We start from the raw sequence: 121,896 nt of genomic DNA, 5'->3' as shown, positions 1-121,896 counted from the left end.
AAGGCAGACAGAAGCTAGTTTGCGACTTGACCAGGGTCCCACAGCTGCGTCCTGCTATCTTTTTACTCAGCTGAATCTTCCTGAAGGAAGAGCATTTGACTTGGGGTTAAAAGAATCAATAGAATTTAACAGGATGGGGAAAGGACACACCAGGCACAAGTGTGGGCAAATGGAGAGAAGACCTTTCAGGGTTTGTGTGGTTGGAGGGTGGAGGGGAGTCCCGTGTGATCAGCCTGGAAACATGGAGGAGCACTAGCGTGGGGTCAGTCTTGGTGGTCACTCTGCACTGTTTTGTGATGGGAGGCGTGAGTCCACTGGAGATTTTAGAGGAGTGGAGGAACTTTTGTAGATCTTCATCCATGAGAGGGAGAGCGGAGGCAGGGAGACCTGGGTAGAGGCCACTAGGAGAGGAGAGTACAGGGCCTGGAGGCAGAAAGACCCAAGTTCGAATGCAGTCTCAAACACTTCCTAGTGGTAAGACAGGGAACAGATTATTTCTCACTACCTCAGTTTCCTCAAATATAAAATGGAGATCATAATAACATCGCTGACCTCATAGAATTGTTGTAAGAGTAAAGGAAGTAATGTCTGCAAAGCCCTGGATACATAAAGAGAAATTCATTTTCTTCTTCACTCCCTTTGCAACTTCAGAAATCAGTTTTTATGGAAATAAGCCCCCTAAATCCTGAGTTGAAAAACAAATTTTTTTTTGAGAAGAGACTAGAATGGTGGTTAATCCTTTATTCTCAGAGGGATTACAGTGCTGGCCCCCTCCATGTCAACAATGATGTTCTGAAGGGACCACCCCAAGAATCAGGTGCTGGGGCTGCCATGCCGGACTCCTCGCATTAGCAGCTTGCCTTGGCTCTGGGCCCGAAGGCACACCTGCGCCTCTCTCTGGGAATCGCTCCCTTATTAATTTTCCCTTTGGTCCTATCCATATCATCAATATAGCTGGCCAACAATAGCTCCTGCCTCTAATGGGTGCAACTGTCCTTGGTGTGAAGCATTTTGCATGGGAATATTTGGGTTAAATCTTCTGAAGAGTGTAATAAAAATCACTCCTGCCTGGGAAGTCCATTGAGAAGGTAGCTTGTGCTGATTGCTGCATTCTCTCCCTACGTCACCTAAAGTTTCTTAAAATTTATTTTATTGAAAGAAACAGAATACGAAAAAAGAAAAACAGAAAAGAAATACAAAACAAAATGAAACAAAACAAAAGAGAATACTGTATGTGCCTAGCAGAAGATCAGGGAGGATTCAAAATATATAACAGCAAATGACCAGTTCAAGAAAGTATATATATCAGAGGAAGAAATTATATTCATGTAAATTGTTCTTTTGTTCTTTGCTGTTCCCCTTATTTACTTTATTCTGTTTTTCCCCTTTCATTCCTCCCACCTCAAGCAGTTAAAAAGGATATATTTATGTATACATATGTAGACACACACACACACACACACACACACACACACACACACACACATATCTTTCCTATCCTTGCTGACCCTTTGCTTTAATTCTGCTCCTGACTTGCCTTGTTATTACTTGCCCTCTTCCTAGCCATGGATCCTTCTCTCGGCTTCTTCCCACACCTTTTGGTTCCTGGTCTACCCGTCCTTTTCCCCTTATTTCTTTATAGATTTTGGAGGGTGCCGCACCCTTCATGGTATATAGGCTGTGTTGCTTATTTAGCCCATTCCTGATGTGAGTAGGTTTTCAGAACTATAAGCCCTCCTCCCCCTTCTGATGCTTCTGTCTATTCTTCCTCTGCTAGTCATTTGTATGACGTAATTATTAATTCTATCTAAAACTCTGCTCCAATCTTTCTTTTGAGTTGCCTTATTGTTGATGTCAATCTTAAACATATGTATTCATTTTCCATGTTTAAAAAAACATAAACAATTTGTCCATATTGAGTTCCTCGAAATTGATCTCTGATATTGGCTCTTATATGCTAAAATTTTAAAATTAAGTTTGGGTTTGGTTGATAGAAAGTCCTGAAAATCTGCAAATTCACTGAATGTCTATTTTTTCTCATTCAAAATTATAGAAAATTTTGCTGGCAGAAGGCCAGACAGGCCATCTCACATTGGAAAAGGTTCAAATCTGGTTTTGGGGATGGGTTCCATACATTTGGCATACAACAGGTGCTTAATAAATTATTGCTGATTTAATTCAGTTACAGCTCTTTATTAAGTTTTTTCCCTGCACAGAAGGGATGCTTGGTATATAGTAGGTGCTTAATCAATGATTGCTGATTTAGTTCTGTGGCTCTTATTAAGTTTCTTCCCTGCACAGAAGGGATGCTTGGTATATAGTAGGCGCTTAATCAATGATTGCTGATTGATTTAGTTCTGTGGCTCTTATTAAGTTTCTTCCCTGCACAGAAGGGATGCTTGATATATAGTAAGTGCTTAAATGATTGCTGATGAATTCAGTTCTGTGGCTCTTAAGTTTGTTCCTGCGTAGAGCACTCAAATCCACACTGAAGGAGCAGCACAATGAAAATTGGCCACTGAGTGGAAGGGGGCACAAAGGATCCCAATGGATACCCTAGCACGATAGAGATGTAGGGAAGGCACTTCAATCAGGCCCTTTGGTTCCCCACTAGGGATAACTGCTTTTGTGGCACATTTGCCAAAGACTGGAGGGATTAGGGTTGGTAACAGGGGTTGGAGTTTGTATTTACGCCAACCACACACCCCACCTCCTAGAAATTTAAGCAGGCTTTCAAGAGATGTTGATTGGGACTTTGTGAAATTATATTTCTGATCCATAGTCTTAGACTACTTAAGTAGTGCCTTTCTCCTTGTTTCCAAATCTTTTGGAATTAAAAAAAAATAATATTCCACTGTTTGTATTTTAATGGAAACGAGACCATTGTGGAAAAGATTCATATTTGAGCTATAGATGGAAGACCCATGCTGTATCTCAAAACATGCTGTGCAATAAGAGTGAACAAAATGGCAAGGAAGGTGCTTTCCCTCACAACATTGGTGATTGTGACCAAATTGGAGAAGATTGAGTCCAGAGTGACTGGAAGAGGGACTTCATGTAGTGCTTCCCCACGTGTTCATCACGCCAGGTATCCATTAGGACACTCTGTGCTGGTGGCTGGCTCACTGCCCTCCACTCGGTGATCAGTCTTTTAATCGAGCATCTCCTTCAGTATGGGTTTGAGTGTTCTATGCAGGAAGAAATTTAAGAGCCACTGAACTGAATCAATCAGTGCTCATTTATTATACCCAGCACTGTGGCCCGAAGCCTGAAGAATGAAGTAATTCCTTCTTGCAAAAGACCAGGAAGGCCTTGTTTAAGGGTCAGTTCTGTGTAGAGTATAACTTGCTGGTTGGTCATCAGATAAAAACTCTTAACCTCAGTCACATTCAACAGTGGCTGAGATGACGTGAGACAGAAAGGAGAGAGGTTGTTCCTGGGTCTCTCAGGTGGTGACTTTGTGACTTCTTTTTAGGTTAGAACTTCCTGGAGCCACCTAATCCCTCTCTTCCTAAGCTAAGGATCTTTTGGATGGGGACATGGAGACCAGTGAACTCCTGCCTCCAGGGCACTGACCTAGGATGCAGCCCCATGGCCTTAGTGTGCCTTCTGGTAATTCTCATTTAAAAAAAAAATTTTTTTTGACATTTACTTTTATAAGATTTTTGATTTCCACTTTTTCTCCCTCCTTTCTCCCCAAGATGGCAATCAATCTGATAGAGGTCATACATGTATAATCATATTAAATATATTTCCACATTAGTCATGTTCACTATTTTAAAAGAGACATAAAAAGGAATAAATTGTGAGAAGAATTTTTAAAAGCGCATACAAAGAAACAATTCTGAGATGTCACTTTAAACTTTTATTTTGTGATACCACATTTAAAATGCAGGAGTTCTGTCGACATGATGCTAGGATTTGACATGGAGATCTAACTAACATCAATCTTTCCATAAAAATGTTTTATAGAGGCAAATATTGCTAACACATAGAGATGCATTGTAATCAGCAGGAGACTAGTTTTTCTGAAGTTTCTGGCAAGATTTTGCTTATTCACATAGGAATATTATATGGCAGTCTTACACACAGACGGGCATTCATTGACTTCCTTGGGTAGGAAAAGGCATTGAGCTGATTTTCCTGGTGCTAACTATTACTTCCTGGGGCGGAGAGAGGGGGATCAGGCACTGCTGCTATGAGCCACACTTGTGGAAAACCAGGCTTTCTCTCAGGCCTTAGGCAGAACAGCAGTTACTTACACAGCATCATTTTCCATCAAATGATAACCTTAGGAACAATTTAAGTTAAGCTGGATGTAGAGGTACTAACCTCATATGGAATAGCAGGAGGTTTTCATTTACTTCCTCAACCTTCAACCAAATCCTCAAATTATATTTTAAAAGTACAAGTGGAACCAAAGCCAGGTGATACTTAAATTTTAGACCTAGACCACTGTAGGGAACAGCACGCGGGTTATCAGGGAGCTAGCCAAAGTCAGCCCACCAGCCATGGCGCTGACATCTTGAAAATACTCATGGCTCTTTAGATGATCTCGCCCCCATCAACATCATCTCAGCTGTCTCATAGCTGGGGAATGTGGCCTGCTACCTTTTGTGTTCTTCCTTTTTAATATTGCTGGAAAGGCAGCCAGCGACCTCAGGACTATCCAGGCCTGACATTTAAGGCCTGGCCCATCTGAAGAAGGTGTTTGTCTGCAGAGAACTGGTCAGCAAGTATGACAACTCATGGAGGTCCCCATCATGTGGACTGGTAGAAAAAGAAATCACCTGATGAAATCTTGTAAAGATTTAATTCTAAGTTAAAGTGAAATGACCAAAATGTAAAACAGGCATTTTAGATTTTCACTTATGAAAACATCACAAAATCTGAAGAGATAATCATCTCAGAATTAAGCCAGTATCTCACAGGAACTTTTTTTTTTTTTTTTCCTGAGGCTGGGGTTAAGTGACTTGCCCAGCATCACCCAGCTAGGAAGTGTTAGGTGTCTGAGACCAGATTTGACCTCAGGTCCTCCTGACTTCAGGGCTGGTGCTCTATCCACTGCGCCACCTACCTGCCACTAGTGGAGTTTTTTTTTTTTTTTTTAATACAATAATCAGACTTCCAGTAATCAATCAAGAAGCATCAATTCTTTGCTTGCAAAGCTAATTTTCGTTGTTTCTAAGAGATTTCCTTTTCTGTCCTTTAAAGACAGATTGTTTTAAGAATAATGAATTCTACATTTAGATTTTTAAAGCTTACTTTAAAATAACCTTGCTGTGGAAAGTGCCTTTAATGTGGTCCTTTTTCAAGAAAGAATAAATTACCAATAAATACGATACAGACATTCTTTCCAACCAAACTATATTAATCTAGGCTAACTCTCACCTGAATAGAAACGAGCTATTCTCATGCAATACAAGACAGAAAGACAACCTGCCCCCAGGGGCAGACACATGCTGCAGAGGTCCTGACCACTGCAAGGGTCATTCACTGAAGGGCTAGGATACCTGGCAGACAGATGGGGGGCAGCAGGAGGGTTTCCTGTGATTCTCACAATGATTCCCATCCATGCAGTCCTCTGAAAGTCCAAAGTGCATCACAGCTCCTGGCACGAGGCTGTATCAGGAAAGAACGAGGCTGGGGCAACGGAGACCATGATCCTTGTTCATGCAGAGCTGGGCCCTAAGGACATGCACTAGTCACCGATATGGGTGAGCGCTCTTCCCTCAGATCCAAAACATGTGTCTTCCCCCATCGCCCACTATTCCACGAGGCACCTGTTTGCACTGATGGGAGAATCTCCCACAAATAAATAAGTGAATGAATGAACACAAAGGACACGTCTTTAACATGTTCCTCAGTCGATGCCTTAGACTTTATATGCCTTGAGAAGGGAATGGGAAGAAGTGCACAGAGAAAGTCAGTGAATCATGGCTGGTAAGCTGGGGATCTCCAACTCAAATGGACATGAACTGATGACAAACAGAATATGTTGTTTTTGCAGCTTTTCATCTTTCCTTATCTCAGCATCTCCTGGTGGTGAAGCGGTTTCTGCAGGCTCTGAAAGGTCTGTCCAGGTCACTCAGATGGTACAATCATCCTTTAAGCCGCCCCTGGGAAGTACCTGACCAAAAGGAGAATTGCATCATGAATATCAGATTGTAGTTATTTGTTTTATTTTCTTTTTTCTCTCTTATTCTTTTTTGCTGAGGTGATTGGGGTTAAGTGACTTGCCCAGGGTCACACAGCTAGGAAGTGCTAAGTATCCAAGGCCACTTTCCTGCCTCCAGGATTGGTGCTCTATCCACTGTACCACCCAGCTGCTCCATTTGTTTTGTTTCTTAAGGTGAGAGAAGAACTGTGTACAGGTAACTAGAAGCCCCCATCTAGTCCAATGGGTGCCCAAGGAGGGACTGATGATGGCCCCGCACATTTACCCGGCACCTCAGGTCTATAGGGCCCCTCACCTATGCATCTCAGGGACAGGCCCCTGCCCCTGACTTCTTAGTGAACACAGGATTCAAAGCCAGGGGTCCTGCCTCGTCTCCAGGCTCTCTGTCTCTGTGACCTTTGGCTGTCTCAACCTTTTCTCCAACAAATGGTCATTCCTGTTCCAATGAGGGGCAAGTCACCACCTGCCCTCAGCCTGGCTCTTGGCCATGACCTGGGGACCAGCCCTCCACCCCAGGACACATGAGGAAGGCCGGCCGTCCTCGCTGTCTACCTCTGCTAACCTACTTCTCTATTCTGGGCTACACATCTCATCTCAGAACACACACAGTTAACTGTGGGATGAGAGCAACCACTCCTGACAAGACGCTAAATGTAGCTACAAGAGTAAATGCCAGGCCACCCCATAAAAGCGCCTTTATCCCCACAGGAAATAATAAGGACCAAGGGGATTGAATTTCCCTTGGTCCGACCTGCCTGGCCTTCTCTTTAGCATGGCATGCTATGGCCACTCCGTCGACCCTGAAGGCTGTCTGGGGAACAGCATGAGGTCTCTGCCAAGGATTCCATTACCCTTCTCCTGGTCGAGTCTTCCTGGATCCTTCACTTCTGAGGCTCCCTTCCCGACCTAACAAGCTCAGGCCCAGGCTGTGCTTTTTACCTAACCTTGTTTGGCCCTTGGGCTAGTCTCCTGGTGGCAACCTGAAACACCAGGGTGGCTTTAATGCCTGCCTTAGGTCTACCAGGGCCTCTTGGTTGGTCTTGCTCATTGTTAATAATCACAATGGGCCACAGCACAGGATGACCTAAGGGATAAGAGTGGAGAGGAGCTCTCCTGTTTCTTCTGCCAGAAAGTCTATCACTGTAATAACAAACATAAGCAAGTGACTGAGACTAAGATGGCTCAGTGAGGCAGAAGGAAGACTGTTAGTTCTGAGTTCAAATTCTAGGTAGTATGTAGGCAGTATGATCTTGGGTAGCTGGCTACTCTCTGCTTCAGTTTTCTCCCTGTAATATGAAAGCAATAATGCCTGCCTTTTTTGGGCTGGTGAGGGTCCAACCCAGCATTGTTGTTGGAATCCTTTGTCAAGTAAAACATGCTCTAGAAATGTTTGGAGTTACTAACCTGTAAATCTCCTTAGACAACATGAAGATAAGAAACCCAGAAGCAAACGACAGAACTAGATTCATGTCTTCTTACACTTGGAGCACAAACCCAGAGGGAATGGGGCCAGAGGCACCAGAACCACTGGTTACCCTGATCATCAGTGATCAGGAAGCCTGGGCTGCATCTTGGGGTCACTTTCCTGAACTCCTGAATAGCTTCTACCAAGATAAGAAGTGTTCAGGATGATATCCCCTAATCAAGTCAATAAGTATTTATTACGGGCTTAGGAACACATTACCAACTTTCAACTGGTGGACCTCAATTTCCTTATCTGTAAATTGAAAGGTGTGGCTTGGTGGTCCCTGAAATTCCTTCTAGCTCTAGGATCTTTTGATTGCATATACCAGGGAGAGCAAGCAAGGAAAAAGAGAAATCAATGATATTCCTTATATTGTCCTTACTCCTTTAGAAAATTAGACCCATGGAGTGTTGAAAGATTTTCTTTTAACAAGAGTTGAAGAAAGCATGCTTTTCTCATTTGCACACTCATTTGATCAGACTGGCCCTTCACAGGTCTTAGCCAATGTTGCATTTTAAATGGTGTGGGGCCCTGACAGACCAGCATTTAGACCAAATAACTCTTAGTTGCAGAGACACCCTGCCAACAGAATCTCAGAGTTTTAAATTCCAAAATGGGGCCCTCATCCCATTTGCTCCAGAGATTTCCCTGATTTTTACTTGTGCCAAGACTTCAAAAGCCATTTCTGTTCCCTGTATGGTCAGAGGTGAGCAGCTCTATAGTGCTGAGCCTTCTCTGCATTCAGCAGGCTGGATGGTCTCAGACAGCAGGCCCCCGAGGTACTGCCCGGTCTGATGCCTGCCCGTGGCCTCCGCTGAGACCATGGCTGCCTCCTCACGGACAGCAGGAGGAACCTGTCTTAGACTGAAGGGCAGAACACGGGAGGCAACATCGGTCCTGCCATGCTGTGAGTCAGCCTGTCTGTAAGCACCAACAAGTGAACCTACCTATCTGCTGTGGAGTTCTTTCTTCAGGCAGGATTTGAAAGTAGGATACTTCTGAAGCGTTTTGTAGCCCTGGGGACAAGGCAATGGAGAAGGGAGCCGGAAGCAGACAGCCCAGGCAGGAGGTCCGAGAACACGAGTATGGAAAAGACAAAGCAGAGAGTGTCACTGGTGAAGGGGCAGAGGCTCTGGCTGAGGAGCCAAGTGTTCCTCCCACCCCAAAACTGCCTTTAAAAGCCATACTCCTCCCTCAACACTGAGTGAGAAATGACAAAACCACCGTCGATACTGTCACTCTCCCGGCTCCACTTCTAGTTGCTGCTTCCATCAACGAATGAGTCTAGTTGGCCAAGGAGAACCTTTTTTTAATTAAGCATTCCTTTACATCCTGTATTGTTGGCACCTCCAGAAAGGTGTCTATTTGTGGGGTGTCCACTTTTTGTCTCTTGCTCCAAAGCCATCTCTGAGACCCACATCCCAGGGAAGGATAGGGGGGAGAGAAAAAGAAATGGGAGAAAAAAAGGTGAGAGAGAAGGAAAGGGACAGAAAAAATGGGGGAAGAGACAGAGAAAAGAGAGGAGGAAAAATAGGGAGAGACAGTGAGACAAAGGGAGAGAAAAGATGGAGATAGAGAGGGAGAAAAAAGGTGAAGGAAACACAGAAAGGGAGGGGAAAAGGTGGGAGGAGTGGGAAGAGGAAGAAAAAAGGGGAGAGAAAGAGACAGAGGGAGAAAAAGGGAGAAGGGAGGAGGGAAAGTGAGAGAGAGAGGGAGGGGTTGGAAGAGGGGACATTCCTTCTTGTTCCGATGACCGTCCAATGACCTGGTGAAGAGAGGGGCCGACTGCACCTGTTATGCAATGCCATGGGATAGGAATTATCTGACAGGGCTATTGAAAAGGGGAATGATCTTCAGCAGCAGCAGGAAAACATTTAGGGGAGACCTTTGGACCAAAGCCACACCATTGTACTTGTTTCTAGGGCCCTGAGTTGGCTGCTTTTTATCAACTCCCTGACCTCTCCACTCCCTCTACATGAATGCCACAAGGCATCTCTACAGGTGGCGGTACAAACTGGCCTTTTCCAAGAAGGCCTTTGGTGTCCCTCAACTAGAGTCTTGGCTGTCTTCTCGGGTGGGCGGCTTCTCCCCAAAGAGGCTTTGTCTCCTTACCCGGAATCCTCTCTGCAGCCGGTCTTTCATAATGCCAATGAATTCTTTGTAACTCAGCTGGTCATCTTTGTCCACATCAAAAATCTTGAAGATGGTGCTCACCAGATGGGGTGAGAGCTTCAGGCCGGTTGCCACATAGACGGCACGTTTGAATTCATCTAGGCAAAGGGAAAGAGCAAGGCTAGGGGTCCTGCCTGTGATGGGGGAGTATCACCCCTCCACCTTCCACTCCTTAGACTGCCCGCTCTTCATTCAGGGCACAACTGCCTGTGCCCCTTCTGGCTCCTCAGGACCTCATGGTGTGTGTGTGTGTGTGTGTGTGTGTGTGTGTGTGTGTGTGTGTGTGTGTGTGCTGCCTGTGCCCCTGGTCCTACAGTCTGGGCAAGGCCAAAGTGCTAGAGGCTCCTCACTGCCCTGCTGCTGAAGGTCAGCCTCAGAAGGGACTTCATGTCCAGAGGGTGACAAAGTTGTGAAAATCCCATCTCCTCTAGGCCATTTCAGCCTTGGAGTCACCTGGCAGGCAGAGGCTGGGCACACTCCTGTCTCCTTTAGAGCTGAAGGCAATTGGGGAGGTCCAGTCACATGCCCAGTGTCACCAGTAAACAGTCACAAGAGTGACTGGAGTGAGGAAAACCTGAGTTCAAATTTGGCCTCAGACATTGATTAGCTGGGTGGCCCTGAGCAAGTCACTTAGTCTCTGGATGCCTCAGTTTTCTTGTCTGTAAAGTGGGGAGGATAATATAGCACCTTCCTCTTTGGGTTGCTAGGAGGATCAAATGAGATATTTGTAAAGTACTTAGCACAGAGCCTGGCACACAGTAGGTGCTCTATAAATGAAGAAAGATCCTTTGACTCTAAAAGCAGTGTTCTTTCCAAATGATGTGGGATTTATGGGTGTCAATAATAATAAAAATACCTAACATTTATGTAGACTATGTGCCAGGCTCTGTGCTAAACGTGTTACAAATAGGATTTCATTTGATCATGTGAATAAGGCACTATCCCCAAAGTACCTTATGGGGGTAGGGAGAGAACAAGAGACGGCACACACAAGACACGTGCACGAGGACATGGCTTGTTGTACTTAACTGTCCACTTCCTGTTGTTTTCCTCATTGGAATGTGAGCTCCTCAACAGAGGGGACTTTGCTTGGCACGTAGCAGGCACTTAATAAATGTTTATTGACTGGCACAACTATAATAAAACTATAATAAAAAAAATAACTATAATAAAAGGTACTTCCAGTACTATAGAGAGAGCTCACACAAATGGCTTCAGGAATTCAGAGGAGCAAGAGATGACTCCTAGTTGGGGAAAATTAAGGAAGACTTCTTGAAGGAGAGAGTGGAGTTGCAAACAGAAGAATGGATGGGTATGAGCAGTTTAATGGAAAGACTACTAGATTTGGAGTTAGAAGACCTGAAATAATGTGCGTCTATTTATTTATGCATGTATTTACCTAAATATGTGTGCATGTATGTGTATATATATATATTCATATATGTATGTATAAGTGTGAGCCTGCGGGCACTATACTGTTAACACTGATTCCCCGCTCTCCCCCTGATTACCTGAGGTCATCTCTGAGATCTTGACTAAATCTTGGGACTTAGTTTCATCATCTGGAGTTGAGCTGGATAATTTATTCTTTTTGTTCTAGATAATTGGATGGGAGAGGGGCCCTTCCAGGAGGAAGGCCCAAGGAGCAAGGAACACAGGGAAGCCAGAGATTCCAAGGCTGGGCATATTCCCAAGGAGGTCAGAGAAAGGAAGGGAGGCCTCCCTCTTCAGCCCCATATTTAGGGCAGGACTTTTCTGTGGTAACAAAGATCTGGAAACAAAGTGGGTGACCATACATTGGAGAATTGCTAACCAGAGTGCTGCCTGGAAGTAATGCCAGACAAAGGAACTGGGAAAAATGACAAATATGAGGAATTCTGGAAAACACAGCAAGACTCATGTGAACTGATACAGTGACTCAAGGCAGCAGAAACAGGTCCACTGAATACCCAAAGACTACAAAATGGAAATTTAAGACTGGCACAAAGACCACAAATATTATGTGATTAACAGAGAAAGGATGATGAGAAAGAACTTCCCTCTGTTGAGAGGTGGGGACCTACTACCGTGGAATGCTGCATGTGCTGGCAGCCATGTTCTGTTAATGTATCTGTGAGATGTTTCTGTTGGATTGTTTAAAAACAACAACAACAAAAAACAACTTAGTTACCTGAGAAGGCCCACTGTGCTGTCTCTCAAACCTCCAAGAAATATATTTGAAAATGAATGTAATGAGAAAACAAAGGGGATCAGCAATACTTTTTAAAAACAGTGATAAAGGAAGAGGAAGACGAATACAGGTAGGAAAAGGCTCTGGCCTCTGAAATTGTTTTCTTAAGGAGCGAGGAAGATGCTCCCATATACTGTGTGCTAGGTCCCAGAAATGTTCAGTTGAAGAGGTGGCTGGTTCTAAATTTCAGGGCAACACGTGATGCTACAGCACGACCAAGGATGGGCCCTCTAAGACTGACCTCTGGAGAGCTCTGCTGGATGGGGAACTTTCCTGAGTTCCCCTGCACCAGGACCCTCTCCAACCCTATTACCCTGAATTTCCTTGGTCTTTCTCTCTCCCCGAAGCATTTTCTGCTTGCTCTTATTTCACCAAAGTGTGAAAGCCAGGACATAATTTGATTTTTCAATATAAAATCTGTGCTATTTCTGCTTGGTTTCAACCTACCTTGCCCTATGGAGCGACTTGCAAAGTTGTACATGTTCAGCGCAATCGCAAAATCCTCCAAGTTGTTCAGAAACTGGAAAAAGGACCGGAATTCATCGAATGTGATGCCCTGTTAAAATGAACACTGGTTACTGACTGCACTGCCACAAGGGGGATGGTAGGTGTCACCTGGCAACCACATTCGTGGCTCCCATCAGTGCCACCACCCCCTGGCAGCAGGGACAGATCCACATGCTGCTTTGTGAACCTTCCTTCACCATGGACATTAAAAGTAGATATTTTCAAGACAGACACTGTGAAACATCTGCTGTGTCTTATTCAAAATGAAATGGGAAGCTCTTTCCACATATTTCCATTAGTTTGTAGTAGCTGGAAATGTTTTCAGAAAATTTGACTGAAACCAGCACAGCTGTTTTTTAAATGGTGAATGCAAAAAGATTCAATGAAAATTTAATGATTAATAACAATTTTTAAAATGTGTCATCAGTGTTAATATTTAACTTTGAAAAGAAATGTGTTGGCTGTTAAGAAAGCATCATGTATCATGATTTCTTTTCTTAAAATTCATTTGAAAATTCTCACCAGTAGAAACAGTTTTGTGTCACAGTTAATGCAAGATTAAAATCCTCCCCTGCACCTCCAAAACCTTTGGCATTTGTCTAATTCATCAACATCTAAAATGCCCAAGAGATGTCCCACAGGCATCTCAGACTCAACACACCTACCATGTTCCTTCAACTCAAACTTCCCCTCTTCTGAACACCTTATCCCTGTGGAAATCAGCCCTCTCAAACTGGGAGAAACTGAGAATAATAAGCCAAGTGACATGAATTCAAAAGTGTGATCCCTGACACTGCATCTCCCTTCACAGAACCTGTAACAGCCTAACACATGGGGCAAGTTTCCATGGGGAAAGAAAAAAGGTATGTGACCCTCCAGGCTCATCAGCTTGGAAACATTGCACCAAGGGCTGCTTGCAATGGCTGACCTCATTTTCTGCCGGCTGCCTCCCTGCTACCTTCCTATCCTTCTTTTGGTTTGTTTTGCATGGAATGCTGAAATATGGAAGGATTTGGAAGAAGGCATTGGGTAGAAGTGAGTTCAAATCGTGTTGTCACTGTCAGAAAGATGAATTGCTTTGGAGTACAGGAAAGCCCAAGTTGTAGCCAAAAGTGGGATGAGGACATGGGTCTCCCATCAGCACAGCCTCAGGCTATCTGGAGGCAGGTGCTAAGCCAGACTTAAACCAGATTTGGGGGCTGCTGCTGTCTCCAAACAAGTCCCAAATGGCAAAGGAGAAGTGAGAGCCAGGCAAGCTCTCCATGGGGAAAGTGTGTGGGTGCTCTGGTGACCCAGAAGGCTTAAGGACAGTCTTATGCATTGTACACTAGCGGCTGAGGTGTACCTCCAGGGGAGTGGTTTCCAAACCTCTCCCCTGCTGTGAGGGCCAGTCACAGAGGCCCCAAGACCCTTCACAGTGAGTCAATAATACTGGAATTCTCTTCTTCAGACATTGCTCTTCCCTTAAGGGATTGTGGGAAGGAGGGAGGTCAGCTCTTGCCCTCTGGTAAGGCGTCATTCCTATATCTGTCCCCAGACTCTTGAGGGTAACTCAGCTAAGGATGCAGCCTTAGCTGGAAGGACTGGTGCACTAAGAGGAGCTGACTGAAAGCTGCTCTGGAAGGTAACCTGCTCTGAGCAATAGGTGCTGGCCCAATTGGAACCCACATGTTCCATTTGCACCACACCCATCACTGCCAGAATCTCAGAGGGGAGGAGCTTCCTGCTGCATGGGTCAGAGCCACTGAAACAGCCTACGGGAGACCTGATGGGTCAGTGTTCAGTGGAAGCATATGCCACCAATCAGGCCTTAATTTATTGTCTTCTTGATTGTGTAGACTAAGAAAATGGCTGAGAAAAGGCCAATGATGTCAATTAAATTTAAACATGTACCCTGTACATATTCTTTTCTTTTTTAAAGAAATTGACTTTAATTATTTATTTACTTTTTTGTTGTTTTTGTTTTGTTTTTGTTAGGCAATTGGGATTAAGTGACTTGCCCTGGGTCACACAGCCAGTATGAGTCTGAGGAAGTCAGGTCCTCCTGACTTTAGGCCTGGTGCTCTGTCTACTGAACCATCAAACTGCCCCCCACCTTTTATATTCTCGTTTCTTTCAGAGAACTGGTTATTAAATACTTTGTGTTCAGCACACTCCTGCATATTGGAAAGGATGATCAAAAACATGAGGCAAAGCTCGGAAGAAAACAAAGGAAGAAATCCTCTCTTAAAACACCATCTCCAAACGCATCCCCAGCAGGCTTCTGAGACACTTTGACTGTGCCTGCAGTGAGGACCGTACAGCACAAAGTCACTGCTGTGACTAATAGGATTTTGAATGATCAGAAGCCAGGGATTTAAACCTCAATTACACTGAGCCCTTTGGTTAACAGAATATTTGTTTTTTAATACCAAATTTATCCAGAAGATTCTTTATGAGAAAGTGATATGGTCTCAGAAGGTAAACTTTCTCAAGTTAAGCTTTTTTGGAGTCCAGGTGCCATTAAATAACAAAGATAAGCTAATTTGAATCTCTAGAATAGCAGATGCAGGGGCTTGGACAAGTTAGCCCAATTTCAAAGTGCTTAAGTGAATCCTACGTCATATCTGGAGCAGTTCAACCCAAGACACCCTCTGCACTAAACACACTGCCTAGTTTTCTACTAGGAGAAAGCAGATGACCCTGAGGATGGATTGGACGAGGTCCCAGACTATCCCTGCGCTCCAATGAGTTGCCTATGCAGCCGCTGGGACTGGATGGAGGAAGGAAGGCCTAAGACCCTAAGACCCTAAGACTTCTCTAAACACAACCAGAAAGGGCAGATCCCACACATTTCCCCTTTGAAGGTGGCCCTAATCATTCCCTCCTATTGGGCTGCACTCAGCCTTCAAGGTCCTCCTGGGGTTTCTTTGCTCCGAAACTTCTGATTCTGTTTAGTTTGTTACTCAACAAAGAGACCAGTCAGAGTCTGGTTTCCCACGGCCAGGCCCTCCCTTCTGAAAAATGCTTTTCAACCAGGAAAAGATACCTCATCATCAATACATCACTGGAATGACCCTTTAATGACAGAGATGAACAAAGTGGGCCTGAAGAGATAAGAAGCCAATAGAGGCTGGTGTGGGAGAAGTACCATATATGTCAGAGCCCTGGCTCAGTGGAGATGTGTGACGAAAAAGGCTGGATGCAATGGGAGGATCCCTGGTGCTTTAAGAGGCTGTTTTCTCCATGTACCTATTTAGGATGAAGGATGAGAACATCCTTCCATTTTCATTAGGCTATTTCACATTACTCCCCCCCCCCAAAGCATTTTAAGACAAAGGTTAAATAAACAGTATTACCTGAGTAATACCTGAGTGTGTGTACAGACGATGGGCGTCTGCAGGCATGCTGCATATATGTGTGTGCATGTGTTTATATGGATGTGTGTGCATTTACCTGTATGTATGTATGTGCTCTGTGGGTATGGGAGTGCCTGGTTGCCAAGGCAGACTGTAGTGTGAGTTATTTCTAATAACAGAACAAACAATCATAAAAATACCTTTTCTTCCACTATATTGTAGCGAACATTATCTAAAAACACAGCTGTGTTTTCTATGTTTGTATATCTCAACAGAATGTGAGCAAAGTCTTCTTCACTGATAGTGTTCATGCCGTTGGAATAGGAAAGAAACTCAATTTCTAGAACCTCTGTTTGCAGGTTGTCCATAAATCTAGGAAACAAACAGAATGGGAAAAAATGAGTAAATAGATTAAATAACTCTAATTACAAATGGCAAATCATTGTTACCCTGTTATAAAGCAATGCATCTGGAATCCTATGAAGACACACTAGTAGAGAAGAAACTTGTTCATTGCCCTGCATTGGTGAGGCCACAGAAGCCCTGAAAAATGGACTAGTAATGAAAGATCCAACTTTTTAATGGGCCTTTGGAAGACCTTATTGTGGCCAAAGCTACAAGGTATAGGATATGACAATGAAACCTCTATGCACTCTTAAGGTTAATGTGGGGAATAGTAGGGGAAGGGAAGAGGGAGCTTCTCAATTTAAGAAATCTAAAGAAAGATGATTTTAGCTAATAGTGCACTGAGGTTACAGGCACTGCTTAAAATGGAAAGTCCTGGAGGGGTTACAAGCTGAGCCATTAGAGGAGCTGCAACCTTCATAAGATCATGGAGACATTGAAACATTTAAAGACAATATATGGTCAGAGCATGGGACTGCCGCTTTCCTTAGCCACTGGGGCCTGGTCCAAAGTCATCTTTCCTGCAGCACTCTGGTGTCTTTGCACCAGAGAACAACTTCCCTAAGAGGATCCAGATTTCACTAGCTTTCATTCTGTAGCTCCAGGAATGCCCTGGGATAGTGGTCAGTGGCCAATAGCTTTGGAGAGTAGAGCATAGGGTCCATTCTGTCCCTGTGATGGCCTTAAACATTGGAGGCTTGGAGAGACAAAGGCAAAATCTAAACCATGGCAGTCCTCAAGGAGCTTACCTCATATAAGAGACAATAATACATAGATATTTAGGTATATATGAATAAACATAAAAAGAATAAATACAAGTACACATGAGGGGCTCTGGGAGAGAGGGCACCAATAATTGGGGGGCATGGATCAGGAAGGGCTTCATATACAAAGTGATGTTTACACTGGGGATTCTAGAGGGTAGGAGAGAGGGCATTTCAGGCACAGGGGCACGAGTAACTGGACAGTTTGCCTGGCCTCCTGAGATGGGAGGCAGAGCAATGTACAATGAGTTACAAAGAGAGATTGAGGCTATGCTGTAAAGGGCTTTAAATGTCAAAGAGAGGAGTCATCATTGTGTCTTAAAAGCAATAGGGAAGCTCTGGAGTTTAGGGGGTCAGATCCATGCTTATGCAGCCATCTGGAGGATGGACTGGAATGGGGAAAGCCTTGAGAGAAGGCGGCCGGTTACAAACCTGGTGATTTTACCTCTGTGCCCCTTCTCAAATATTCCACTTTTTGCCTCTCCCTCAAACCAAGCTGTTATATTATCCAGTTGTGAAATGATGAGAGCAGCATGGGCACAGAGGTATCTTATGGGGCAGAAAGGTTAGGATTTGGCAGCAGAAAATCCATGTTGGCATGAGGAAAGTGAGGAGTCAAGGATCTTGCTGAGGTAGTAACCCAGGAAGGTTGGAACATTGATGGTGTCAACAGAAATAAGGAAATTGGTGGGGAAGAGGGTGTATTGGTGACAGTGGGAATGGATGTTGAGGAGTGGTCAGAAAGAAAGAAAGGAAAACAGGGGGACAGAACTGTCTTAATCTTCAGCCCTCTGCAACCTTTGACACTGTCACCTCTCTTCTTGCTAGGTTTTCAGATATCCCTCCCCCTCCAGGTTCTCCTCCTACCTCTCTGATTGCTCCTCCTCAGTCTCCTTGCTGGATCTTCATCTAGCTCATACTCACTAACCAAATCCTCAGGGCTCTGTCTTGGGCCTTCTCTTCTGCCTCAAAATTATTTTATTCCGCAATCTCATCAGCTCCCACAGATTAAATCATCTTTATGCCAGTCATATTCAGATCTATTTTTCCAGCCCTAGCCTCTCTGAAGACCTTTAGACTCACAACTCCAACTGCCTATTGAACATTTCAAACTGAACATCTAGTAGACATCTTAAACTCAACATTTCCAAAGATGAACTCATTATTTCCTCCCAAAGCATCCAAACTTCCTATGATGTTACCTCCTGTCCACTCTATGAGATCCAGTGGCTTCCTGTTGCCTCCAGAACAGAATGCTCTGTTTTGTTTTCAAAGCCCTCTATAACATGTACCTTTCCTCCATTTTCAGTCACCCTATGAGATCTGCCATTAGTGATACTGGCCTCCTAACCACTGACCACGAGTCATTCCATCTCCAAACTCTAGGTACTTTCTCTGGCTGACCCCTATGCCTGAAATTCTCTGCCACCTCATCTATGTTGCCCAGCTTCCCTCAAGCCCTAGCTTGTGGCTCCTCTAAGACTTTCCCAGTCACTCTTCATGCTAGTGCCTTCCTTTTGTTAATTATCTTCAATTTATCCTGTTTGTACATAGAGGTTTCAGATTGTTTCCCTTGCTAAACTAGTGAACTCCTTGAGATCAGACAGTCTTGTGCTTCCTTTGAATCCACAGTCCCTGGCACATAATAGGTGCTTAATAAAAGTTTGCTGACTGGCCATCTGTGAGCAATTAATGTTTCTCCAATTATTTTAGTCTTTATTTCCATGAACAGTATTTAGTAGTTGTATTTAAGTGCTTCCTTTGTGTATTGAGAAAGGTGGATTCTCAAGTGTTTTATATATTCTGAAGCTATTTTAAATGGCTTTTCTTTTTCTATCTTTTCCTGATGGGTTCTGTTGGCAACATACTGCAATGAACTGTGGACTCAAAGTTGGGGTTGGTTCTGCCACAAGCTTACTGCTTGACCTCTGGAAAGTCATTTTCCTTACTTGTAAAGTAAGAAAATGGTGCCACATAATCAATCACTAAGGACCCTTTAGGCATTAACATTTTTCTGATTCAATGAAAATGTATATGATTCAATATAAATATAAATATGACTGAAAATAAAAACTTATTAAGCATTTAAGGTTTACATTTGTCAATCCAAATAAAATTAAATCTTACCTGTAAAAATCTTCAAAGTTGAGCTCAGCTTTGCCTTTCTTTCCAAAAAAATGTACAAGTAGTGTAGTATCTGATACTAAGTTTGTGATGTCATCTGCTCGCTTCAAACAGTACAATAAAAATGTTAGTTCTAGTTTAAAAAATCAACAGAACAGAGATTCTTCTGTATTCCTAAGATAATTTTGATGAGCAGTAAAAATAGTTGCACTACCCAATGATAAATAGGAAAATCCAATGAAAAAAAAACACAAAGTTGCACTTTAATTAGGACTATCTGAACCCTGAAGAAAAATGAAATAAAGATTGGATTATCTAAATGGAAAAGAAAATAAAGCCAAAGGATTTTAAAATAACAGGAAAAGAAATGACTAGTTCAATGGAATTCTAAGCATCTTATGCCCAATAACTTTAAAGCATCTTAAGTGATGATCATTGAAAAAAGGGATATTATCTGGGATTTATAGTAATAAAAAAGAATACAAAAGAGAGGAAGAGATTGGAGAGAAAAGAGGGTGGCCCTGGGCAGTTCAATCTCGCCCAGAACTAGGAAATTCATTACAAATTGCAAAGCAGGTGCTAATCTGCAACCAATGAAACCACAAGTCTACTTAAAAAAATTAATCAAGGTCTTTGATATAATCTTTAATGACTAATTTTTAAAATGATCATTTCCCAAATATACATTTAAGTTGTATCTGTGTTCAATACATTAACTAGAGCAGTTGACAATTCTCTCCACAATTTGGTTGACTGTTTTCTCTTCAAGCAGAAACTTTGATTTTCCCAGTTCAGGAACTTTATAAAGAGCCAAACTTCCCATCAGTGAGATGTTACTGAGAACTCTTCAGGCAATAAAAGACTCTCCAGAGGGGTTCCCTCATATCAGGAGAGCAAGTTATGCTAGGGCATACCTGAACTCTGCCTTGGCATTCTGACACAATTTTTGCATGGTTTTGAGATGTTCAACCAAAAAACTCAATGATGGTAATGTCTTGTATCTTTTTAGAAAAGTAATTTCTACTTTATTTCAAAATAAGTTTGTATAGAGTCTACTCTATGGAAGAAACAAAGTTTTGGAAGACTGATCAGTCACTAGTTCAGCGGAGACTAAGAATTCAGTTAAATGAGATCTCAGAAATATAAATATCTGAGTATACATAGTCCTTTGTCATTATGAGTTTTACTACATGAGAAGAAAACAAATCTGGCAGATTCCCACCTATGGCTTGACTTAGTTATGAACTAGCAAGCTTATAGGTAGAAATTATTATGTTGCCTCCTATGCTCTCTTGGGATATATTAAAAAGCATGGAAATACTGACATGGAAAACAGCTGGACTTGCTTCTCTCAAATGTGTATCTTTTCCCTGCCTATTAGTAGTCAGTGTAGTAAAACAGAAAGAGCTTTAGTTCTGAATCAGAAGACCTGAGCTCAAATCCCATTTCTGTATAGCCTATGGCAAGATACTTTACCTCCCTGGACCTCAGTTTCCTGAACTGTATTGGGGGGGGACCTAGACTCAATCGCCTCTGATGTCCTTCCCAGGTCTGCATTGATGATTCTAAGATCCCAGATTGTGACGTCCTATGCCTCAAAGTCTAAGAGTTATTCTGGAAGACTACTAGTATCCAAAATGGGTTCCAGGGTCAGTGCGCAGTTTATGGTCACTTAACATTCATTACATAATTATATAATACATTAACTTTCAATACATAACTCTGATGGATCTAGCCTCAATGCCTTTTCCTACTCATTTCTGGCTCAAATACATTCTTCATTTGTCATACTTGTACAATACAATCCAGAAAGCATTTATTAGGCTTGTGCAAAGATATATGCAGTGACAGCAAGGTGGCATAGTAAGTAGAGTGCCAGGCTTGGAGTGAGGAAGCCTCATTTTCCTGAATTCAAATGTGGTCTCAGACATTTAACTGAGTAATTTACTTTACCTTTTTTACCTCAGTTTTCTCACTTATAAAATGAGCTTAAGAAGAAAATGGCAAAACACTCCTGTATTTTTGCCAAGAAAAGCCCAAATGGGAGCATGAAGAGTTGGACATGACTGAAATGACTGAATAACAACAAAAACCTTTAAGTACAATATGCTTTCCCTATTTTGCTCTTTTTACTATGATGATTTTTTATTGCTGTCTTATCTAAGTTCATGATTTCTTGTAGGTTACATATCACTTTTGGTTTCACAGATATACTTTTCCATTTATCAATGAGTTTATCCAATTCACAGTTATGGCCATGATGATTAATTTTATTTTTCCCTCCATTCAACGATCTCCTCTTTACAACAAGAAGTTGTATTTTTCCCATTCCTTTAATCTTGACAAAATGACAAGTCCAGTTCACTAGACTGTAACTTATACCCTCTATTCTTTTCTCTTTAAAATAAAAATCAGCCCAACATTATGTTGTCTTTTCTCAACAGAGATTCAGTTCTTTCATTCCAATATGATTCAGGTACCTGGCCACAGTTCCTTGAGACCAGGTAACTTATCAGGCAAATAGGTATTTTCTTATTATATACTTATCTTGGTTATACTAAGAATTTATCAGTTTCATCTTCTCTTATCTGCATTCATCATCTCATCCACCCTGAACGGTGGTTCTATTACTTCTTTTATTCTTTTTTTTTCCCTGCTAAAATAAACTACCCTCCCAAATTGTCTTTAGTTTTCATCATCAGCCTTGTTTCATTCTGAATTTTAGCATTTATCATTCTTCTTAAAGAGTCCCACAATGCTTTTGTATTCATTGTAGAATACTTACCCTGCCTACCTCTACTCCACTTGAGTTTTCTATATCTGTCTAATATTTTGTAAATGTCATTTTAAAAGCCTAAATTGATCCCAATAGACTTTGGACAGAAAATGTCATCTGTATCCAGAAAAAAAAACTAATATAAATCAACACATGCTATGTTCACTTCTTCTTTTTTTAAATCTCTTCCAGTTTTCCCCTTTTGCTCTGATTTTTCTATGCCAATACAATTTATAAAGCAATGTGTTAAAAATAAAAAAAAAACAACCCCCCCCAAATTGGTTTATGTGTTCCCAGTATATATACACATCAATCTCTTTTTTCTTTCCTTCTTTCTTTCTTTCTTTCTTTCTTTCTTTCTTTCTTTCTTTCTTTCTTTCTTTCTTTCTTTCTTTCTTTCTTTCTTTCTTTCTTTCTTTCTTTCTTTCTTTCTTTCTTTCTTTCTTTCTTTCTTTCTTTCTTTCTTTCTTTCTTTCTTTCTTTCTTTCTTTCTTTCTTTCTTTCTTTCTTCCTTCCTTCCTTCCTTCCTTCCTTCCTTCCTTCCTTCTTTTTTCTCTTTTTTTTTCTTTTTCCTCCACAGAACTGTTTAGAATTTCAGTCTTCAAAGCTTTGGACAATTTCTACTATAGAACTTTAGTCCAGGGGATTCTTTCTTTTGAACCCTTTAAGAAATGTACTCTGTACATGGAGGGCATATGGCAGACTATTCCTGAATTTCTTCTGTTTATCACAAAATCTAAGATGGAGTGGTCACTAATTCTCAAGGTTCTTGTCATTTCCATTGTTGCAACTAAGTCCTTTATGTGGATTAAAAATATATCTAAGAATAGAAATTTCCTGTATTGTTTTTTCTGCCTTTTGAGATGAGGAAAATATCATTAGTGAAAGGCTAGCTGCTTTTCTTTCTTTTTATTTTTTTCTGAGACAATTGGGGTTAAGTAACTTGCCCAGGGTCACACAGCTAGGAAGTGTTAAATGTCTGAGAGCATATTTGAACTCAGGTCCTCCTGACTTCAGGACTGGTGCCCAACCCATTGAACCATCTAGCTGCTCCTGAATTTCTTTTTGTAGAAAAAAGCTAGAGCAGATCTCGAATAATTTAATTTGTTTACCATCATTTTATCATCTTCTAGCCCTTATCATCCCACACGTGGACTATCACAATGGCTGGGAAGGGGCTGTCTTCTTCCCTCAAGTACCTCCTCTATTCAGCTACCAAAGTAATTTTCTTAAAATGCAGAGCTGCCCATGTAACCTTCCTATACATAAACTCCGTTTGGAGTTCTTGTACCTTACTCCCTGACATGTACTCTTCTGTGCAGTGACACTGACGTTCCTGCTGTTCTATGAACAACACACTCCATATCTCAGTTCTGGACATTTTCTCTGCCTGTCCCCCTGGCCTGGAATGTTCTCCTCCCTCTGTTCCAAACTTCTGGCCTCCTTTGCTTCCTCTATGTCCCAGACAAAATCCTACTTTCTACAAAAAAGCTTTCCCAATCTTTCTAAAGTCTAGTATCTTCTCTCTATTCATTATTTTCCATTTATCATGGAGAGAGCTCATTTTGTACATATTTGTCTGTTTCTCCCATCAGATTGTGAGCTCTCTGAGGATAGAAACTAGCACTGTGCCTGAACATAGTAGTCATTTAATAAATTCTTATTGACCGACTATTATATGCCAGGTTTTCATTTGTTTCCAGTTGCCATTCATTTCTCTTTCTGTCCAGTTGGCCTCTGGTATACTTTGATGATGATATTACTTTTATTTGGGGCTCTATTGACCTTAAACTAACTGCTTGTCCCAAGAATCTTTCCTCAGATTTCTGAAATTCCTTACATGGGCATATCTTCTTAATATATCATTCTACCTTCCTCCCTTCTCTGTCACCCCTCAAAATCACCACACAATTCCTTTTAGCTCCTATATTCTCCTTGGATAATGTAGATCCTTTCTCAGTCATGGATCTTTTCCCATTAAATATCATTGATATCACAGATGAATTTGCTATTTTGCATCGAGATCTTGTTTAGTGTGCATCACACCTAATATCTTCCAGTTTCAAGAGCAGAGATAGTCTCTAACATAGTACTTGGCACAAAATATGCGCTTCATTTATTTGTCCAATTCTCTTCTCTGAGAAAGCAGTCCCAGTCCACAGACACAATGTACCTAGATAACCTGGAAGTCACAGGTTTTGTTTCTTGATTCTTAGCCATATTTTCTTTAAAAGAAAACCCTAACTCCTTCATTTACTCATGTCTGCCTTTCCATCACACTGACACTAATTCCCAGTGACTCCCACCTACGGTAGAAAGGGTTGTCCATGTGACAAAGAAGTCTGATGAAATAAAAATAATCTATACCACTGACCACAGTGGGAAATATAATCCACATTGTCAAAGACTTCTCCTGTGACCGCTCTTGCATGGAAGTCAACAAGTATCTAGGACATAGTGGACACTATTAAATAAAGACTCAGATTGGAGCATCTTTTGTCATTTGGAGAAGTTTGAAAATGATTTGGGTGTACAACATGAAATGAACTTCATGGTGTACTGATGCTCATTGTGAGTACCACAAGGCCAGATCAAATTGTTCTTGAAATATTTCATAAAAACTTGGAGAGACTTACATGAACTGATGCAAAGTAAAGTTAGCAGAAGCACAGAACACTGTACACAGTTACACCAACACTGTGTGATGATGAAGTGAATGACTTTGTTCATCTCTGCAGTGCAGTAATCTAAGACAATTTAAATCCAAAGGACTTATAATGGAAAATGCTGTCTGTAAAGTTCCTGACTGCTCAATTATAATGAGCACTGCTCAAAGGGTCCGTCTGCTCAATTATAACCCTTCTCTGGGAGGAGATCTGTAAAATCTTTTCCTCTGTGCGTAGGTTTCTTGGGAGCTCTGAATCTCCTCCAGCTCTTGTCCTTCCCCAATCAGACTGGTCTCCTTATCCCAGAGTAGATTCTCTCAGACCCAATGGTGCCCTTCTTTTATCCTCCCAGAGAATAGGCATGTGAGAACTCAACGGGGTGTGGGGAAATACTTCCACCAATGAACTTGCTCCTCGTATAAACTCCCTTTAACGGCCCAAACCAAACATCTGAGCCAGAGAACTGTCAAGTCAACCTGAGTTCTCACCTTGCCACTGTCCAGACAATCTGAGTTCTCACCTGGTAATCCTAACAGCTATCCACATCCATACGGGAACAAATGGAATCTGAGCGCAATCAAAACATACTATTTTCACTTTGTATGTGTGTATGTTTCTTTTGGTCTGTTTCTTCTTTCATAATATGATTAATATGAAAATCTTTTTTTCATGATGGCATACATATAACCTATACCAAATTGCTTGCCATTTTAGGAAGGGGGAACAGAAGGAAAGAGAAAATTTTGGAACTCAAAATATTTTAAATAAATGTTAAAAATTGTCTTTACATGTAATTGGAAAAAATACTATTTTTTAAAATAGAAATATTTCTTGCTGTCTCTTGGTTCTCCATGAAACCAATATAGCTGATTACTTTCTTTATCTCTGTGAGAGCCTTTAATCCCAGACTTCCATCTAGCTGCATCATCTCTAGATCTTATGGATTCATTTGTAATGAGACTTTCAATAGGGATGTGGTTTATTTAGTTTTCCAACTTCTTGGTTCCTGGACTAAGATAGTATCTCATGAATGCTATTAGTCAAGGGAATGTTTGCAGAGGATTTAGTCATTAGCTCATCTTACTTTGCCCCTGTTCCCAGTAATGCTGTAGAGTGAAAAGAGCCTTAAGCAGGTTTGAAGGCCACTTTATCTTTTGTCTGTTTCATGTTCTGCTAAGGCCAAAAAAATGTATGGGCTACAAGATAACTTGTAATAATATTCAGATAACATATAATAGATCTGAATAGATAAATGTAAATCTCCCTAAAGCACAATTAAAAAAAAATCAGTGCCAAATGGGAGAACTTAATGGGAATATATTAGATGAGGGGGAATAACTATATTGCAGTTGTGGTGTAATCTATTATTCTGAAGAGATTTAAGAGAAATTAAGCAATGAAAGTAAAGAGCTTTTTCTCTTGACAGGAAAATTTTTACAATTCTGATATTATCCACTCAGCATGCCTGCTAGGGATGGACCAGGCTGTATGTTAGGGCTCTCTTAAAAATATCTGATGAGATTTCATAAGGAAAAATTCATACTCCGATTTAACAATATATACCCCAAAATATAACGAGCTATGGGATAGTTAACCTCCCATTAATTAAAAATTAATAAATATATTAATTTTTGTGGTTGCTTAGTCATTTCATTTGTGTTTGACTTTCTGTGACTGGCAAAGATACTGGAATGGATTGTCAGTTCCTTTTCCAGATCATTTTACAGATGAGAAAACTAAAGCAAATAGGGTGAATTGATTTGCCTAGGATTACATAACTGTTAAGTGTCTAAGGCCAAATTTGAACTCAGTTTTTCTTACTTCAAGCCTGGAACTCTATCTACTGCACCACATAATACCACAATGTCACTGAGAGTTATTTTTTAGGAGATTAGAACTTTGACCAGGCAGAGGGGTAGGGAAGGATAGTCATTAAAAGGGAACTCATTCAATAAAAATTACTAGATGAACATTGCAGACTTTTCCAAGAAACACTTCCAGATAAGAAACCCCCATGAACCCCAGCTTCCATTGACAGACAGCCTTGGCTATCTAACCATGTACATGGATCACTGACTCCTTAGGACCTCAATTTTAGCTTCTCAAGGTTTGTTTTCAAGCACTCTTATAACACTTTGTGGGATAAAAATGTCAAACAAACAAAAAGAGGATTTTGAAACTTTGATTATTTCTCTTGATGCACAAGCTAGACAGGTGGTACAAAAAAATTAGGCATATTCTTGGTGAATGTCTTTTGAGGGTCTAGTAGACAATGTGTCCTCTTGGAAGCTGGTTTTAAAATTCTGTAACCTATGGGATTCTTCACCATTGGGATTCTTTATGTTGGACCAGGTTTCAGGAACTCAATTTCTTCTTTTTTCTGCTCAAATGGTAAATGAACTTAAAAAAAAAGCCAGCTGGGCAAGAATGTGAAAGACACCAGACTTAAAAAAGGTTTTTGGAGTCAACAAAATAGGACAGCTCTTCCTTAAGATAGAAAAGAAGCTTGGTCTCATGCCTCTATTATCAAAACAAACAAATAAAAAAAGCCATTATGTAAACCTGTGGCACTTCTATGGGGGTAGTTGGTACTTTGGAACAGGAAAGGGAGCATGTGGATTCTGAAGGCAAACTTCATTCAATTACTTTTCTGAGGGCCCAAGAATTTTATTACATTAGCAAAAGACTACTGAACAAGGACAAGATCGTACTTTGGCTTAATAACAAGAATATTGGTTTCTTATACTCTCATTTATACTCTTTTAATGGTAGGCTCAATAAAAATCCACCTAGGTCTGAAAAACTGTTGTTTCCTTAAAATCAGAGATTACGAGAGCACTGAAACTCCGTGAACCCAGAAACAGTGATAGTTCAATAATGTTTTCCTCCAGTGTGATAGACTCCTCCATTTCAGGATATAATACACTGAAATGTAGATGGCTTTATTTTAAGACAACTTTTCAACAATGACCTCATTGAACCAGTTTTTCTCATGGCTCCTGAGCAGATCAGATCTTTCCTTACAGGCTTTCATCATCAAAATCTTATTAGATTTAGGTTGCATTTATCCAGCTAATCCAGATCTGCAGGACCATGAGCTCCAGTTTGACATCAGGAAAAAAATGAGCAAATGGAAATGGTGAAAACATTTTTTTTATTCCATGAAATAGAGCACAGTTCCGAGTCACTGAAAATTATACCCATGGTCTCTGTGCCTTCATGGCATTATATAACTTGAATCTCATAAAGAGTGAGACAAAACCAAAAGCCTGAGCCCTTTGATTTCACTGCTTGTTGTTAGAAGAAAATGAATTCAGGTGTTTTCATAACAAAAAAGACACCAAAGCCACAAAGAACCCCAGATTTTCACAGAAGGGGATTATCTCAGTTTGCTTTGATCTGATTTCCTTAAAATAATTGTAAAAAAATACAGGCAGGTCTCATCCTACAAAGGTGTCTGTATGTTTTTAAAAAAATTTTTTTTTGAATCAAATTTTAGCACATAAATGAAAATAACCAAGAAGTCTCTTAACAGAAACGGTGACTTTAAAGGTTTTTATCCATTCAGATAAACTAGCTTTATTGCTAAAATTTATCTAAAGAACATCCAATGAAGAAATCCCCCAAACTCTTACAATGAGAATTGGACCTTTGAAAATCTTTGATGCATTTAGAATTTCAGTATGGCTCTGTAGATTGGAAACCTGCAAAGTCTATGGAAAAATAATATTGGTGAGCAGTTGGCAAAGACCCTTTCTTTTACAAGTTATATATAGGACTTTGGGAAATTACGATATATAGCTCTATTTAAAGAGGACGTACTTTTTTAACCTGTGGTTTAGCTAAATCTAGAGGAAAAAAAGAACTTATTAAAACAGGTATCTGCTGGGGCTCTCCAAATCCTTAGTTCTGGGCTAAGAGCCTTAAACAGATTACTACTCAAATTTGTCAATAATACTGAAAAACAATTACCTAGATTCAGACCAGTTCCAACGGTCTTGTGATGAAGAAAGCCATCTGCACCCAGTGAGAGCTGAATGTGGACCACAACATATTTTCACTCTTTTTGGTGGTGTTTGAATTTTGTTTTCTTTCTCATTTTTTTCCTTTTGAATTTGATTTTTCTTGTGCAGCATGATCTTTGTGGAGATATGTATATAGGAATTGCACATGTTTAACATATATTGGATCACTTGCCAACTGGGGAGGGGGGAAAGGGAGGGAAAAAATTAAAACACAGGGTTTTGTAGGGATGAATGTCAAAAATTATCCATGTATATATTTTGAAAATCAAAAGCTACAATTAAAAAAGAAAAATAATTATCTGGAAACTCTTAATAGCTTGTGATTTGTAATGAATAAAAATGTGAATATGAGCAGGTTTTCAAGACTTTGCTTTGAACAAATGGAGATCCTGAAAATTGTGTTATGTGAATAATTCTTCGGTATACACTAGCTTGGTAGTAATCTCATGGGTACATGGTTTTACCCAGTAAACTAAATGGCCTTTCAGGGACTCTGAGCCTCTAAAACTCAATATGATTTGACTTTGGAATGCAAACTTTTTCTTTCCAGCTGCCAGAAGCTTCAACTCTCCATAAAATCCATGAACTTTGGTTCACTGGTTTGACTTCCTCAGTTGACCAGTTGGCCATTGAAATTTGATGCTAGGCTCATGGTAAATGGCTGGCCTACCAGGGTACATCTGTCCTACAGAATGGACAAGAAGGGACTGCCAAGATCACTTTACACTCTGATGTTAGACTTTTCTATATTAAAACCCATTTTTTTTGGCCTCCCAAGTGATTTCTGAAAAACTGGGAGAAGAGATCAATAGTGAATATTAGAAAGGATTGCTATTTGTGTAGGAGGGTGAGGCACTTGGCTGGGGAGCATAGGGATAGAGATTAGTTTTAGGATTTCTTTGATGAAGGGAGCTCCTAAGAAGGGAAAACTCAATGCCCAGAGGCACCTTGAGAATGGAGCAGTCATCCAGTCAGGGAGTCTAAGAGTGAGAAGGTATCTATCTATTCTGCAGGAGTCACACTTTAGTCATTAAGCTAAAACATATCTTCTCCAGACTTTTGCACCATTCTTCCAAGAGTGAAGTTTGTCCTCAGGAACCCTCCTACTTCCTTTCCTGCACTCTCCCCCACTGCAGAATCCTGGTCTTTCTAACAATCTCACCCCTCTCCCCACTAGCCTGGCCTGGTCGAAGCTCTAATATTCCCAGAGAACAATTGATTATGTTGTGCTGCTCTTTTAATATGAAGATTAATAGTCTACGTTAATTTTTCCGTGGCTTCTTGCATTTTTAAGAGAAGAATGTTAACCCACACTATAAGTCTTTGCTAGGGAAATTTAATCATTTTATTTAAGGGAGGAGGATACCTCAAGACATCCTTGAAATGTACCAAGTCTGTCTCCCACAGTGAATAAAATTATTGGGAATTGCCTTTTATTCTCCGATCAAAAAAAATGCTATTCATTTTCTTTTTTTTTTGAGGCTGGGATTAAGTGACTTGCCCAGGGTCACACAGCTAGGAACTGTTAAGTGTCTGAGACCAGATTTGAACTCAGGTTCTCCTGAATTCAAGGCTAGTGCTCTATCCACTGCACCACCTAGCTGCCCCCTATACATTTTCTTTAAAAAAAAAACTCAGTTTTTATTTCAAATTCCAAATTATCTTCCTCCTACTGTCCTTCCCCTCCTCCTTGAGAAGGGAAGAAATATACTCATTATACATATGAAGTCATGCAGAACATATTTCTACCTTATCTATGCCTAAAAAAAAAAAGCAAGAAAAACAAAGGAAGCAAAACCACCCTCTCCCACCCCAAACCAAACAAACCCTTCAATCTGTATTTTGAATCTTTCAGTTCTCTGGAGGTGGAAGTATTTTATGTCATGAGTCCTTTGGAGTTGAAATGGGTCACTGTAATGATCAGAATTACTAAGTCTTTCACAGTTGGCCATTTCTATAATATTGCTGTACTATGTTCTGCAATGTTTTTCTAGATTTTTCTGAAACTATACCCTTCCTCATTTCTTACAGTACTCATACACCACAACTTGTTCAGCCATTCCTCAGTTAATGGGCATCTCCTCAAATTCCAATTCCTTGACACAACCAAAAGAGCTGCTATTACTATTTTGTGCCCATAAGTCCTTTCCCTTTTTCTTTGATCTTTTCAAAATACAGACCTTGCAATAGTATTGTTGGGTCAAAGAGTATGCATGGTTTTATTGCCTCTTGGACCTTGTTCCAAATCATTCTCCAGAATGGTTGGACTCAATTTTTTTCTTGAATATCTTTTAATTCCCTTTACACTGGCTGCATTGCAGAATCCCCAGAGTCCCAGCTAGCAGGCATTCCAAAGTCCTCTTTTCCATTCCTCCCAAATGGTAAAATTAAATGGCTTGCCCTAGTTCTCATCCAAACAACAGATGGCTAAGCTAGGATTCCATCTCCCAATGTTGACCTCCTTTGTATCACAGCATCTTTCTGAGCATCACTTCCCTTATCTATAAAATGGGCATCATAATTGCTGCATTACTTGCCCATTGGGATTGTGATTTGAAGACACAATGAAAACTCAGTAACAGAAAGCAACTAGAAACGGTTGTGCTAATGTCTGCTGTTGTTCCATACCAAAAACATGGTATAACGTTGCTACAATTATAACTTCAACCACAAATGAAAGAGCCTTTTATCTGTCTTCAAGTTGAAGGGTACCTCCTCCCCACCCATTGTCCACCTGTAATAGCTGAGGCTAAGGTCATAGCTCCATGTTGATGGGGTGATGACAGATGGCATATTTGGCCAGCATCACTTTAATGGTATAAAACAGGGAGGATCAGGTCCTGAAGCTTTCACTGCCCACCCAGCATAGGGAAGGACAAACATGGAGGCAAGGAGGGAGGGAGAAATAAAAGGAGGGAGCTGTGCTTCTTGGAGGCAGTGATAACTAATCCAAGCTGTGTGATATGGATAAGAAACCCAATGAGAGGGCATCCTTAGAGACAAAAGGAGATGTCCATTGTGCCTCTGAGGGGGGGGTCACCCATTTGCCTTTATTATGCCAAAAGACAAGGACAGCTGCCCAGCATATGTTTCCTAAGAGAGCCACCAAGAAAGTGTTCCTTGGGGGCAGAGGTTTCTTTTGTGTTTGTAACCAGCTGGAGAGTATCACTGTCTAATGCCTAAGTATTTAGAACCAGAAAAATGCTCTTGGTTTGGGGAGCTAAGTCTTTCATAAATAAGGCTAAACCTCTCTCCTACAGAAATGACCTTATTCTTTAAAGGAAGAATTTGTATAGACTTCAGTTAAGGAAGTTGTTTATCTTTGATTCACAGTCATCTCTTTTCTGACAAACTAAATAAAAGAATGTCAGCAATTTGTATAATGGAGTCAAATGCAAATTTTAAAAAGACAGATCAAAGTTTAAAAAAAAAAAGGATCTGAAGGTCATTGGCAGAGGTGATATTTCCTATTGCTTACGCTAAAAAATGTCATGAAACAATGAAGTAATTGATTCTTTGTCCGTTCAGGAAGCACTGTATGCATAGGACATCACTTTATCATCTTAATTCCTAAGTGAAATAGAAATGGCTAACAAGTAGTTCTCAAATCTTTTAGTATCAGGACTCCCATACACCACTTAAAAATGACTGAAGACTCCAAAGCTTTTGTTTGTGTGTTCTATCTACTGAAATTTCCAAATTAAATGAAAAGTCTCAGTGTTACTATGAACAGTTTTGACTTCACAAATTCCTGTGAAAGTGTCTCAGGGACCCCGGATCACACTTTGGAACCACTGGTTTATATATACAATTATTTTTTACTGATTCTAAAATTAAATGAAGACTAAGTTAATAAAATGACAAACAGTGCCTGGTTGGTAGGTCCAGGTTTTTTGATACCTCGGTGAGGTCCGAAAAGAGCGCCTGGCTTGTGTTCCGTCTCAGTGTATCCCAGTAGCTTCTGGAGATGAGTTCTCCTGTTTTAACCACCTGTAGAAGTTTCAAGAGGCATAATTGAAATCTAAAGTGGATTTCCTGAGAATGAAAACTTCCACTCTTGAAAGTTCTAACCAACTTTCAAAGAGAAGAACACCATTCTAACTCAACCTTTAGTTGGGGGCTGCACAAAATGTTCTTCTATCACCATGCTGATTAACCTGAAGAACTCTCAGTAGGTGAATGGTTTCTTTTTGATTTCCTGGCTGGGCACAAAGTAGCTTTGTCAAAAAGAATCAGCCCCTCTTTCTTTTAATATGAGTATGACAAGAAATGTCATTGCTAGTCATTTGTGACATAGAGAATGCCTGGAGAGTAGGACTCTGAGATCACAGACAAATGCTACTCCATCAGGGTGATTTTCTTTCTTTTTTTTTTTTTTTTTAAATTTCATTTATTTATTTATTTATTTTCCTGAGGCTGGGGTTAAGTGATTTGCCTAGGGTTACACAGCTAGGAAGTGTTAAGTATCTGAGACCACATTTGAACTCAGGTCCTCCTGAATTCAAGGTTGGTGCTCTATCCACTGTGCCACCTAGCTGTCCTCCATCAGGGTGATTTTCAAAGGGATCCCTGGATCCCAGTTGATCTTTAGAAAACCCCATTTTATAAGTCACAGCCTCAACAGGAAGAAATACTGCATGTTCAAGGGGATGGAAGATTGCACTCTTGCCCCAATCCCCCTAGCTTTCTCCCTTGCTGCAGACAGAGGGTCGCTTGTGCTGAGAAGCCCTCCTGATAGATAGCTGGCCTCAGTCAGTCTGAAGGTGGCCTCGTCCCAGCCCAGCCTCTGACTCAGGCTGAGGAACCCTGGCTGGGTAGGTCACAGAGCCCCTCGGGACCCCCTCCAAGCAGCGCTCTCTGACCGTAGACACATACGCAAGGTGCTGGTTGGTGGGACACGTCACAGTATACACAAACAGGTACATGTATGTAATATACATAAGTATATATGTATACATACATATACACACAGAGACAATGACAACAATGACACGTCCTTTATGTTGGAATTTAACTGAGATGATTTCACCAGATCTCTGGGGCATCTGTTGTTGTTATTTGTTTGCTGACTCTGAAAAGTCCCCCCTTTCCTCCTCCCCCCCAAAACTGAAAGCCCTGCTCTGATGGTATATCTCAGTTCAGAGGCCACTTCTAGGCTGTGAAGACTGGGCCAGAGACCTGAAGTCAGGCATTGAAGTCCAAGTGGGAGAGGCTCCATTCGAGTGCAGGTTGAGGGACAATTGGAGTTGCCTGGGGAACCAGCCCAGCTTAGTTCAGGGAGGATCATCTCCAGGTAAGGACAGGCACAGAAATGCTGGCACAGGATGGAAGAAGCTCCTGTGATAACAGAAGGAATTGCAAAAGGAGGAGAGGTACTGTCTCTTCCCCCAAAGCTTGTAGGTTGTGTTAATAGGGATGTGGTATCCAGAATCAGGCTGGAATCAGGGTCCTGCTCTGCCCTGGTCAGGGCCATCAGGGCCCTGTGCTCAGTTTTGGGCATCCCATGTCCTTAATGCACCAGTTAGTCTGGTATGAGGATTTTAAATCATGTGATGTGAAGACTGTCTGAAAGAGGTAGGAAGCCTAAAGGCTTAAGGGCCAAAATTTTAAAAGAGCTGACAACCTGCTATTTATGAGAGACAATGTCTTTATTCTCTCCAGCTCCAAATCAGTAGTTTACAGGGATACAAGTTGGATTGGCTGTCTTGGTAGGGAGCAAGTTTCCCCATACCTGAAGTCTTCAAACACAAGCTGGGCACCTCTACCCCGATGGAGAATTTCGTAGAAGGGAGTTTCTCTTTAGGCATGGGGTAGACTTTAAATCTGCTTTGGGTTGAAGTCTGTGAATGTTTTCCCCCAGTATTTAAGACCCTGACATCCCTTACTATGATCATGGTACATTAACATGGATAAACATATGTGACAGTGGGAAGGGAAGGGAGAGCCATCGGAGGTCTGGAGGAGGATGAAAGAAGAGCCACTCTTGGTATTGGGGACAATGAACCAATTAGGGAGGAATGCTCCCGTGAAGGCCTCACTGAGATTTTGTAATCAGTGCGGCTTTGTGCCTTCCTTTGGCTCCCCTGAGTGCCCGGGAGTGGATGTGGAGGTGGAGGGTGGCAGTAATCCACGGGTGGGTCTGGCAAAGCATGATAGCTAAGATGGTCAGGGGATGAAGACCTCAAGAGGAGGACAGTGCAGGGATGACCTGATGTTTTCACCAAGGGGTTGAGATGGAGAGGAGAGTTCAACTTGTTAAAAAAAAAAAAAAAAAAAAAAAGCAAACCAAGACCATGAAGAGTCTACTAAGCCTCCATTTGAGGATACAATGCTGGTCTGCAGCAAGAAGTGGGACCTTCTGTCTCTCTCTGGGGAGTCCCTTCACCCTACCTCTAACCCAAGCAGCATATTTGAATATAACAAACAATTCAGAACAGTACAATCAAAAAGTCACTAAAAAGTTCCATGCAATAAATATTTAAAAACTCTCAGAATGTCTTTGCATTTGTTTTCTGGACTGAAATGAGATTTCCTTGTGTGCCCATACTTTATGAGACTCATCACTTTTTTCTCAGCAAACTCCCCAACCTCCCCAATGAAAGGTAATGAATTCATACAATTAATCAGCTAATTCAAAAAGGAATTGAGATCCCGCAATTAATTTCAGCATCATGCTTATGAGATCATGCAAGTCTTTTCTTTAAACTATATCTCATGTATTAGAATTAAGACTTTTGTCCTTGTTTAGCCTAAAATCAGATAAAGACAGCACTCTCTGTTCTTAAAATTGAGGTCCATAAAGATGCTTGCTTTTTTGATGGTGACAATGAGGAAGATGCTATTGCTGTTCCCAAGGGTCACATTCTGGATTCTGCTTCCCAAAATGCTTTGGGAATCCCTTTCAAAGTGTGCCAGGTTCCTTGGGGGAAATTAAAGGATCTCAGGTCTGACCCTGAGGGCCCTACAAATCCAAGGGTCTTGTAACATAAATTGGTTATGGCCCTGCCACTGTCCAAGGGAAATTGGCTGTAACCTGTTGGGGCAAACTCCTCAAGACTTGGGTTTTTCCCCAACAGTGGCATCTGAGACAGTGGAAACAGATTATGCATTCCAGTACTTGCTTGAACATGTTCTTGGATGCAGATGCTTCTATTGCCTGGCCTGGATGGCTGGTGCCCAGTTAAACCCAGAAAAGACCAAGGGACAGACAAGCTCTGCACCTGACAGCTCTCCAATACTGCCGGGTCAGTAACAAGAGATTTACTAAAAATGACCACCCTTGTGATAAGCTATGGGCCCTGGACTGCAGGCCATCACAAACCTATTAGTCAGCCAGGCACTGTGGGGTCTGGCAAAGGGGGTCACAATACAACTCCTGAGCATTTGGTACTTTGATACAGCAATAAACTCCTTAGAAAGAAGACAAGAAGATGGAGCCAAATTCTGGAAAGGGGGAACAAGGAGAAGGCATTTATATGAATTCTGAATTTAAGAATCCCTTGTAAAATTCATGCTGTCAAGTAATCATATTCCTAGTCTTCCATCCCCCATCCCCCATCCCCCCACCTCTTAGGGGATGACTTTTCACTTTGTTTAATCTAAACTCAGATAGAGCCAACTTTCTCCATCCTTGATATTAGGCTCTATAACCACCCAGTCCTTAAAGGAATGGCCTAATAGTAAGGAGAGGCTCCTTCTCTATTAGGAAACAACTTTGTCACCCTGCCCCTCTCCCCTACCCCAGCAGCCCTCTGCCCCCAGCCCGGTGAGATCCAGAAACATAAAGAACATTGAGAGGGTTGGTACATACATTATTAGGAGAGGCATGGAGTCCATAAAGTTGAACACGCTGACATACAGCACAAAGGGCCAAATGAAGGGTCACATTTCAGAACAGCAACAGGAAAAGGAAAGATGACAAAAGAGTCTATTAGGAATTAGGGTAAATCATTCAGCTCCATTCTAACAGCAGACACAGTTACAGTTAACACTGTAAGGCAGCGGGGTTTCTTTTCGCAGATAGTTGCTATGAAATCATTTTACTGGGGAGATGGTCTCCATTATGGGCAAACTCCTTCCAAAGCTGAAGTGGCCTTGAATTGCACGTGATGTCACCAGACTGCAGCTTTGGGGACCACAGGGACGCTCTCAGGGATGTGGGAATGCCTCACTGTATCTGGGAACTTACTACAAGTTGGTAGCAGCCTGGGAGGACTTTTGGGAGCTCAGCCACTCTATGAAGAAGTTGTAACATTAACAATATCCAAGGGGGATCTTCAGGCTGTGGCAATGAATGTAGGACATGACCTCTGAATATAAAGCTTTCATTGATTTCTATTTCTCAGCTTAGCCAAAAAACCTGAAGAGTTTGTAGAAAATTTTAAACTCTGTGAAATGGGAATTTATATTCACCAGGACAGGGCCAGTGGGGTAGCAATTTACTTTCATATACACTCTAAAGAAAGGTTTGCTAACATCTTGAACAATATATACAAGATCAAGAGCAGGAATACTTCTCCCACTGGGGCAGAAAGTTCCCTGCTGTGGGGCAGGGACAATTAGATTTTGAGACAGAAGATCTAGGTCCACATTCCAGATCCGACACTTCTCATCTTGGGCAAGTCACCACCTCTGTGGGTGGCATTTGTAAAATGAGGGGGCAGCATTATAAGATAGTCAAATGTCCCTCTAGCTCTATCCCTAGGATGCGCTGAAGAGAAATAGCTCTAGACAGACTTTGGAAATTACAGCTTCCATTCAGTACTAGAAACATTTGTTAAGTGGTAAGGGACACAAGGGCTGAAACAAAAGAGCCCTTGCCTTCAAGGACAGGGGAACGAGGGACTGAGAAGGCAGTCTAGGATAATTTGATGAGGGAAGGAACACAAATACCAGGGGTTAAGGAAAAACCTTGCTTAGGAGGAGAGGGCACCTGAGCTGAGCAGTGAAGGAAGCTAGGGAGTCTCAGATATGGAGCTGAGGAGGGAGAGCATGCCAGGAAGGAGGGGCACATGAGATGGGAGGTAGAATATCCAGTGCAGGAAGCAGTAGGAAGGACCATTTTCTTGAATTGTAGAGGACCTGAAAGGGAACAACCTGAATTGTCAAGGAAACAGAGGAAGCAAATGAAAGATTAGTTATTGGGGCGGGAAGCCTCTTGATCAATGCAGATTCAGAAAGTGATCTACCTCTAACCTTGGAGATGTCTTAAGAGAGTTACTGGAGGCTTACGGAAATTAGGTGGCCCACTTGTGGACATACAAATAAATGTCACAGGCAGGACTTGAACTCAGATCTTGCTGACTCTCTAAGCCTACTTTTGATCCATGATACCAGAATACATTTAAAGGTACATTAAAGCAAATAAATACCTTAGTTACCTATACTAGATAATATCTTGTCAGCCCAATTCCCGTGTCTAATTGAAAGTAAAATTACTTAACCTCTCCCCCCCAATTTTCATTAATTATGAGGAGCCTCTCCTGGCTATTTTAAATTGATCTCTATTACAGTGAATAACAGTATGACAATCTTTGGTGGTTGTGTCTGGGTGCCTTGGGCTCATTTGAGCTACCTACAAATGCACCAGACCTAAGAAGAGGAAGAGGGTTACAAGTGCATATGAGCCTTCTCTGAGAGTAGAATAGATCTACATTAGTGGAGGAAATGAAATCCCACTTTCTTCAAAAGTCAGAGTACTCAAAACTATTTTCAAAGCATCCTCCCTGATGTGTGTATACATATACACACATGTATATATATGTATTAACATATATATGTATATCCACAGATATCCATGGTGTTTTTTTTTTAATGTCAAACTACTAAGAGTAACTAACAATCTGCAATTGTTCTTTATTATATTGCAACAGGACTATCAGGTGTCTGTTATTTGGTCCACTGACTGAAGAGAGCGGTGTTGGCCTATAGACTGCATTCCCGTTCCAGTCCAATTTTTGCACACAATACTCCCATGTTTGTGGTCCTTTTCCTCTTTAGCTTTTCTTGGGAGAATCCCACAAAGTCCCATCAATGCTCTCTTCTCTTCCCACCCATCAAAATGCCCAGTATTTATCCTGTATTGGGGAAAGAAAACTCTGCCAGGAGAGAAATAGTCGCATTTTTTCCCAACTATTTCTCTACCTTCTAGCTCCTGCTTGGGCTTCAGCAGACTCTCAATAAGGAGTTCTTGAATTGCATTGGGGACAGTTCCTTGTACTCTGGAACAATGGTCTTTAAAGTAGGGCTGTGGCCTGTCCCTAAGGGTCATCACTGTGAGTGATGAACCAGTCAAAGAGTGGGACGATGGACCATGTCCCATGCCAACCTCCCCATGACAGTCATCCATGAAAGTAATTTCCAACATGACCTCCTACCTCCCCTATAGTAACCTTATGACAGTCTTAACTTTCCCACTTCTCTGCAGTTCTTCTGCAAGTTCCCAACCCTTCTCCTCTTTAGAGATGGGCAGCGGCCCCTCAGGGAGGTTATGATTTCCTTTTGAGTGGAGCAGCTCCACAGATGCCACAACGAAGACTCTTTCTCTCTCCATCCTTGTGTGCCAAGAAATATTGGTCAAAAGAAATGACTCAAAAGGCTGGAGACTACTGTTCTAGAGCATTGTCATTAGGAGGCCTACCATTTAACCCAGTGGCACAGTATGGGGCAGAACCAAGAAATGGCCCTGGAGGCAAGAAATGGGCTGGGCTGCCTACGTCTCTCAGACCTTTTGGGCAATGGCGGTTGCTCTTTTGGAGATCCTAGACCTAGAGCTAAGAACCAGACCTTCTGGTGATGACCTTCACTGAGCTTGGCAGACATGGAACTTGAAACCAAGCTCCTCAGTCTAGCTCAGACTGGGGGAGACCAAGGGTGAGAAAGACTTTGGCAGAGGAGACTAAAATGTAAAATAAAAAGCTCTCTAAAAATTTTTTTCCCTGCAGAAGATCATGTGCTTCCATTGATGCCCCTTCTGATCTTGCTGCTACCAAAAAATCCTTAATGGATTCTTATGACTTCTTATGACTGTCACTCTGCCCAATAACAAGGCTGGCACCTGCTGCCAGTGGATGTAGCTGCTGCAGTCCTTGGCAAGGAGCAGGAAAGAGCACTTTAGGGATCAGGAATGCCATGATTCTCTGATACCAGGAATTGGAGAATGACAAAAGCCTAGTACAGGAGGATAGAAGTGTCCTTACCAACAGTGCACGCTTTTCCTCATCGCCTTTTGCTTCTCTTCTTTCATTTTTTTTCCTGAATATTTCTTGAAGCTGAAAGTGATAACAATCAGATGTTACACTTCCCGAGGCCTTATTTTTTGTTTGTTAACCATCTTCCCTTACCTGCTCTGACTGCACATTCATTCTCCCTTCAATAACCCTGGAAATGGGCAGGGCAAGGTATTTTTCCCCCCATTTTACAGAGGAACAACTGAAACTCGGGATGAATAATAATGACATCCTGCCTCACTAGAGTCCTTTGAACTGGACACAGAATTACCCAGAATAATTCCTGAGTCACATAGTACAAAGACTGTTACCCCCACTTTATAAATGACAATAGTTCAGTGGATCAGTAGAATAGAAGGTATTTTAGATTTGGGTTCAGAAGACACAGATATCATTCCTGTGGGCCTCAATTTTCTTATCTTTACACCAAAGGGGAAGACCCTCTTGAGCTCTCATTCAATGAAGGTTTGGTCTTATGACTTGCTTAGGGTGACATGGCTCATGAGTGTGGACAGCAAGATTTGTGTCTTCGGATCAAAGCTCTGTATAATATAATATATTGTCCAAAGTCCCCTCAGAGGTCCCACAAGAAGCCAGGCCTCATGAATTCATCAAGTCGAGGTCATGCCAAACTAACCTTATTTCATTTATTGACAAGGTCCCTGGATTTGTATGCCATGAGAATGCTTGTAGATGGAGGTCAGCTATATAGCAGTGAAACAATTACTGAAGCCCTTTTACTTCTCAGTGCCCTAGGTAACCCCTTAATATCATTAATAATGATAATGATAATAATAATAACAGCAGTTAGCTTTGATATAGGGCTCACTACGTACCAGGCACTGTGGCAAGCACTTTACAAATATTATCTCATGAATTCTCACAACAACCCCGGGAAGTAGGGATTATTATTTTACAGATAAGTAAACTAAGACAGGCAGAAGTGAAGTCATTTGTCCATGGTCACCCAGCTAATAAAAATCTAGGGTCTCATTTGAACTCAGATCCTCCTGATTCCAGGTCCAGCACTCTGTGTACTATACTGCTCCCAGCTGCCCATCAATTGCCAAGAATTTATCAATTCTTCTCCACAGGTCACTACACAGAGGTCACTGAAATATTAATGACTGTATTTCTCTATTTTAAAAAAAAAAACACCTTATAACTTACTACTTTATAAGTTGTGCTTGACCTCACTAGCACTGATATAATATGAAATGTACAAAAATTGTTTTAAGCTTTGAAGTAAGGCCACCTCAGAGAGCCTGGGCTATTGGTGATGAGCCCAGGTCTTCTTGGATCTCTTCTGGGGCTGAAAATGGGAATAAGGGAAGATCAGACACAGTCTACCTGCCTTCGTTGGATACGTTTTGTAGAATAGCCTCTGGGTCAACAGCAGCGGCCATTAGAGCATGCTATGTCTTTGAGGGCTCCAAACCATCCAGTTCCTTAGAAGCCTTGTTTGGACAGTCGTGGACAAGGAGGGCACTGCCATCCCCATGCCAGGGCTTGCCTGAGGGCTTACACATTACACCTTTCCTCTAGGAGATTCTACAACTCAGAAAGATGTTTTTTGGTGTCTTTGGAGGGAGGATCATATTTACAGGCTCAGTTTCTATAGGTCTTCCTTTACTTAACTGTGTCTACTAGGAGTTCTCCTAAGATACATTGCCACGTTGCAAAACCAACAGCTTGAGCCAGAAGCTGTAGGTCAGGAAAATGAACTGGTAGGGTATTGGGCATTTTAGTATATAAATTAGTTTTTTTTTTGACATATCAATACACTAATTAAGACAGGTGTGAGATTTAGACCAGGATTTTAGGTCTTTAGGGATAAGACCAATCTAGAGGATATCACTGAAGAATAACAGATAGGACCTAGGATAGGAAAAGTTGAAAATATCTCCTAACATTGCGATGCTGAGCCATCTGGAGGACAGTAAAGCCCTCTTGAATGAATAGCAGGTACAGCGCTCAGGTTTGAGGAATAAGGGAGTGGTTACAAAAAGCTTGGCTTGGGACAGCCTACTTTGGGGACAAAGATTTGCCTATTAGCAGATTAAGAGAGAAGGGAGTCAGTTCAAGACAGGAACTTCTATCAATTTGGGAAGACATGTACATATAGGTACATACAAGTTATAACTCAAGTTAAAAGGGTAATTAAAGTCAATAGGCTTCATTTATCAGCAGGGAGTGAGGGTGGTAGTGTTGGTGGTTGGGAAGATAAGTGCCAAAGAAGGGGACTAAAAAAGGCCCCAGAGAGAATCTCAAAAACTAAGGTCAGGCAAATAGACAGGATGAAGGACTGTCAAGGAAAAAAACCAAGGATTACTGGGATTACCCCCTTTCCCTGGGACTCAGTTTCCTCTTCTGTAAAATGAGGGGGGTTAAGGTCCTTTCCAGATCTAAATCTCCGGACTCAGAGAGGTATGTGCATATATGCTTGGACACTTCTGTGATTAAGAGGTCAGGAGTGACCCAGCAGGCAGGAAGATGCTCCAAGGACATGATAGAGTGTAGCTTTAAAGAATAGCCTGGTTTGGGAAGGAAGGGAACATGACAGACAAATAGAGCATGCACTAATCAGAGGGGAGGTTGGCCATATTACAAACATGCATCATGCATGAAGCAAAACTACGAAAAATAACCAGCTTTCACTGAGGGGCTATGGCAGCAAACCAAAGGACAATCTTTTCATGCACAGAGTGTGACCCTATTTCAGTTTTCTCAGCCATAGTCTGTATGTAGAAATAGCAATATTATCTCTAAGGTTTAAAGAATTATTATATGTATATTTCCATGTGCAGGAGTGACCATGCACGTGTGCAGGAATTCAATACACACAAATGTAGAGTACTCAAGCACATTGCAAATACTAGCAAATATGAAAAATAAGGGTAATCATTTCATATATATGCAATTGACACCTTTCAAATTCCAGGACATATTTCAATACATTTCCTTCCTATTCTATTGTACTGGATAGCATTCAAACATGAAAATGAAATAATGGACTATTTTAATAACGATCAAAGGCAATACTAATTTACATACCACCAAAAACTCCTTTTTATCCACCATCTCATTGCCATCAGTATCAAACATATTGAAAGCTATTTTAAAACCTGCATGAGGCTCTGCCAAAAGAGTAGAAAAGGGATCCATGAGATCAGTACAATGTATTGTAAGCTATAAAATGCATGTCATTTATGAGCAATAACTCATTTTTCATACATACAGACTTTCAACCACCAATTAATTCTCACAGTCACCATACCGTATGCATTTTATGCATGTTTCTCTAAGGGATGGGGTTCCCAGCATCCCGTGTCACAGAAGGCCTAGGATGAATCACAAGGTGTTAATGAATTGTTAAAGTGAGACTTGGAGATACTGAAAGCCTGTGGAGAGACTCCTGTGGAGACAAAGAATGGGATTTCTCTCTCTTCTTGGTACTCCACCCACATCAGCCTTGAATGGAAGTTATTAGATCAGGAGGAAATATTGTATCAAGCAGAAAACTGAGATATAGAGTCATAAGTACAGAGATAGTCCCTTGAGAGAATAAGAAGCTTCAAGGAATATGGGACTATGAAAAGGAGCAGACCCTGAGCAAAACATAGCAATTAAAGGGAGATGCATGGAGTTGCAAGGGAGTTGACTCTATGAAGAGAGAAGGGCCTTTCAGGTCCAGCAATATCAGAAGTTGTGGGTGCACATGTGTAAACTATTTATTTGCATCACTGACATTTAGATTTGTGTTTGTCTATGTTTGTTGGAAAATATTTCCAAGTTTTAAAGAGGAACTGTTTTCTAATTCTTGTTCTTGCCATGTTATTTGAGTAAATGCCTTTGCTGAGAAATAATCATAATCTATGGGCTGATTGTTAATGAGAAGCAAACTGGTAGGGGCTCATGAGCTACAATAGTAGGAGTAGCCACAAACAGGGGCCCTAGAATGTGAAGGGGTAGCAACCCTTTGGGTTTGTAACCTACAATTATAAGCCTGAGTTGGGAGAGTAACTTAGCATACTGGCAAATATTTTCCTAAGAGAAAAGTGACTGAGAACTATAAGAAAACAAGTGAAGTCAGAAGCCTTGCAGATCATCTCCCCAGTTGCCATTTTATAGGACTAGCACATGCGCATAGACACACATGTGACAATGATACCTCTATTTATGAGTAGGCTACAATACAGTGACAGTTCTTTGTAAGAAATTTTATAACTGTAGGGCAAAATAGTACAAAATAGTTAGGATACCTGCTAATGGTGATATTTAAACTTAGTAAATACTGAAATAATATTAAATTTGGAGAATACCATGAATATATGTAATAGATATTTTAAATGCATATATAGACATTTCACAGTGGGTATGGCATTTCACAGATGAATCTGCCTGTCTGACTACTTAGTAGATATAATGTCATATACAGAAAATAGTGAATGCCAGATTGGAGCTAATTCTATCTGAAATGAATACTATATAATCATATTATGAAAGAATTTTAAATGCCAAGATATCTCTATTTTATCTTAAAGGCAGCAAGGAGCAGATGAAGCTTTTTGAACTGGGGAATATAAAACTTCAGTAATATAAAAAGTTTATCCTGTAGAAGAAAAAGATAATGGGGAAAAAGTGTAAGGAGAAGGGAATTTATCTTTTCCTTCTTTAGTTTCTATAGTCATAGAAAACAACAGAGAACACAAGGTATCAAGATTTTAATAACTAGGGGGAATATGAACATCTTTCTCTAAGTGAATCAAAAGGAATAACATGATTGCTAGGCTAAGCATAGGCCATGCCCCTTCAAACTTTAAATTGTTAAGCTCTAGAAAGAGCAGTAGTTGGGGCAGGTGTAGGCCAGGAGCTACTTATGAGAAGCTAGAAGGTTTTTCTGTCTATATAGGCAACACTTGCTCTAACTCCACATGTCTTTTAGGATAGGGACATTCCAATGCCATTCTCTCTTAATTTTCCTTCCTTCCTTCCTTCCTTCCTTCCTTCCTTCCTTCCTTCCTTCCTTCCTTCCTTCCTTCCTTCCTTCCTTCCTTCCTTCCTTCCTTCCTTCCTTCCTTCCTTCCTTCCTTCCTTCCTTCCTTCCTTCCTTCCTTCCTTCCTTCCTTCCTTCCTTCCTTCTTTCCTTCCTTCCTTCCTTCCTTCTTTCCTTCCTTCCTTCCTTCCTTCCTTCCTTCCTTCCTTCCTTCCTTCCTTCCTTCCTTCCTTCCTTCCTTCCTTCCTTCCTTCCTTCCTTGTAAGGGCTCTTATGCTATAGTTTTAGGAGCTGCTACCCACACTAGAATCTGGGAGAGTAGGAGTTCCATCTGGGGATTGAGCCAATGAGAGCAAATTGAGGAGTAGTTTAGAAGGTGATACTACATGTGATAGCTGTGATCTTCAAAGTATTAGAAGTAATTAGATCCAGAAGGCATTTCATTTCAGTGAAATGAATTTGGAATTCAGGGCCTGAATTTCAAATGTGCCTTTGCTCCCTGAATGATCTTGGGTAGTTCCTTAACTGCTCAGGACCCCAGTTTCCTCATCTGTAAAATGGAGAGTTATATCCACTTCCCTCTGAGGGACCTTGCCACTTTAATTCAATCACGTGATCCTAGATTGCTAAGAGGCAGTTTTTGGCTTGAAGTAAGAAGGTGAAATTTTCTTCTTGTTTGGAGGACTGATAGAGATGCTACAAAGTGAGTTAGGTGCCTTTGGCAGGTGGCCTGGTCCTCTCTCTAGAGGTATTCAAGCAGAATCTGGATGAGCACTTGGTAGAGATAATGGAGACAGGGTTCTTGACAGGGCAAAGGTTGGACTAAATGATCTCAGAGATTTCTCTCAGATCTGAGAGTCTATGGAGGAACCAGGAAATTCTAAAAAAGCCCTTTGAGTTTAGGATAAAAATGCCTCCCTTTCCATCAGAGAAGTTTTGACTATTTTGCTGCTACTTTTGCTTCTACCTTTATAGCGTGTTTTGAGATCATCCAGAACTTTACATTATCTCATGAAGATCTCATAACACTCCATGATAGAGATATAGTGAAAAAAGTGAGTCTCTGAGGAATAAATGACTGCACAGCTAGTAAGAATCAGGGGAAGAACAAAAACCCAGGTCTTCCTGCCATCCTCAAAGTCTTTCACTCTACCCATCAGTCCACATTGCCTTAGCTTTACAATACAGATAGTTGATTCAGTGAATTCAATTTTTTAAAGATCCATAACTGTGCTTATTAAATGTCAAGGAGAGAAAAACGAACAGGCTGAATGAGCTTTTATATATTTCCAACTGGAATTCTGGACATAATGTAGATAACCTAATGCTACATTTTAAAAATGCAATTAATTGTCTCTGTTTAGAAACCTACATTTGAGTTCTTAGTCCAAATTTGATGACTCAAAGGAGAGATGGTGAGGTTGTTTTCCAGAGTTCATTAACAATCATTCTTTTTTGTAAACAAAAATCTTTGGTTAAAAAAATGCCTCAAAGCCCTGAAAATTTAGATTGTAAAATTTTTAATGTCCAGGAGGAAATAGTAATACAATTTCAATGCAATCTTAAGGTGTTGGCAGCAAAAAACCCAAACATTTCCTTATTTATTGTCTAAATTCTATGAATCTAGATGCCTATCTTCATTAAAAAAGACTTAACAGATAAAGCCAGTATAAGGGAAAAGAAGACCATAGTGATAACATAGTCACCAGAAGAGTCTTTAACAATTTTGTTAAAGGAATGTCCTTTGAAAAAAAACAACAGCCTTCAAAACTATTTGTCAGTTAACTTGTAAAAAGCTAACGCAATATTAACCAAATCAGGTATGGAAAGAATGACTAAAGTCAGATATGGCAGATAATTCTTAAGGTTATGATTTCATTTAAGGATCCCAGCATCAAGGAAGATGGAAACACTGCAGTCTTGTGCACAGTAGTTGCCCCATCATATACCTAAAGGTTTAGAGCTTCCAGCAGTTAGGAATCTAAAAGAAAAATAGCCAGGATAAAAGAGTCCTTAAAGTTTCCCATATATCTCCTTTATCCCATACCTTGCCAACCAAGAAACTGAAAGGGGATGAATAATATATCATAGGCTCTCAAAAAAAAAACACAAAAAAAAACCAAACAAAAAAAAAAAAAAAAACTTGAAGCATCCTTCAAAGAACTCTTCCCAAGCTCTTTTTTTATATTTGACCTTTTCTTCTAAGACAACTATGTTTTAAAAAGAGATCTCTCATCTATAGATTTGTTATTACCTGAATTTAATAATGGGAAAGATTTCAGGCTCCTATTCTCCACTGCCCTCCACTGTCTAAATCTGCATTGGCAACACTTACAAATCAGAAAACCTTGCTTAAGACCAGGCCTATTATAAAAACAAGTTTTCTAAACTTCTTTAGGCAACTATTCAGAAGAATATTCAAGAAAGAAGAGAAGATTGTCCCCTTGTAGGCATGGGTGTTGCTGCCTCCCAGATCAGTGCTAAATCTGGTAAAGTAGATTTGCAAATATAAATGGAAAGAAAGTTAACATCATCAGTATTATTTGACAATGGAAAGAATGAAAGTAAAACAGAACAACAGGTGGTAGCTGGAGGAGCACGGTGTTAATACATATTAAAGACTCATGTTTCTAGAGCACCAGAAGGTTCATGAAGCATGTAGGGTCATTGCTACACAGTCCACACAGATCCCATAATGCCCTACCTCTGCTGTCTCAAGGGCCAGTCTTAGGATGGTCGATTTCTATATCTTATATATTTTTTCTCATGTGGCTGTCACTGCTACGGGACTGGTTCAAAAATGAGCTTGGGTTTAGTGCTAAAAGGGACCTCAGCTAGTAAAACCCTTTCATTTTACAGAGAAAAGGAAGAAATGAAGGCTAAGTCACTTGTCCTAGTCCCCCCAGTAGTGAGTGACAGAGCTGGGATTTGAACCCAGTTCCTTTGGTGCCAGCCTTCCTTCTACTGCACCACTTCACAGCTTATTGTGTGTAGGGTATGATGATGACCACCCTTTCCCCTTCTATTTGGTCTTCCTTACCTTTGTGGATCCTGTTCTCATAGGTCCGGTTACTCCAACTTTAGACATTCTATGTCCTGTTTCCTTTGTATTACCTAAAGTAAATCCTCAGGCCTCCCTTCAGGTGTTCATCTTGATATGGCCCTGGTTCTATGCTAAGTTATTTGGAAAGGCTCAGTTGCATATGGCTCAAAGGATCTAACAACTTATGACAACTTGCATAGATCATCTATTAAGTTGTAGCAGGTCTGTGATCTGTATGGATAGAGGGAAAACCCATTCCTTAAAATCACCAATCCTTTAAGCACTAAAACATTTGAAAGGTATGATTGATGTCAAGGCTCTGAATCCCCCTCTTCTCTCATTCTCTTAATGGTACCACTGTGCTTCCTCTGCTATGGCCACTGGCCATCCTAAACAATGATACATCAATTCACTGTTTTTTTCCCCAGACTCTTATCATTTCACTAGGGCTTCTCATTTTCTTGTACCATCAATGTTTAAAGCAAACCTATACATAATAACCTGGCACCTGCATGTCAGGCCACTCACAATGAGTGGCATTTAGCCTCTAGCAACTGTCAGATCCCACCCAAGAGTTAGCATAGATTCAGCAGGAAGAATCGATCTCACCATGCCTGAGATCCTCCTAGTGCCTTCCCTCTGCCTGTCATTTCCAGGCTATCCTGTGGCTTAGCTTGTTTCTCTGTATTTACTTGTTGTCTCCTTCATTAGATTGTGAGGACAGAGGCTACCTTTTGCCTTTCTTTGTATCCTCTGTACCCTTAACACTAAGCACGATGCCAAGTATTTGACACTTAATAATAAATGCTTCTTAACTGGCTGAGTTATGACTGACCCCATGGACCCAAGTTCTAGAATACATATTTCTGAGCTCCTACAAAGTGTTTGTCATTGTTGTGGATTCAAAGACAAAAAGGATACAAGAAGGCTCCCACCCTCCAGAAAATCTTGTGATGTTGCATGTGAACTTGTAGGCTCCTCTGGTGGGACCTGGGAGCTCTCCTAGAATGACACTTAGTAGTCTTGACCATATGCTTTGAGATTTGAATTCTACTCCATGCCACAAGGCTGTTTGGAATCTTAAATTTGCACTGTTTTGCCCACCTGACTCCCAGAACTCAATGTTTACCCTAACAAAAAAACTATACTTACTTGTTAAAATACATAAAAGAAACAGGTACTCTGTGTAAGAAATCACACCTAAGAAGAAAAAAAAAATAATCAGCTCCAAATAATAGAAAATAGGCACAATGTTATTCTATCTTTTATGTATTACTATAAACACATTTTAGATGAAAATGTTATACCTATAGAAAGAACTACTAGGCAAAGTTCTATAGTAGATGTTAAATTTTGGGTTAGGTTAGACTATGATACTTTATGAAATCATAACCAAAAAGCTAAATGGATTCTAATCTCTTATTTTCATAGACTCTTAGGTAAAACTGGGTCAAATTCTTCTTACTGTTTATTAAAACAAATGGAAAGATATATTGTGGGAACTGCTCATATTATTATTAACATTATTAATCATCATTAATTTATTAGCTTTTATTAAATCATTTTTATGAATCACACTCTATATAATATTAACATAAAATTCGCACAGATGATGGAGAACCTAACTTTTTGACATTGCTCAACAGTGCTCAACTTAGTAAGAATAAGGCAGGAATAGACTATTGACAAGCTAGATATGTTGCTTAGAAATGTGATTTCTGTTTGGATTCAAAAAGAGGATAGGCTCCAACCTACAACCATCCTTTTTGGGATTTCTTTCATATGTCCAAGCCATGTTTTCATATTCTGTAGGAAGGAAAAATGGCTCTTAAATATGGTCTTCCAAAAAAGTATGTGGGGGATGGTGGTGGTGGAGATTCAAATAGAAATGTTTCCACGTTCGGGTAAAGTCTGCTGTTTAGAGCCACTGACCTGTATCTGGGTAGTTGATTCTGAACTGTTCCACATAAGAGTAAAACTTGTGGCTGGATGGACTGGGTAAAAACTGAGAAGTGAGCCTTTCTCTCTTTTATCAAGGGCTCAATTGCTTGACAAAGGGGTTTCAAGACTTATGACATCATTCACCAGTCATTATTCTTCAGAGCTACCCCTTTTTGTGAATAACTAAAGTAAGGCTGAAAAACTTTGAGACTTGGAAAGGGAGTTCACCAGGAGCCCCTGATGGTCTTTTTGTCTTTTATTTGGATGAAAATATAGTGACCTCTTGTCAAATAGTTCTACTTGGCTGCCTTGGGTGACTTGCAAGAAGGATTCTGGGATAGCCACTATGGATTGAGAATGTCTTAAGAGGCCATAAGGATCATTCACAGAAGAAGAAAAGCAAAAATGGACTGAAATGTAAGTGAAAAAAGAAGAAAATGTCTGTGTAGGTGGCCCAGGCTCCAAGGTAGTCACAATTTTACTCCAAGAAACAAAAGAAGGATTCTGGAAAGATGGAAGAGTAGGTTAGTTAATTTCAGGTTCTTCCTGATTTCCTCCACAAATAGAACAAATTTACATCTCAGGACAAACAGGTGAAAAATCAAGAAGATTTGGGGAAGAATTAGGATCCTTCTGATACTATGAGAGAAGATCCAAAGAAAGATCCATGGTCAGGATATTAAGCCCTGTGACATGCAAATACCTCCTGGCCAGCTCCATAAAAACATCAAGTGGGGACTCCTAGATGAGCTTGGTATAGCTGGAGCCTCAGCAGGAACTACAGAGCCTTTCATGTCCGGATTGTGGAATCCAGGTCTGAGTCCAGGCAGATTGAAGGAACCTCAGCTAATTAAGAACACCAGGCGCACTTGTGCTACTGGAAGTGGACTTGGGAGGGAAGGAAGCAGTACATGGTGAGTACAGAAGCAGTAGAACAACTACAACTAGAGGCTTCCAGCACTTGCTTGACAGGGGGAGCTCTTGGTTTGGGGTTCCTGGTCAAAGGAGAGAGAAGTAAAAAATCTTCTACTCCAAAAACTACCAAAAAATGGCTCCCTGCCCACAGAACATTTATAGAAGAACTCAAAAAAGAATGTAAAAATCAAATGAGAGATATTGAGGAAAATCTAAAAAGGAAAATAAAAACCATCCAAGAAAAACAAAAAAACTATGAAAAAAAGTAACTAGAAAAGGAAATACAGAGTCTCAAGAATGAAAATAACTCTGAAAATTAGAACTGGGCTAGAGGAAGCCAATGAAGATATGAGAGACCAAGAAATAACAAAACAGATTATAAAGAATGAAAAAATTGAACAAAATGTGAAACATCTTATAAGAAAAATGACAGATCTGGAGAACAGATCAAGAAAAGAAAATCTAAGAAGAATTGGATTGCCTGAAAATTGTCACCAGAAAAAGAACCTTGATACAATAATGCCAGAAATAATCCAAGAAAATTGTCGTGGAGTGATAGAGCTGGAGAGGAAAATAGAAATAAAGAAAATCTATCAATCATCACCTCAATGAGATCCTTTGTGGAAAACCCACAGGAACATTACTACCAAATTTCAAAATCCTCAGATTAAAGAGAAAATTTTGCAAGAAACAAGAAAAAAACAATTCAAATATGTTGGAGCTACAAATAGAATTATACAGGACTTATCAGTAGTCATAATAAAAGATCAGAGGTCCTGGAATTCTATCTATTGACAATCAAAAGAACTAGGCCTGTGGTAAAAAAAAAAAAAATAACATATCCAGCAAAGTTATCTATAATACTGAATGAAAAAAATGGAAATTTAATGAATTTGAAGATTTTCAGGATTTTCTATCAAACAAACCAGAACTTAATAAAAAAATTAACATATAGAGCCAATATCAAAGATCAATTTCAAGGAACTTAACATGGACAAATTGTTAATGTTTTTTTACATGGGAAATGTACAGCATATATTTAAGGACATCAACCACAGGGCTGCTCAAAAGAAAGATTGGGGCAGAATTAAAGTAAAAATAGTAATTATGTCATAAAAATGAGATGCAGAGGAAGAATAGACACAAAGGCATTAGAGGGGCAAGGAGGACTCATAGTTCTGAAATTATGAACCTAAGTTGGTTCTGAAAACCCACTTACATCCAGAATGGGCTAAATAGACAATACTACATATATACTATGAAGGGTATAGCATCTCCAAAATCTACAAAGAAATAAGTGAGGAGAGATGGATGGACAGGGAAGCAAAAGACAAGGGAGGGATCCATGGCTGAGAAGAAGTTAAGTAATAACAAGGCAAGTTAGGAGCAGAATTAAAGCAAAAGGTCAGCAGGGATAGGAAAGATATGTGTGTGTATGTGTGGGGGTATATATATGTATGTATGTATATATTTACATATGTGTATATAAATATATCCTTTCTTAATTATAGCCTGCTTAGAGGTGGGGTGGGGATGAAAGGGGGAAAAGAATTAAGTAAAAAGGTGCACAGCAGAGAACAAAAGAACAATTTACAAGGAAATAAAGATGAACATTCATGCATATTGTTTCTTCTACTAATATAAATATACTTTCTTGAACTGGTAATTTGTTGTTACATATTTTGAAACCTCCCTGATGTTCTGCATGAAAATGTTCTTTTGTTTTGTATTTCTTTTCTGTTTTTCTCTTTTTCTTATTCTGTTTCTTCAAATAAAATAAATTTGAAAAACATATTAAAAAAGAAAAAAAGTTTGCAAGTAGATATTCAGGCCTAGATAGAAAAGAAAAACACCAGCTATTCAAGAATACCCTGAAGTACCAGGTACCTTCCAAGCTTTCAAGGCAGTAGAAAATGCAGATTACTGAAAGCAGATACAAATCCTTTAAAGTTTTGTGAGTTATTGCTATGTTTATTTCATGGACAAGAAAAGTGGAGGATATAAATAAAGGAGCATATGTATAAAATGCAAAAAAGTTTGTGTAGGAGAAATTTTGACTAAGTGTGCTTTGAGAACCTAAATATTCCACTTCCATCACAAGAATACATGTGGGTCCCAAAGCCTGAATACACCTGAATAGGGATAATATGAAATGGGTTCTGCTTAACAAAACATTTCTTCTAAAAAGTCGTTTTCCATGGAAAGATCTGTCAGAGCTTGGGCAGAGGCAACCAGCAGAGTGGGACCAAAAATGTATGTAGTAAGGTCAGGAAGAGGAATCTAACAGCCCAGTAGGCTGACACAAGGCTTGGAATTTGAGGCCAGGGCAGACAGAGGCCTGACCCTCTCTGCAGGACAGTTTCTGGGGTCAGGGCCTGGAGTCTGACCTAACTACATTCCTTTTTTACAAGGAAAGGTGACAATAGAGAGCTGAAAGACCTGCTAAAAAACCAAAGCTGTCAATAAAATGGATTAAAGTGGAAAACAAGTTGCAAATTGTTGTGTTCTATTGGAGGGATAATAAAGAAGATGGAGAACCTGGAAAGATTGTCTTCAGGCTGGCTGCCAGACGATTTTATCAAGGCACATTTCCATGTATTGTGAAACAGCATGGAACAAAGATTACAGGTTTTGTGCATGTGCATTATTATTAGGTGATTTTTTTTTTTTTAGGGAAACCACAGTCTTGATGCTTCTGGCTCCTTGAAGAATAAAGCTGAATTGCTTTTAGAGAAACAATCCCAAAGTACGTCAACATAAAAATATAATAAAATTCCAAAGTAATAAGAATTATCAATTAATTTACCTTTTTCCTTAAGATTTCGAAAAAGTTTTGATGATCCTTTCCAAGCTGGTGGTGTTTCTTTAAGCATTTCATTTAATTCCTATAAAAATATTTTAATTATTGAATATGAGGCCAAAAAACATTCACCTTAGCAAATAAGACAACTGGATATTTTCTTTTTTTCCCCATTTTTTCTTTTTCATGTTAAATCCAATATATGTATAGATATTTATACAGCTATCTTGGTGTATGAGAAAAATCGGATCAAGAAGGTAAAATAAAACTGGGAAAGAAAACAAAATGCAAGCAAATAACAACAGAGTGAGAATGCTATGTTGTGGTCCACCAACTAGATATTTTCTTTAAAAAATCTTTCCATATTTTCTTTTTTATTATTCTCTCCTATCCACTAACAAGGGGCTGTTCAGTACTAACTACATGTCATCTTCCCATTTATAACTGCATAAGGGGCCTAAGAATAAATTTGAGGCTATTCTTCAAGGGTATAGAGCTGTTTATTCTGTAAAGGAAAAAGTTGTTAAGCCTCTCAAAAAAATCATTGAGGAGAGTCACAGAAACTGGAACTATTTCTACTCATATGAAAGAATGTTTCAAATCACTATTGATCAGAGAAATGCAAATTAAGACGACTCTGAGATACCATTATACACCTGTCAGATTGTCTAGAATGACAGGAAAAGATAATGCTGAATGTTGAAGAGAATATGGGGAAACTTGGACACTGATGCGTTGTTGGTGGAGTTGTGAATGGATCCAACCATTCTGGAGAGCAATTTAGAACTATACTCAAAAAGTTATCAAACTGTGCATACCTTTGATCCAGCAGTATCTCTACTGGGCTTATATCCCAAAGAGATCTTAAAGGAGAGAAAGGGACCCACATGTGCAGAAATGTTTGTGGCAGCCCTTTTTGTAGTGGCTAGCAACTGGAAATTGAATGGATGCCCATCAATTGGAGAATGGTTAGGTAAATTGTGGTATATAAATTCTATGGAATATTATTGTTCTGTAATAAATGACCAGTAGGATGAATACAGAGAGCCTTGGAAAGACTTACATGAACCAATGCTGAGTGAAATGAGCAGAAGCTGGAGATCATTATATACTTCAACAAGGATACTGTATGAGGATATATTCTGATGGAAGTGGATATTTTCGACAAAGAGAAGATCTAATTCAGTTCCAATTGATCAATGATGGACAGAATCAGCTACACCCAGAGAAGGAACATTGAGAAATGAATGTGGACTACTTGCATTTTTGTTTTTCTTCCCAGGTTATTTTTTGCCTTCTGAATCCAATTTTTCTTGTGCAACAAGAGAATTGTATGGACCTGCATATTGTATCTAAGATATACTTTAACATGTTTAACATGTATGAGACGGCCTGCCATCTAGGGGAGAGGGTGGAGGGAGGGAAGGAAAAAGTTGGAACAGAAGTAAATGCAAGAGACAATGTTGAAAAATTACTCATGCATATGTTCTGTCAATAAAAAGCCGTAATAAAAAAAAATTTGCGGGGTCAGTTTATAGGGCTGTCTACAGGCATCAGTGTACTTGCTTTTCCCCAGACCCTTCAACAATTGCCATCTTCCTCTTTTGTCATCTGGTATGTGATAAAATCTCAAAGTTCTTTAATTTGCATATTATGTGATTGTGATTTAGAGAATTTTTTGTGTGATTGTTGGCAGCAGGGATTTTTACTGCCTGTTTACATCCATTGACTATCAATAGAAGAGTGGCTCTTATTCTTATGAATTAGAATCAGTTTCATACATATAAATATATATATATATATGTATACTACCTATGTGTTTATATCTGTATTTTGAATTTGAGATCTTTATCAAAGAAACTTATAGCAAAGATTTTATTCCTTTCTAATTTTAGAATTTTTTCTAACATTAGATTTGTTTGTGAAAAAATTTAAAATTTTATACATCTTTGGCTTTGATCTGACTTAGTGGAGGGAATTCCCACATCCATGAATCTGAGTACTACACTACAGTACTGAATGAACAAATGTATCCATGACTTGGCTATCCTTTAAGGGAAAGTTTTGTCCCTGGATAGTTTGTGTTAAATGCCACGCCAGGATTCAAACAGCCACACACGACTGAGACTGTTTCTCAACCTGTCACTAAAGCCAAGAGAATGTTCAGCTCTACCTTCTAGTAGAAGCAGATGCCAGTATAACAAGCATCCATCTCATCAGAATGTAGTGGATAAAAAAGGCACACTTTTTTTCTTCATCCTCCTCCTCTTCCTTTTCCTTCTCCAGGATCATCACCTAACCTTGACATGTGCAGACTAAAGAGAGGAGGTTCTAGAACTCAGGAGACAGGGGAATGGAGTAATGGGCTTGGGAGGAAAGGTTGGGGTTGTGTGGAAACATTTGTCTGCGTCCCCAATCCATTTCAGGCCCCTATATTTTCAGAGTATTTACATATCTCTGATTAACAGAACTGTTTTTGCTCACTCTGCAACACATTACCCACCACCAGATAGGCCAAGTCTGTGAGTGACAGCTCAAATGCTTCTCACCTGTTTCGAAAGTGATCTCCACTGTTTAACACCTAAAATGAGCAAACAAAAATTAGGACATGAATGCTTATGTAAACTGTGCAGTAATAATAGCTTATGTTTCCATAGCCAGCCTGAAATTTGATAAAGTGCTTTCTTTTGCTTATATCACTTTTGCAAAGGGATGCGTAAGGGATAACACTTTTTTTAAATTACAAGTTTAGGACTTAGGTATGACTTGTTTTTAAAAAACCTATATTATTTCTATTGTAAAAACTTCCTCATGCATACCAACAAAAGAGGGAACACATTTTACACAATTGTATTCTTCCTTAGTTTAATCTTAGCTTTAACTCTGACACACATGCACACCATGGGCACACACACACACACTAACCCTACTAGTTAAAATCTCCTTGCCAGAATGTGCCAAAACTTCACTGAGTTAAGATTCTATCCAGGCTGAAACATTCATTGCCTATGGCCCAAGCACTGGGGAAGAATCTTCTGCTTTTAATGAGGTTTACTGTACAATAACAATAGCATTAATAGCTGGCATTTATGCAGAGCCTTCTCTGTGCCAGACACCGTGCTAAGTACTTTACAGAGATCTCATTTGATTCTCACAACAGTCTGGTGGGGTAGGTGCTATTATTATCCTCATTTTACAGGTGAGGCAATCAAAGGTCAAATAACTTGCCTAGAGTTATACAGCTATTAAATGTCTGAGGTGGGATTTGAACTCAGATATTCCTGATCTCAGGCCTAGTGTTCTAACCATTCAACTGTCCCCTACTTATCATCTCCAGTTGCTTTGATCTTTGTCTTATCTCTAGAATCTGATGACCAGAGGAGAAAATGAGGCTGATGACTTTGCACAGCACTGCCTCATTTAATATTCTATATGGGTGCTACCAATGGAGAATGTATCACACACCGTCAGATGAAGTCACTACATCATTAGTTCTACTTTACTGTTTTATTTCCCTCCAAGAGGGGGAATAATTTGTTTTTTTATGTTTGTAACATAAAACAGAACCCATTGATCAAACAAAACAAAAAACTCAACAACAAAATTCAGCTGGAGAACAAAAATAAAGAGGAATTTAGAAGGCTAACTGAGAAGATCCAGATTTTCATGACAGTAGCTCTAAAGACCTGTCTGAATAAGCTATCAACTTTAGAAAATTATTTGAATTGAAGAGATTGGTTCTATGATAATTTCTTAGAGAAATTTTAATTATGCAAAACAAATGCTGCAAAAAGGAGATGGAACTAAATCAGAAACTTCCTGATTAAGTCAACATCTGCTTTCTGCCAAATGGTGAGAGTGATAGGGACAAGATATCAAGATATTTGAGTAATGGGTTAGATAAAGCTATATTTTGTGGCTCCTCATAATACTGTAAAAAATAACTGAAATGGAAAAAATAAAGCTTGTTAGCTTTTGTATAAGAAGTCAGATGATCCCAAGAAAAATAACAGATGAAATTATCTGCTTGTTTCATATGAAACACATAGATCTTCTGTTTTAATAGTTTTCCTTCTTCCCTCCTTTCTATCCTCCAGTCTTTACTTCCTTCCCTTCCTCTATTCTACCCTCATCATACTATTTAGCTTTGATTTTTTCTCTACAGTTTTGATTACCTATTAATCCCTTGTCTCTTTCTTTAGCAAAAATCAAGTGGATGTCTTTTCTTAGAACTGAGAAATCCAAGACTTGATCCTTTTACCAGTAACAAAATTGCCTGAAGGCCTGGTATTCTGTACATGGATGACTTGCTGTTTGGGGGTCCCTCTGAGCATCCTCTGAAGATCCCATCGATCTCCACACAAAGCCTACCATTATCAAACCTGCCAACATCGTGTCTGATTTAAATCAGCTTTCACACTTAGTCCCTTTGATGAGTGGATCTGGGTAACATACAACACAGGTATCATGGCGCACTAGACTGAGGAAGAGGTAATGCCTTTTGTGCTCACAAAGATCCTTCATAAGTTGCACAATATGGACTTCACCTTCTCTGATGTGAGGCAAGGAACAGCCCAGGGAATCTTGGTGCCATGCAACCCGACGGAAATGTTGGTCTGTCTTCTTGATGCTAAGGATCTCTATGAAGCCAGCAGGGTAAATAGAATCAGTTCAGTTTTCGTCATCCAGAGTAAACCAGAACATACAGGCCGTGCATATTCTTTACTTCATCTCTTGTCATTGATTGTTGTCTTTTACTCTCAAAGAGGACCAAAATGGCATCACTATGATGAAGTCCAGGTGCAGTATGAGTGATTGTGGCTGATCAGAGCAAAATAAGGCTCCACTACAGGTCAGGCACAAATTGTGCACATGAACATTTGGAGAACTTGGCATGGTTCTCTTGAACTACTGCAATTCTGTTTTGCTCATAGAGCACAGTCCCTTTTTGGACGGGGCCACCCCATGCTGGGCAGTTATTTATTAGTGCTTCTCATGTCACACAATGAACTTCAAAGTTGTTCAAAGAGACTCTGAGAGTGTTTTTGTATCACTTCTTCTGCCCTCCCTATGAGTGCTTACCTTGTGTGAGTTCTCCATAAGATAGTCTTTTAGGTAAGTGTATCTTTGACATTAGAACAACATAGCCAGTCCATCAGCATTGAGGTCTTTGCTGCAGAGTTAGAATGCTTAGCGATTCAGCTCAAGAAAGAACTTCAGCGTCTGGGATCTTGTCTTGTCAGATGATCTTCAGAATCTTCCAAAAACAAACCCAATGGAAGCAATTCAGTTTCCTGGCATGGTGCTGGTAGTCTGTCTAGGTTTCACAGGCATAGAACAACAGGGTGAGCACAACAGCTCTGTAGACCTTCAGTCTGGCAGGCAACTACCTCTTCTCTCCCCCTCTTTCCTTTGGAGCCTCCCAAACACTGAACTAGGTCTGGCAATGTATGTGTCAACCTCAATATCCATGTGTACGTACCAAGCATACTGACAAGTTAGATTTATCCATAGTATTCAAAGTTTCCATGTTTGCTGTAACTAATGGATGGTTTTGTTGGTGTGAATTATGCCAAAATTAGCACAAGCAGCAAAGAATTAATTTAAACTTTGTTGCATCTCAGCCTCAGTGGTTTCACATATTTACAATCATCTGTAAGCACCAAGTTGTGCACCAACTCTCCTACTTTAGTCTTGGTTTGTAGCTTTTTCAATTAAATAATTTATCATCAGTATGGTAGCCGACTTTGATGCTGTTTTCATCCTTGTTGAAGGCATTTGGCAACAAAGCTGAAAACATCAAGCTAAAAAGCATAGGAGCAAGCACACAGCCCTGCTTCACTCCATGGGTGATTGGGAAAGCTTGAGAACATCACAGATTACCCAGAATGGGGCAAGCAAACGTACCATCAGGAACACCAGAGGACTCTGGCAAGAATATTTTTTTTTTTAATTTTTTTTTTAATTTTTTTTTAATTTTTTTTTTAATTTTTTTTTATTATATATATATATTTTATAATATTATCCCTTGTATTCATTTTTCCAAATTACCCCCCTCCCTCTATTCCCTCCCCCCGATGACAGGCAATACCATACATTTTACATATGTTACAATATAGTCTAGGTACAATACATGTGTGTGAATATCATTTTCTTGTTGCACAATAAACATTAGAATCCGAAGGTACATGCAACCTGGGCAGACAGATATTAGTGCTAACAATTTTCATTCCCCTCCCAGTGTTTCTTCTCTGGGTGCAGCTACCCCTGTCCATCATTGATCAACTGGAAGTGAGTTGGATCTTCTTTATGTTGAAGATTTCCACTTCCATCAGAATACATCCTCATACAGTATTGTTGTTGAAGTGTACAGTGATCTTCTGGCTCTGCTCATTTCGCTCAGCATCAGTTGATTTAAGTCTCTCCAGGCCTCTCTATATTCCTCCTGCTGGTCATTTCTTACCGAGCAATAATATTCCATAACCTTCATATACCACAATTTACCCAACCATTCTCCAACTGATGGACATCCATTCATCTTCCAGTTTCTAGCTACAACAAAAAGAGCTGCCACAAACATTTTGGCACATATATGTCTCTTTCCGCTCTTTAGTATTTCTTTGGGATATAATCCCAGTAGTAGCGCTGCTGGGTCAAAGGGTATGCACAGTTTGATAACTTTTTGGGCATAATTCCAGATTGCTCTCCAGAATGGCTGGATTCTTTCACAACTCCACCAGCAATGTATCAGTGTCCCAATTTCCCCACATCCCCTCCAACATTTGTCATTATTTGTTCCTGTCATCTTAGCCAATCTGACAGGTGTGTAGTGGTATCTCAGAGTGGTCTTAATTTGCATTTCTCTGATCAGTAGTGATTTGGAACACTCTTTCATGTGAGTGGATATAGTTTCAATTTCTTCCTCTGAGAATTGTCTGTTCATATCCTTTGACCATTTATCAATTGGAGAATGGTTCGGTTTCTTATAAATTATGGTCAGTTCTCTATATATTTTGGAAATGAGACCTTTGTCAGAACCTTTGTTTTTAAAAATATTTTCCCAATTTGTTACTTCCCTTCTAATCTTGTTTGCATTAGTATTATTTGTACAGAAACTTTTTAGTTTGATGTAATCAAAATCTTCTATTTTGTGATCAATAATGATCTCTAGTTCTCCTCTGGTCATAAATTCCTTCCTCCTCCACAAGTCTGAGAGGTAGATTATCCTCTGTTCCTCTAATCTATTTATGATCTCATTCTTTATGCCTAAATCATGGACCCATTTTGATCTTATCTTGGTATATGGTGTTAAGTGTGGATCCATATCTAATTTCTGTCATACTAATTTCCAGTTTTCCCAACAGTTTTTTCCGAATAATGAATTTTTATCCCTAATGTTGGAATCTTTGGGTTTGTCAAAGATTAGGTTGCTATATATGTATCCTTTTTTGTCCTTTGTATCTAATCTGTTCCACTGATCTACCGTTCTATTTCGTAGCCAGTACCAAATGGTTTTGGTGACTGCTGCTATATAATATAGCTTTAGATCAGGTACACTTAGACCACCTTCCTCTGAGTTTTTTTTCATTAGTTCCCTTGCAATTCTTGACCTTTTATTCTTCCATATGAATTTTGTTGTTATTTTTTCTAGGTCATTAAAATAGTTTCTTGGGAGTCTGATTGGTATAGCACTAAATAAATAGATTAGTTTGGGGAGTATTGTCATCTTTATTATATTCGCTCGGCCTATCCAAGAGCACTGAATGTCTTTCCAATTATTTAAATCTGATTTTATTTTTGTGGCAAGTGTTTTGTAATTTTTCTCATATAATTCCTGACTTTTCTTTGGTAGATGGATTCCCAAATATTTTATACTCTCAACATTTGTTTGGAATGGAATTTCTCTTTGTATCTCTTGCTGTTGCATTTTGTTAGTGATATATAAAAATGCCGAGGATTTATGTGGATTTATTTTGTATCCTGCCACTTTGCTGAAATTTTGAATTATTTCTAGTAGCTTTTTAGCAGAGTCTTTGGGGTTCTCTAAGTATACCATCATGTCATCTGCAAAAAGTGATAGTTTAATTTCCTCATTTCCTACTCTAATTCCTTGAATCTCTTTCTCGGCTCTTATTGCCGAGGCTAGCGTTTCTAGTACTATATTGAATAGTAATGGTGATAGTGGGCAACCTTGTTTCACTCCTGATCTTACTGGGAAAGGTTGCAGTTTATTTCTATTGCATATTATGCTTACTGACGGTCTTAAATATATACTCCTGATTATTCTAAGGAATAATCCATTTATTCCTATACTCTCAAGAGTTTTTAGTAGGAATGGATGTTGGATTTTGTCAAATGCTTTTTCTGCATCTATTGAGATGATCATATGGTTCTTATTAATTTGATTATTAATATGGTCAATTATATTAATAGTTTTCCTAATATTAAACCAGCCCTGCATTCCTGGAATAAATCCTACTTGATCATAGTGTATTATCTTGGAGATGATTTTCTGAAGTCTTTTTGCTAATATCTTATTTAAGATTTTAGCATCAATATTCATTAAGGAGATTGGTCTATAATTTTCTTTCTCAGTTTTCGATCTACCTGGTTTAGGTATCAGTACCATGTCTGTGTCATAAAAGGAGTTTGGTAGGACTCCTTCATCCCCTATTTTTTCAAATAATTTATATAACATTGGGGCTAATTGTTCTTTAAATGTTTGGTAGAATTCACATGTGAATCCATCTGGCCCTGGGGATTTTTTCCTGGGGAGTTGATTAATAGCTTGTTCTATTTCTTTTTCTGAAATGGGACTATTTAAGCAATTTATCTCCTCCTCTGTTAATCTAGGGAGCCTATATTTTTGGAGAAAGTCATCCATTTCACTTAAGTTATCAAATTTATTGGCATAAAGTTGGGCAAAGTAACTCCTTATTATTTCTCTAATTTCCTCTTCATTGGTGGAAAGATCCCCCTTTTCATTTGTAAGACTATCAATTTGATTTTCCTCTTTCTTTTTTTTGATCAAATTTACCAAAGGTTTATCTATTTTATTGGCTTTTTCATAAAACCAACTCTTGGTTTTATTTATTAATTCAATAGTTTTTTTACTTTCAATTTTATTGATTTCTCCTTTTAATTTTTGTATTTCGAGTTTAATTTTTGGTTGGGGGTCTGGCAAGAATATTGCCAACAATGACTAAGAAAAAAACACCTCCTCTTCCTTTGTTGTCCCCATCTCCTGCACTCTGTGATTTTCTTTCAGGTTTACTAGACTTTTGTTGTCCATAAATGTGTATAGATTACATGTACTGATGATGAGTGGAATCATCTTTGCAAAAGGTTTTGGGGTTTTTTTGTGTGTGTTTTGACTGCAAGGTGAGATCCTTGTCCAGTGTGGTAAGCAGAGCAGGGTTGGGCAAAGCAGACAATTTTGGGGTCACCTTTTCTAGCCCCTTCTTCACATCAGGAGGTAAGAAGATTTCCAAATCCCATTGCTGCTTCAGTTCAGTGAAAAGAATACCTAAAGGTCTTACCTATGTGGGTATAGGGTTGTGCCTATAACTCCCAGTTTGTCTACAGCTGCTACTTTTTACTTGCCTCTTTGAGGTAGGTAAAAATGGTAAAATGGTGTGGGTCATGTCTTTTGATTTACACATACACTGCAGTGAAGTAGAGTTGGGTGAAGTTGCCAGCCTCACTCATTTTTCCACTTTGACATTGGAGTGTCAAAACAGGTCAATATGATTGGGGATGGCTGGGGATGCAGTGGATGATCTTGGCAACTTCAATCTCTAAACAAGCTTTAAGCACTTTATAGCACCTGTTTCATCTGCCAATGGAATACATTGTTCTCAACAGCTCTTTCTACCGAGTGAAGTCTTCATATGCTTGGGGTAGATACTTCCCTAACTCACTAAAGGGTTTGAGATTCCTCAATTACCCTCAAACTGGTTTAGCCCATCACCTGAAAAAGTTTACTGGTGTGTGGCTGCTAAGCATGCTGCTGCTTTCTGGAGCCACAGGTGAGAGCTGGCTGATACAGGTGGATAGACACAAAAGTGGAAAGCAATTCTCACACCGAGGTACTAGTCTTCTCTGAACATACCCTACAACCCTCGTCTTTGTCAGGAAATATTTGTATTGCCTTCTAAGGAAAAGAAGCAGTGTTAGCGGTGCTCCCACAAGTCATGATGTATAGGGATGGAGTGACTTAGGTTTTGTGGCTGATTTTAGAGCAAAGATTCATTTTGTTGTACTGAGGTTCCAGTTCTCCAGTTAGGCTCCATGTTCCACATGCTTGTTCCAACTATGTGCTGTGGCCAAACAACAGAGAGTTGAACATGACTGAAAAATAACTGAATGTCCTTAGTGAAGCTATCAGGAGGGTGCTCCTGTACCTGAAACCCTTTCCACAACACATAATATGTTGTCATTACACGAGCTCATATCTAGTCCCAAATACTTTTTTTAAAATCTTGTTTCATAGAAGAAAGGATTAATTTCAATTACACTATGATAGTCAAAAAATAATAAGTACTCTATATTGTTGTGTAATCATTTTTAGTCACGTCCAACTCATTGTGATTACATTTGGAGTTTTCTTGGCAAAATTACTATAGTGGCTTGCCATTTCCTTCTCTAGCTTATTTTATAGATAAAGGAAACTGAGGAAACAGAGTGAAGTGACTTGCCCAGGTTAGACAGCTTAATAAGCTTATGAGGCCAGAATTGAACAAAGGAAGGTGAGTCTTCTTGACTCCAGTTTCTGTACTCTATCCATAGTGCCACCTAACTGCCCAAGTATTCTATATAAACATGATACATCTGTATACTTCATGTTTATATATATATATATATTCCACAATTTAAAAGATACATATTCTTTGCTGCTTAACTATTCCAGGCATAAAAGAAACACACATGATCAACATTTATGTTTAAAGACAAAAAGAAGGAATATTTCCATAATGTTGTAAATGTCTGTATGTCAGAAAGATCAATTATTTATAGATTTTCCTGTTAAAATGAAAGACAGCTTCTTTTTTGCATTACTATATAGGTGCAAACTTCTTTCTTGTTCTAAAAGGTTTGGTGAGCCTCTGCAAATACACTCAGCTGATGAAAAAAGGTTCATTTTATCTATCTGGCAAGAAAGTGTTATAAATGCATTTAAGAACACATTCTCCCCTAAATAAACAAGAGGCAATTTTAATAGTGCTTTATAATTTTGCTCTTTCTGTAATAATGCAATACTGATTTTGTAAGGAAAGTTGAAAATGAAATGATTAAAATGACAACATTAGTGCTCAGTAGCTATTTATCAAATACAGAAGTGAGTACCCTCTTGAGTTCTGTAGGGTTAACCAGATCTGCAGTATAAATTATTCATAGAAGATATTCATTCTGCCAAACAGGTCACCATGCCCAATATTGAAAACTTTTCCTCAGAAGAATAAAATGCCATTATGAATGCTTTTCAAAGGAAGATTTCATTTCCTCACTTCTTTGGAAACTCTTCAGATGTGTTTTTCTTACAATAATGTCAGAATATAGCAACATGTGTTTTCCTTCTTTTCTTCCCATCCAGTTTCATGTGAGCCTTAAAATGATAATGTGATAACAAGCTTTTGATATGTGAAGGGAAATTCATTCTGTATTTAATAAAAGTAGGAAAAGGAAAGTTTTCTAGGAGTAGTAGAAAGGTATAAATGGGCATTTTCCAGTAACTTTCACCATGTAAGTGGCCTCTAAATTTAAAGAAAATATATAAATAACCATTTAAAACTTATACATTTGTTCTCCCCCCCCCCCAAGGCTGGGGTTAAGTGACTTGCCCAGGGTCACACAGCTAGGAAGTGTCTGAGACCAGATTTGAACTTGGTTCCTCCTGAATTCAAGGCTAGTGCTCTATCCACTGCGCCACCTAGCTGCCCCTAAAACTTGTGTATTTGAAAGAAAATCATATGTGAAAATAATCCATGAAACTCAAAATAAAAGCAATATATACTAAACTTGAAAGTACCACTGTCCTCTCCCTTTTCCTCTTTGTCTTCTCAAGCTTTTACATATTTCTTCTATTCCCACTCTGGGGGCAGCTCTTTCCTCTCTTGGACAGATCAGAAACTGGGAATTGTGTAATTGTCAGGAGGTTTTTGTTTATATCAACCCTATTTTTTCCTCAGCAACTTCTTAAGAGATGGAGCAGTAGATAACTGCTCAAGGAGACCGGAGTTCAAATTTGGCCTCAGATATTAGCTCTGGGATGTCGGGCAAGTTACTTACCCTCTCTGTCTGGCTCAGTGTCTTCAGTTATAAAATGGAGATTACAAGTAATCCCATGGTGGTGGTGAGGAGCCAGTGAGAGAATAACTGTAAAATGGTTTACAAATCTTATAATTCTACAGAAATGCCAGCTTTTATTATTGTTTCCAGCTCTGCTGTCTGGGGAAGCAGAACAATTCCAGTCTTCCTTCTGCAGCCTCTCAAACACTGGAAGCTGGAAACACTTTCAAAAACTTTTCAAACACTTTCCCTCTGCAGGAGATCTCATGCTCCTTCCCTTCCTCTGCAGGTCTCCTTAACCATCCTGATAGTCCTTCTCTCCATGCCTAGCTCTGACTCAGAGATGACTCAGATGTAGCTTGTGCTCTGAGGGGCTGTTGCCTCTTTCAGCCTTAGGAGCCATGTTTTTCACAACTCAGTCTAGGACACAGGTACCTAGGACTCGTGAAAGACTTGGGAAGGAAAAAATTATCCCTATCCAGAGAAAGAACTGATGGACTCTGAATGCAGACTGAAGCATACTATTTTCACTTTATTTTTTTTCCTTCTGGTCTGTTTTTTCTTTTATATAATGATTAATATGGAAATATGTTTTATATGACTACACATATATAACCTTTACCAAATTACCATTTTAGGAAGAGAGAAGGGGAGAGAGAGAGAGAAGAGAAAAATTTGGAACTCAAAATGTTGTAAAAAATGATTGCTAAAAATTGACTTTACATATAATTGGAAAAAATAAAATACTATTTAAAAAAGACTGGCAGGGCTTTCATAATCATCATATTAGGACACTGACTCCCATAAAGCCTGATGTTCAACAAGCCCTTCAGATCTTCACATCAACCTTATAGTAATTGCAGGAAAGCATAAACTCTGGTAGGTTGTACTAAGCCGAAAGGGCCACTGTGACTGGCTGAAGACCATCCTAACCAAATACACAGAAGTTTTATCCTTTTGACCATAGGGTCATGAATTTCTTGGTTATAGTAACTTTTGAAACCTTGTTAAGAAGGCATAGATTTGTGAGCGGGGAGGGTAATTCCCTTGGGAATATAAGCAGGAACTAGACGGTGAAGGGTTTTAAATGTCAAGTCAAAGAGTTTGTATTTTATACCAGAGATAATGGGAACCCCTGAAGCTTTTTGGACAGGAAGTACTAGAGTCAAATTTGAGCCACAGAAATATCAATTTGACAGCCATGGAGGGGATGGACTGGAGAAGAAAAGGATCACTATTTAGGGAGACCAATTAGGGAAGAGACCTGGATGTACTTGTACAGAAAGGGAGGGACACAGATGATGAAACTGACAAGGAGACTGAAAAAATTGGTCAGACAGATAGGAAGAGAACCGGGATGGGATGGGGGCAATGCCACAAAAATCCAGAGAAGAGAATATCCAGAAAGAAAAGGGGATGGCCTATGCTGCCAAATAGAAAAAAGTTGTCAAGAAGGATGAGGACCACAACAAAGCCATTGTATTTTTGCACTAAAGAGATCACTGGGGACAGCTGGATGGTGCAGTGGATAGAGCACCAGCCCTAAAGTCAGGAGGACCGGAGTTCAAATCTGACCTCAGACACTTAACATTTCCTAACTGTGTGACTCTGGCAAGTCACTTAGCCCCAATTGCCTCAGGGGAAAAAAAGAGATCACTAGTAACTTTGGGAGAGCAACTTCAGTGGCAAGGTAGGGATGGAACCAAGCTGCAGGAGGTAGAAGGCTGGGGTGGGGGTGAGAAAATGGAGATGAATGTAGACAGCATTTTCTAGGAGTTTAGCTGTGAAAGGGAGGTGGTGACTATATAAGATGACAGCTGGAGGGTCCAGAAGAGGTTTTTAAGGGGGAAGAGGAGACTATAAATGTTTATAGGAATCAGGGAAAGAGCTACTAGTTCAGAGATTAGCAATTCTCTCCAGTTGTTTGCCAAACTTTCTCTTCTCTCAGTTGTAGCATGTGTACCATTTTTACTATTTTCAAAGCAAGCACTGCAAATACTTTATCTCACACAAGATGTGGCAGAAATTTGAGAGATACTTGAACTTGCTTCTCTGAGTTATTCCAGATGTTTCTACAGAGATAGCAGAATGACTGAATTTGAAAGATGCCAGGAGTTGCTCAGTCTTAATAGTATATACCCCTCAACCACTAGTCTCTGCTCCCAGGCCTTCCATGAATGGGAAGCCACAACCTCCTGGGCAATCCATTGTACCTTCAATGAACTCTGTCATTTAGGATGGCCTCCTCCCTGTCAGCCTGGTTTGATCCCTTTCCAAATCCTACTTGTTGTTTCCAGGTCAGGTCTGGGGTATAACAGAATAATCTAATCCCTCTCCCAACTGGCAGCTGGTCAAACACCTTAGCACAACTATTACAATCTCAATAAAGCTTGTTCCAGCCTATATGCCCCCATTTCCTTCTATTAATTTTACACTCATGGGCCTCTGACCATCTTGGCTGCTTTCTTCTGATACTGCCAGTTTACTAATAGTGTCATAAGTGTGACAATGGAAATAGAACAGAATGGTCATCCATGATAGATAGAACAAGACAGGACTGGCACCTCCCAAAACCAGAACATTATGCCTTGATTGACAGAACTGAAGATGTGGTCTGAATTTTTGGCTACTAGAGTAAAATATTCACTGCTGATGAACTTTCACTTCACTGAAATCTCCATTATAATTCAAAGACTACCATTTGGACATGCATTCCCCTACTGCAGTCATGAGATTACTGCATTGAAATTTACACCTAATAAATAAATCTGACCAAGATGGGATTCAGTGTGCTAGTTTATCAAAACCTTCTGATTTCTGACAATGCTGCTCAATGTATTAGCTAGCTGTCTCATGAGGTACTGTACTATTTCTATATTCAAGAGCAGACCATCCATGCTTTCCTCCAAGTTCCTGATGGAAATGAGACTCAGAGTTGCGTGTACACAGATAAAGAAGTGCTCCAAAAGGGACTTTCAGGGAAACGTGGAATTGTTAATAATTACTCTTTGGGTTTAACTACTCAACTACTTCCAAATCAATCTACATATAGTCATTATCTAGCCTACAATTATTAGGAGTACAAAAAGAGCATAACTATCAAATTATATGATAAATTTGGGTAGTTGGACCTATCAGGTAACTGTCAAAAAGGGAAAAGAGGCTAATCTTATAGAACCTAGACTGTGGAAAGCCTGGTTGTTTTTTGGGCCCTATCTCCTCTAGACCAGTGGAATCATTCATGAACTAATACATTCTAGACTTTTGCCAGGTATTGAAATCAACTTCTATGACTAACAACTTGCAGATTCTGAATTCACTCCTCCTTTCTACTTTTAAAAACATTGGGGCATTTGTCCTTTTCCAGTCCTAAAGTATCTCTCCTCCTTTTATAACTGTTTCTTCAGCTTGGAATTCATACCTTCCAGGTGGCTCTTTCAACATCCTACAGTTCTGTATCTGGTAACTTGAACTCATCAAAGGCAATGGGGCACTACCTTCCTAACTTATTTTGAGCATCAATTACCCAAGATCCTTTTCTGCTCTATTTTCTAGTTCAGAGATCATTTTGCTTGTCAGAGATGACACAAATAAAACATCATTCGAGCAATTTGCCCTTTATCTGTGATCTGTTGTCATCCTTCTGTCCACTCTGAATAGTAGTCTGAACCCTTCTTTCAATCTCCTCTTTCTCCAATATAGGCAGCCTTTAAAAAGATCTCTTTTGATTATATTTGGCTCTTATTCCATCCTTAGCACTTGGCTCTTTTTTCACAAGGTCCTGCTGTGCTTCTGCTTCTTCCTCTATCACATGCCCTTACCTCCATCTTCTGTACCTGTCTTTTACAAATCTAAGTTGATTGATGAATTTCCTGTGCATTGATATTGATTTCTTCAGACAACTCCTCCTTTGTCTCTTCATCAGAAGTACTTTTTCTCTGAGTCTTCAGAAATGAATTTTGAGGAAAACTTTCCATTGAGGTTTTTGGTTCATGGGATCTTATGCTCTTACTGAGCTCCTTGGAATCTGTTCTTGAATCTAGATCATACTCTTGAATCAGAGCACATTTAGCTTTCCCTTCTTTTCTTTTTTTTTCTTCAATTTAAAAAATATTTTTATTTAAAGTTGAGTTCTAAATTCCACTCTTCTTTTTCCTCCTCCCCTACCTTCCCCCCAATCAGATATAGGCTAGACATGATGTAAAACATTTACATATTAGTCATTTTGTACAAGGAGACTTGGATAAAGAAAAAAAGGAAAGAAATTGAAAAATTACAAATCTTAGTCTGTATTTAAATGATATCAGTTCCTTCTCTGGAAGCAGATAGTGTGTTTTATCATTAATCCTTTGGGAAGATTCTGAATCATATTGCTGAGAGTAGCTAAGCCATTCAGAATTCATTATAAAACAATACTACTGTTACCATGTTCAATATTTTCCTAGTTCTGTTCACTTTATTATCAGTTCATGTAAATCTTTCCAGGTTTTTCTGAAAGCATTCTTCTTATTTTTAATAGCACAAAAATATTCCATTACAATCATATACCACCACTTGTTTAGCTATTTCCCAACTGATAACACTCCTTTGATTTCTTATTTTTAGCCACCATTAAAAGACTGCTGCAAATATTTTTGTACAAATAGATCATTTCCCCTTTTTTTCGGATATCTTTGGGATGTATATGTTTCAGTGTTATTGCTGGATCAAAAGGTATATCTACTTTTATAGCCCTTTGTACATAGATCCAAAATCATTGGGCCAGTTCACAATATCAACAGGGTATTAGTGTCCCAATTTTCTCACATCCCCTCCGACATCTAAATTTTCCTTTTCTGTCCTATTAGCCAATCTAATAGGTATGAGGTAGTACCTCAGTGTTGATTTAATTTGCATTTCTCTAATCAGTAATTATTTGGAACATTTTTTCATGTGACTACAGATAGCTTTGATTTCTTTGTCTAAGAACTGCCTGTTCATATTCTTTGGCCATTTATCAATTGTTTCCCTTTTCTTTTCTATCAAACATCTAAGACAGGGTAGTCATTTCTCCTAAAGTCTCCTATTAATTTCACCCCAGCAGATAGCTCTGTCCTTGTTGCTAAGTAGTGAAATCAGGATAGGTTTTTCTCTAGTGGTTTTTTCTACCTTTTGAAAGATGATTGTATATTAATAGTGATTACTTACTCTGTTTTGAACAGAATTCTAGTATATGTTTGAATTTAAGACAGTCCTATTATGCCTCCAAGCTGGGCTTTTGAACTTTTTTCCAGACTCATCTATTTACTCTTCCTGTCCAGATCATCTGTAGGACTCACAAAGATGTGACTGATTTCCTTGTTTGTCTCTGTGCTTTTCCTGATCTTTACTCATTTTGGGTTTCTCCCTTCTGGCTCCTCAGATGAATGTATTTACTACATTTGCGATACCCTCCTGACTCACTGTCCCTCTTCTTTTACCTCCTTAGTTTCTTTTGAGAGGAGGCCCCCCCCCCATCCTGGGCTACTATAGTTCATCGTGGCTCATCAACAGGTTTCATCGCACCACAACTCAGCAACAGATGCCTGGGATGTTGACTTTTGTCTACTCTTTGTATGTCTGTGTACAGATATTTGAGACTTCTGGAGTCAGGAAGACTCATCTTTCTGAATTCAAATCCAGCTTCAGATACTTCCTAGCTGTGTGACCTTGGGCAGGTCACTTAATTCTCTTTCAAGTTCCTCGTCTGTCAAATGAGCTGGAGAAGGAAATGGCAAAGCACTCCAGTATCTCTGCCAAGAAAACCCCCAATGGGGGCACAGAGAGCTAGATATCACAGAAATGAATGAACCACCACAAAATTTGAGACTATACATTGCATTGCTGACTCCCTTCTAGGCTTTTGCTTCCTGTTAACAGTGTTTCTGGGCTTCTCTCACCATTCTTTTTCCAACATTGTAGCTACTACTCTCTGTAATATCTGGATAAATGTAGGCAGTTTTCTCCTTCCTCTTCCTTTGCAGGTGCTGCTTACCTCTCAGGTTTCAGCTAGGTGGCAGCACAGTGCATAGAACTTTGGGCTTGAGGTAAGAAACACCTGAATACACATCTTGGCTCAGACATTTACTAGCTGTGGAACCCTGGGGAAGTCTGCCACACTCTGCCTCAATTTTCTCACCTGTAAAATGTGAGGATCAAATGATATAATAGTCACAAAGGACTTTGAGCAGTGCCTGGCATCTAGTAGGCACTTAATAAATGCTGATTTCTTTCCTACTTCCCCAGGATTTGGGCAGGGCTGATAGCAGGCCCCATGGGCTCTCTGGACAGAGTTCTCAGTCCTCTCTCCCAGCCTGGTGGAGGGGAGGGGCAATAGGCAGAAAGAGAAGCCAGTCTTGGTTCTTTGCTGTCTTTTTCTTTCCCACGAGGATTACGGTGTAGGGTTTTCTTTTCTTTCTTTTTTTCTTAATTGTTGAGCTTCTGTATCACTAGCTGTTCTGACTGTTTCTCAGGTGGTGGGAGACGACATTGGATTTGACCAGAACTTTTCCCTCTGCCTTTTTTCGACAGCAAAATCATATTAAGAATAATGCACATTGAGAATATTTTTAATGAAAATATGACAAGGAAACAAGTAGGTAAAGAATTCTATTTTGTAGATTACAAATTTACAATGCAACAACTGAACAAAAAGTTCAGAAAATACAAAATTCCACTGAAGTTTATTGTTGATTAAAATCCCCTTGGGTCAACAGTCCAAACATGGCTTTCAGGGCTGCTCTCCTTGAGGAGACTCCTGTGTACATGGTTAGACCCTACAAAATTATTCCCCAAGAAGGTAACTCAGGATGGCTAGGGCAAGGCATGGAACAGGGAGAAAGCCCATGCTCCCCAAAGTCACTCATTGTGATCAAGAAAGATGCCTTTCTGATGCTGGGATAACAGAAAGAGGTTTCCCCATCTTTGGTGAGAAGTTCCTGAGGTTCCCGTTTGTAGACCCTATTGTTCTACTGGGCAGAACACTGACCTTAAAGAAACAAGACTTGCCTTCAAATCCTGGCTCAAGAGTTTTACTTCCTGTGCGACTAGGGACTTCTCTGAAGCTCTCTAGGTCTCATTTTCTTCATGGGTAAAATCAGGGAATTGACTAGATAGTCTTGGAAATCCTTTCCTACTCCAGCTCTATGACTGCATGGTCCTAAGGCCCAGAATATTGCGATAAAATCCAAGGTTTTTATTTAAGAGAGATTAGCCTAGCAATATACTTAGAAGTGGCTGCAGGGATGAACAATAGAAGGCCCAAGTTCTGAGGGCAATGTTCCCTTCTTGAATGACTAAGCCCAGTGAAGCAGTCTTATATCTGAGCATACTCTTGGGATGAGCTCTATAGGTGGACAGTGAGGAAGATCCAGACTTGAAGGGAATCCCCTGGGTGACAGCTGCATGGTCCTTTTCAGGATTCTAGATGCCTCTATCTGATGCAAAGGTTCTCCTGGCTCTGTTCTCTGGTTGCTCATCTTAGAACACCACTGTCCCCAAGAATTAGAATTGTGGGTGACAAACAGGGTCACGGGAAGTCATATGATAGGATCAACTGAGTGCCATATCATTTCTAATAAAAACCTTTACCCAAAAGTTGGGAAGATGGAAACACAAGCTCAGTGTTTACTTTGGAAGACTCCAAGGGGTCCCTTGGAATGTAACAAGCCCAAGAGGGATCAGCCTTCAGTGTGCTGGGGCAGCTCCTCTTTATAGGCATGAAGAGGATGACCTGCTATCATGACCACTGGCAGGAAAACCAAAGCCAGCAGATCTGAGACTTACTGAAGGAGGGAAGAAGCTGTTTCGTCTGCTTGAGAAATATGGAAAATACCCATAACTGACATTTGCAGACCACTTTAAGGCTGGTAAGTTGCTTTCTTTATAAGATCTCAGAGAGACAAGTAATGAAATAGTTATTCGTCTCGTTTTTACAAGGGAGGAATAGGGTGGTAGAATGGGAAGACCCCATTGTACTTGAAATCATGAAAGGTCTAGTCCTAGTTCTACAAGTTGGGGTGAGGGAATTCCCCCCTCTGAGTCTCAGATGCCTTAGCTGGTAGTGAGGGAACCAAATCTCAAATCCTGATCATTGGATCTTAGGACTTTGGCCACTATAGCATAAAATTCTCTGGCCTGGCAATGTAAACTGCAAAGAATAAAAACTAAGCAAGTAGATAAACTGATTTTTAAAACTACACTTACATTTGGGCTCATCAGTTGTAACAGCCAGAATGAAATCCTGTGGAGTCATGAATAATTGACCTTCACATTCTAAAGAAGCAAATAAACGAAACCGCCTCTCCCGAGAAGTGGCAAACACATCTAGGTCTTCCAAATCTGCTTTACCAGCAGCTACCTGCAAAAGGAAGAGAAACTTAGGTTGTTTTTAGAAAACTTTTTCCCTGAAAAGATCACTGCCTTTACTTGAATTATGCAGGAAAAGGGGGAAAAGTGTGGGAACAAAGAAATCACAACTGTTTGTGGAGACAAATGCTGTCAAAAAGATGGGTAAGAGGTCTGAGAGTATGAAGTGACAAGTGCATCAGCAGTCACATAGCCTGTTACTGGTAGAGACAAAATGGAAACAAAGTTTTAATTCTGCCATTTGTGGAAGGCCCCTAGTTAACATGGGTAATCAGAGATTTCATTTTTGAGTCAGTTTTTGACAGAAGTAGTTCTCTTTTTTGCAGTAAGATCAAAGCCAAGAGCATGCTTTCCTAAAATTTATGAGCACCCACGTCAAAATTTTTCTACCATCATTTTATTGTTATTTTCTTCAGTTAAACACAGGAAACTTTAAAATTATTTTCATAAACAGAAAACTAGAGTAAGAGCTTCTACAGATTCTATCCCAATGCTAGAAAATTAATTTGTTATTTCTCCAAAACTTATTCTATTGAGACAACTTAGGTATATTAGGAAAAAAAGCAAGGGAAGAATGAAAAATCCCGAGTTAAAATCCTTCATTTGTTCATCTCTACAATCAGGAGGACATGGTGAAATTCAAAGGACGTAAAATTCATGAAAGGTCTCTGCAAATCATAAACTTCTACACAAATGTGAGCTACTTTATTATTACAGCCAGGAAAAAAATCCTTCTGAATAAGTGGTCTTACAATAACTTGAAGTCATTCTTGATCGAAAGGGAAATTGCAAAAAGAGTCATTTCTTTTTTTCATAAATATATTTTGTCTGCAAACTGTACACAAATGACCCCAGGGAGATATACGAATATCTTTTTTCCCAGCTTTAGTGGCCAAGTCTCTGGAGATAGGCTTTTTTAAGGAACTCTAACCATGAGGGCAATCTCTCTCATTTGGCTGAATTCAAGACCTTCCCAATTTTACTAGCGCTTGTGATAACCTGGCATAGTTTTCCACACCAAGGGTCATCTCAGTGACCTGGCAAGGGATCATAGGAGGGCTCCAATGGAGTTAATTATACAAAATTTCTTATGTAACAAGGATAGTACGTCACAGAACAGTATACAAGTGATTTGAAAGTATTCAGTGTATTTGAAAAGCAATGATAAAAAGTAGAATGTTTTCACTAAAGAGAACTCATTTCAAATTCTGACACCCTGGTTACATGTAGCAGCACCCAAACAGACTGTTGCCTGGAGGCCACAGAAAGTGACTGTGTGATTCAGGACTGGGAAGGAGTAAGAGAAGACTCCATCCTCCCTCCTACAGCAGTGAGGGTTGGAGGGTCAGAGAAAGGTTTCCTTTTCTGGGACCTTTGAAACTGAGTTAGAAGATTTGTAGTGAATGGAGATGATGGGAAGCTAAAGGGATGGCACCCAGAGATGGGGAGCTATGAGCCCTTTGCCAGAAATGCCTGGTAGGCACTGGGCCTGTCCCTGCTCACTAAAGGAATTTACCTCCAGTCCTGCATTCCCAGCTGAACTGTGAACACAAAGGGGTGCTCCCTTCTGGGTCTTTTGCCCAGCGTGGGGGAGGGGAGAACAGAGATGAACAGACAGAGACAGAATAAGAGATAGAGACACATAGCGACAAGCCCACAGATGGCCCGAAGAATCTTGTCTTTCTGGCTGCCATGTAGAAGTGGCCTGTGCTCACACTTGTGTGGCCCTGATGTAACCTCTTCAAATCCTTTGCTATCCCAATTGTTCTCTAATAAAATTTTGGTGGCTATCAATTCTGTGTGGTTCACGAGAGAGAGAGTAGAGTTGGGAGGAAGAGTTTCTTTTGTAACTAAGGGAACAGAGATATTTATTCCCTTTGGTGAGAGTTGAAGTGGGAGGGTGATGGCAAAAGGAAAGTTTTTGCCATTCCTTTAAAGATATGGAGGCCCTATTCCTGATCCAATGGGGCTGAGATGAGCCTTGGGGAAGGAGGCCTCTGGAACCTCTTGGAAAAAAGCATAGACACAAAAGCCATCATTTAGGCCAGTTACAAGATGAGGGCCAAGAAGTTTGGCATTTAGGGTGCTGGCCTTCTGTAATTCTAGCCTGAGCTCTCTTCAGTTGCAGCTGCTGAGGGCCCTAAGGCTTCTTGGCTGTGTCACAGCTAACTCCATGGCTGGTCCCCTAGCTCTGAGCTGCTGCTGGCCAGACCTGGTGTTAGAGAATCCAAGCGCCAAACATAGGCCCCAGCTGACCTCGGCGTCTGGCTGAGATAACACCTAAGACCAGCACATTAGCCCCATCAAAGCTTATGCAACAGAGTCCCTGACATATAGGAAGTGCTAAATCAATAAAGGGCGAGTTGACAGGTGTTATCACTGAGGCGCTCTCAGCACTTCACTTGATATGATTACATTTTCTTCCATCTTATACATGTGGGCAAATGCTGCAGCCACTGGATATATGCAGGACAGGTGAAAGTTTTCCTTTAGTTTCAAACAGGTAAGTATGAGGAGGGGGTAATGCCAAAGGTTCTGGCTTACTTTTGGGTTAATTTCCACAAAGTCTATGCCCTATTCATTTGTCAATCAATCAATCAATGAGCATTTATTAAACACCTACTATGTGACAGGTAGTATTTTAAAGTCAACAGAGTCATTTGGTGAAATAGAAGCCAGTTCAGGAGATTAGCTGAGAATATAGGAAGCAAAAAGAACAATTCAGGGTGATACATGTAGCTGATGTTTAGAACAAAAGCAAAGTGAACTGAAGGTTTCCTGCAGGAAGTGAATTCAACTGGGTTTGGGGTTTGCTACAGAAAAATTGGGAAGAAAGCATTAGGAAGTAGTGGTGCTCCAGGGAAATGGAGTGAATGGCCTTGAATGGCTGAATAGTGTGAACACTACTAGGATGTGCTTGAAGATTGGTAATGATACATATCCACAGGACAAAGAAAGGCTTAGAAACTGTACAATTTTTGTAATGATGCCAAATTTCTTGCTGGAACAAAGGCCCATCTTTTTATCTTCCCACTAATGTTGACCTGATGATGGTGTTTGGCAGTAGTCATGGAACTCTAGGGTGTCCAAAAAAGAGAAGTCAAACCCTGAACAGTGAAGGCGAGACCCAAGGAGGACATGAGCAGGCAATACTCTGCCACAAAGGAGATCTCCTCTGACAGGTACCAGTTAGAGACATTGTAGGCTCTGAAGTAGGAGGATGATAGGATGTCAACAGTGCTTAGGGAAATGGATTTATTATCAATACTCAGGACAGAACAAGAGGAAGAGACTGCTGCTGCCGGGGAAGGAAGTCAGGCACTCACTTATTCTTTCTATTCATCCCTTCACTTATTCCTTGACTGTGGTGTGTTCATGCAGTTCTAGCCCCTTTGGGGGGAAGGCTGCTTTCTATCTTGGGTGCCCATCTCATTCACCCAACTCTCTCCTGTTCCTCCAAGAAGCTGTATGTAGCCATACCCCAGTAAACCATTTTGGCAGCAGGCTAAACCAGATTGAGGCTATCTGAGGGGTGAGTTAATGGGGTGTCTAGCATAAGCATGTGAAGACTTTTCTCAAAGGAATGGGTGGATGAGAACAACTTGTCCAAATGGTCATGAAGGCAGCTGAAGTAGGCCCGATGGAGTTGATGACTGAGCATCTCTACTTCACTTCAGTCCAATTTATGAGCCAGTCAAGACATCACCCAGGGGCAGCTAGGTGATGCAGTGGATAGAGAACCAGCCTTGAAGTCAGGAGGACCTGAGTTCAAATCTGGCCTCAGACACTTAACACTTCCTAGCTGTGTGACCCTGGGCAATTAATCCCAAATGCCTCAGCAAAACAAAACAAGACATCAAGCATACCGGTTTACCATTTTCACTTAGCAAGGTCAGGCCTGGGTGAAGCAGATACTTTTTGGGGTACACTTATTAGCTCCTTTTCATAGCAGGGGGTGAACAGAATGATCCTTAAAAAGACTTCTCAGAAAACTGGGGCTATTGTATACCACTGCTATTTCAGTCTAGGGAGTGGATGATCCCTATGGCTTGGTCTACCTGTGTACAGGGTTGTAACTTCAGCTCCTAATGTATCATACCTGCTGTTTCATCACTTGCCCACTGCCACATGACCTTGAGGTAGGTAAAAGTAGTAAAATGGCATGGCTGATGCCTTTTGATTCACCATAATTAGACTGAAGCAGGGGGTACACCAAGATATCATCCTCACTCTCTCAGAATACAATGATAAGACAAAGGTCAAGATGATAGTTATGGTCCCAGGGTATAGAAAATGATCTTAGCTTCTTCCATGATTGACCAACCTCTACTCATTCCACAGCACTTACTTTAGCCACCTCCATGGCTGTTGGAACAGGTTATTCTCATCTGTTTATTCCACTGGGGGAGGTCTTCACATGCTTGGGATAGACGCCCCACTAACTCATTAAAGGGAATGAGATCCCTTGGTTACCCTCAACATAGAACATTGAGAAAATTATTGTACAATTATGAGTCGGAAAAGATTCTTCCATCATGCCTAAGCAGTCACTGTCTCTTATTGATTATTCTTTCACAGTGTCTCAAACAGATGTTACTTTTGTTCACTTGTGTCTGACTCTTTGTGACCCCATTTGGGTTTACTTGGCAAAGATACAGGAGTGGTTTGCCATTTCCTTTTCCTGCTCATTTTACAGATGAGGAAACTGAGTCAAACAGTTTTAAGTGATTTGTCCAGGGTCACATAGCTAGAAAATGTCTGAGGCTGGATTTGAACTTCCTGACTCCAGGCCCAATACTCTACCTACTATGTTGCCCTTGCATAGGTCTTTCCTTTCCATCAATACCAACCTTTAGCCTAAGCCCTTTTCTTCAATCCAACTTGAAACCAAGTGTCTTATGCTCTAGGGTAGTTGTTAAACCTGACCTTGTTAAACCTTTCATTGTACAAGAAATTGAGCCTGTGAATTCAGCCAAGGATACTGGATCTACCAAAACATTAAAAGTAAGGAAGGAGGAAGCCTGGGGCCAGGAAAAGGCCACAGTGTCATAAGAAATGGTAGACCTCACTTTTGAACTTTGCAGAGTTTCTCTAATTTTAAATCTTTTGAAGTTTCAACATCACCATTATGAATGTTCAGGAGGAAAAAAAAAACCCAAACCAGCTAACAAATAAAGGAGGGGTGGAGGTGGAGGATATCCAAACTTTAGCTCACTAATCCTCTTGGATGTCTTTCTTGCCTACAAATTACAATGATCTTGTATCATGTTAACACTCTGTGCTTTTTACAAAGTAAGCATCCCCATTTCCCTCGGGCAAAGTGTCACGAATCTCCGATTAGTGGAATTAGCCTTATATTACAAATGTCAAACTAATACTAGTACACCTGTATTCACTGGCTGACCTACTTTGCATAATACGATATTTCAAATAAAGTTGGTTGGACTCAAAGCCCTATCATTTTCTTACCCAAATCCAATATATGTTTCAAAAGTTAATTTTATGTACATCTCTCTCCCTTGCCCCAAACTTTTAAAAAGATATTTTTTGAAATAAAATGTATTGCTTGGTCAAATTGTACATATTTTGATTTGCTACAATTATAGAGAGAAGATTAACACGATGATTAAAAAAAACTATAAAATGCTTAAATAAATGCAACATGTATTTATAATCTAATACTTTAAAAGCAATTTTGCGGGGGTAGTTACTCTCTCAGCTGACATAAAACACAACACTACTAGTAGATAGTATTTGGAAATTACAATAGCTGGAAATTCCACTAACCTACAGGCCAAAGATCAATAAGCCTCTCCAAACTTAGCCAAGCTGCTTCTAAGACACTAGACATCAGATGGAACTCCAAGTCTTTTTAGGTTGACCATACCTGCTAAAAGTTTGTTGTCTGTCAATAGAGACTTTGAGGACCCACTGCCACTAATATTCTGCAGTAAGGAAGCATCAGATGAAGATTTTAACAATGAGCATCAAGTACAGTGGCCACAAAATGCAACCTGAATTACATTTGTGTTCAGATGGAAAGGTGTTAAGAGTTTATCATGGCACAGATACATAAGACTGGAACTATTTAAAGGACTGCCAGTGCAGACTACTGGGCTACAAATCTTCCCTCACTTAAATTCAATTCACTTGCTTGCCATAGCATCACTTCCCTGATATCATGACTGTCTTTGAGAACAATGAGCAAACAACTACAAGGAATTGCAGGAGGTAGACTGAGCAGGAGAGAAAGAGCAGAGCTTCCTTCCTTACCCCATTCCCAGCTGCAGGCTGAATTAGAGAAAATTTAGTCACCAGACTCTCAACCTACTCAATCTGATTGGGTCCTTTGTACTTAGGTTAACAGGAAAAGTGAAAACAAGGAATCTTGAATCTGCCTGCAACTAACTATGCCAAGTTGGGTTTTAAACATTTTACTAGACTTGGGGAAAATAAAAAAACTACACTGGCCAAGTAATATAAAGGAAGACAGTGGCAATAGCAAATGGTGAGAAGGAAAACTCATTGGTTTGAAATCAGAAGGATCCTAGGCAAGAGTTCTTAACTCTTTTTAGGTCATGGACCTCTTAAGTATCCAGTAAAGCCCATAGATCCTTCTCAGAATCATATTTTTAATGCATAAAATTAAACGTATAATATTTCAAAGAAAACCAATTTATGTTGAAATACAGTTATCAAGATTCTTTTTTAAAGGTCACCAATCCGGATCTAGTCCAACCCTCTTATAAGGATGAGGAAAATGAGTCCTCCAAAGGTGAAATGATTTTCCACAGGTAGAAAGTGTTACCATCTGGATTGCAGATCCTTACAAAGTTTTTTTCCTCTCTACATGATGTGAACAATCAAAGTTGGAGCTCATCTTTCTTTGAGAAATAACTTTTCAAAATGAGAGTCAGTTCAGGGCCACCTAGGTGGCACAGTGGATAGAGCACCAGCCCTTAAGTCAGGAGTACCTGAGTTCAAATCTGATCTCAGACACTTAACACTGCCTAGCTATATGACCCTGGACAAGTCACTTAATCCAATTGCCTCAGTGCCCCCCCCCAAAAAAAAAGTCAGTTCAGACAGTGCTCCCTTTAAGATGAAATGCCATCTTAAAGACTGTTTTAAAGTGAATTATTCAGAAGTGAAAGAAATTTCAAGGATGCATCAATGCTACATTTTTTGGGCTATTTAGTTAGAGCTAAGGGCAATGGCAGAATCTATTATGTGTGGCAGTAATTGAAACATGAAGTGAATATATATATTTTTAAAACCAAGTGACAATCTAATAAATCCAGTAGCAATAAACATAAAGTCATGAAAAGTGGGGCTAATGATTGTTTCTGGGATTATCCTCTATGCTCTTGAGCTGATTCTCATGAGTTTAACGCTCATCTCCATATACATGGATTCTAAATTCACAGAAAATCAACTGAGCTTGAGACACTTCCAATCTTAAATTCACCATATCTAAAATAGAATTCATCACCTTTCCCTCTAAACTCTCTGTCTTCCCAACTTCTCTATTTCTGTAGAAAAACTGATCATGAGAGTAAAAAATACTCTTGTAAAGGCTTTGCTCATTTGTGAAAACCTTGCCTCTTATTACTGTATATTAACAGGATGATTGCCCTGACAAATAACTGCATTTTCCTGTTTTACCACAAATCATCTCAGAATCACAGAAGCTGAGATCTAAAAAGAACCCTAGGTCAACCTGCAACTGACAAATGGTCATCATCCAGTTTCTGCTTTAAGACAAAAACCCCATGTGGGTCTGGCTGCCACATTCCAGGTATACTCATACTCCTTTAAAGCTCTGGAGCATTCAGACAAACTGCTAAGAATGCCGGTTCCATTTTGCACATACTGAATTTTTTGACCTTGTCTAAGATTGCTATATATGTCTATGAACTTTCATTTTATTAATCCCTTGCAATGCAGTCTGTTGAACTCTCTTTCATGTCACAGCTCTGTTATTCAGTGTCTTAGCTATCTCTGCCATCCAGGGCTACTCAAAAATTTAAGGACAGTGTTCCATGTACATTTTTTTTCAGAGGATTAATTGTTAATAATTTACCAGCATACCACTGATGACATCTTTGCCCTTATCCAAGTAAATGATAAAAATGTTAAACAACACAGGGTAAATCGAGCACAGATATATGAGGCATTCTTCTGGAGACCCCCTGCCAAGTGGACATTGACCCATCCTTGGCTTCTCTTCGAGTCTAACCATCCCACCGGTACTGAATTTATGTAACCTACGGTCACATCAGCAAGTTTTTTCTGGACCCACTTTAGGATGGGCAAGATGCCAAAGGGCAGTGAGCCAAGTACTCTTTTGCTAGATCCTTTTTAAGTTGTCCACTTTGCTTCTGTCATTTTCAGTATGAAGGCCCCTCTCTTTGGCAGAAAAAAAAATGTAAATTAAAAATTAAGTAACTCTTATCTTGTCTGTGTGATCAGTTAACATCTCATCTAAAAAATGTTCAGATTTGTAAAGTGCTTTGAATTTCACAATAATCCTGGGAGGCAGATAATTTTGTTTCTGTTTGACAGATAAGGAGACTAAGACAGGTAGAGTTGAAGTGACTTGCCCAGGGACACCTGAGTAGTAAGTGTCCAAAGTGAATTTGAATCCTGGTTTTCCTGACTTCAAGCCTGGTGCTCTATCATTGCCCAAACCCAGCTACATACTCCAGAGAAATCCTCCTCCTTTTTAGATTTCCCCCGTCTGGGCCCCTGTTATTCTTTGCTTCTCTTACCAACTTCAGCTCAGTCTGAGTTTTACAATGCATCTGAAGTTATTTTTACAGGACTGTGCTACCCTTCTATTCATCGATATTTACTGTGGCCTTGTTTCCACCTTCTATAGATTTTTAAAAATCTTGGTTGGTGAGTGCCTTGATTGGCACTTACATCTGCCCCTTCAGACAAATTCCATTTTTCACCCCCAGTGGAATTGTTTCTTTGTGTCTTTGGAATTTTATTGTTAAGCATCTCCCATCTCTCCTTGGTAAACCTCTCTTATAAAATTTTATTCCATGGAATTAACCCTCTTTTTCCTCTGAATTCCCTGGAACCTGCTCTCCCCATCATCATATCTAGTATTTCTAGGATATATTAAGGTTTATAAAGCACTTTACATATGCTGTCTCATTTGATTTTCATCACAACTCTGGGAGGTAGACATTATCCTTACTCTCAGTTTACAGATGATTGAAAGAGGATAAGTCTTTTGCCCAAGGTCACACTATTAATAAATGTTGATGGCAAGATTTAAGCTCTGATCTTCCTGACTACAGGTCCAAGACCCTTACCCACTCCCTCATCTAGCTGCCTATATCTCAGACCATTGTCCTGCATCTCCTCTCTTCTATTACAAATTTGGAAGAGAGACAGGTTATTTCCTCTTTGGGGTTCCCATAATTTTATCTCAGCAATCTTTGCCTCATTTTTAGAGAAAATCAGATGCAGAATTCTCCCTTGATGACTACTCCTCTGCCTTGTAAAATATGAAATTGTTATTAAAGCAAGGCCAAAAGCTATTAGTTTCTTTCTTTCTTCCTTCCTTCCTTTCTTTTTTTTTAAACATATCTGGATATGTTACTATACCATGCTAGGCTTATAGTCTGGTCCCCAAATAATCTATTTTCTCTTTCTGTTCAGGTGGTCTGCAGAATACTATAATGAACTTTAAAAAAAATCTGTATTGATCTTTACTCAAATGCTTTCTATCATATGTCTCCATTTGGCTCATGGATTTCCAAACATGAACAGACCTTTTTTGTGCCTCAGTTTACTTTTATTTCTCATGGAACAGTGACCAAGATGAGAGGTCACTCTCAACAACATTAGCTTTTTCAGGGACCAAGCCTGAGGAAACTAAAATGTTATAAAATGACTGTGGATCATGTTAAAAATATCAGGTCCTCTTAGTGTTGACACTAGATGCATTTCCATAAACAGCAAAGCTGTAGTAATTTAAATATTCTCTGAGAGAGTGTCTTCCACTATACATTTCTCTCAGTGTCCTCAGACTAAATGCATTTTTACAGAGAGTAAAGCTATGGTAATGGGAATGTTTTTAGAGATAGTGTCTCCTGCCACCACTGTCTTTGTTGCTATGCAACTCTTGAGAGTTATATAGTTCTGCTTTTTTCCCCTTCATCCCCCTCTCTGGAGGTGAAAGATCCACAGGTACTACACACTACATACATTTTCTGAATGCATCAATTAATTACTTGCATTGATTTATTTTTTTTTCCTCTCTCAAATACCCCTTTTCAATTTAGAGACAAAAGAGAAAGAGATGAGGAAAAGGAGGAGAAAGAAAGGGGGTGAAGGATGGAAATATATTCCTCCTCCAGCCTTCCCCCTGTCATCCTCATTCTTTTACCTTGGCAGTTTCTAGCAAAGAAGGCATACCCATCTAGAGTGATAGCAGTCAAGTAAAGACACAAAGGAAGTCAAGGGAACTGAACTGGAATCCTAAATGTTGGCCCCTCTTGCTCAGGCCATGTGACTGTGGAGAGATGAAGAGATTCTAACACTCAACATAGTAAGATGTTCACACTAAGAGGAGCATCTGAGAACTGGGACCAGCTGAGATGAAAAAAAAAAAGATCTATATCTTCCATCTGATGTTTACTTCATGACATATTCTCACAGAATAGAATCCTGGGAACTGGTGACTTAAAATTATTTTTCTCCCTTGCCCCAGGACAGAGAGTTTAATTCATATACGTTAAGTCTATGTATAGTACAACTCAGTTCTAAAATAATTCCCATTTTTAAAGATGAGGAATGTGAGCGCTGCCGGCTTAATTATCTTGCCCATAGTCACATTGCTAGTGAAACAGAATTATAACCTAGATTTTCCTTAATAACCCTAACATCTTATATTGCCTCATAGTTTATTGCTATAGTAATAAAACAGAATGGAGTGAAGCAAAATACAAAAATGTTTTAAATATTTATGGCAACAAATACTTTAAACACATTTTAACTGACTGCCCAAGCAGGATAATCTAAATAATGACAGAGATGTGATCAGATAAGAGTTAAAAAAAATACTGGAGATCAGTTTATCAAAGACCAATTTGCATTCAGCTATTAAGCATCCGTAGGCTTTTTTTTTTTTTTTTTTTTTTTTTTGGTTCCTTTGGCAGCTCCCCCTTTCCCTAGGCCTAACTGATGTACTTAATGAGTGAGGGCAGAAAGCCAGACAAAAAGCCGGAAGAAGTGAGTCTATTTCACCATATGGCTGACCTTGTCTTCTCCAGGCTGCCCATCCCCAATTTAGGAAGCTCAGAGTTGTGCAGGAAGAGCATGGCACTTGTGCAATATCAGAAGAGCAGCAGCTGCTCCCTCTCTAAATATTAGAGATGTAGGAGTCATAATTTGATTCAATTCAAAAGCATTTAGTGTTTTCCACTATTGCCAGGCCACAAACAATATCTCAAGTAGTCAACAGGCATTAAGTGTCAAGATCATGGGCTAAGTGCTAGAGGCTATAGTCCAATAGGGGAGCCAGCATGCTGTGCACTAGGGAAGAACCAGGTAAGACAGGGCCAAGGGGAAATCATTAACAGAGGAAATAGATGTATATGTAATAGATGTAAAACAGCTAGAAAAGGTCATTAGCAGCAAACTCAATCTGAGTCACCAGCGAGTTGTGGCAGCTCAAACCCAAAACGCTAGTGGGATTCTAGAAATCATCAAAAGAGGTTTGTGTCGGTGACATCCAAGATGACTGGCTCAGTACTATCACAGCAGCAGCCATCTCCACCATCTTCATTTTTAGGGAGAATAATGACTGAGTAGGCCACATGCACAAGAGGACATGACTGGTGATAAACTTTGAGACCGTACTGCTAAGGTCCAGTGGAAATGAAAACACCCTGGCAATGAGAAGATTTTGGGATGGGGCAGAGACACAATGGCTGCTTCTAAACATTGGGAAATCTGTCCTGGACAACAGAGATTAGATTCCTGTGAAGCTCTAAAGGGCAGAAGGAGGAAAAGATAAAACTTGCAAAGGGATAGATGGGAGAAGTTGTGGGAAGGTTGCAATATGCATTAACAGAGGAAACATTTGTACCAATAAGATCACATATACCCTTTTAAGTAGTTCAGTAAGAAAAGCCTTCCTACCATGCACATTCAAGAAGTGTCATGAGATCTCAGGACTGTCTCAAGAGGTACTAGGGCTGGATGATGACTTGTTGATCGTGTTGTAGCAAAGATTTTTATTTATGAATAGATTGGAAAAGCTGGCCTCTGAGATGCTATGATTCTTTGGAAGAACTTTGGATTGGATCTAAGAGTCAAGTCAAAATGATATTTTCTGGGTCTCATTTTATGCAATCTGTTTATGACCCAGATCACTCTCTGACACAATTTCCTTCATCATAAATTGACTTCCCATATTTTAATAATTTTGTAAACCTTCATTTGGCAAGAAGGATGAAAACAGCACCTACGATACCAGGGCCTCCAGTTTTGTAATCCCTAGAAAAGCTTCCTTGGTTTCCTCTGGTGGAATAAGAAGTGGGAAGTGAAGACTCATGGTCAGGTTTGATGAATTTTGGGAAGATCTTTATCATATTTTAGGTACCTGTTCCAAGAAAGAAGCATGCTACCTGATTGCTCCTGGTAAGTCATCATTGTGATATCTCTCATCATCCTTTGCTTGGGCAATCTTTCTTTTGCTAGCACTTACCTTGTGAACTTCATTATCATTTTATGGAGTTGCTTCTTCCTCAGTTCTACCTTATTTGGGAAGCATCTCAAACTTATTACATATTTTCAAATATTCAGCAGCCTTTGTTATTTTTAGGACAGTCTTTTAAGTAAAGACTCCCAAGCAAAATAAGCTAACCGGAATTTCATTTCATTTTATAGTCCTCTCTCCATCATTTTTTGAAAGAACAAATGAATAATGAAATTCTCAAAAGCCAAGTAGAAAGTAGAAGAGATACACGGATTGATATCCATAAATACCTGGATGATCAACAAATAGATAATCAATATCAGAAAAAACCCAAGATTTTGGTTACTGAGTTTCATGAGTATATCTCCTTCCTCCATAAACATATCAGTGTCTCTATGCATTACATTATCTTAATGATTTGCTATGGCCAAAAAAATTTATTAACTGGTCTGGTCTTTTGATAATAGGCACACTCATATCACTAAGCTTTTACTGGAGGTTTTTTCAGATGGAATAGGAATTAAGGGAACTTGACTTCAGTTAGGGAAGTGAGAACCCAAGGTCATTCTTGAACCCACTTCTATGAGGAATGCGGATACTGCTCTTGTATGGGTTGGCATATTTAACATTTATTTTTCCTACAGAATATAGTGCATTAAAGTGGTAAGAATATTTTGCATAATTTACATAATAGTACTAAAATACCATAATACAATGGAGATTTTTTTTAAAGCGTAAATAAAAAGGGAGAGAAAATGTCTAGAAATACTATGTAGTATATGAATCATCTCTAATCTTTTTTTTTTTCATTTTATAGGGCAAATGCTTTATATGTAGTTTTTCTGAGTGAGTTTGTATATATTTTGGTTTATTACAAATTAGTTTATATTTCAGGAAATAAAATTACTTAATTCTTTATTGGAGCACAACAATTACAGGAAACCACTGAGAACTAATGTTCTCAAATTTAAACCAGTTCAACACGTTTAAACACAAAGAATAAAATCAGTATTGTATTGTATGTTTGATGTGCCTCCTATGTAAGCTAAATATTACATCATGGGTTACAAAAAGTGCTTAGGTCAGATTTCTAGTAAGATCGAATAAGATATCTTTAGAAAAGATGATAAAATAATTTCCTTCCCTCTACCTCAGAAATTCTTTTAACACCATTAAAAACAAAAACCCTACAAAAGCTTTAGTCACAAAATTTTTCTACTGCTTCTGCCATTTAAGTGTTTGCTTTATATCATTACTAATTCATAAGAAACTATTAGGAAAGCTAGGTGGTTAGTGGATTGAGTGCTGGGTCTGGGGTCAAGAAGATCTGAGTGAAAATGTGCCTTCAGACATTGACTAGCTGTGTGATCATGGACAAGTCACTCCACCCTGTTTGCCTTAGTTTCTTCAATTATAAAATAAGCTGGAGATACTTTAGTATCTTTGCCAAGAAAATCCCATGAAGAACAGGATCTGACTGAAAAATGACTGAATAAAAATGAAACTGACTTAATATGTACAAACTAGTATGGATTTATGTAGGGATTAATAAAGAGAGATTAAGTCAGTGATTAAGGCTAGGTGAGAAAGAGGCAAAAAAAAAAAAAAAAAAAAAAAAAAAGTGGTCTCTTTTATTCACCTCCAAAAAGAAAATCAATCTAGAAGGAGAAGACGGTCAAGGTTTTTTAACAGAACAGAAACTGCTATTTATACTTATTTTGAGCCAACAAAACCCAAACAATGAACAACTAAAGCTTAGACAGCTTCTTATTATTGGTCAATCTGTGAGAGTACAAGTGATTTGGGTTTAAGGCATAGTCAAATAGCTCTATTTGAATCCAAACGGGCTATCATATCAAATCCTGATTTAATAAAGCTCTATTTCTAAAATTTTATATTCCTCTGGAGAATATAAATGTATGATTCCCCAACCAGAGGAAAAAAGGGAAGAAAAGAGGGAGGGTGGGAGGAAGGAATGAAGGATTGCTTAACTGGAACTGGCCAGTTGGGTCTCCGGTATGACAGCTAATACCACTCACAGATTGTTTTTTGTTCTCAGTTCTCAAAGAGGACCAAAGAAATCAGGACAGATAACTTGCAAAAGAACTGGATTTAAGTGAAGCAGAAAGTCAAAGTCACCATTCTCACTCTTTCCTGAGCCATCTGTGTCCAGTGGTAAGATATAGGAAGACTGGAGATGATCCAGAAATTTTGCTTTAGGTAACTCCTAGCTGTGTGATCTTGGGAAAGCCATTTCACCTCTGTCATCCTGTTTCATTATCTATAAACTGGAGTTAATTAAACTACTTTCCAGGTTGTTGTTAGGCTCAAATAAAATCATATGCAAAGCATAAAGTGCTTTGCAAACCTTAAAGCCCTATAGAAATGCTAACTACTACTACCTATCATTGGAAGACATTTTTGTGATGTAAAAACAATATTAATTTAATATTAATTAACATTAATTTAAAAGCAAAAACTCTAAGGATGGGGTGCATGGAATAAAGTCTTGTTTATCACAAGTGGACTCTGAGAGGCTAGTGTAATATGGAGATGTGCAATAAGCAGCTGATCTATTTGAGAAGGAGAAAGTAACAAATAGAGAAGATAAAGAAACAAGAGTTTCTGGGAGAGAGACACGGGATTCTGGAGGTTGAGAAATATGAACCAGTAAAAGAACATGGAGAGTCCACTCCTTGAATTCCTAGGGTAGATATTCTAACTGTTCTATAAGCATTTATAATCAAAATCAAACATTTCGTGGCTAAAATAATGCTAAATTTAGACAAGTTATTCAAAACTGTTCTCTGAAATAAAATCAGAAATGATGGCCAGGAATCCTATCACTTATCTATATTTCTGACCCCACATTTTCTAAATGACTCCAAATATTTCATTTTTGAATGGAAGATCAAATCCATTTTACTGTATCATTTGTCACATATGAATTGACTATAGTGATGGGAGCTAAACCTGTGACTTCACAGGGGCCCCTAAAGGAGGAAACTCCCTGTCCCAATGCAGGGGTCAACTTCACTACAATTCTCTGTAGAAAGCAAGTTCCATTGACAATTTAGAATTGAAGTGATTTGCCATGGACTGCATATCTAGCAGGCCCTAGGCAAGGCAGGAACTGAACCCAGGTTTCCCTGACTCCAAGACTGGTTTTCTATCCACTCTAACATGCTGCCTCTGAAACAAATTTTACTTAAGATCAGCATGGATTAAAAACAGGTATAGGTATAGGAACCTACACCTATACCTACATTGACCACATAAATAGTCTATTTAGATCCCAACTTGATGTTTTCTGATATAGGTCAACTTGTTAACCAACAGTCCTTCATTGTATGGGTTGCTGCCATCATGAAAACCACCTGAAAAACACAAGACTTTCTTGTTTTAGATCCATTTATGAGAGTCCAAGTCCTTTGACAAATGGAAACAGAGCAAAGAGATTTCTACCAAAAGCCACAAAGAAGTTTTCATCTTGATTTAGCAGTCCAAGGTTCAGAGTCACTTGAAGGAAAGAACATCTTCCAATCTCATCCAAGCAATTTTATCTTACTATTTTATGACAGAAAATCTTCCCCTCTAATTGCACCGGGAATCCTTACTAATACCAAGGAAACTAGATTTGAAAAGTACAGAGAGAATCTCCAAGTTTTACTTATCATTTGCATGAAAACCTCAAAAATAGTGCAATACCTAGGTAAATAGAGTGTGTATGTAGATGATGTTATGTACAATTACAACTTTTGGTGTCAGAAAGAATTAATTTCTGAAAAATGTTATTGTTATTTAATGGTTATTTTAAGGAAATAAAAACATGCATTAAGTATTTACAAAGCATTGGGCAGAAAGGGGTGGGGAGAGACAGAGAGATAGGGATAGAGACATACAGAGACAAGACAGAGAGAGGAGAGAGAGAGGAGAGGAGAGAGGAGAGAGAGAGAGAGAGAGAGAGAGAGAGAGAGAGAGAGAGAGAGAGAGAGAGAGAGAGAGAGAGAAAGAGAGAGAGAGAGAAAGAGAGAGAAAAAGAGAGAGAGAGAGAGAGAGAAAAGAGAGAGAGAGAGAGAGAGAGAGAGAGAAAAAGAGAGAGAGAGAGAGAGAGAGAGAGAGAGAAAAAAAGAGAGAGAGAGAGAGAGAGAGAGAGAGAGAGAGAGAGAGAGAGAGAGAGAGAGAGAGAGAGAGAGAAAGAGAATCAGAGAATTCCTCCCAACTTCACTCCTCAGCCTTGGAAATCTTCTACCTCCATCCCCATAGTACTGTCTGCCTAGAGATGCCTCTGCTTGGCAGAGATGCCTAATTTTCTCATTGCATCTCTGGACTATCATTCCATTAGGTGCCCAGGTGATGCTTACTTCTCTCCTATCTATAGTCCTGATTTCAGCCTTTTCCAATTTCCTTTCACCCCTTTAGAACCCACCCCACTTTATGTGTTCTCTTTTCCCATGAGATATAAGCTCTTCAGTCATAGCATTTTGAAAAAATTTGCATCCCCAGCTTTGTGCAGTGCCTAGCATATAGTAAACACCTAATAAAAGCTTACTCTGAGCTCTTTATTCTATTTATGTATCGATCTAGTCTCTTCTCTCAAGATTACATTCTAATGGGGAAAGAAAATGAATATAGGATGGTTCAGCCACAAGTTCAACAGAATGTCCTAGGATTCCTTAGGGTAAAGACAGCAAAGAAGACATTTCTGATGCTGAGCCATTTGATGATGCCCAAAACTTTGGAGGTGAGAACTCTCTCTTGTAGGTCTTCAGTGGCTGCAGAGGAGATAGGGGTTTTAGCACCTTTAGAAGCAAGTTGAGTCTCCACTAGGGTTGATGATTCCCTAGATAAAGATAAAGGGAAACAGAAATAGGGTTGGTGAGCAAGGGGGTTAGGGTAAAACACTGGTTTCTTGGGTACAGAGTTTTTGGCCATCTCTACTGGCGCCCAAAGGGAGGTGGTTTGATACAGCAAGGTTAGCTTGTGTGCCAGGGGAGTAACAGGTGGTTAGCTGCTGATGGTGACACAAGATGGCAGACTCTTTCCTCACAAAGGTTGCATTCCTGAATGTCTTTGGGCATAGGGTAGAAGCAGGACTGATAGTCTGGGGATGTGGCTAATCTATCTATTCTTTTTATTTCCTTTACTTATTTAAAAGATATACAAGTCAATCTTACCTTTGAAAAATCACTAGATACTTACCAAGCTAAAATCCTTTATCTTTTTACTCTTGTTCAGGCAAATTCCTAGGGAAAAAACTGTCTGTACTAGTCACCTTCACTTTCACTCCCTCATTCCTCAATGTTTTTCAACCTCTAAGCTCAATTAAATTTGACTTCTCCACGATTAAAATTCTCTCCAAAATAACTGATGAGTTGTTGTTAAATCCAATGACCTTTTCTCAGTACTTTTCTTTTTTGACTTGACTGTTTCATTTCATAGTGCTGCCCCCCTCTCAAATACACTATCCTCTCATGGCTTCCATATCATTGTTTCCTCCTAGTTCTCTTGCTTGATTGTCCATGTGACTTTGTTAGTTTCTTTTGCTGGTTCTTCCTACAGATCAAGCTCCCCAAGGTGAAATTTCCCCGAGGCTCGGCCCTGGGCCTTCTTTTCTTTTTTCTTTAATACTCTTCCTATGGGGCATCTAGGTGGTGAAGTGGATAGAGGACCAGCCCTGAATTCAGGAGGACCCGAGTTCAAATCTGGTCTCAGACACTTCCTAGCTGTGTGACCCTGGGCAAGTCACTTAACCCCAGCCCTCAGGGGGGAAAAAAAGAATACTCTATTACCTAGTCATCTCTTCTGTACATGTATGTATGTACATACATATAACACACACACATATACATATTCACATCTATAATCCTTCTCCTGAGCTTCAATCTTGCATCACCATCACCAACTACCTTTTAGGCATTTCAAATTAGATGTACCAGAGATGTCTCAATTTGTTCCAAACCAAAATTATTCTATTCACTCCCCACTTGCCAAACTATTTCCTTCCTCCAAATTTTCCTCTGTCTGGCAAAAGGATCATTCTTCTTTATTCCAATCTTCCAGGTTTATAACTTCAGTACTGTCCTAGATTCATGCTCTCTCATGCTGTATATCTAGTTCCCAAACCATTTCTACCTCCACTACAACTGAAGCTTTCTCTCTACTCAGATTTCACCCCAATCAATGCCCTCTGCACCTCTCATTACAATATTAGTCCTCTAATTTACCTTTTTGCCTCAAGTTTTTTCCAGAGGCTGGTCTATCTTCCACACAGCTGTTAAATGTGATTTTCCTTAAATGTAGAGGTGACCTGATCTGATTGTGAATAGCCACTATTCAATAGGCTATAGGGGCTCTTTAATGTCTTTTAGATAAAATATAAATTCCTATGTTTAGTGTTTAAATTCCTTTGCAATCTGGTCCCTGCCAATGTTTCTAGCTTCACTGTACAATGTCCCTCTTTCTGTATGTTGTGTTCCAGTCAGTCTTTTCTGTTTCTAGTAAGTAGCAGTCCACCTCTCATCTCTACCCTTTGTACTCTGTCCATCATACCTGTAATGAACTCCTTCTTCACCTACAATTAGTAAAATCCCTTTCTTCCTTTAGAACACAACTCAGTAGAACCAAGAGATCATTATATATGGTAATAGAAAAATTATATGATGATCAATTCTGATGAATATGGCTCTCATCAACAATGAGATGATTTAGACCAGTTCCAATGGTCTTGTGAGGCAGAAAGCCATCTGCCCCCAGAGAGAGGACAATGGGAACTGAATGTGGACTACAACATATTTTCATTCTTCTTGTTGTTGTTTGCTTGCTTTTTGTTTTCTTTCTCAATTTTTTTCCTTTTTGATCTGACTTTTCTGGAATAGCATGATATTTGTGGAAATATCTATAGAGGAATTGCACATTTTCAACATATATTGGATCACTATGTTGACTGAGGGAGAGGGGAAAGAAGAGAAAAAAAATTGGATTTCATAGGGGTAAATGTTGAAAATTATCCATGTATATATTTTGAAAATAAAAAGTTTTAATTGAAAAAATAAAAATAACAAAATATAGCTCAAAGGTTGCCATCTACATGAAACCTTTCTTTAGTTCCCCATTTGCTAAAATTGTCTTTATTTAGTATACATATATTCTCTTTATATTTTTTCTGGATATACAATCTATATATGAACATATATATGTATATATATATATATATGTACAGATACATAATTACAAATAAATTACAAAAAATAGCTCTGTTCTCTCCTCTATTATAGTTTGTTTCATTTTTTTTATTTTATCCCCAGGATCTAGCAAAGTACTTAGCACCTTGGAGGCACTGAATTAAATGAGTTAATATATAAAAAAGCACTTTGTAAACCTTAAAATCCAATAACTATTATGTAAATGCCTACTGATTAATTGGATATTTGACATTAAACATTGGATTAAACACACTAAACAATTCTTTGGATTCTAAAATTAAAAAATGTTTGAGGGATGATAAAGCATCATTCATTACCATCCCCTAACTTTCTAAAGCTAGATTTTTATTAAGCACCTCAATAAAACTTTATCAACATCTCTTTTCAGTAAAGTTCAGAGTCATTATTTACTGACAAAAATTTTGGCAAAACTTGCTTAGCTAAAATAAATACTGTGTCATGTGATTTTGTACTGCAATAAAGACTGGAATTTTGAAGTTGAGTGACATTTCCCTAAGTACAGTACTAAAAATAGCTAAGTTGGATGCATACAATCTAAATCACAACTTCTGATATGTGGTGTTTCATGCATATCAGCAAGAATTCCAAGGGCAAGGGTTAGAGGGAAATTAAATTAAATCTAAAACAAATTGGACATTAAATAAAATTTAAAAAAAAATTCAAAGCATGTTGTGTTCCAATCAATATTTTCTGTTTCTAACAGTCTACCATATTAAGAAGATAATTCTTTAAGGTACTAAGAAGATTGAGATAGATTCTGTATCATTTTTGCCATGGAATGCTCTATGATGTTTGTCAATAGGAAGACTGGATCTAACGTGCAGGATCCACATTGCCATAATAGCAGACCAATCTTGCATCACGATCACCAACTACCTTTTGGGCATTTCAAATTATATGTACCAGAGATGTCTCAACTTGTTCCAAACTGAAATTATTCTATTCTCCATTCCCCACTCGCTAAACTATTTCCTTCCACAAATTTTCCTACGTCTGGAAAAAGAATCATTCTTCTTTATTCCAATCTTCCAGGTTTATAACTTCAGTACTCTACTAGATTCATGCTCACTCATGCATCTCTCATGCATGTAATAAAAGGGTATATGAAGAGTTCAGGGAGAACTAGTATCTCTGATATGAGAGCTGCCAAACCCTTTACAGGGCTCCATTTTTGGCATCCACTTGATTCACCCAACTCTCACCTGTGACTCCAGGAAACTATGGCATGCACAGCAGCCACACCCCAATAAACAATTTCAGCAAATGGGCTAAACCAGATTGAGGATGACTAAGGGGTCTCAAATCCTTCAGTGAATTGAGGGGGAAGCATCTATCCCAAGCATGTGAAGACTTCCCCTGGCAGAATGAGTAGATGAGAACAACTTGCTCTAATGGCCATGAAATAAGCTCTGCTGAGCACTCAGAGCTTGGTAAGACATCAAGCCATCCACTGCATCCAGAGCCATGGTCAGTCATCTTGACTTTTGACCTGCCACTAGACTTCAACTCAGGAAGAGAGAGAGAGAGGTTGATGATCAGGCAGATCTTCTTCACTTAAATCCAATTCACAAACAAATTCAAAAAGAATGAACAATAGTAGCAGATTAGGCAGTGAAAAACTTAAAAGTGTCAGCAATCTAAACAAAAATGCAATCACAACCACAGAATCAAAAGAATTTTGGTGTTGAATAAACAGTTTAATGCCACATATGTGTCAGGCATTGTTCAGATCTTGGGGGTATAAAGACAAAAATGAAATAATATTTAGCATACAGTTTAGCCAGCAGATATAAAGATCTATATGAATTAGAAGAGGGAAAGAGGAAGGATAATCAAGTGGGAGAATTAAAAAAGATTAATGGAGAATGTAATTTAAATGAATTTTGAAGGAAACATAAGATTTTAGGAGACAGCTGAAAAAGGACAATCAAAGCAAAGATAGAGACGAGATGTAGTATATCGTGAGGAGCACCAAAAGACCAGTCTAGGTAAACCTAGAGGATTACAAAGGAAATAATATGCAACAAGGTTGGAAAAGTAGGTTGGGGCAAGGTTATGAAAGGCTTTAAAAGCAAATCTGAGGATTTTATATTTGACCTTAAAAGCAACTGAACTGGGATGAAGACTGTGTGAATAGACCAAGAAGATGACAAAGGGAGAAGCAGAAAGATTGAGTGTTGGTAAACTGATTAAATATGTGGGGTAAGAGAGAGTGAGACATTAATACTCCAGATGTTGTGAATCTAGGTGATTAGCCATATGATGGTGCCAATAGAAATAGTGAAGTTTGCAAGAGGTGTGAATCTTGGGTAAAAATTAATGAGTTCTAGAAATCATTATACACAGCAACAGCAAGATTATAAGATGATCAATTCTGATGGATATGGCTCTTTTCAACAAGGTGATTCAGGCAAATTCCAATGGTCTTGTGATGAAGTCATGTGCACCCAAAGAGAGGACAGTGGGAACTAAAGGTTGAACCACAACATAGTATTTTTACTCTTTTTGTTTTTGTTTGCATTTTGTTTTCTTTTTTTCCTTTTTTGATCTGATTTTTCTTGTGCAGCATGATATTTGTAGAAATATGTATAGAGGAATTGCACATGTTTAACATATATTGGATCACTTGCCGACTGGAGGAAGAGATGGAAGGAAGGAAAGGGAAAAATTAAAACACAGGGTTTTGTATGGGTGAATGTCAAAAATTGTACATGTATATATTTTGAAAATCAAATTCTTTGATCAAAAAAATATAAACTGCAAGACTTGAAAAAAAATTAATGAGCTCTGCTATAGACATGTTGAGTTCCAAATTCCTAAAGGATGTGGGTCTGTTGGAAAGATGTATAAATAGCGCTCAGGAAAAAGACTAGACTGGATAAATAGATGGGTCATGTGTCTACATAGATAATAATTAAAGTCATGGCAGTTGATAGGGTCACCAAGCAAAAGTATAGAAGGGAAAAAGAAGAGATTCTAGGACAGATCTTTGGAGAATAATCACAGAGGGCATAATGGGAGAATGATTCAGCAAAGAATTCTAAAGAATGACCAGACAAATAGGAGAATGTTGTGTCATAAAATCCATAGAAGATCAAATGGATCTGTGATTTCATGGATTGGGAAGTTTTTCCAATAACAAAGCTCATAACCCATCTCTGTCTGCCCAATTCCTGTGACTCCTGTGCACATTCTCTCCTTTCCAATTATTACGATATCATATGGGTACCAGTGGGGCATCCTGGCAGGCTCTTATGTAGTCTGTCTCCTCTTGTTGCTATACAAGTCCTTGATGACCTCCTTGATTCCTGCTGGGTGTTATACATATTATACCTTATTATGTGCCCTTCTGTCAGTCTCATTTTTAGTTCTTTGGAGGATGTGACATCTTGTCTATTGAAAAGAAGAGCCTTTGCTTTCATGGGATACTTGCATTCAGTAAAAGAGATTTCAATTTATTAAAAGAAACTCTGGGCCTTTCTCACATTTGATCTGTATCATCTGTTCATTTAAAAATCTGGCAAAAGGCATTATCTGCTGAGTGAAACAAGTAGAACTAGGGGATCATTATACACTTCAAATGATACTGTATGAGGATGTGTTCTGATGGAAGTAGATATCTTCAACATAGGGAAGAGCTAATCCAATTCCAATTGATCAATGATGGACAGAATCAGCTACACTGAGAAAAGGAACACTAGGAAATGAGTGTAAACTGTGAGCATTTTTTTGTTTTGTTTTGTTTTTCTTCCCAGATTATTTTTACCAAATACAAAATTTGGTTCCCCACATATATATTGTACCAAGCATATACTATAAGATATTTAATATGTATGGGAATGCCTGCCATCTAGGGGAGGGGGTGGAGGGAAGGAGGGGAAAAACTCGGAACAGAAGGGAGTACAAGGGATAATGTTGTAAAAAAAAAATTACCTATGCATATGTACTGTCAAAGAAAATGTTATAATTATAAAAATTAACAAAAAAAAAAAAAAAAGGCATTCTCCATCCACTTGGTCTTTCCTGTGTGGATGAACAAGCTGAACTTTCAGTTCTCTCTCAGAAGGCAACAAACATTTATCAAATACTTACTAGGTTCCAGGTCCTTAGGGACAAAGAAAGGCAAAAGATAGTACCTGCCCTCAAGGAGTTTTCACAGACTATTGGAGGAGACAACCTGTAAACATTTAAGCACAGGACTGCAAAGTTTGGAGACTCCACACAACCACATTATGTCATGGGCAAACTTCAGATCAGTATTCCTCCCTTCTCCTTCTCCTTCTTCTCCCCCCCTCCCTTTATTAACAGAGCAACACTGAATTGGGCTCTTTCTGGTATTTCCTTCAAAGAATCCTGATTCCTGGATGGGAGACACCTTGATGCAGAAGAGCCTAAAAGACAACATTCTCTTTACTGAAACAAACACTTAATTTCCATCTCCAAACAGTAACCACAACATCAAGCCTAGTTGCTTCACCTTTGGTTTTTTTTTTTTTTGTATATTATTTTTTAATTAATTTTTATAATTATAACATTTTGACAGTACATATGCACAGGTAATTTTTTACAACATTATCCCTTGTACTCCCTTCTGTTCCTAATTTTTCCCCTCCTTCCTTCCACCCCCTCCCCTAGATGGCAGGCATTGCTTCACCTTAGTTGATTTTCAAATAGAAAAGTTGGGGTCTGTTATTAAATACCCCATTTGTAAATACCTGTTTATTCCTTACTAATACCCGAATGAAGATGACTGCAATTCCAGTACAAATATATTTTTAAAAAAATTCTATGTAGCTGAGAAAGCAGGTGATTTTATTTTAATGGTATTCTCTCAACCAATTTTTGTTAATAAGATCCAAGATTTTTTTCACCCTATTGGTAACTTCCCTTCTTCAAATACTTTGTATATTAATCAGTCCCACAATGCCCTCAACCGTGTCACCACCAGCATACTCTCCTCTACAGGTACTAGGTCCAGGCCCCATCATTTCTAGTTTCATGGTCATTTTCACCACGATGTTATTGGCTGAAGCACTCTCTTGAATGGACAAAACCATTTAAAATTAGTTTTGGTAAATCGTTTCCATTTTATTGTTGGTGGGCCTGTTTGTTATTTTCCACCTTGGAAGCCATTGGGATGACAGCTTAGTTATCTTGTTAAGCATTTTTTTTTTCCTATCCTCTACTTCTATTTTGAGAGGAGACGTCACTTTCTTTGTAAGATTTCACAGGTGAGTTTATAGCCTAACCTTGTGCCCTCCCTTGTCTAGCAACCGAAGTGCATTCTGGGCTCTGCTGCCTCCTGGGGGGGATCTCGGACAGCCCGGACTCGATATCCCTGAGCCGTCCAAGTGCTATTTTCAATAATTTGGTTAAAAACTAGCGGGTAAGCCACGCACATCTCTGTCCTGGGGTCATTCTTCTTACTTTTTACAAGTCTAACCCTCGGCGGAGGAAACCGTGGCCTGAGCCTCGCAGGTAGAGGGCAGGCTCAGAGACGCCTGTCACGTGCAGTGGGCGCGGAAATCCATCACACGCTCTCCCCCAGACTCACTTCTCGCCCCTCCCTCTCTCCCCCACGGAGGTCACTGATCTCAAGGGGAGCAGAGAAAGCCCTTTTACTGATCCCCGGCTGGAGGCCCTGAAGGCCGAACCAGAGCAGGGGCACCGGTGTTGGGTGGGCTTCTTGCCAGGCTGCCTGGGCTTGGTGTGTGTGTGACAGCCAGTGTCCACCCGGAGCAGGAGGGACTCGGACGTGTCCGGAGACCCCCGGCCGCGTGCCTCAGTTTCCCCCAGAAGGAAGGGTTCCCGGGAGGGGGTAGCCACGTACCGTGTTGTCCCTGGCGGCGGCGGCCACCGCGAGGGGAAGGCGCGCGGCGGGGGGCGGGGGGACGGCTTCGGGGGGAGGCTCGTCCGGCGCGGGCTGTGACTGCGGCCCGTACAACCGGTGGCACACGGCGCCCACCAGCCCGCCCCCGGCCGCGGCCGCCGCGCCCAGCTCCCCCCAGCGCCGCCGCCGCCGCCGCCGCCGCTGCCAGGCCTCCTCGTCCTCCTCCCGTTCCTCCGGCCGCTCACACTCGGCCTCCGCTCCCGGTCGCCCCCACAGAGACCTTCCCGGCCCCGGTCCGGGCAGAGAGGGTCCCAGGCGCCGCGGCGCCGTCCACAGCAGCCGCCGGAGGGCCGCCATCGCCCGGTCCAGCTGCGCCGCTGTCACCGCGGCTGCTGTCAGGGACCGGGGACAGAAGCCGGGATCTCGCGACAACAAGAGCCGGGAAAGGGGGGAGATTTGGAGGAGCGGGGAGCAGGGAGGGGGAACGGCAGGAGTGGGAGCCAGAGCGAGGGCGAAGTGCGGGGCGAGGGAGCAGGAGGAGAGCGGGGATTGGAAGGATAGCGGGAGAGGGCGGGACTAGGGGCGGGGTGAGGGAGGGGCAAAGGTGAGGCGGGGCGAGGTGGGAAGGACGAAAGCAGGGCGGGACTAATGGGAGGGGGAGAGAGGCGGGAGAGCACTAGCAGAGAGTGTGAGGAGCAGAACTAGGGAAAAGGGGGAAAGCGGCGTTTAAAGGGGAAAGGGCGGGGAAAGAGGCGGGGCCAGGAGCTCTAGGGGCCGGGGAGCAGAGCGTAGCGGGAGGAGAGGGTGGGGCGGGGCCATCAGAGCGGGAGAACGTAGCTTCGAGGGCTGAAAACTGCGCCAGCTGAGAGTTGAGAGGAGGGTCTGAGGCATGGGAGTAACTGTTTGGGGCGTGGCTCTATACTAGAGGCGTGGTCACGGGTGATCCGAGAAGATGCGGACGGAGAGAAGGACCCCAGCTGCTAGGTAGCAGACCTGACTGCTCCTCCCTCCCTCCTCTCCTTAGAGGCTCCTGCCCGTGGGCGGGGCCCGGGGACTCCTCTCGTGCGGCTCGGGGATGTGGAGGTCCCTAGTGAGTCCCAGCCTGTCACGTCTTCCCTCCCGAGGGAAGCCCGGGTCCCTCACGGAGAGTAGCCCTTCTTGTCTGCTCGGCTTCCTGCTCCCTCTACAAACAGCGAGCACAATGGACACATTCTGTAATTCCTTCAACTAATTGTGAAATGACGAAGGCGGGCCCATTGATGAATATGACTGGTGAAAGTTTAATCATTGAGAAGGAAGCCTGCATTTGGTACAGACATAACTCTCACCAAAACTTTGTGTAAATGGGAGAACAGAAATGCAAATTACTGGTGGTTAACGGTCTTTTTTTTTTTTTTTTTTTGAGAGTTTGAGATTTCACCTCATGGTCTTTAGTGTCTTATTGTCCTTATGATCCTTTGTCTCTCGGTCTCTCTGCCTCACCCACGTCACCTTCAGCGTGGACCACCTCCACATCCATCACTTAATCTCTCAATGTCGCATCTACATCCCCACGGAAGTTTCTGGGGCTCTGATGTTAGCGTCCAAGTGTATAAAATAATTTGTTATAAATAATAGTTCCTGCAAATCGTTCCCATTTTTCTGCTGTTTGTCATCCTCCTACAATATTGAATGGTTTCCCACGTTTTCTTTAAACTAGTTTTTTCCTTTACTGCTTCTACTAATTTAAGTACTTGTATTACCCTCAGCCTCTCTCAACCTTCAGATTTTACAAATAAATTTATATTCCAGGCTACTTTCTTTCAGTAGCCACTTTTTTCCTTTTGGCAAACCAGAATAACACATTTCATATGTTGTCTAGTATACAGTAAACATGGAATAGAGGCTTGATTACGAGAATGGTGATTAAGCTTTTCTATAGCTTGTTTACATCTCCATCATGCATCTTTCCCCTTTTCTAAACCTCCTGTGGTTCCTCGTTCTGACATATTCTGAAATGTTACTAAAATGAGTTTCTTGCCACAATATAAATCCTGGAAAAAGGAGAGGCTCACAGTCTACTCTTGAACTGGCCCCAGCATGTTCTGTTATTTGAAGATTGGGCTTTTCTAGGCTGCTTCAAGTTTATGCTCAGGTCCCTGAAGAGCCTCCAGCTACTCTAACATCCTGGTGAAATAAAGCTGACCTCTGAGGTCCCTTTAGGGTCTAACTATGATTCTGGGATCCTTCAAACCTAAGTGGACTTCTTTTCAGTTTGTTGATAAGATCATTACAGAAGACCATTAAGTAAATGCACACCTAGAGTTCAAAACTTTTTCTGCTCTGGGTGACCTGGGCCAAATCATTTTTCTTCTCTGGGTCTCAAAAATATGAGATGTTGGCTTCTACGATGACTTGAGCTTTTCTTCTGATCAGGCAGGTAGCATGATGCAGGGATTTGGAGCAACACAAATGTGTTACCTCAGCGCACCAGTTTCTTGTCCTCTGGCTCTTCAACACGGTCTGGGGCTGGAGAGAACAATTCTTTCAGATTGTCAGATAGCTCCCGGGACAGTTCCCTACAGAGGCTGACTCTTTCCCTTAGGACTTCTCCAGCTGGGGAATTCAATGGAGATTTACAAGGAATCATTTCATTAATGGTGAGGCAAGGAGATAAAAACATGATGACCTGAAACACTGATGGCATAATACTTGGTGGTTGTAGAAAGAATGCTGGAATTGGAGTTAGAAAGACCTGGATCCTGATTTCAGTCCTCTCTGAATCTCAGTTTCCTCACATGTAACACAGAGATGGGAACACAAGGTGGTTACATATACAATACAATGTTACAATGCATCAGAGGGCTGGGATCAGTTTCAAGTGATGTCATGTAGATGAAGCACTTTGAAAAACCTTATCAAGTGCTATGGACATGTCCCAGAGATGAGGAGTCGACTTCTCCCTCTATAAAGGCACTATCACCTTGACAGATGGATTCATGAGTCTTTCCCTGGTGAACCACTAGATGGCGCCGAGCCTTATACTCTCCTTGGGTACCCAGACACAAAATGTGTTGCCAGCCTGAATTGGAAACTTTTTCATGTCTGCAGGAACTTGTGCAGCAACCTCAGATCCCAGGATCCACGATTTCATGCCAAGGTGCCATCTTGAAAGAGAGTTGTATGTAAGTTAATGACAAATGCTTACACTTAAGTACATTCTCACCTCTGATAATTTAGGGACCTCAAGTGTTCCTGTCCCCATTTTACAGATGAGACAGTCGAGGTTCAGGATACCAGAAGTGACTGACTCAAGGTCTCATATTAGGCAGTGACAGGACTGAGATGTAAACCAAATGAGAAGCAGCTAGGGGGTATAATAGGGAAATGGTTCTAGAGTCAGGAAGATCTGGCTTCAAATATTCTGAACCTCTCCCTCTAGGATCATCAATTCCAACCCTTCATTTTACAGGCAAGCCAACTGAGGCCCACGGTCACATGGGTAGTAAGCATCAGAAGTAGGATTTAGGGTTCTTTGACCTACATCTTGCTGCCTCCTCAATTTGGCCGCTGTCAGCCAAAGGCCAAATAAGGTCATAAAGAGAAAACACAACTGAAACAATGACATTATTTTTATATCACATATATATATATATATTTGCATATTATATGAATTATATAATGTATTAATTACAATATGTGGAGATACAGAGATATAAAGAATGGCAAAAACTGTCTTTTTCCTCAAGGAGCTCAAATTCTATGGCATTCTTATTAACATTTTTATTTTTCTGATTTACTTTTTTTTTGCATATGACTTAAGCAGAAGCATTTGAAGTGTGTGTAGTTGCCTGCAACCAAATATATATAGATGAGTAGTATAGTCTTCCCCTCTCCACCCTATCCTATCTACACTGGACAGCCTATATGATGAATGATAGTGTCCTCTAGTGGTTGACTGGATGAGAGAGGGCATGAGCCCATTGCTGCTCTGGGCAACAGAATATTCATATATCCATTGATTGGTACCAAGGGACTTTGCTTTGGGAAAGGTCCTGGGCTTACTCCTGCAAGGGCATAGCATCTTCAGTAGTCTCTGTTGTCCACAAGAACAGATATTTTTATAACTTCAAAAACAAGTCCTCCAGAATTTTAAAATATCTTAATCTGAGTGAATTTGGCCCAAAATAGAAAAATGAGAAATATGTCATGGTGAAAACTAAGAAACAGAGGGTTCGAGAAATGAAGGACTATGGGAACCTAAAGAATTTCTAAGAGTCCTGAATTTGTCATTAGATTTGGGTTTAACTTTTAATAGATTGTGGGCATATAATCTTCTCTTTCTCAGCTTCCCTCCTTTGCAAGCAAAGGGTATTGATCTAACCAGTAGTTTCCAAAGAATAGGCTTTGGTTCATCAGTATGCCTCAGGGTGTCTAGATGAGCTAAAAAATGAAAAAAAAATTACAATGGCAGGTGGTCTGAAAATTCTATAAAATTTACAATTTTGTGGACTCTCCTGGTAGTACTGCCAACTGAACTATTAGCATACAAAAGTAATCCTATGTTGTGAGCAAAAAACAAAACAAAAAACTAGTGAACTGGATGGATTCCAACACTCCATTTAGCTCTGAAGTTCACTGACACTGCATGAAATGACACTGTGGAAAGAGCACTGAATTAAGAAATTAGAAGATCTGAATTCAAATCCCAGCTCTTTCCTTTACTAGTTGTAAAACTTTGAACAAGCTTCTTTCATTCTTAATCTATAAAATAAGACAACTGGCCTTGATGGCCTCTAGACCTTGTACTAGACCTTGTGAGAATATAAAATCTTATGTAACTTTTTAAAAAAATGCATTTTATGCATTTTACTGATGTCTTTTGTCTTTATATTGTTATTTTTCAGTTCTTCTCCAAATGGTGCTATCCCTTGGTACCAAGATAAGTGCAACTAAGCAAAACTACTTATTGTGGAAAAGTTTGTCTCCTAATTCACTTGTATCACCTTCCCATTTCTCTTCAAGAATGGTGGATTAACAAACAACAAAAGCCATCAAAACACATAAAATGATCTAGTAAGGCTGAGATGTGTTATTGGCCAATCACTAAGGGTCAGAATGATTTGGATTTAAGGCATGTATGGTCAAATAGCTCCATTTGAATTCCAATGAGCTTTATCTAAGTCTGCTTTCCAGAGTTCAATTTCAAGAGATGAAACTGTGTAGGGCAAAAGAGTTAATTGTTCCAGTTTTTAAAATCACTGGATAAGTAAGTAGGAAAAAGAAGAAAAATAAAATAAAATGCTTGCCTCCAAATATCTTGGGATATCTTTAGTGATAAAAATTTATATTACTTTGGGCAGAGCACCCACATGTAAAGAAAGGTATATTTTCCCCAAATGGACAGAAAGTCTTGGATCTTCTTGGAGGGGTCAGATTCTTGTGTTCTTTGCCTCTTTTGCTCCAAGTCGCTTAATAAGGTTTGGCTCATTTAAGGTTTTCCTATAAGATATTATCTGGGTCTCTTTTGGAAACATATCTAGTGTATAAAGTAGGTCAAATTTAGGTTGGCTAATCACTCCACCCAAAAGCTATACTTTACAGACTTATAAGTGTGTAGAAACAAAGAACTTATTTTCACTTTCACTCAGCACTGAAAAAATCAGTGTCCATATTTTTCCCCTAAGGCAATTGGGGTTAAGTGACTTACCCAAGTTCACACAGTTAAGAAGTGTTAAGTATCTGAGGCCAGATGTGAACTCAGGTCCTTCGAAATTCAGGGCTAGTACTCTAGCCACTGTGCTGACCCCAGTGTCCCCATTTTGTGGAAAAGTCATGGCTTGTCCTACTACTGGTGGTCATCTCCTTTGTGAAGCATTATTCTGCTCTTAACATCAAGGTCCCCAAGAATTAAAAAAAAAGAAAAAGAAAGGAAAAGAAACTAAATGTAAGCTTTACACATGAGGCATTCTGCAATGGATGGCATGGCCTATGAATTCCTAGTGAGTGAGAGAAAACCATGCAAGATGAAAACAATGTAAATGGAAAGAAAAAAGAGGAAATGAAAAGTGATCAGAACTTTGGAGAAGGCATGAGGACAAATATTACCCTTTCTGCTTTCCTGGAGAGATTGGGGCCCCTGCATGTGGAATCCTGTGTACAGTATCAGACCCATTTTATGTGCTGATGAGTTTTATTAGGCTGTATTTTCCTTCTCTCTTTTTTTAAACTTGTTACAAGAAGTGGTCTTCTGGGGTGGGGAGGGATTTATTCAGAAATTAAAGTAATAGAAAATAATGTTTAGAGATAAAAATCAATAAGAAAATATTTCTCATCTGGCCAATTCCCTGTGCCCTCCCCCTCACTGCCTCAGGATTCTTGGACACATACCAATATTCAGACTCAGCACAGAAGATGCCTAGTCTGGCATTCAGGGAGTGCAGGATGGGGAAGGAAAGGAAAGAGCAAATATGGATTCTTCAAGGGGCTAATCTCACTGGTAGCAGCCCTTTCCTTCCCCACTGAATCTTCACAGGCAAAAACCTGAATCCCCAGGAATGATGTGGTACAGGGAAGGCAGCCCATTTAGGCAGATCTCTCTTTCCACCCTTACAGATTTCAGAGTCAAGATGATAGAGGAGCCTCACTCAACTTGGCCCTTTGATCAAGTTCTTCTTTTCTGTATTGACAAGGAAGGCAGGGTGATGCAATGGAAAGAATTATGGCCTTGGCATTTAGAGACATGAGTTCTCCTAGCTCTGCTAATATCTGGTTGTATGACCATGGAGGATCCATTTAATGTCCCCTAACCTCAGTTTCCTAACATGTTAAATGGTTTGGATTGGTTGAACCTCAAGGTTCTTTTTTTGTGAGTCTTTAGGCTACCCTCCTTCTGGGAGACTGTATATTAGGGGCCACTCTGTAGCTTTTTATCAAAATTCACATTAATCACAGGTTCATAGCTATGTCAGAGAAATCAGTAAATTGGACTTTAGACTCTCCTAAAAGTTTGGTTTCCATGAAAGATCCCCATTCTACTGACTTATCTTTAAAAGAAAAATAGGCTAAATGCCTTCTTACTGTGACAGTCTGATTTCAATTTCTTTAACATTTTTTGAGATGTAACTTTAGGAAGATCAGAGTTGGAAGGGAATTGCTAGCTAGCTAACCTCATTATTATTATTAATTTTTTCTTGTGAGGGAATTGGGGTTAAGTGACTTGCTTAGGGAGTGTTAAGTGTTTGAGGCCAGATTTGAATTTCTGGGTTGGTAAGCTGTTCACTGCATCACTTATCTGCCCCCGTTATTTTAAAATTGAGGAAACTGAGGTCCATTGAGAAGAGATTATTTGCCTAGGCTCACACTTTTAAGTGACAGAGCCTGGATTAAGCCCAAGTTTCCTAATTCCAAATTCAATATTTTGTTCCTTTGTTCCTTTGTGACTTCCTAAAACAAGATCATTTATAGTGTCAATTAAAGAGATTGAGATTTTTTATTATTAAAGTTTTTTATTTTCAAAACATATACATATAGATAATTTTCTTTTTTTTTATTTTATTTTTTATTTTTTTTTAATTCATTTTTCCAAATTATCCCCTCCCTCCCTCCACTCCCTCCCCCCAATGGCAGGTAATCCCATACATTTTACATGTGTTACAATATAACCTAGATACAATATATGTGTGTAAATACCATTTTCTTATTGCACATTAATTATTAGCTTCCGAAGGTATAAGTAACCTGGGTAGATAGACAGTAGTGCTAACAATTTACATTCACTTCCCAGTGTTCCTTCTCTGGGTGTAGTTATTTCTGTCCATCATTGATCAACTGGAAGTGAGTTGGCTCTTCTTTATGTTGAAGATTTCCACTTCCATCAGAATACATCCTCATACAGTATTGTTGTTGAAGTGTACAGTGATCTTCTGGTTCTGCTCATTTCACTCAGCAACAGTTGATTTAAGTCTCTCCAAGCCTCTCTGTATTCCTCCTGCTGGTCATTTCTTACAGAGCAATAATATTCCATAACCTTCATATACCACAATTTACCCAACCATTCTCCAACTGATGGACATCCATTCATCTTCCAGTTTCTAGCTACAACAAAAAGAGCTGCCACAAACATTTTGGCACATACAGGTCCCTTTCCACTCTTTAGTATTTCTTTGGGATATAATCCCAATAACAGCAATGCTGGGTCAAAGGGTATGCACAGTTTGATAACTTTTTGGGCATAGTTCCAGATTGCTCTCCAGAATGGCTGGATTCTTTCACAACTCCACCAACAATGTATCAGTGTCCCAGTTTTCCCACATCCCCTCCAACACTCATCATTATTTGTTCCTGTCATTTTAGCCAATCTGACAGGTGTGTAGTGGTATCTCAGAGTTGTTTTAATTTGCATTTCTCTGATCAGTAGTGATTCGGAACACTCTTTCATGTGAGTGGAAATAGTTTCAATTTCATCATCTGAGAATTGTCTGTTCATATCCCTTGACCATTTATCAATTGGAGAATGGTTTGGTTTCCTATAAATCAGGGTCAGTTCTCTATATATTTTGGAAATGAACCCTTTGTCAGAACCTTTCCTTTTAAAAATATTTTCCCAATTTGTTACTTCCCTTCTAATCATGTTTGCATTAGTATTGTTTGTACAGAAACTTTTTAGTTTGATGTAATCAAAATCTTCTATTTTGTGATCAATAATGATCTCTAGTTCTCCTCTGGTCATAAATTCCTTCCTCCTCCACAGGTCTGAGAGGTAGACTATTCTCTGTTCCTCTAATCTATTTATGATCTCATTCTTTATGCCTAAATCATGGACCCATTTTGATCTTATCTTGGTATATGGTGTTAAGTGTGGGTCCATATCTAATTTCTGCCATACTAATTTCCAGTTTTCCCAACAGTTTCTTCCGAATAATGAATTCTTATCCCAAATGTTGGTGTCTTTGGGTTTGTCGAAGATTAGATTGCTATCAATGTACCCTTTTTTGTCCTTTGTATCTAATCTGTTCCACTGATCTACTGTTCTATTTCTTAGCCAGTACCAAATGGTTTTGGTGACTGCTGCTATATAATATAGCTTTAGATCAGGTACACTTAGACCACCTTCCTCTGACTTTTTTTTCATTAGTTCCCTTGCAATTCTCGACCTTTTATTCTTCCAACATATAGATAATTTTCAACATTCACCCTTGCAAAATCTCACATTCCAAATTTTTTCCCTCCATTCCCCCCTCTCCTAGACATATCCCTTAGATATATTAAACAAGTGCAATTCTTCTATAAATATTTCCACAATTATCATGCTGCACAAGAAAAATCAGATCAAAAAGGAAAAAAATGAAAAAGAAAAAAAAAGCAATAATAAAAAAGTGAAAGTGCTATGTTGTGAACCACACTTAGTTTCTACACTCCTCTCTCTCAATATAGATGGCTCTCTTCATCACAAGATCATTGGAATTGGTCTGAATTAAGAGATTAAGATTTTAATGGCAACAATCTATTTCTCAGAGAACATGGGATTAATTATGGAGTCTTCTGGTCATGGTGGTAAAAGTAGGGCCATCCTACCAGTATCTGCCCAAAGAGTCAGACCACAGGCTTTTTATTCCTCACTCCCAAAATCAAGGATTGAAAGATACAGGAATGCCTTATCTATGAGCTTAGATCATGACAAGGCAATAAATGCAATTAGTATAACCCACCTGAAGACATTTTTCATACTCCACTTTTCAAATGTACTGACTCTAAGACCAATACAAGGAAGAAATTAGAATTGGGTTGGCTATTCAACCACAAATGTGCTACTTCACACTTTCTCCTCCTCTCCTAGCCAGGATTTGGACCAATGGACTCAGTGAATAAAGGGCATTGTGAACCATCTAGGAAGGAGGATGGCTGGAGTGCTGAACTTGCAGTTTAAATCCCATCTGTCATTGACTGAACTGCATGACTTTTGCCAAACCACTTAAATCACCTGAAACTATTTTCCCATCTGTAAAATAGGGAGAAGGATCCCTTTAATATCTGCCTTCTAGGGATGTGGGGAAGATCTGATGAAGTGATGTGAGGCACTTTGTTGATCTTAAGGAATCAAATCATTACCAGTTTTTACTATTTTTTACAGAGCCTTTTCTTTTTATTAGGTCTCCTTTCTTAGGCATTCATAGAAAATGTATGTATGTGTGTGTGTGTGTGTGTGTGTGTGTGTGTGTGTGTGTGTGTGTGTGTATGTGTGTGTGTGTGTGTGTGTTAGATTTTTGTAAGACTTCCTTAACCTTTAACATGACTTTACTGGAAGTTTATAGAACTTGAGAATTTATCTTCCTCAGTGGCTTGAAGTAAAAATGTTTGAATTCTACTTATTTTGATCACAATTAAAATGTTCAGTTTGAATCTTTCAGGGACAGCCTTTGGAGTAAGGTATCATTAGGAAAACCCAGGTGCCAAGTGGAACGTGGGGTCAATTCTTTCCTTGGCCCCACCCCTCACTGAGCTGATCTTGAAAGATCCCCAAGCCCAGAGGTCGTCTGCAAATGTCATGAAGGACTTTTTGTGGAAATGGAAATTGTCCTGAGTATTTGTACAACACCATGGCCCAGCCTGGTCTCTAGGAAGTCCAGCTGAAGTTGATTAGATTGCAGTGTGTGCTCAACAACTGAATAATGCACTTTTGTAAAACCCTCTTCAAAATTATTTAACTTCCCATGATATCATCACAGAATATGCAAAAAAAAAAAATCCACCTCAAACCTTTGGTGTTATCTTTTCCTGTCACATGACTAGGGCAAACAAGGGAACCCTTATCTTTTGGTTTCTATTCTGGTCCTCTATGAAAGGGGATGGAGTACCAGACTGGGCCCATACGTTCAAGTCAGAGCTGAAAAAGTTTATTTTGCATTTTGAACCACTGTCTACAGGTTGATTGGGAAGCCAGAACTCTTAGGTCTGGTGGTTAAAATTTTCCCCAGAATTTTCTCTCATTTCATTCCCACTATTGAGGTGGGAGATTTATACCAGCTTATTCCAGCAATTCATTTAGTGGCTTCATTAATCTGCACATTCCCTCAGGGCCTTCTATTTATGTGCCTTTTCTGTCCATGACCTTCCACAGATGGTGGGTGGAGAACCAAATTGCTGGAGGAGACCTTCCTCCCATTCTCTCCTATTGGGATAAGCCATCTTTCTTCCCCATCTATAAGATAGGAATAATCATACTTCTTCTGCCCATGTATCAGAATAATGGAGAGAATACAATGATATTGTGAGTGGTTCCATCTTCAGACCTTGAAAATACTATTAAATATCATTCCTGTCTCTGCTGCTGAAGTGAAATATAAGAGATAACCTTTCCCTCCCTCCCAGAATGTTCTTGTATAATGTAGAAGATGCTTAGCATGAGCCCTTCCTGGATATTCTCTCCTGTCAGTGTTTTGTGGACACTGCTCTCCCCTTCCTTGTCTGGCTCCTCTTTCTCAGTTTTCTTTACTGATTCATCCTTCATAGATCAAGTTCTAAGTGGGGATGTTCCCCAAGGCTCTCCCCTGTGTCTTTTCCTTTCTCCAGGCTCTCTTCTAATTCTTGAGTTCAATGATCATTTCTATGCAAATGGCTCTATTAGCTACACATTCTGTCTAGGTTTCTCTCCTAAATACCAGTCTCATAGCATTGGCTGCTGCTGGACAACCCTAGACAGCTCAAATTCATTATCTCCAACCCCCAAGCCTCCTCCTTTGAACTTCTCTATTTATGTTAAAGTCACTTCCATCCTTGATGTTAACACCTTGATCCTTCAGGTTTCCTCTACATGTACTTTCACTAATTGTCAAATCTTGTAGCTTTTACTTCCATCACACCTCACATCCATCCCTTTTTCTCTTTTATAGAAGAAGGCCTTTATCTTCTCCCACCTGAACTATCACAGGCACCTCTTCATGGATCTCCGTGCTTTAGCCCTCTCCAATCTACCCCTCAGAGAGCAGCCCAACCGATTTTCCTAAACCACCAACTGGGTAACAGCATTACCTTATACAAGAAAGTCCTGTGACTTTCTGTTACCCCCAGGATCAGACAAAAAATTCCTGGTTGCCATTTAAACTCCTTTATAACCTGTATCACACACTGCCGCCCATCCAAACTGATCTCTTTGCTGTTCCTTATATGCACCAACTCCATATCCTGACTTTGTGTCTTTGTATTGGTTGTGACCCACTCCTGGGATGTCCTTCCTTTTTACCTTCATTTCTCAGAAACCCTAATTTTTTTCAAGGCTCAGGAGGTCTTTCCTGACCCTCCTCCCATCACTACTTGCCTCCTCCTGAGCAGATCTTAGTTTAGTACTTGGTACTATGGGTCAGAATTAACAATCCATGTTATGAAAATGTATTCAAACATTCCCAGAAGAATGCAGTTCAGGAAGGGAGAAGCCTTACACAAGGAAGTTGGGGTATTTGTCTTAGTAACTCCTGGTAGTCTTAGAAGTGACTCTCCAGCTTCCTCAAAGGTCCATACTTGGGTTGCAGATCAATCCATCTAAGGGCAAAATTAACTCAAACCATCTCAGGCTAGTGTCCTAATTCACCATAATTTCAGTTGGTGTTGCCATTGAGCACCTACACACAGTATGGGTGTACTTGTGTGTAATTCATTTTCTTCAGTTCCACAAATATCCCTACCCCAAAAGCCTTTACTAGACCGCCAGCTACTGAAAGTAAGGATTGCTTTCATTCCTCACTTCATATCCTCAGTGGCCAGCACATATGAGGAGCTGAATAAATGCTTTAGGGTGAATACCTTAATAACCACGTCCATGACAAAGCTGAGCATGTGGGGAGGGAGCTGCACATGAACAGTTTGGGGACACCCCCAGATGTTTAGCCAGAAGTGCTGGAAAGGCAGCAGGAAATCAACAAGAATCTTTTTAAAAGCTCACAATGTATTAGACACCATTGTTATTGTTATTTGTCCTTCATTCTTGAAGAAGACCATGACGTCAGGGAAGTGATATCATGACCAGCAAGTGAATGGGATTTAAATGAGGGAGAGCTGTGCAAGGACACATTTTCTCTCTTTTGCTATTTCTGTTTGTAGAACAAAGGAAAAGGAAAATCAGTTCTTGCCCTCAGGGAGCTTCCAGCCTAAGAAGAGAAAGGACATTCCAGATAAAGAGAGAGGGAGGAAAAAAGTCACTTGAGGGCTGCTGGGAGGCTTGAAAAGGACTCCTGGAGAACAGGAACTGAGTCTTGAAGGAAGCCAGGGAAATGGGAAGGAGAGCATTCCAGGCTCCAGCCCAAGCCTTTTTCTTTCCTTCCTTCCCTTCCTTCCCTTCCTTCCCTTCCTTCCCTTCCTTCCCTTCCTTCCCTTCCTTCCTTCCTTCCTTCCTTCCTTCCTTCCTTCCTTCCTTCCTTCCTTCCTTCCTTCCTTCCTTCCTTCCTTCCTTCCTTCCTTCCTTCCTTCCTTCCTTCCTTCCTTCCTTCCTTCCTTCCTTCCTTCCTTCCTTTCTTCCTTCCTTCCTTCCTTCCTTCCTTCCTTCCTTCCTCACTGTAGGACTGAGGAAAAGTCACTTGTCCTCTCCTAACCCAATTCTATCTCTGAGGTGGAGATGATGATAATGGGACTATTACTATGAGGCCCTAGTTTGACCTTGAAATGATTCCCCTTCTGAAGGTGTGCCTCAGAGTTTTCCAGTTTTCAGGGTATCTCTTTTCAGGGATCCAAGCCCTGGCTACTTCAGGTAGCCAGCTTTAAGGATTATTCAACTTTGATCTAACTTTCTTTGATTTAACACTGCAATTAAGAAGATTTGGTTCAAAGACCAGCTCCCCCTGCTCCCCTAAATGTTTTATACTGATGTGGTACTGTTTACACAGATGTGCTTTGAAAGAGTGATTCTGATGGATTTGGGGGTCCTATCACAAACAAGACTCCTAGCATCTCTGTTTTGGCCTCTCAAACAAGGCTCCCAGCATCCTTTGCTAAGGTCAGTTAGGTCTCTGGGTCCTGGGTTTAGCCAAGAGGGTGTTGTGTTTTCCATCTCTCTATAGTAAATCACTTGCCTTAGGGGCTCTTTTTACAACTTGGCTGCACTGGGGGCAGGGTTTAGGGCCTCCCTGATGAAAAGGTGTAGCCTTACCTGCTGCCAAGCACCTGCCAATTAATTAACACCGCCCCCCCTCCTCCCTGCAAAGAAAGCTGAGTGGGCCAGCCAACCCGTTTGATCTCCCAGGGTTAGGCAGAGACTGAAAAGAAAGGGAGGCCAGATTGAAATAGCAATTTCTCTTCCTTTCCCTGTCAGGGACTCTCAGAAATCCTGAGCCATCCCAAGGTTTTAATGGTGAATGACATGATTTTGCTGAGAAGTCTCAACCTTCCATTCTTAAGTTAGCAGGGGCCCATTTATTCCTTTCTCCTCCTTTTCTGAGGAGTCAGTGGGGGTTCAGGGCCTGGAGCACTTTGCCTCCCCACCCAAAATCCTGTGAATTGGAAAAGAAGCACCTAAGCCTGGGCCCCCAACAATGACAATGTCCCATTAAAGAAAGATGAAAAGAACTGAAAAGTAGCTTTGCAAGAAGCTTCAGAGCTCAACAGGGTCTGAATTATGCTCTGAACTTGTCCCTTCCTGTAGGACTCTTTAGACCTCTCGTGGCTCATTGGGTGTTCTCTGGAGTACTCATGTGAAGGTGGGTAGCCCATTATCCTTTGTTTATGTGTGTGTGTCGTGTGTGTGTGTGTGTGTGTGTGTGTCTTAGATGGACTTCCTCAGAATAAGGAAGAGACTGAGTTAAAGAAAGGATTCTACATGTATATATTATATTTAACATATACTTTAACATATTTACCATGTATGGGTCAACCTGCCATTTGGGGGAGGGATGGGAGGAAGGAGGAGAAAAGTTGGAACAAAAGGTTTTGCAGTTGTCAATGCTGTAAAATTACCCATGCATATATCTTGTAAATAAAAAGCTATAATAAAAAAAAAAAAAGAAAGGATCCCAGATCTAGAACTGGTTCTGTCAGTAAATAAATATTTATTAAGATCCTACTATGTGTTAAGTAAGCACCTGGGAAAGAGGTCAAAGGGGAAAAAAAAAATCCCTGTTCTTAAGGAGGTCACATTCTATGGAGGAGACAATCTAAGAGTGATAAAACATGCAAATGACTATGTGCAAACATATTCTAGACAGGATAAAATGGAAAGAATAAAGAAATGAAATTTAACATTCTTTTACGGATGTTCAGAGATGCTAAGTCACCTGCCTAGGGTCACTCAGCTCAAAGCATCTGAGGCAGGAGTCAACCAAGATGTTCCTGATTCCAAGGGTTCAAACCCTTTTGGGATCTTCATCCTTTGGGCAGCCTAGTAAAACCGATGAGTCCTCATCAGACTCCTGCTTTCAAATGCACAAATAGAATATTTAGGAAATAGCTATCGAATCTTAAAATAAGCAACTTCACCAACTCCAGCTTTGCAGTAAACAAATGTCCCATTCCCAATCTTAGATTCACTTCCCTGTGCTCAAGTAGGTTCTCTCTCTCTCACCTTAGACTGGATGAATGAATATTAAAAGACTTCGTTTCTCTTGAGAAATAAAAAGTTGTTATTTTAAAAAGATAACAACCTCTCCGGACCTCAGATTCAGCATCTGAAAAATGATAAGGGTTCATAAGTAGGTCCTTTTTATAAATTTGGCCTATAACTATTTACTTGTTTCCTTTTTTTTTTTTTTTTTTTAAGTTTTACTTGTTATTGTTGGGGCAGAACCATTTATAATGCCCTATGTAATGGTTTTCTCGTTCTTATTTATTATGTATCCAAGAATATTAATCAAATATATATATATATATATATATATATATATGTAAAAGCCTTCATTTCTTCCCCTCCTCCCTTGTGTTTACTTCAGAATGCTAGCACGTAGTTAGCACGTAGTTAATTAGAAAGCCCTGACCCGGGCACCCAAATTCAAAAACCCCTGGAGACATACAGAGCCTCCATCTACCCAGGTGAGATCTGGGGTTCCGACCCACCAGATAAGCATTAAAGGGCACTTTGTGGTAAGACAGAAGTCGTCTTTTTGATTATGCAAAAGAAAAATTCCCCCGTATCTAAATGATAAAAGAGAAGGCGGCTTGCTGCACGCACACTGAATTAGGGCTTTAAAATTAGAGAGGAAGTCGGTCCGCTTTGATTTTTTCGCTCAAGTGTGTCTGGGCAGGTCCCACCCCGAGGCCCCGCCTTCTCTCTTTCCCCTCCCACCTCTTGCACCTGTCCCCGAAAAGCTCAGCCCGGGTCCGAGCCTCCTTCCCCTCCTCCCCCTGAAGCCCCTCATTTGCCTCTCTCCACTCCTAGCCCAGTTGGGCTCCCTTATACCTGGGGGGGACCCACCACCAAAAAGTTGCCGAACCCCAAGGGGCCTGCGGGGAAGCGGAGGGAAAAGGGGCGAGAGCCAAGCACCTCGTGTGTGTGTGTGTGTGTGTGTGTGTGTGTGTGTGTGTGTGTGTGTGTGTGTGTGTGTGTGTGTGTGTGTGTGTGTGTGTGTGTGTGTGTGTGTGTGTGTGTGTGTGTGTGGAGGTGGCGCACTGGGGCCCGTACGGATGGGGTGGGATGCTCTGCAGCTCTGCCGGGCCGAGAGCAGGGAGGCGCTTGCTCCCCTGGGGCCCCAGGCACGGGGAAAAGGTGGGGGAAGGGCCGGGTTTACAATTTCAAACACCCCCCTCCCAGCTGAGGCGGCTGGGGCGGCGGGACCGCTCCCACCAAAGGGCCTCATTAGCATATGTCAAGAGAACCTGCATAAATATCCGGGCAGGAGGTAAGATTAGCTCGCCAGAGTCAGTAGGTGTAAGGGGCTGTGAGGACCAAGTGCGTGAGTCCCTAGTGCGCTTCCCCACCAGGACCGCGACTGGCCCAGTGAGGATTGGGGCAGCACCTGCGGCGCCTGGACAGGGACTTCCCGGATGCTTCGGCTGTGTTCTTCTTCCGCCTTCGAACTGGACGTCTGAGTGGCTGCTGGCTGCCCCGCACGCTTGGCCCTGTGGTGTGGGTGGCTCCGCACCCTCTCGCCCCGTACCCTCCTTGGGGACTGTTGCAGGGCTGCCGTCCGCGGCCGCGGCCGGTTCATGGCTCCCGTGGCCGGCGCCCAAGCCGCTGTCGGGGGTTTCCTGGGTTCTTGGGAAGGCTTGGCCCAGCCGCCGCTGGGCGCGCCCTTCTTGCTGCCCCCAGCTGGGCAGGGCCCCAGACCGCGGGCGCCCCTGCTGGGCCCTCGGGGCGGCCCCGGACCTGGCCTTGGCCCAGGGGCGCCCGCGGACTTTGCTCACCTGCAGGGCGTCTTGCGACGGAGGCAACTGTACTGCCGGACCGGCTTCCACCTGCAGATACTCCCCGACGGCCGCGTGCGGGGTACGCGGCGGGACCACAGTCTCTTCGGTGAGTGAACCGCCGCCCCCAAACCTAGGCGAGCCCAACCCCCCAAGCGCGCCTGGCCTGCCTAATAGCTCACCAGCTATGTGACCCGGGGCCAGCCACAAGGGTGTCTGGGCCCTACTTTCTCTAGCTGTAAAATGTGAAAATAGAGAAGGATTAAAGCCTGCAGTTCTGAGTTTACCCCAAGCCTCCATTCAAGCACTGCTGACCGGCCACTGGCGAGGGCCGCCCAGAGGTGAGGAGGAGGGTGTTAGGAGAAGGGCTAGTCAGGCAGCGGCTGGATGCTTTCCTCTGTCCAGCCTCCCAATTCCCACCGTCAATCCTTTCTACCTGACTGCGGCGGGACCAGCAGGTGTGGGAAGAAAAAAGATGGCTCGTGAAGGTCCAACTTGCCTCCAAAAGCAGGAGACTTGGGAAGACGGAAAGTGCTGCTTTCCAAAATTTCTTCAAGGAAGCTTATCCCTAAGAGTCCGTTATAGCTGAGATTTTCAGGATTCCAGACTTGGAAGGAACCTTAGAAAGAAGTGCCCTCACTTTACGGGTGGGGAAACTGAGGCTCAGCAAAAGTTGTTGCCCAGGAAGCAAGTAACTGGCTACCCTGCCTTTTGAAGCTTTCCTCCCAGGCAACTCCAGAATAATGACAAAATGCCTTCTATTATTCTTTATATTTGAAAGTAGCTATTTGAGGGGGTTGGCAGGCTGGTGTGTGTGTGTGTGTGTGTGTGTGTGTGTGTGTGTGTAACAGTATAATCTCTTCCTCTGACTCCCACTCCCCCAGCAAGAAATGAGCGAGAGCCCGGATCCCGATCCCTCCCATCCCGGTTTACAATACGGTTGCCTTACCGCTTAAAACGGCTGTGGGGAACGAGTATTTTATTCTCCCAGTCACCAGAAGAGAACGCCCCTGTCTAGAGCAGGAATTCTTGGCCTTTTCTAGGCCTCTGTACTTTGGGCAGCCTGGCGAAGCCTCTAAGACCCCTGCTCCAGCTCGTGTTTTTGAATGCCTAAAATACACAGGATTACAAAGTAAACTAATTATGTTGAAATGTGAATACTAAAAGAGGCCCTTCCCAGAAACCTAAGAGAGGGAAATTAAGGGACTTGTCCACTAGTTCCTACAGCTGGGATTCGAACCCCCAGCTTCCTCGCCCCGTAGGCTTGCCGGCCGAAGCGTGCAGTTGCAGGCCAAGGAGAGAGAGAACGAGTTGTAGGTGGTTTGGCCGGGGCTCGGGAGACTTGCTCAGGACCGGACTTGACACTGGCTGGAGAGTTGCCAGGAAAGTGGAGAGAGAGCGGAACGTAGCGGAGAAACGCTCCACGTGAGGGAGCCGGCTGGGGCGGGGAAGCGGGAGATAGAGCCAGGTTCCAATAAGCCCCTTCTCCCCTTGTGCTCCCCTGGAAAGATCGCAGAGCACTTTCCCAAGAGGAAGGGAAGGGTAGGCTTCCGGAGGGCCCGAGGCTCAAGGGTGCTTCCACCTGTCCCGGGGTCACAACTAAGGAGTGTCTTAGTCCGAATTTCCAAGTAGAGTTCGGGCTCCCTAAACCAGGGAATCTGGAGTCGAGAAAGCCCGAGTTCAAATCCTGCCCTAGACGCTGAAATCTATTTGCCCCAATTTCCTCATTTGGACCGCGTGGGAAATAGTAACATCTAAGGCGCGAGGTTGCGGTGAGAACCCAAACCAGTAATATTTGTTTTCATAAATTTTCCCAAATCCATGCCAATGTTCGCTATTATTACGCCTCCTAGGAACTGCCTGTGAGACGTTGGGTAAGCCGCTTAATTCCCTTGCTTTCCTGTTTCCCCCCAACGAGGGGACATTCTCCGTGGGGCGGGAGAGTGAAGGACTTTAGCTGGGCAGCGCCTCGGGCTAACCGGCTGCGCTTTCTCTCCATCGGATTGTCTCTGGTAGCAGTGTTGATTGCTCTGGGGCCCCCTAAGCCCTCCACGAAGAGAAACTTTGGTGTGATCTTTTCCTATTCGGTGGATCCATATTATTGCACCTTTGTGTTGCTAACCATCGAGCGGTTTGGGGACTCTGGTCCCAGAGATTTAGAGAAGAAGCCCGAGTTTTCCATTTTGGCCGTGATCCCCCCCCCTAGGTCTCTTCCCTCCCCCTCTCCCACTAAGTCTCCTCCCCCACTCTAGTTTTCCTTCAGGGCCTTAGCTCATGGGCAGCTTATGATCTTTTGAAATATACCTCTGAGACAGAGGAAGATGAGCTGGGGTACTTCTGACTCATGCAGAACCCCCAGGACTTCTGGGCTCTGACCCTTAAGAAGCTTGAGAACCATTGACTCCAGCTGAGGCAATTCTTCCAGGTGAATGGGGGTAATAAGAGCTTTCTGTTCTGTCCCATTTCAGGTTCTGCTCAAAATCCATTCTTGTCTTCTATTGCCACATATATTGTGGGACAGATAAGCCTGTTCCAGATGTGTGTCTGGCCTGTTCCAGGGGATTGGAGGGACTGTCAGATACTTACGGTCCACCTTTGTACCTTATGATAAACACTTAGTTAAATTCCTGAGCAAGGACTGATGTTCACTCCCCTGAGAATGGATGCTGCTAACTTCCTACAGCATCAGTCCCCTTTTTGGCTTGCCCTGGAAAACGTACATGCTTAAGTGTTAATTGGGGTATAACAGATTTGACCCTGGGGTAGCAAGTTAATTCCTGGCCCAGAACTCAGCACTGAGGTGGTTGGAGAATGGACTTTAACAACTGGAAACATAGTGCTTCTTTCATCCTTCTTCCCCTTTTCCCTTGGGATCATCCTAGTGGCCTTAGAGACTGACTTAACTGTGTCCTACCTGCCAGCAGAGAGTTCCTGGGCTGAGAGAGGGGTGGGGAAATGGCTTTCCTTCTGGACTATCGTTTTAGCCATTTTACAGATTGCTTTTGTTCAGGACACATTTCCCAAACATTCCAGGGATGACTTCTTGAAACTGTAAAATAACAATTTGTACAGTTTTAGAGGCACTAAGGGGAATGCTTAATTGCTACCTTTAGTGGCAATTTGGCACCACTTTAAGGGGAAAAAAAAGTTTTTGGAGTCGAGTATGACTTCATTTCAAAAACACCCCTCCAAAACACAGGTAGCAAAGTCCCTCGGATGCCCTGCAGGGAAAATGTTTGCAGACTTGAGAAAGGTAACTCTCTTTCAAGCTTAAATCCTGAATTAGAGCTATTCTGTACAGTGTTGCATTTCCTAGAATATATCATCATGGAATCATTCTTTGGAGAAAAGCAGAGCTAGAGATCAAACTGAGGCCTCTTTTGGTTCTTCTGCCCTTTCTTTTCCGGGTTCTCCTTCAGTTTGTCTGATTCATGCCCCAGGGCTTTACTCATTTGTTTTTGATAAGTTTTGAAGGCTGGCTTTGAAAATGATACCAGAATGACAAAATCCTGCTGCCTTGGTTCATGGGACAGTGGGCGTCAGAACATCCCACTACGTGGAATTTGTGCTTACCTCTTGGAAGTTTTTCCACAGCCTCTTTTTGTAAAGGATTTAGTTGAGTTGCCGCCTTACATTATTAATTTTAAAAAGCCTTGTCAAATCTCATTTAGAAATCAAATGATTACAAATCTCTGTGGGGTGTCCTCTTTCTTCAGGGAGGAAAACAGAGCAGCTTGCAAACAGTGGAGCTTGAATCCTGAGAGGGAGTGTACAGGTATATAAAGCACCCATCCACAGCTGCCTGCCCTCCCCCAGAACAAAGGGGAAACGATTTCCTCTTGATCATGTCCTAAGTTTTGTCTTTACTGAGTTTTGCTAGAGTTGGGGGAATAAGGACTTGACCTAAATATAGACACACTTGGTCATCTTTTTCTTTGCCTGGATCTGTGAATTGGAATCTGGGTACCAGAGGCTGTCACATGTACAGAAGGGCCTTATATGTAGGGAATTGCTCGCCATTTTCAATTAGAGAAAATCTAGATTACTATCGATCTTCTACACCAACCTCAGCAGTTCAGTTACTATTTGATTTTTCAGACATTTAGTTTATAAGACTCAAGAACTGGGTTTGTGACGGGGATCCAGGAGTTGGCTGGCCTGACCTAGAGGAGGACTCCACCAATGGAGTTTGGCACTTTCTCTGCCATGTTAACCCTCGGTAATTGGGGGCACTCAGGGGAAATGAACTGCCCATGACCACATACCTAGTATGTGTCCAGTGTGGGATTGAACCCAATTCTTCCTGGGGCTAGATCCCCATACCATGAGGCATCTGCCAGAGGAGAAGATTTATTTACAGATGCCCAAAGACAAACAGAGCTCATATTAAAAATACACCTGCTAGTGAGCAGCCTTGTCATTCTAGTAGTCTCCTCTCCTATCCCCCATAACCACCATGGCTTTTCCTGCAACCCGGTGCATCTTCCAGAAGGGAACCCTTTGTGCAGATCAAAGGCTCTAGAAAGCTGGACCTAGTCACTAGAGGACAAAACATTCAGAGTTTTGGTATCTAGG

The 121,896-nt window shown here is 40.5% G+C and overlaps 2 protein-coding genes and 1 long non-coding RNA gene across 4 annotated transcripts in view; 1 reads left to right on the top strand and 2 right to left on the bottom strand.

The window, feature by feature from the left end:
* Positions 1-3,852: 3,852 nt before the first annotated feature.
* On the bottom strand, positions 3,853-100,582 carry MICU3 (mitochondrial calcium uptake family member 3). Of its 2 annotated transcripts, XM_074304824.1 has the most exons (15): positions 100,024-100,582; positions 74,085-74,238; positions 56,123-56,154; positions 53,580-53,658; positions 49,070-49,117; positions 42,933-43,015; positions 39,849-39,920; positions 36,461-36,499; positions 32,551-32,640; positions 19,187-19,287; positions 16,091-16,262; positions 12,493-12,601; positions 9,756-9,913; positions 8,591-8,659; positions 3,853-6,130 (listed from the first exon to the last, which is right to left on the bottom strand). In XM_074304824.1, exons 1-14 carry the CDS (start codon positions 100,378-100,380, stop codon positions 8,591-8,593), a joined length of 1,563 nt encoding a protein of 520 aa, XP_074160925.1. In that variant the 5' UTR covers positions 100,381-100,582; the 3' UTR covers positions 3,853-6,130. The 2 variants fall into 2 exon arrangements, with proteins under 2 accessions (XP_074160925.1, XP_074160924.1); XM_074304823.1 differs by lacking the exon at positions 36,461-36,499 and having other exon boundaries at positions 100,024-100,492.
* Positions 22,488-32,542, bottom strand: LOC141563556 (uncharacterized). Its single transcript, XR_012488454.1, has 2 exons — positions 25,146-32,542; positions 22,488-25,113 (listed from the first exon to the last, which is right to left on the bottom strand). It is a non-coding gene; the product is annotated as an uncharacterized LOC141563556 (long non-coding RNA).
* Positions 100,583-116,851: 16,269 nt separating the features above from the next.
* FGF20 (fibroblast growth factor 20) overlaps positions 116,852-121,896 on the top strand; it is an 11,919-nt gene continuing 6,874 nt past the window's right edge. The window contains exon 1 of the mRNA XM_074297496.1: positions 116,852-117,430. Coding sequence (XP_074153597.1) covers positions 117,124-117,430 — 307 coding nt within the window. The 5' untranslated portion in view covers positions 116,852-117,123. The remainder of the gene's footprint in view (positions 117,431-121,896) is intronic.

The sequence above is a fragment of the Sminthopsis crassicaudata genome, chromosome 3 (assembly GCF_048593235.1).
Source record: "Sminthopsis crassicaudata isolate SCR6 chromosome 3, ASM4859323v1, whole genome shotgun sequence".
Lineage (NCBI taxonomy): Eukaryota > Metazoa > Chordata > Mammalia > Dasyuromorphia > Dasyuridae > Sminthopsis > Sminthopsis crassicaudata.
This window is presented reverse-complemented; position numbering and strand designations above follow the sequence as displayed.

Coding starts and splice junctions, on each gene's coding strand:
- MICU3 (XM_074304824.1), bottom strand. CDS start 100,380: ATGGCGGCCCTCCGGCGGCTGCTGTGGACGGCGCCGCGGCGCCTGGGA. Junction 39,921..42,932: donor ATAAAAAGGAGTTTTTGGTG/GTATGTAAATTA, acceptor TATCACTTTCAG/CTTCAAGAAATATTCAGGAA. Junction 9,914..12,492: donor AAGTCGCTCCATAGGGCAAG/GTAGGTTGAAAC, acceptor CCCTTTGCCTAG/ATGAATTCAAACGTGCCGTC.